The sequence below is a fragment of the Suncus etruscus genome, chromosome 6, assembly GCF_024139225.1.
Source record: "Suncus etruscus isolate mSunEtr1 chromosome 6, mSunEtr1.pri.cur, whole genome shotgun sequence".
Classification (NCBI taxonomy): domain Eukaryota; kingdom Metazoa; phylum Chordata; class Mammalia; order Eulipotyphla; family Soricidae; genus Suncus; species Suncus etruscus.
This window is the reverse complement of record NC_064853.1, coordinates 39,586,017-39,701,769: the sequence shown is the minus strand read 5'-3', so window position 1 is coordinate 39,701,769 and position 115,753 is coordinate 39,586,017. Positions and strand designations below refer to the sequence as shown.

Here is a 115,753-nt window from a genome sequence, read left to right as displayed (position 1 = left end):
CAAGACCATACAGAGTTTCACCTGAAATTCCAGTTCCCGCCTCGGACCCTTGGGGTGGGAGGCGGGCCGGGCTGCTGCTTGACAGTTTCCACATTTTTCTCTCTCTTCTCGGGACCCCAACTTCCCCGCCCGAGCCAGCCCAAGTTTCCTCAGAGACACGGAAGGCAGGCTTCCCCCAAAGGGCAGGCAGTCAGGCGGGGAGGCTGCAGTATCTGGAGGGAGGGCGCCACGCCGTCCCCTCTTACCCTCTCCGACGCTCGCTCGCCAAAGACGCCCAGAGGTCTAGATCCCTTCCTTCCTCCTCCTCACACTCCCGCCCACACACTGTGCTCCCCAAGTTTGGGGCCCCCCGCCGAGGACCGTCGACAGGCTTCCACCACCGAACTCGCGCTCGGGCCGATCAACGCCACCTACTGGCCATTCTCGGTCCTTAACCGATAAGGAGCTAGCTACTGGCGCACACAGCGCGCCTAGGGGGGCTGCACTCTGCATTCTTTCTCACTCTCTTCTCTCTTTCTTCTTTCTCTCCTCTCCCCCCTCTCTTATCTCTCTACCTAAGGTTTTAAGAGGCCAAAATCTATTTTTCTTTTTGGAAAGGTGCCTGGGACTGAACCTTACAATATAGATACAAGGAATATGATCTTATCACTGACACACCCCTGCCCTCAGAGATTTTTACCTTTTCAGTTGAGTGATTTGTTTAACTTTTAAAAGAATTATTATGGATTTAATTTTTGTTTTCTCTATATATCAGGAGGTGTAGCTGCTTGACTCCCGTTGACATTGCCTGCTTTTATCAATAACTTCTCAAATATCCAGAGAAAGACAATACACACAAACCTACATGATCTGCGATGAAAGCACCAGGCCATGGCTACTCATTTCTTGCTTGAAAATGTGAAAAGGGGGCCCAGAGAGATAGCACAGTAGCATTTGCCTTGCAAGCAGCCGATCCAGGACCAAAGGTGGTTGGTTCGAATCCTGGTGTCCCATATGGTCCCCCGTGCCAGCCAGGAGCTATTTCTGAGCAGACAGCCAGGAGTAACCCCTGAGCACCGCCGGGTGTGACCCAAAAACCAAAAAAAAAAAAAAGAAAAGAAAAAGAAAATATGAAAAGGGTGATAGTAAAGCGAACAGAGTGTTTGTGTTTTTCTTTACACACCTAGGTTCAATCCCTGGCACTCCATTTTATCCCCAAGCACCACCAGGAACGCAGAGCCAGGAGTAAGCCCTGAGCACAACTGGGTGTAGCCCCAAACAAAAATAAACCAAAAAAAAAAAAAAGTGTCATGTCACGTTATCCTCCAAGGAATTACACCCTGCTGTGCTCAGGAACTATTCCCCATAGGGTGCATGAAGGTTACTCTGAGTGAGAACAACCTGAGTGAGGTGTCAGGTATCGAACCTGAACCTCCAGAATGCAAAGTATGTACACCAGCCCTTTGCACTATCTCTCCCGCCCCAGGCAAATATTCCTTTGGCCCATGACCCCTATGCTTGCTTGTTCCACAAAAGTCCAGCTGCTGAGAATTGCCTTCTCGGGAAAAACACAGCAACCACCATTGTTAAAAATACATTTATCATTAAAATATATCATACATAAGAAAGAGGGATACATAATATACAGCTTGGAGGATTTGTTGGCCCTGGAAATCCCACTCGTTTCAACAGAACATGATTTTTCTTCAATGCTTTCATTTTCAAGCCACTATATTGCTTTCAAGGGACAAGTTGAGTGGCTAGTCCAGAGCTGTTGAGTCCCAGGGAATAGGAAATGAGTCTGCCTACATACATGTCCTCAAACCTCAGGGAGTTTCAGGGTGGGGAGTGGTACTGTGACATTTATCCAATACCTTACATTTGCATTCTTACTGTCCAATTCATTATCCCTTCAGGACTCCTAAGTTCATTCAATTATCTGGTGGGAAGCTCAGTCGAGACTAGATAGGTTCTTACTAACCAGAGACAGATTGGGGAGAATAAAAAAGTAGTTATTTCAATATTATTTTAAATTAAAAAGAGAGAGCAACTTATCCATGTTAAATAAGTAAAGTTGAACACTGAATGTCAGTTTTATTCTGGTGGGCTTCCTGTGTCTTCACAGCTCACAGTAGCAATGAATGACAGCTATAAAGAGGGAGTCAAGAATCTCCAGTTGCTAGTCTTGCTTCTAAGAGGCCTCATATCCTCTGAAGGAAGCCCTTGAACTGGAACAGGAGAGACTGGTAACTGACAGCTGCAAGTCCACTAGAGGGGTGAGAGGGGTTCAGGAAGAGTTGCAGAGGTACTGGTGAATAAATTCTTGTGCCTTCTTCTTCTCTGCAATATCAAGCCTTTGGTGACCAGCGGGGTTTCGAAGCAGTAAGCTGCCAAATAAGCTAGCTGCATAAAAAAAAAAAAAAAACAAAACAGAATGACTCAGCAAAAGTAGCACCCTTCTTTAGCTGTCAGGGATGGGGGAAGGGTGATCCACAACAATATTTTCTACTTAAAAACTATCGAAGGGTAAATGTTGCCCAGAGCTTCAGATGTTTGTTCTATTGCAGTGGATTTAAGACTGTCCTCCAGCATATTACTCTGTGCTAAGCTTGGGATTTGAAGAGACGCTTGCCAAGCACTCGACTACTTACCAAGAATATTTTCATCCAAATGGTTTTTTGTTGAATTTCTCAACAGTTCTTGCAAAAATGACATCAAATAGTTGAAAACATTTCTGTGGACTTCGGGAAGAGTAGAAATTACCTGAAAGAAAGAGGAAGAATTAGAAATTTGTCTTTTTGTTCACACACATGTGTCAAAGGCCTGCTACCATCCAGGAAGTGAGGACATAATCCAAATAGTTGACTAAGACCGCAGAGAAAGGGGCCAGAGAGATAGCATGGAGGTAAGGCATTTGCCTTGCATGCAGAAGGATGGTGGTTCAAATCCCAGCACCTATATGGTCTCCCGAGCCTGCCAGGAGCGATTTCTGAGTGTAGAGCCAGAAGTGACCCCTGAGCGGTGCCAGTTGTGACCCAAAAACAAAACAAACAAACAGGAAAAGACTGCAGAGAAATCCTGATCATGTAGACCTGGCAAGAGTGCCAAAAGAGAAGCTCTGGTTAAGCACTACAGCAATTCAGAAATCAAACCTCTGGGGCCAAAGAAATAATACAGGGGCTTAGGTACGTACCTTGTATATGACAAACCCTGGTTTAATCCCCTGCATACATATGGCCCCCAAACACTACTGGATATGTCCAAATCCCCCCACTCTCTCAAAACACGTCTCCCTTTCCAAAAAAAGCCAAATTTCGGGGCCCGGAGAGATAGCACAGTGGCATTTGCCTTGCAAGCAGCCGATCCAGGACCAAAGGTGGTTGGTTCGAATCCCGGTGTCCCATATGGTCCCCCGTGCCTGCCAGGAGCTATTTCTGAGCAGACAGCCAAGAGTGACCCCTGAGCACCGCCCAAAAACAAAAATCCAAATTTCTATGTTTTCTCAGCAGACTTAAGAGAAAATAAGACATTTTAGTTAGGTCTTAGGAGGGATACCCTCATTTAGAGTGGTTTAGGGCTTACTCCTGGCTCTGTGTTCAGGCATTTCCCTGGGTGAGGCTTGGGAGGACTACAGCTATACTGGGAATAAAACCAGGGACAGTCATATGTAAGGCAAACACCTTAACCACAGCATTAATCCTCTGGCTTTATTGTTGTTGTTTGCTTATGGGCCACACCCAGAAAAATTCAGGCGTTATTCCTGGCAGTGCTTGCGAGACCATATGAGATGCCTGGAATCAAACCTGGGTGGATCTCGAACAAGGCAAACTCCCTACGTGCTGTGCTATCATTCCAGCTCCCAACACTGGCTCTTTAATATAAAACATGATTTAATTTGCAACAGAGGAGGAGGGTATTCAGTACAAAATAAAGCATTTTTTTAAGGCAAGAGAAGGAAAACAGAAAGAATAGTGAGATAAAGAGTTTTGAGGAGGGCAGAGTGATTGCACAGAGGTAAGGTATTTGCCTTGCACGTGGCCAACACAGGATGGACCCCAGTTAGAATCCTGGCATCCCATATAGTTCCCCAAGCCTGCCAGGAGCAACTCTGAGTGCAGAGCCAGGAGTAACTCCTGAGCACCGCCAGGTGTGGCCCCTCCCAAAACAATAGAGTTTTGAAGGGAAAACAAAGGTCTTGTCAGGAGTACAGCCATTCTAACAGGCACTAAGGTGGAAGGATTGATCAGACTAGAATTCAATTGGCATTCCAGCTATCTGCATATCTGAATCAGTAGACAAATTTGCATAAAATATATTATTTTTTTTAAGTTTTTGGGTCACACCCGGCAGCGCTCAGGGGTTACTCCTGGCTCTATGCTCAGAAACTGCTCCTGGCATCCCATATGGGATGTTTCCTAGATGATTATGCCATGAACAACAACTATATGTGTGAGCCACTGGAGAATAAAAAGTCTTTTTTTTTTTAAGTCATCAAGGGCCAGAGAGATAGCACGGTGGTAAGGCATTTGCCTTGCACACAGCCAATCCAGGACAGATGGTGGTTCAAATCTCAGCATCCCATATGGTCCCATGAGCCTGCCAGGAGTGATTTCTTTTTTGTTGTTCTTTTGTTTTTGTTTTCAGGCCACACCTGTTTGATGCTCAGGAGTTACTCCTGGCTAAGTGCTCAGAAATCGCCCCTGGCTTGGGGGGACCATATGGGATGCCGGGGGATCAAACTGCGGTCCTTCCTTGGCTAGCGCTTGCAAGGCAGACACCTTACCCTAGCGCCACCTGAGAGAGAGAGAGAGAGAGAGAGAGAGAGAGAGAGAGAGAGAGAGAGAGAGGAGAGAGAGAGAGAGAGAGAGAGAGGAGAGAGAGGAGAGAGAGAGAGAGAGAGAGAGAGAGAGAGAGAGAGAGAGAGAGAGAGAGAGAGCTGAACATAAAACCTGGAAGCAAAGTAAGTGGCATAAGAATGGAAGAAAGTAGATGGATGCCAGATCAAGGGTTTGGGCATGTGGGAGAGGACAGGAGGAGGAGTCAGCTATGACTCAGGATTTTGAGTCACTGGAATTAAGGGTGATGCATTAAAAGAAAAAAGAACAGGGGAAGAAGAACAGGTTTGAGAAGAAGTAAAGTTGGGTTTCCAAGATACTGTACTTGAGGCTCTGGGTCCACTTTACTTCCACAGGCCACCTCAGACCCAAGACATGTAGACTTAGCTGTTATACATTTCCTCTCACCTGTTTGCTTGCTGTGTAGTTGCCCGAACATTCCAAGCAGTTATAGTAGGCACTGTAACAGATGACGGGCTCTGGCAGACTCTCCAGGAAAAGCAGCAAGGCTTCGGCTACGGAATGATTGGTAATTGCTTTTGGCCCGGTGTTAAGGAACAGGTAATAATGTTGCCCAGAATTAGGAAAAATCCCAAAATGCTGCCTGCTCAGTCAGGATATCTGCTCAGAGCTGGGATGCCAACATGACATTTGCACAAGGCCAGGCTCAATTGCACAGGGTCCTCCTAAGTCCCTGCTACCCTGGTTGCTTAAAGTTGTAAAATCTTTTGTTGTTGTAGTTGTTATGAGGTTACATCCAATGGTACTCAGATCTCATTCCTGGTCCTGTACTAAGGAGAAGAACACATGTGGTGCTGGAGACTGAATTGGGATCAGCTCAAATTATACAGTCTTTTTTTTTTTTTTTTTTTTTTTTTTTTTTTTTTGGTTTTTGGGCCACACCCGTTTGACGCTCAGGGGTTACTCCTGGCTATGTGCTCAGAAATCGCCCCTGGCTTGGGTGGACCATATGGGACGCCGGGGGATCGAACCGAGGTCACAATATTAGATTTTGAGCCTTAACATATTATTCTTTGGATTGGAGATAGTACGACAGACAGGTAAGGAACTTGGTTTGCATGTACCAAAACCAAGTTTGATACCTGGCACCCCATATGGTCCCTCAAGCATCGCTAGGAGTGAACCCTGAGTCAGGAGTTAGACTTGAGCACTGCTGGGAGTGGCTCAAAGCAAACAAACAAAAGAGTCTGAGCTATATAGTACAGCAGTTACTGCCTTGCATTGCATGCAGCCAACCTAGGTTTAATGCCTGAAACCCAACAGGGTCTTCCAATGCCACAGTAGTGATCTTTGAGCACAGAGGCAGGAGTAAGCACTAATATCACTGGTTGTGGCCCAAAAACCAAAACCAAAACCGAGCAAATTATGTCTTTGGATTGGAGTGCATGTATTGCATGCAAGAGGCCTGGGTTCAATACTGGGTATTGTATGGTCCCTTGAACATCACAGGATGAACCCTGGAGCATTGAGCTAGGAATAGACCCTAAGAATTGCCAGGTGTGGCCTGAAATCCTCTCAAATATATATTGTTTCCCTTTTCTCATCTCTTAGAATATACTCCATCCCTTTCCTTCTCTCTCTTCCTCTATATGGCACATTCCCACCACCAACACCAACATATATATATATATATATACATACATATTTGTGTGTGTGTATATATATGTATACATACAAATGAAGGATACTATTGAGTTTGTCATCCTTTCCAGAATCCAGATAGTCCCTGATAGTCTCAAAATGTGGCCTTATGCCAGGCTGCTGAAACAGATCTTCCTGCAAAAGAGAAGAAAGTCAGAATAAGATAGTATCTCAAAAAAATCAGTCGTTTCCTGACCTAGAAATATAATCAACTAAGTGCCAAAAGAAACAGGGTAATGAGGCCTATGAATCACACAGATAGACAATCTGATTTAGACCTGTGAGGTAATTCATCTTGTAGACTTCCCAGACAGACATGCAATAGGTCTTTATGGTGATAAGACCTCTATCACAAAATAGGGCACATTACACTTCAACATAAGGGAAACTTTAAAGGGAGTTATGTTTCTTATAGTGGATAATAGGACTAACCAAGGGCTAGAGATATAGTATAGTAGGTAAGGCACTTGCCTGGTATGTGCCTGACTTGGGTTCAATCCCTAATACTCCATATTGTCCCCTGAGCCCTGCCAGAAATGATTCCTGATTTCAGAGCCAGAAGCAAGCCCTGAACATCAATAGGTGTGGCCATTTCCCCACCCCACCCCACTCCCAAAAGATACCAGGGTAAGAGCAATAGTTTATTGGGTAGGGCATTTGCCTTTCTCAAGACTGACTCTAGTTTGATCTTCAGTACCCATATGGTCTTCAGAATCTCACCAGGAGTGACAACTAAGCCCAGAGCCAGGAGTAAACTCTCAATAATCCCCAAAAAAAGGATTATGGACCAGAGAGGTAATACAGCATGTAGGGTGCCTGCCTTGAATGTGACCAACTGGAGTTCAATACCCAGAACCCCAAATGTTCCCTGCCCCTCCCAAGCCTGCCAGGAGTGATCCCTGAACACCACCGGGTATGCCCCCCACAAAAACAAACAAAAGGATTAACCAAAGAAAATCTGAGGGGCACAGAGATAGCTTGAATGGCTAACAGTGACTCCCAGCACCAACCACACTAGAGCAGTGCAGAGAGTATGGCTCGAAATAAATGTTTTTTAAAAGAAAGAAAAAAGAGAACTTCAAGAAAATATATTATGGTGTTTTCCCTGTGGCTCCCTCTTCTGGCCAGGACTGATGACACCTGAGGGCAAAGCTAGGAGTATCCAATTTTTCCCAAAAAAAAACTATGATAGAAAAACTTAAAAAAGGCATCCCAGTCTTTGTGAAATCAATACTATGTCAGTAAAAATATTTCTTTTTTCTCTTCTTTTTTTCTTTCTTTGGTCTTTGAGCCAAACTCAGTGGCACTCGGGTTACTTCTGTCTCTGCACTCAGAAATCACTCCTGGCAGACTTGGGGGACCATATGGAATGCTGGTTATCCAACCCAAGTTCGTCCTGTGTCGGCTGTGTGCAAGGCAAAAATCCTACCACTATGCTATCTCTCTGGTCCCACTAAAGATATTTCTTTTTTTTTTGGGGGGGGGGCCCACACCCGGTGACAATCAGGGGGTTACTCTTGGCTTTGGGCTCAGAAATCGCTCTTGGCTTGAGGGTCCATATGGGTCACCAGGGATCAAACCCAGGTCTATCCTAGGCCAGCTGTGTGCAAGGCTGTGCTATCACTCCTGCTTCCCCAGTAAAGGTATTTCTATTAGTCCTGGGATACTTTAAGTCGTTTTATATAATGACATAGTACTGCATGACTACATTCATACCAATGTAATACATATTTCTTCTATTTTATATTTAGAAGGAGCAAATGCCACAGGGACAATAACAACAACAATAATAACAACAAAAGAAAACAAAATAACAGTATTTAAGAAGGTAACTTCCACAGTCCAGTTACCTGGATTCAAATCCCAACTCTGCTTCATCCTCAGCTCTGGAACTCCAACTATGTAATTTCTTTAACTTTTTTTTTTTTTTTTGGTTTTTGGGCCACACCCGGTGACGCTCAGGGGTTACTCCTGGCTCTGCGCTCAGAAGTCGCTCCTGGCTAGGGGGACCATATGGGACACTGGGGGATCGAACCACAGTCCGTCCAAGGCTAGCGCAGGCAAGGCAGGCACCTTACCTCTAGCGCCACCGCCCGGCCCCAATTTCTTTAACTTTTAAGAGTGTTTGGTACACACCCAATGAATATGAATGTAACAGGGTAAAAAGGTTTTATCGTAAGACTACATGTTATTTCAAAGTGGTAAAATGGTGGTAGATGTAGGTGTAATGATCTCCCTGGGGCCTGTATAAGTGAGTCTGTGAAACATCTGTCTGGTTCAATCAAACTGGCCCAAGTCATCCTAGAAGCCAAACCTTCTGACTCAGTTATGGTTAATACTCTATCTGTATTCCTGCTGTAACTGGCTGGTCTCTTCTCTTCCAGAAGTTTGGTAGAGTTCCTGAGGAGAGTGGGCTGACATGATAAGAAGGCTCAAACTCGTGGCCCATGGGCCCTCCTTACAACATTTTGTGGCCCTGCCCTAGAGGAATCTTTTTTTGTTTTGTTTTATTTTACTTGTTTGGGTAACACCCCCAATGTTCAAGGCTTACTACTGACTGACTTTGCACTCAAGGATCACCCCGACTTTGCCTCCTGCGGCCCCCAGGTAGATTGAGTTTGAGACCCCTGGGAGTCTAATCAATAGGTTTTCTTGCTAGGGGACCCAGAGGCCAGGGGATTGTACAAGACAATTATTCACTTCACTTCACATGGGGTCAGCAATATCTTATGTAAGAGCAAGCCTCCCCCTGCCCTCAGCCACGCCCTGCAGGAACAACAGCTTTGGGCAGGTTCCCTCAGGTCTGGTTCCTTAATCATTCACTTACCTGCTCCATGGCATTCTGGTATAGGTAATCAATCATTAGCCAGAGCTCCTTAGGGATTTCCAGGGGTTTGTTTGAAAGGTTCCCAACATCTTCAGTCTGAAGTGGCATCAGAGTCTGAATAGAAATTAAAAAACATGGTGAAAGGCCTGCCAATGAAACTTCTGCCAGGCTTGCAAACCATGGAATAAGAAAAGTATTTCAATTCCCCTGTGGCCAAGATGATAGGGACACAATCAAGGTACAATGGCAATGTCTGAAAATTGGGATGAGGTTATTATGAGGTTACTATTATTATGAGGTTATTATGAGCAGTTTCAAGCAAGAGAAATAGATATGGTCTTAGAAAAATAATCCTGTCTATAGCACTTTACTGTCAAAACCAGGGCCAGTTTGGTTCTGAACCCGAGTGCTAGTTTCAGGTTCAGTTTTCACTTACTTATAAAAACTCACTCTCCTTATTGGGCCTCTATTTTCATTCAGTAATATATGAAAAGGATAAAGTTGAAGAGTCACTAATTGTGTGTGTGTATGTATTGCCAGTTATAAACCCAGGTATGCTCTTTAAAGACCCAACATCTTGGAGCTGGAGTGATAGCACAGCGGTAAACACAGCCTTGTATGTGGATGACTAGGTACAGACCTGGGTTTAATCCCCAGCATCCTCTAAGCCTGCCAGGAGCAATTTCTGAGCATAGAGCCCAGGGCAGGAATAACCCTTGAGCACTTCCAGGTGTGGCTCCCCCCAAAAAAAGACACAAGATCTATGAAAAAAAAATTTTTTTGGCTTTTTGGGCCACACCCCTTGATGCTTAGGGGTTACTCCTGGCTATGCACTCAGAAATCGCTCCTAGCTTGAGAGACCATATGGGACGCTGGGGGATTGAACTGCAGTCCGTCCTAGGTTAGCCATATGCAAGGCAAACGCCCTACCGCTTGCACCACTGCTCCGGCCCCAAGATCCCTAAATTTAAAAAATAGCTTAAGGGCTGGAGAGATAGTACAGTGGGTAAGGCATTTGTCTCACAAGTGACTGTCCCAGGTTTGATTTCCCTGCATCCCATATGGTCCCCTGCACATCACCAGGAATAATTCCTGACTGCAGAGTCAGTAGTAACCCCTAAGCACTGTACTTTCGAGTGTGGGCCAAACCCCCTCCTCAAATTATGAGACCAGTGCTGAAGAGATAGTATAGCAGGTAGGGCATTTGCCTTGCACATGTCTGACCTGGTTCAATTTACAGCAACCATATAGTCCCCTGAGCCATCCAGGAGTGCACCACTAGGTGTGACCCCAAAACATTAAAAAAAAAAAAAGAAACAGTGAAACTTCCAGGTGGTTGAAAACACAGAAAGTCCTGATTGTTATAATATGCAAATTCTGGAGTGGCTAAAGAATTCACAGGTCCCAGGGAAGACGGAACAGAAGTGAGTATCTTATTTGACTGGCTTGGCTGTGGAGAAGTTTAAGATGCTTCCTGCAGTAAGTAACTTACCAGTTCTCGAATAGTTTCGAGGGGCAAGTGCAAGATTGGCTTCTTCATGTAACATAATGAATGAATGGGTGATCCAAAACAACTGGGCAGGTAGTTCCCAGTCACAGACAAAAAGTAATCCTTCCCCCGATCCAAGTGCAAAACCAGAATGTCCTCAATCTTATCTTCACCTGAGTTGAGCTGTGTAGCTGTAGTCTTATTTACAAAAAGTTCCAAGACAATCTCAACGTCAGAATCTGGAGAAAAATTTAAAAAGGAATGTTGTAGTGGAAGGTCAAGGGGCAAGGGGAGGGACTGGATTGATAATATGGTGGGGGAGAGCTTTTTGCCTTGCATGCAGTATACTTAGGTTCAATTCCCGGCATCCCATATAGTCCCCTCTAGGCACTGCCAGGAGTAACTCCTGAATGCAGAGCCAGAAGTAAGTGTGGACCATCACTAGGTGTGACCCAAAAACAAAAAACTGAAAAAAGAAAGGGGGAAGGACGTGCCAGAGCTAGAGTAGTAATTTGCCTTGCACATGGCTCACTTGAGATTTGTTAACTGGCATCCACCAAGCCCACCAGGAGTGATTTCTGAGTGCAGAGCCAGGAGTAACATCTGAAAACCACAGATGTGGTCCCCCAAAACAAGTGAAACAAAAAAAAAGAAAGGGGAAAGATAATAGTAGGAACGAGCATTAGATATAAAGGGAGAAGAGATAGGAGATCAATAATTATGTGCCTGCCAGTACACAAGAAACACAAGGAATTTCTGAACTAATTGGGCATAGCAAAAAGCAAAAATATGTTTAAGCAAATATAAATAGGCAGGTACTATAGAATTCAAGTATTAAGTAGCACAGTTCAAGCTAGAAGTTATAATAGAAGGGGAAGGCATAGATCAAAGAAATTGCCTTAAGTAGGATAAAGATATCTGATCTAATAGAAAATATTGTGCAATTACCAGCTTGTGAATGATCCACAAAACGGGTTTAATCCCTCTGTCACATAACTCAAGGCAGAGTAAAAAGAAGTTAGGAGAAAATGGGTGGGACATTCCAGAACTAGATATAGCACGAAGGTGAGGCGTTTGCCTCGCATGCAAAAGAACAGTGATTCTAATCCAGGCATCCCATATGGTGCCCCAAGCCTGCCAGGAGCAATTTCTGAGTGTGGATCCAAGAGTAACCCCTGAGTGCGGCCGGGTGTGACCCAAAAACCAAAAACCAAAAAAAAAAAAAAAAAAAGATTGGATTAGTGGTTGATGATATAGTACAACAGGTAGGGCCCTTGCCTTGCAGTGGCCAACCCAGGTTTGATCCCCAGCAACCCAGGGAACTGTGGTTCCCTGACCACAATCAGGAGTGATTCCTGGGTGCAGAGCCAGGAGTAACCCCTAAGCACTACCCAGTATGATCCAAAAATAAAACCAAACAAGCAAAAAGTCTGGATTACTTTCCCGAATCTTCCCCACAAGAGCTAATAATTGGGAGTTGACTGTAGTGAGGCAGCTAGTGTAAATAGTTCCATTAACAGCAGCATCTGGGCCAGGGAGGTGGCGCTAGAGGTAAGGTGTGTCTGCCTTGCAAGTGCTAGCCAAGGAAAGATTGCGACCCGGTTGATCCCCTCCAAGCCAGGGGCAATTTCTGAGCGCTTAGCCAGGAGTAACCCCTGAGCATCAAATGGGTGTGGCCTGAAAAACCAAAAAAAAAAAAAAAGAAAAAGAAAAAAAACCAAACAGCAGCATCTGCTTCACAGCAAGCTTGTGTTTTTTCCATGAAATGATGGAACACATAACAGAATACTTCTAATCTTATGCTCCTCACAATCTTATATATATTATGGGTGGTTAAACCAGAGGGCTTCCAGAAAGCTTCAAGCAAACAGAAAAAAAAACACCAGCTTGTTTAGTAAAAGGGCAAACAGGGTGAGATATTCTCCAAACTGGCCACCAGGGACCTAGAGGCAGAGGATGTACCTGGCAGGAGGAAGCCTCTGCTGGGATTGGCATTCAACCACTCCTTACAGTATGAGTCTTCATCAGGCTTGTTGATGAATTCAAATTGACAGGGGACTTGTCCATTATGAATTACAAAAGTTTCTATATGCAATTCCATGAACTTCACATTCTGGAAACAAAACTGAGAACAAGCCAGGGGCCAGTTAGACCAAATGACCTCTTTTCAGAGACCCACCAGCCAAGCCAATAAGGCAATTCTACCCAGGAAAGAAAAAGAACCAACTCTTTCTAGTCATGTATATGTTTTAAGCATTTACCCAGGAGGCCTCAGCTACTATTCAAGACTAGTTGCCTGTGTTTAACCCAGAACCTCCAAAACCTCGTGTTTTATAAATTTCCTAAAGAAATTAAAATTAAAATTTTCTTTTCTTTTTTTGTGGGGGGGGAGGTTGGGTCACACCCGGTAGTGCTCAGGGGTTACTCCTGGCTCCACGCTCAGAAATTGCCCTTGACAGGCACAGGGGACCATATGGGATGCCAGGATTTAAACCACCATCCTTCTGCATGGAAGGCAAACGCCTTACCTCCATGCTATCTCACTGGCCCCAAAATTTCAATTTTCTATACCCAAAGATCATTTTTAACATTCCCTTAAAAAATTTCATTTTGGGGCCAGAGTGATAGCACAGTGGCAGGGCAATTGCCTTACACACAGCCGATCCAGGATGGACCTCAGTTTGATCCCAAGTGTCCTGAAACAGGATCGACTTCTGAGCGCATAGTCAGGAATAACCCCTGAGCATCATAGGGTGTGGCCCAAAAAGAAAAAAAAATATTCCATCCTTTCCATCCATTGTCCATCCATTCTCATATTTTTTTTTTTTTTTTTGGTTTTTGGGCCACACCCTGTGAGGCTCAGGAGTTACTCCTGGCTATACGCTCAGAAGTTGCTCCTGGCTTCTTGGGGGACCATATGGGACGCCGGGGAATCGAACCGCAGTCCGTCCTAGGTTAGCGCAGGCAAGGCAGGCACCTTACCTCCAGCGCCACCGCCCGGCCCCATTCTCATATTTTTTGTCATAAAAAGGAAGCTCATCTTTCCCAATAATCTAGCATTCTAATGGTTCCTAACAACAACAAAAACCTTTGGAATGAAGTCTTGTTATTGCCAATACTGAAAGGTTTATTCTATGGTTCTTCCCTAAAAAAATCATTGGGCTAAACTTGACTTTTCCACTGTCCACGATATTTTTGTTTATTTGTTTTTGTTTATTTGTTTTTTGTGTCACACCCAGCTGCACTCAGGGGTTACTCCTGACTCTAAGCTCAGAAATCACTCCTGGTAGGCTCCGGGAACCATATGGGATGCTGGGATTTGAATCACGATCTTCTGTACACAAGGCAAACGCCTTACCTCCATGCTATCTCTCCGGCCCCATGTCCACGATATTTTTATAATACTTTTCTTTCCATCAACTCATGTGTACCCAAGAAATTCAGACTCAGCTAGTTAATCTTGGTTAAAGTTAAGTAACATAGATGTGGAGATAGGTCAAAGAGAAGGTGCATACATGAGTCCTAGGTTTGGTCCTTGACTCTATATGATTCCCTCACTACCAAATCTAGAGTAGTCATTGAGCACTGGAGATGTAACCTCGAAGCAAACCAAAAAAATTAAAACAGAACATCTGGAGGAAGGCAAATACTCTGCAAGAATCTATATAAATTATACTAAAATTTTAAAAAAATATTTAGAATCATTATTTAATTTATGGAAAGTGCAAGTGTGGTTGCAAAAGATGAGCCAGAAAGGGTTTTAAAGACTTCTGATTTAGAAGATAAGAAGACTAAAATAACCTAACCCAATAAGTTTCCCTTCTTTGGTGTCATCAGTTCCACATCTTCTGGAAGTAACCATTGATAAAACCAAGTCAAGAATCGCACAGGTGCTTCCTGGAATTCTGAACCCTAGTAGATAAGACTAAAGCTCTGTGAATAGAAAAAAGCCTGATGCCAATATGGTTGCCCTGCCCCCTTGCTACCTCTCGCTTGGAGAGAGACACAGAAGGAATGCTGGCATTTTCCATCTTATCCAGGGACCGAACAATCTCCTCTAGTGTTTTCCGGTAGAGCTCTTCATTGATGACCCTGACCTGCAAGGTAAACATAGGACAATGAGTGCTCGGGTCCCCACCTCCTCTTTCCAGCATGGGGTGCATTTGCAACCCTGGGAACAGCCACTGCTGTTCATGCAGAAGCAAAGGAAGACTAAACCAGACAATTAACAAAGAATACAACTAACATCAGACTTAGAAGGGTTCCAGAGCAAAGACTGTGAGAAAGGCACCTGTTCTCCCAGGAGTAGAAAGAAGATATCAGAATGAAAGCTAACATGGCAGTTCTTACAGCTTTCTGGGACCCAGGTCAAGCTGCTTAGAACCTTGCTCTGTATCATCTACCATCACTGCCATTGGGCCTTTCAGTGAGAAACTTATGTAGCAAGTGGACTGATGGTAGCACTGAGCAATTTTTTTTTTCAGTCTGTACTCGATCATTAGTCAAAGATTTTGTCAGGCTTTTCTTTCTTTTTTCCTTTTTGTTTTTGGGTCACACCCAGCTGCGCTCAGGGGTTACTCCTAGTTCTGTACTCAGAAATCGCTCCTGGTAGGCATGGGGACCATATGGGATGCCAGGATTCAAACCACCGTCTATTTTGAATCAGCTGCATGCAAGGCAAACGCCCTACCTCTGTGCTATCTCTCTGGTCCAGTCTTTTCTTTCTCGATGTTGAATTATAAACATTTTTGTCATTTCTCATTAATAAAAATTTTATTACAACATTCACTAGTCTTTCTTAAACTCACCTCATCTCAACATATCTTTCATTGTTTATTTCGGGGGGGGGGGGGTTGGGGTCACACTCGACAGTGCTCAGAGTTACTCCTGGCTCTGCACTCAGAAATGACTCCTAGACGGCTTGGGGGACCATATGAGGTGCTAGAGATTGACCTCATGGGTTGGCCATGTGCAAAGCAAATGTGCTGTGCTATTTCTCTGACCCCATCCCCACAAATCTTGATTTGTCCCATCTGCAGTCTTGAGAACCTATACCATAAAGAAACTAAGAAGTCAAAGATGAAGAGTTACAAACAGAAAAGTAAATAAGTAGATAACTCAACACCAGCAGTCAGGGAAATGAAAGTTAGAAATTACCAAATCCCGGGCCCGGAGAGATAGCACAGTGGCATTTGTCTTGCAAGCAGCCTATCTAGGACCAAAGGTGGTTGGTTTGAATCCCGGTGTCCCATATGGTCCCCCATGCCTGCCAGGAGCTATTTCTGAGCAGACAGCCAGGAGTAACCCCTGAGCACCGCTGGGTGTGACCCAAAAACCAAAAAAAAAAAAAAAAAAAAAAAGATAAAGAAAAAGAAAAGAAATTATATTTTCAGAGCAATATTACTTATGTCACCTCTTTCACAAAAGAAAAAACATTCCTTCTATCATATGTAAGATATGCATAATATATTACTTGTAAATATATAGAAAAATATTTTGAAAGATACAGAAAAAAATCAGGGGATCAGTGGGGTGGCAGAGTGGTAGTAGAGAGTGGTAAGGCATTGCCTTGCATGCAGCTGATCTGGGTTCAATTCCTAGCATCAATATGGTCCACCAAGCACAAAGCCTGGATCAAGACTTCAGAACTGCCAGGTGTGACACTGAAACAAAAAGCAAAGGGGCTATTTTCAAGTTCCATGCATGTAGAAATATATAGAAGTATATCAATGCAATTAAGTTTAAATTAAAATGGTTTTTGAAAGGAGTTTCCTGGGCCACAGAGCTCTCAAAGAGCTGAATACAAGCTTAGTATGTGGGAGCGCAGGTCCAGTAGCTATAAACCATCACAGTCAAGAGGAAAAGAAACCAGAATTATAGAAGGAGTCTTGGTTGTAAGAACTAAGCCTCTACAGAGGAGTTACAAACAATAGGCACCAGTTGTCCACCTACCCCAATATCAAACACTGAGCTGACAGGCTTGTGGTCACTGGTCTTCAGGGCCATATGGCTCTGGTAACTCAGCTGCTTGATGTTCTTGCCTTTCCAGAGGATCCGATCACACCAGGCAGGAGCCCGACACTTCTCACTGAAAAGCAAAGTTCATTCTAGGAGCCACCCGCTGCACAGCAGCACTCTTGCCTGGAGAGTGCCTGGTTCACCAGTGGGAGTGATGGGATGGCATCCATTGGTTTCCACTTGGCCCGGTGATACATTCAGGCCTATCCATGGGGTCACATGTATCCTCTAAATACTACTTCATAACCAAGACAAAGCTAAGCATCTTCTGAATAACTTCTCTTTATCCTCCTTTGGAGATCAGGTGTGAGTCAAGATTGTACAGCAGGTACTGTGTTTGCCTTGCATGTGTCTGCCATCCAGCATTCCATATGGTCTCCCAAACTCTGCCAGGAGTAATTTCTGAGTGCAGAGCCAGGAATAAGACCTGAACATTGCCAGGTGTGGGCCAAAAGAGAAAAAAAAAAAACCCGAAAACAAACAAAACAAAAAACACCCCAAAACCAAATAAGCAAACAAAAAGAAAAGAAGAAGAAAATAACAAGAAATTCACTCTCTGGGCTGGGAAGGTGGCGCTAGAGGTAAGGTGTCTGCCTTACAAGCGCTAGCCAAGGAACGGACCGTGGTTCGATCCCCCGGCGTCCCATATGGTCCCCCCAAGCCAGGGGTGATTTCTGAGCACATAGCCAAGAGTAACCCCTGAGCATCAAACGGTTGTGGCCCAAAAACCAAAAAAAAAAAAAAGAAACTCACTCTCTGATTCTTAAAAGATGGTATTGACTTGGGCTCGAGAGATAGTATATCAGGAAAGAAGCTTGCCTTGCACATGGCCAACCCAATCAGCCAACCTCATTTTGATCCCCAGCATTCCATATGGTCTGAATACTGTAAAGTGTGATTCTTGAGCTCATAGCCATAAGTAATCCCTGAACACAACCCCAAAACAAAACAAAATTAAAAAACGGTAGTTAAAGCCCAGGGAGGGCTCATTGGTATAGCATCTATATCACAGACATGAAGCTGAGAGCTCAACCCCAGCACTGCCCCATCCATGTGATTCCCAAGGCAAAGCTGTGAGCTCTGGCACAGCTACCACAGGTGAAATCCACAGTACAACCAAGAGAGTGCAAACACCTCAATCCAATGTGCATGTGCACCCACATCAGCACAGTCACCAACGGAAGGGGGAGGAAGACAAGGTTCAAACAGGCTCTGAATTCCTATGGCCTGTATTCAAGTTCCAACCCTTCTACTTCTTTGTTCAAATACGTTTATAGGGCCAATGTGATAGCACAGTGGGAGGGGTTTGCCTTGCACATGGCCAATCCGGGTCGGACCTTGGTTAGATCCCTGGCATTCCATATGGTCTCCAAGCCAGGAGCAATTTCTGAGTGCATAGCCAGGAGTAACCCCTGAGTGTCACTGGGTCTGGGCCAAAAAACAAAAAAGTGTGTTTATTTTAGGAGGTGGGAAATGGCTCAAACAGGTAAAGCACAGACTATGCATGTAGTAGTCCAGAGTTCAATCTCAAAACCACTTGGTACCCCAGATGCCATGCTGGAAGTAGTCCTTCAGGGGTCTCAAACTCTCGGCTCAGGAGTCGCAAACAGCCCTCCGTACAACATTTTGTGGCCCTGCCCTAGAGGCACCTTTTTTTTTTTTTGATGGTTTTTGGGTCACACCCGGCAGTGCTTAGGGGTCACTCCTGGCTCCATGCTCAGAAATTGCTCCTGGCAGGCACGGGGGACCATATGGGACGCCGGGATTCGAACCGATGACCTTCTGCATGAAAGGCAAACGCCTTACCTCCATGCTATCTCTCCGGCCCCATAGAGGCACCTTTTTTGCTTAGTTTTGTTTTAGTTGTTTGGGTCACACCCCTCAATGTTCAAGCCTTACTACTGACTTTGCACTCAAGGATCACCCCGACTTTGTCTCCTGCAGCCCACAGGTAAATTGAGTTTGAGACCCTGCAAGCATTGCCAGTGTGACATCTTCCCTAAAATAATTCAATCCAAAAAGAAAGGGCCCAGGACTGGAGAGATAGTGCAATTGATATGTGCTTGCCTTGCACATAGGTAACCCAGGTTCAATCCCTAAAATCCCATTAATTAATTCCTCAGTACAAAGCCAGGAAAAATCCTTAAACATTACCAAGGTGTGGTTTAGAAAACAAACTAAAACAAATGGGCCACAGTCATAGCACAATAGGTAGGCTGTTTGCCTTGCTCATTGGTCGAGCAGGGTTTGATCCCTGACATACTACATGGTCCCCAAAGAACTGCCAGGAATGACCCCTGAACAAAGAGTCAGGAAGAACCCCTGAGAACCATCGGTTTTGGCCCCAAAACAAAAACAAACAAACAAACAAACAAACAAAAAACAAAAATAAAAAGGGCCTTTAATTTTCCTGTGCCTCAATTTCTAGACTTACAAAATGAGAGTGACAAATGATACCTACCTCAATGGGTTGTTGGGAAGATTACATGAGATCATACAAATACTGTGTATTCAACAGAGGCTAGAATACTGTCAGCATTACTAAAGATTATCAACTACTATTTAGGGACAAGCTAAATTAATTAGAATCATCTTATATTCCTACAGTCAATGTCAGGGATAATTATAGAAGAAAGGCAAAGACAGTCAAAGAACACATAGGAAGGCAGAACTTAAGGAGCACATATAGAGATGTTTCATGGGAGAATAAAGCCTGGGGATGAGGCCACAGGAAACCTGCCTTGGGGGTATCTCTGATACTTTGACTCTACCTTCTGAAGCAGCCTCTGACTTACCTGGTGTCCCAGTCATCAGAGCCAGTGTCATACTTATAGGTTGGCTGAAATGTGAGCTCCCCCTCTGTGAAGCCTTCAAAGACAGCCTTTGCAGCCATCTGCGCTCTTAGCTGTACAAAAGGATGGAAGAGAAAAGGCTCTTAGAATAAAAAGGTCAAACTTTGACATAGTGGAGGAAACACCAATCTATGAACACAACTCCATAGGAAAAGGCACCAGAGAATGTTCTTCTACAAGGTCCCAAGTTCACTGACTTGTAAGAAGAGAAACAGGTGGACCATTTCTCCACCTGTTGGACAGCATTTAAGGCTTTGATAAAGAATGAATCAGGGCCTGGAGAGATAGCACAGCGGCGTTTGCCTTGCAAGCAGCCGATCCAGGACCTAAGGTGGTTGGTTCGAATCCCGGTGTCCCATATGGTCCCCCGTGCCTGCCAGGAGCTATTTCTGAGCAGACAGCCAGGAGTAACCCCTGAGCACCGCCGGGTGTGGCCCAAACGCCCCCCCCTAAAAAAAAAAAAAAAAAAGAATTTAGAATTCCAATTTATTGGGGCCGGAGAAATAGCACAGCAGCATTTGCCTTGCAAGCAGCCAATCCAGGACCTAAGGTGGTTGGTTCGAATCCTGGTGTCCCATATGGTCCCCTGTGCCTGCCAGGGGCTATTTCTGAGCAGATAGCCAGGAGTAACCTCTGAGCCCTGCCGGGTGTGGCCCAAAAAACAAAACAACAACAAAAAAAAAAAAAAAAAAAAGAATGAATCAAACCACAGGGCTTCCTACTGCAATGTTCCTTCTAGTATTAAGTGCTGAGAGGTATCACTTCCCCATAGTTTTCAATGACACAGGATCGTGTTTGCCATATTCATTACATAAAATGAGAAAGCTCTAGGCCTTGTTCTCCCAATCTGGAAATTTTAGAGCTGTAATAGAATTTACTTCCCAGAGTTATTCAAAGAAATAAACTTTCAACTTAGAACAGTGTCTGACAAGTAGTCTAGCTCTATGGGAGAAAAACCCAGAGGTGCCCCTCTCCAGGTGACCCAGTCTGAGTTCGACTGGATTGGGAAAGAGCTACAGTGCTAATGTTGGAGAAAGGTTCAGCTACCCAGGGGACAACAGGCACCAAATAACCCAAAACAAAAGTTCTTAAAATGAAGCTATTAAGGAAAACGCAACAGGAAATAATAAAAATGCAGGCATTATTATAAGTTGATGCTTCTCAAATGGGTATAGCTGAATTTAAAACCTTCCAGAAAGCAGAAAATACACAAACTAGGTGTTATTACTTGAGGAAAGATTAGATAGGAAGGCAGAGGAAATGGGTATTAGACTCCAGGGAAATTAGACGGTCTCAGTTCAGAATGCAGAGGCAATTATAGAACAGTTAGATAACCAACCAAATCAATGCTGAGAGAGGAATTAAAGGGAATAAAACTTACCAAAGTAAAGAGTTGAAGAGGAAAATGAGTCAATAAAGAGATTATTCCATAAAGAAAGACATAAAAAATTCAGATTTTTTTTCTTCAACTGATCTGCATTGGGGAGTGAGGGGGGAGTGACAGAAAGACTTAGATTAGAAATAAACAGTTTGATGGGCCGAGAGCATGCTCTGTGCAAGAGGCCTGGATTCAACTCCCAGCACCACCTGGTTCCCTGAGCTAAAAGCAACCCATGATCATTGACAGATATGGTCAAAAATCAAAAATAAGTAAGCTTTATATTAATTCTATACATAGGCTATTAAAAGGAACAGAGACTAAAAAGGAAAGGCAAGTAAACTTTGAAACTATTCTGACTACTTGAACAATTTTTAAATCTGTTGAGGGGAAGAAGCTGAGTAAAGTCTGGGAGTAAAAGACTCCTCTTGTCCCATGCAATGGCTAATTTGTGGAGAAAAACTTAGGCTTCGACAACAATGAGGAATAGATTTCAGAATTAATTCCTCTCAGGAGTGAGAAAAGTTGCTTGGGAAAAGATCTGTCATTCACTATGGAAAGTTTGGTGAAGAGAGAGGGAGAATAGAGGCTCATTCAAAAAAAATTGGGGCCAGAAATAATATAGTGGGGAGGACATTTGCCTTACATATAGCTGATCTGGTACCTCATATAGTCCCTCATATTTCCTGAATACATATTCAGGAAACCAAAGTATCATCAGGTGTTATTCAAAAACAAAAACAAAAATTAAGTCAATCACCTTAAATGTATCGGTTCTTCTTTGTGAGAAGCTTGGTACACTATTAGCATGAATTTGAATTAATTAATGAATCAACGACTGTACATGTGCAAGAGTGACTCCCCAGGGAGACAAGCACCTCAAAGTGCAATAGAGAGATAAGTAGGAAAGAAGGAGCAAAGATGAGAGGAAGAAATGGTAGAACACCAGCTCCTCAGGAAAACTTCCACCAAGGTTAAAGAAGAGACTGTGAGGTGGGAAGCCAGGCCTCTCCATCCTCTCGGTCAGGGGACAGCTGCCTGAAGAAGGTGCAGGTGACCATCTGTACCTGATCATACCCATACAGGGTCTGAAAGGCCTTCTCTTCGATGAGCTTTTTCACTTTTTCCACATCCAGCTCTTCTATCCTGTAGTTGAGGTCCCCCAGCCACAAGATCACACTGTCAGGACAGAGCACAAAGGTCACAGATTTGGGAGGGACTTGGTCCATCCTAGTCAGCTTCTGACAGAAGACCCTAACCTCAATCTATTGGGATCTGGGTGAAGAAAGGACTCAGGAGCCTTTTTCTCTTGCTATTCCAAGTAATGCCATGCCTAGTACATTGTTTACTCAATTAGCTTTGGTCCTACTTCATGATAAATAGCCTTGAAGTCTCCTTAATGACCTTACTCTTTTTATACAACTAGAAAGGCTGTGTGATAAAATTTCAAAGGCAGACACTTCACCTCAGTCCTGGGGGAAAATCAATCAAGTTCAAATACCGAGAACAATGTCAAACGCCCAGGGACCCCAAACCAGGATGACACTTTTGTCTTGAGAAACCATCTGGGCTATAGAACATACAGCCCAGTATATTTTGGAAACATGCAGTTTCCAAAACTGAGTCCCTCAAGATTCCTGAAACAAAGCTCAAGCTTCCCAATGGGGCTGGGCAGAACCACCCCCACTGTGTCTTCCCTCTATTCTATGTGCATTGTGACATATGTTCTATCACATTTGCTGTTTGGGAGAAAAAGAATCCACTGCTTCCAGATCATGTTGGACACCCTATAAGGCCAATATTTCTATCCCTGAGGACAGTGATTTTTATCATTAGAGATTTCACAACAGTATATGCTGCAGGACCAGCAGGACGGAGGTCTCCCTGGCAGGTTCCCAGGAGCAGGAACATCATCCTGTCAGCTTCTAGAATAACTGGAGCTCAAGACTATTATACTGCCCCAGTGGGCAGGATAAGAGGCTAGATTCTGGGTCACTGGCAGACAATGTGGCCCAGTGACTTCTTTATCAAAGAAGTGGCATAGGCATCAAGCATTACCTTTCAGTCTAACATCCTAATATGCCTTGACTTTAGATATACAGGAAATTTAGAGACATAAAGAGAATAAACAGAAGTCAACTGAAGATACTCTAAGTAGCTACAGTCTTGGTTCTGTAAAGTTGAAGCAAGAGGTATATCTAAGACTTATGAAGGCAAACCAGGCATTCCATTCTGCCACTACATATGCTTTGCGAAAGAACAGAGATGTAAAATCCCGAAACACATCTCTAAATCCTGATAGTCTTTCTTTGGTTGCTTTCCTTCTGAAGTATCAAGGCAGGGCCAGATTAGAATCAATCTTAGATGTCTTCTAAGGACAAATGATGTTGAAGATGGCACATTAGGAAACAAAATATTTCCAAGAGACACAATTCACATGTTAACTAAAGGTGGCTAGAGTCCCTGCTCCAGCAGTGGGCGGCCTCCAGCCTTCCCCATCTGAAGAAAACAGTCAGGTGAGGAAACGGTTCAAAGCTCTGGAGAGCCTGCTTTGCTCGTGGGAGCCCAATTCAGTCCTTGGTACTGCACAGTCCCTTGAGCACTGCCAGGATCTATCCTGACGGACCAGTGGGTGTATCCACCCCTCTCCCAAAAAGGAAAAACAAAAGAAAAAGCTCATTGTTCTGCACCTGCAGTGCAAGGAGTAGTCCAGACTCACTCGTGCTTGCTGATGGTGAGTGGGGGGAGGCTGGAGTCAGCCTGACAAAACTGCATCCGCGAACAAATATCCTTATAGTCCTGGTTCCTCCTCTCATACTCTTCTGTGTGGGCTGCCAGGTGAGAGTTCACAATGCAGATGCTGGTGTTGTGGAGCTGAAATCTGATGGCCACTCCTCCTTTGTTACCCTAAGGAAAGGACCCCCCCAAAAACCTAATTCACAACTTGACCACAGCAGTCATTTCAACCTGCAAGCTTCCAAAATGTTTCTTAGGCATTAGAAGAGAAACAAAACAATCGGGAGAGGAGCAAAGAAGCAGTATTACCCCCATTGTCCAGATCTCAAACCCAAATTCCAGCAAATTAAAGGATGAGTAGCCAGAGGCAGAGCTGAGTATGTTTTCCAGGAAACTACAAACCAACCAACCAACCACATGTCTCTCTTTTCCACATGCAGCTAAGTTTGTAATGCAGAAGCTAAACAGGACTTGAAGAGCTTCAGGAAGAGGCTGAGCACTGTTGGGTGTGACCAAAAAAGGACAAATACCAAAGAACAGGAATTTGCAAACTTTTGACCTGCTTCCTTTTCTGTGGTGGCTCAGCATATTTTCTGCAACCTTTCTTTTTCCTTCACAGATCAGATAGGAAATCTAACTAGAGGCCCCAGTGAGGAGTGAACGTGAGGATTTATGCCAGCACATCAGGTAAGCAACTCACTAGGATACAACCTATAGCCAGTGGTCCTCAAACTATGGCCCGTGGGCCACATATTGTATTTGTTTCCGTTTTGTTTCTTCACTTCAAAATAAGATATATGCAGTGCCTAGGAATTTGTTCATAATTTTTGTTCTTACTATAGTCCAGCCCTTCAGTGGTCTGAGGGACAGTGCACTGGCCCTCTGTTTAAAAAGTGTGAGGACCACTAAACAGTTTGCTCAATCTAGATTCTCTGTAAGGCACCACATTCAAACTGGCACACCTGCACTCATTGTGCATTAAGAGGCAGGGTCAAACCTTTGGGGAGCAAAGTTTCTAAGAGACAGGTAAACCAACTAAGAACTCACCATCCTGCCCATAATTCCTGTCCCCACTGTCTCAGCTTCCACTTCTGAGATATGTGCTGCATGTTCCTGTTTGACATATAGCAGAAGCATAATCCCAACCAGTCGGATGAGTTTCACCTGGAAAATAAAGCCAAACATGCAGGTCGTGGTATTAAACTGCAGTCAATGGTCTGGAGAGATAGTTAAGGGGCTGAGTACATACTTTGCATGCAGAAAATGTGGCTCAGTTCCCAGAAATGCATGGTTCCCTGAGCACCAAAAGGTGTGGCCCTCCCACCAAAAGAAAAAATATAGACCGGGACTAAAGTGACGGCACCATGGTAGGGTGTTTGCCTTGCACTTGGCCGACCCGGGACGGACCCGGGTTCAATCCCTAGCATCCCATATGGTCCCTCGAGCCTGCCAGGAGCGATTTCTGAGCACAGAGCCAGGAGTAAGCCCTGAGTGCTGCCAGGTATGGCCCCCAAAACAACAAACAAACATATATATATATATATATATGTATATATATATATATATATGTATACACCAAAAAATTAACAGACAGGAGCCAAAACCAAAAATAAATTTCCCAAAGTAGTCCTAAGTTGATTGAGTCTTCATGGGTGCTCTTTGCATGAGGACATGGGGCAGATTGTTGCCCATCTGATGCACAGCAGCATGCTCTGTGATAACATGAATAGCCTACAGTGTGAAGAGCTACATTCTTATATGGAGAGGCCCCCCCCTTTTTTTTTGGTTTTCGGGTCACACCTGGCCATGCTTAGAGGTTATTCCCAGCTCTATGCTCAGAAATCGCTCCTGGATGAGGCCGGAGAGATAGCATGGAGGTAAGGTGTTTGCCTTTCATGCAGAAGGATGGTGGTTCGAATCCTGGCATCCCATAAGGTCCTGTGCCTGCCAGGGGCGATTTCTAAGCATAGAGCCAGGAGTAACCCCTGAGTGCTGCCGGGTATGACCAAAAAACAAAAAACAAAAAACAAAAACAAAAACAAAAAAAGAAACAAAAGAAATTGCTCCTAGTAGGCTCAGAGGACGATATGGGATGCCGGGATTCAAATCACCGACCTTCTGCATGCGAGGCATATGCCTTACCTCCATGCTATCTCTCCAGCCGGAGAGACCCCTTCTAAAAGATCTGGCACTGCTAATAGCAGGTGGTCAGGATGGGTTATGATAAAAGGTCACAGATGGGGGCCAGAGAGATAGCATGAAGGTAGGGCATTTGCCTTGCATGCAGAAGGATGGTGGTTAGAAACCTAGCATCCCATATGGTCCCCTGAGCCTTCCAGGAGTGATTTCTGAGCATAGAGCCAGGAATAACCCCTGAGCGATGCCAGGTGTGACCCAAAAACCAAAAATCAAACCCCCCCAAATTAACGTTAGTATCAGAAAAGTTGGTATATAAAGCCCCCCCCCCCCCACTGCTCAATTTGACTGGCTTAAAAAAAAAAAGCAAAAAAACAAAAAGGTCATGGGAAAGAGAAAACTATCTTTAGAATTACTCAACAGGGCCATGTAAAATTAACACATGATTCTTCCTTTACCTTTGCATATTTGGCATCTGGATGAAGAGCATCTGATACAGCTTTAAACCATTCCTCCTCCTTTGGGGCATCATGGAAGAAAAAGGCCTCCTTACTCAGATCAAGCTCCTGGAATCTATTGGGAGAAGCACCAGGCAGACAGTAGAGAAAGGCAATGAACAAGATGACACATTTTCAGACTGATGCTGAGGCTGAAATTTTTGTTTTCTAGCTATACTGAAGAAAACCCAAGAAAGAAAAAGAAACACTTTTTTTTGGCTGCAGTGATAGCACAGCAGGGAGGGCATTTGCCTTACATGTGGTCAGCCCTGGTTTGATTCCTCAGCATCCCATATAGTCACTTGAGTCTGTTAGGAGTAATTCCTGACTACAGATCCAGGAGTAACCCCTGAATACCAAAAACCAAAAAACTAAAAAATGCCCAAAATCCAAAAATAAACCAAATTTGGGGGCTGGAGCAGTGGCGCAAGCAGTAAGGCATTTGCCTTGCACTCACTAACCTAGGATGGACCACAGTTTGATCCTCCAGTGTCGCATATGGTCCCCCAAGCCATGAGTGATTTTTGAGCACCTAGCCAGGAGTAACCCCTGAGCATCACCAGATGTGGCCCAAAAAAAAAAGTAGATAGAACTCAGGGCCTCATAGAAGGTAAATGTTCTACCACTGAGCCAAATTCCCAGCCTGAAAAGGAAACATTTTGAACCAAGTTGCTAAAAAGCCAAGGAACTCTCACAAAAACCCATTTTCCTTCATAACTAGTCTGTGAAATAGTTGGAACAATCTCCCTCTCACCTCTAAGGTCGTCAGTTACATTGGTGGCAAACACTGTGGCAAACAAGCTAAGACCCAGAACTACATAAATTCCTTTAAATTTAGGTCCTTTCCATTTACCATGCAGAATTATTTGAGGTTCCATCTCCACTAACAATGCTAGTAGTGATGAAAAGAAAGGAGGTGGGGGCAGGGACCCTAAATGATAGAATCCTTTTTATAAATTTTTATTTTTTATTTTGGGCCATACCCAACAATGCTCAGGGGTTATTCCTGGCTCCACACTCAGGAATTATTTCCAGCATTACTTGGGGGACCCATGTGAGGTGCCTGGAATGGAACTCATGGTGGTCAAGTTCAAGACAAGCACCCTAATCAATGTACTATTTCTCAGCTTCAAACATTTTTATTTATTTATTTTTGGGTTTTTTTGGTCACACCCGGTGGCACTCAGGTTATTCCTGGCTTCGTGCTCAGAAATTGCCCCTGGCAAGCACGGGGGACCATATGGGATGCCGGGATTTGAACCATTGTCTGTTCTTGGTTGGCAGCATGCAAGGCAAATGCTTTTACCGCTGTGCTATCTCTCCAGCCCCAAACATTTTTATTTTTAAGCTAACCTTCCTTTACAGGTAAACAATACTTTCGCTTTATGATCACCAAAGTGATTAGTGTCTAAGCAATAAAATTCAGCTCAAGGTTCAATGACTTTAACAAAAGGGTGCAGTAAAAATTAAATATTAGCATTTAGATGCCACATACATCACTTTCTACTGCTAGAAATCTGCTTATGAGGAAGAACAACACCAGGCAGAGAAGCAGCAATTAATATGCACATGCATGTTTCACTTCTGTCGCCTGCTGGGAAGTCTCAGTTAGACTCAAGGCCCCATTCTGTGCCTGTCTGATTCTGTGGAGACAGAGACTAGGAAAGAAACACTTACCCAACACAGTATATATCAGGGGCCTGGATATCATCGCAGAGCCAGGGCCGGAGGCATTCTTTGGGAGACTGGCCATTCACATTGTATGTTCCCACAAAAAACCTGTCACCAAAAAGAATCATCAGTCACTGGAAAGGATTTTGGAAATGATAGAAAAAAGCATTTTATAATTATTTGGACTGGTTCAGTAGTGTTAGAATAGAATTTTAGAACATAAGATGCCATCTAAACTAGATCATGGCAGGAGCTGGATAGGTCATATAGAAGGTATTTATTTGCCTTGAAGGCCACTGAGCTAGGTTCAATCCCCAATACAATATTTAAAGCTCCCTAGAAGTGATCTGAATGCACAGTCAGGAAGAAACCTGAGTATAGCCAGGTATGGCCCCAAACACCACCCTCCAAAAAACAAAAACACTAGCACCAAGAGGTGATCTACCATGTTTTTTTTGTTTGTTTTGTTTTGTTTTGTGGGTCACACATGGCCATGATCAGGGTTACACTTGGCTCTGTGCTTAGGGATTACTCCTGGCAGGCTCAGAGAACCATATGGGATGCTGGGGGTTGAACCTGGGTCAATTGCATGCAAGGCAAATGCCCTACCCACTGTACTTCTGCTCTTATTTTTATTTTCAAATCAGTTGGGTTTTTTTGAGATGTAATAGTTTGCAATACAGATTTTGTTTGTTGTTTTTGTTTAGTGGCCATATCTAGTAGAGCTCAGGGGTTGCTTCTGGCTCTGCATTATTGGGCCCCAATAATACTGTCATTGTTGCTTTATACTTACAGTGTACTACACCACACCTACCACCAAGATGTCAAGATCCTTCCACCATTATCCCAAAGTTCCTTTCCCTTTGGTCTTTGCATCCTCAATTCAAAAGATCTCAGGGGCTATTTTCATTAAGGATTATCTAATTCCTTGCTTTGTTTCCTTATATTCTGCATATGAGTGAGATCACGTAGTGTTTGATTTTTTTTTTTCTTTCTTTCTTCACTTAGCATGACAACCTCCAGTTCCACCTGTTCTCCCCTCTTCACATGTTCAGGCTATTCCCATGCATGCTTTCAGCACAGATACACCCATCTGAAGAACCTTGGTTTCTAAACCAGGGTCTAGTCTCAGCTCACCACTGAATTGTACCAGCCAACAGAGAAGGGACAGTGGCAATGGCTGAGCATCTTTTCTCAGCTGAGCACTAATCCACTGTGTTTATATATCACTAATTTTTATCGACTCACTGTTGAATACAGATTTGTTTCCAAATCTTGTCTATTATTATTATTTTTTTTTTTTTTTGGTTTTTGGGCCACACCCGGCATTGCTCAGGGGTTACTCCTGGCTGTCTGCTCAGAAATAGCTCCTGGCAGGCACGGGGGACCATATGGGACACCGGGATTCGAACCAACCACCTTAGGTTCTGGATCGGCTGCTTGCAAGGCAAACACCGCTGTGCTATCTCTCTGGGCCCCAAATCTTGTCTATTATAAGGATGCTACAATGAAGGGCCAGAGCGATAGTATAGCAGGTAGTGTTTCCTAAGCACAGAGCCAGGAGGAACCCCTGAGCATCGCTGGGTATGTTAAAAAAAAAAAAAAAGACAGTGAGGGTTTATAACAGAGTGGTTTCCACATGCACTCCACACATAGGGAAGTGGGTGCTTAAATCTTGCATGGAATGATCATTTCACCTTGTCAAGTCTGAGGCTCAGTGAATTACCTGAAGTTCTGGATGTAGGTGTAGTCCTCTTCCTTCTGCACTAGGTGTGATTTCACCATCGTGTCTCGCAACCCAAACTTCTGCATTGATAACATATGAGCCTTGTCTGATAATGTGATAGTGGAGGAGCGAACCATCTCGGAAATTTCACACTTGGATTTGGTCTGTCTAGAAAAACAACAAAACATTGTCTCATTGTGGTGAGTCCTCCAGGAATAAATACAAATCTTTAAGTCTCCACACATAATCATGTGAGTTACAGGAGAATAAAAGATGATAAAGGGCTGAAGTGTTAGTATGATGGGTAGAGTGTTTGCCTCGCATGCAGCTGACCCTTGTCAATCATCAGCACCCTACATGGTACCTCCAAGGTTGTCAGGAGTGATCCCTGAGCACAGATAGAGGAAAAATAAGCCCTGAAAGCTGTTGGGTAAAGGGAAAAAAAGGACTATAAAGTAAAACTCATTTGTGAAGACATTATTTCTACATGAAATTAAGCAAACCATGGGCCCGGAGAGATAGCACAGCAGCGTTTGCCTTGCAAGCAGCCGATCTAGGACCAAAGGTGGTTGGTTTGAATTCCGGTGTCCCATATGGTCCCCCGTGCCTGCCAGGAGCTATTTCTGAGCAGACAGCCAGGAGTAACCCCTGAGCACCGCCGGGTGTGACCCAAAAACCAAAAAAAAAAGAAATTAAGCAAACCAACATGCAGTTGATAATAGAATACATGGGTGCCAGGGATTGTTCGATAACATAATCATAGTCTCTCGAACCAAAATGGACCTCAGGATCAAAAAAAAAAAAAATCCCTTCATTTTTCAAAAAAAGGAAAAAGAGCCCCAGCATCATCAGTGATACCCTAGCTAGAGCACGACACAGTAGGAATTAGCACATAGATCTGATGGAGCTTTACAACCTCATGCTTCCCGCAGAACTAGTAAACTTACCCAGGTCTTTATATTTTGATAATTCTACTACGTATATTTGTTCCATGGGAATTAAACAGAAGAAAGAGGCAATACAAAGGTGTACTTTTTCTTCTTTTTTTCCCTCCCTCCCTCCCTTCCTAACTTCCTTCCTACCTTCCTTCCTCCCTCCCTCCCAAAGGTATGCTTTTTATTATGTGTGTAGTTTTAATAATCAAACTCAAAACTAAATGCAAAAATCACTTTTTTAGGGGCCAGTGCGGTGACACGGAGCAATAAGGCATCTGCCTTGTCGGCGCTAGCCTAGGACGGACCACAGATCAATCCCCCGGTGCCCCCATATGGTCCCCCAAGCCAGGAGCAATTTCTGAGTGCATAGCCAGGAGTAACCCCTGAGCGTCACCGGGTGTGGCCCAAAATCCAAAAAAAATTCAGTTATAGGGTGCCAGAGCGATAGTGGGTAGGGTGCTTGCCTTTTTTTGTAGTCAACTCAGGTTCAATCCCCTGCAACTCATATGGACCCATATGATTCCTTAAGCCTGCCAGGAATGATTTCTGAACACAGAACCTGGAACAATCCCTGAGAACTGCTGAGTATGGCCCAAAAATGAAAGAAAAGAAAAGGAAAAAATTCACTTATAGAAGTGAAGAAAAATAGTAAAAGAAACATGCTGAGAGAAAAAATAAAATCTTCTCTAGAGTCAGGGCCGGAGAGGTGACACTAGAGGTAAGGTGTCTGCCTTGCAAGCGCTAGCGTAGGACGGACTGCGGTTCGATCCCCCGGCATCCCATATGGTCCCCCCAAGCCAGGAGCGATTTCTGAGCACATAGCCAGGAGTAACCCCTGAACATCAAACGGGTGTGGCCCAAAAACCAAAAAAAAAAAAAAAATCTTCTCTAGAGTAGAAAAAGGGCTTTGGGGAGATTATATGTAATTTATCCAAATGTTCTTGGCTTGGCTTTCTCTGCATATATAAGAATGTCAGGGTGACTTAGCAAAGAGGGGAGTAAGGAAGGCAGCCTCATGAAAACAGTGCTTACACCTCTCTGCTGGACCCACCTCAGTCCCCCAAAGAAATGCTTGTTGTAGGTCAGGACTGGCAAAGTATACTCTGAGCACCCATGCGCCCCACCATCCCCATCAAGCTGGCCAGAAGCCCACTTGTTCTGCCTGGTGTGGGAGTTGATCCATACTAACTGAGTTCTCTGGGAGCAGTGGACTCAGGCTGGAGCTAGGAAAGGCTCTTGGAGAAACAGGAAAGTCATTCCTAACCTTTGCAAGCATTCAAAATCTCACAGAAAAGAGCTTCAGAAGAAAGCAAAATAGTGACACAAAACTGTTTATTTTAAAAACTAGTTTAGGGGGCCTGAGTGATAGTACAGTGGTTACAGTGTTTGTTTCAAGTAGCTAACTCATCTTCAATTCCTGACATCCCATAAGGTTTCCCAAGCCAGTCAGGAATAATTCCTGACTGTAGAGTCAGGAATAAGTCTCTGAAAATCAACAGGTGAGGCCCAAACCAAAATCAAACAAACAAAATAAAACCATAAAAAGTTTTATTGAAAAATATGTGAGGGGAGGGACTAGTATAGAGGGTAGGATGTATGCCTTGTACATGGCCAAACTGGGTTCAATCCCTGACATTCCATATAGCCCCCCAAGCCTACCAGGAGTAATTTCTTTTTTTGGGGGGGGGGTTTTGGGGGAGGGGGTCACACCTAGTATCACTCAGGGTTTACCTCTGGCTGTGTGCTCAGAAAAAAAGCTCCTGGCATGCTCAGGGGACCATATGGGATGCTGGGAATCAAACCGGGGTCTGTCCTGTGTTGACTGCATGCAAGACAAATGTCCTACCGCTGTGCTATCTCTCCGGTCCCCTGACTGGAGTAATTTCTGAGCAAAGAGCCAAGAATAACCCCTGAGCACCTCTGGGTGTGGCCCAAAACAAAACAAAACAAAAAGAAAGAAAGAAAAATCTGTAGGGTAGATAGAGTAAGAGAGGTATTCAAGGGAAAACACAGGTTTCTCCAAGGGAGAAAAAGCCATATGCAAGTTTGTTTGCTTTTTTTTGTTTGTTTTTTTTTTTGTTTTTTGGGCCACACCCGGTAACACTCAGGGGTTACTCCTGGCTATGCGCTCAGAAGTTGCTCCTGGCTTGGGGGACCATATGGGACGCCGGGGGATTGAACTGTGGTCCGCCCAAGGCTAGCGCAGGCAAGGCAGGCACCTTACCTCTTGTGCCACCGCCCGGCCCCTTGTTTGCTTTTTTGTTTTTGTTTTTGGGTCACACCCAGCAGCACTCAGGGGTTACTCCTAGCTCTACACTCAGAAATCACTCCTGGCAGGCTCGGGGGACCATATGGGATATCTGGATTTGAACCACCGTCCTTCTGCATGCAAGGCAAATGCCCTACCATCATTCTATCTCTCCGGCCCCTTTATGCAAGTTTTTAAACTTAAGCAAAATAGAACCAGAATGGCAATTTTCCCCCCATGCTACCCACCCATAAAAGGTATTATAGCTACCATCTTGACCACATGGTTCTGGCTACTATCAGTAGAGGGCACTGGAGTACAGGCAAAATATATCAGCACTGCAGTGGCATACTTTGAAGTAAATAAATGAAAAAGGAAGTATCTTCAGTCAGAAAACTAAAAGATTGGGAGGAATGATGGTGCGGAAGAAATAGTCAGCAGGTAGGGCACTTGCCTTGCACATGGCTGAATCAGGTTTCATCCCTGATAGCTCATATGGTCCCCTGAGTCCCATTTGAAGTGATCCCTAAGCACAGAGCCAGGAGTAAGTTCTAAGCATTGCTAGATGTGGCTCCAAAATAAAAAGAATGGGAGAGATGAGTATGGCAGGGTAGACCCCCGCAGAGCAGGGTCTACGCACTATCCATTACCAGGTCTATTCTGCCCAGGGATCCTGAGCCCTACTAAGGAAGAAATACACCCCTCTCCACCTCATCCCTAATTACAACAAAAAAGAACAAGAGGGAGAAAGAAAAATGTTTCTTCTCTCTTTTGTTAAGTCACACTCACAGTACTCAGGGCTTACCTCTGGCTCTGCACTCAGGGATAATTCCTTGTGGGCTTGGGGTGCCATATGGGGTGCCAAGGATTGAAAACTGGGTTGGCCATGTACAAGGCAAATGTCCTACTTACTGTACTATTATTGCTTGAGCCCCTCTCTCTTTCTCAGGTAGAGCCCAACTGCCAATTTTAGATCCTAGATCTGGTACTTGCTGATTTTGGGTCCCAGAGGAGTTATAAATAGTATCTCTTCACCTAAGTTTTCTAGGCTAGATACAATAGAGAAAACAATGGTAACTCTTGTGTTAAAATAAGGTAGTCCAGTGTAATCACATGTATATGTGACATATACATATATAATCATATGTATATGTATATGACATATACAACAAATGCCAATAAAGCAAGAAAACTTTAAGAAAGCCCAGGAATGTGGGCATCAGCATGCTCAGTAACAATATCAGTTCTGTCATGAGAAAACATGGCAGAGTACAGGGCAGGAGAACTGCATTACCTTGGGAGTAAGTTCTCTGGTTTCTCCTGACCAGACTGGCTCTGTTCTACAAGCAGACCTTTCCCATTTGGCCTCAAATCTTCCAAGTGAGAACCACCTACAAGAAGAAGGAAGCATTAAAACATGTTGATCAACACTGAAACATGCAGGTCACAGCTTCTCAACTGCAGTCCAACTTTTTTTACCCTCTGCTTTCTAGCAACATATGTGTTACACACAGCTGACTCTCATTTAGTCCTCAAGTACTACCACTAAGAAATATTGAAAGACAGAGAGATAGCACAACGGCGTTTGCCTTGCAAGCAGCCGATCCAGAACCAAAGGTGGTTGGTTCGAATCCCGATGTCCCATATGGTCCCCCGTGCCTGCCAGGAGCTATTTCTGAGCAGACAGCCAGGAGTAACCCCTGAGCACCACTGGGTGTGATCCAAAAACCAAAAAAAAAAAAAAAAAAAAAAAAAAAATATATATATATATATATATATATATATATATATATATATATATTGAAAGAGAGAAACCAAATTAACCTGCCAGCATTTCTGTTCCTTAGAATCCAAATCTCATGCCAATAGGGAAAAGCTCAAAGAGGCCACGAAACAACGGAAGTTACAGGAAGCACAAGAACAGTGAAGTCATCACTCAAGAATTCTGCTTGCAGGCCGGAGAGAAGCACAGCAGTAGGGAGTTTGCCTTGCATGCAGTCGACCCAGGACAAACCAGGGTTCGATCCTGGCATCCCATATGGTCCCCTGAGCCTGCCTGGAGTGATTTCTGAACTCAGAGCCAGGAGTAACCCCTGAGCACCACCAGGTGTGCCCCCCCCCAAAAAAAAAAGAATTCTGCTTGGAGGCTCTTACTAACATGGGTTTCTCAACTACATATGTGAATGAGAGGGGAAAAATTAATTTTTGAGGGGCCGGAGAGCTAGCATAGAGGTAGGTCATTTGCCTTGCATGCGGAAGGATGGTGGTTCAAATCCCAGCATCCCATATGGTCCCCCGAGCCTGCCAGGAGCAATTTCTGAGCGCAGAGCCAGGAGTAACCCCTGAATGCTGCTGGGTGTGACCCAAAAACAAAACAAAACAAAAAAAAACAAAAAATTTTGAGTTGAAGAAGCATAATCAGTTTAAATAAAAATACTTACATTTCCATGCTTCCAACCTTTGGTGACAAAGTCTTTATTTTGTGTCCTAAATACTTCTCAAATCAATATTCCTATCCTAGTGTAGTACTACATTAAATTACTGACATCTTCCTTGAATGATAACAAGGATCTCAGCTAGGCTCAGAGACAGCTCAATGGACTTGAGCACATCCTTCGCATAAGGAGGGCCCACGTTCAACCCCCAGTACTACACAAACCCATAAAAAACAAACAAACAAACAAAAAAACCCTGGGGCCGGCGAGGTGGCGCTAGAGGTAAGGTTTCTGCCTTGCAAGCGCTAGCCAAGGAAAGATCGCGACCATAGTTCGATCCCCCGACGTCCCATATGGTCCCCACAAGCCAGGGGCAATTTCTGAGCGCTTAGCCAGGAGTAACCCCTGAGCATCAAATGGGTGTGGCCTGAAAAAAAAAAAAAACCCTTGTAGTAACCCCACAGCACTGAGACAAGAGTACTCAAAGCACCATTGGATTTGGTAACAAAAAAAAAAACAACAACAAAAACAACTTCAACTAGTCTTCCTAATTCTTTTCTCATTCACCCTTTCTATACCAATCTCAATCTCTCCACTCTGGCAAGATAATTTTTTGAAAAAGTAACCATGGTCACATTAATTAAAACCTTTTAAAGAAACCCAAATCCTTTCCATTACATGGCTGCCAAATATACTTCCCAATCTGATCCTGCCTACTTCTGGCTTGCTACCTCCCTGAATACTATACTCTACGTATATATATTTGGGGGCCACACCCAGTGGTGCTCAGGGGTTACTCCTGACTCTGTGATTAGGAATCACTCCTGGAGGTGCTCAGGGGACCATATGGGATGCTGGATATTGAATCTGGTTGGCTACGTGCAAGGATAACGCCCTACTTGCTGTACTATTGTTCCAGCCCCACTTTAAATATATTAAAGTTGACTGCAGTTAATACAAGGACTCCATCAGAAACCAATCCTTTTTCCTTGTGCTACTTTATATGATTAAACTCAATACATCCTGTGGGGGCCGGCGAGGTGGCGCTTGAGGTAAGGTATCTGCCTTGCAAGCGCTAGCCCAGGAAAGATCGCGACTGTGGTTCGATCCCCCGGCATCCCATATGGTCCCCCCAAGCCAGGGGCAATTTCTGAACCCTTAGCCAGGAGTAACCCCTGAGCATCAGATGGGTGTGGCCCGAAAAAACAAAATACATCCTGTGGCCAGAATCAGCACGATTTTTGTGCAAAGGGCCAGAATGTAAATGTCCCAGACATATCTCTATTACAACTTCATGATTCTGCTGTTACAACATAAAAACGTGGACATTTATGGGAAACATAATCTTATTATAAAATTTCCCCATGTCCTAAACCTTTATTCTCAATTCTTTTCAAACATTAAAAAAGATGTAAAAACTTGTGGGGCTGGAGCGATAGCACAGCAGTATGGCATTTATTTACCTTGCATGTGGCTGACCCGGGATAAACCCAGGTTCGATCTGTTTTCTCCCATATGGTCCCCTGAGCCTGGCAGGAGTGATTTCTGAGTGCAGAGTCAGGATTAATCCCTGAGCTCCAGTGGGTATGACCCCAAAACAGAAAAAAACAAACAAAAAAAAAAAGAAAAGAAAAGAAAAGAAAATAAGTAGAAAAGGTAAAAACTTGGGCTTGAGAGAACAGGGAGTAAGGTGTTTGCTTTGTATGCAACAGATCCCAGTCCATTCCTGGCACCCTATTCCTGGTCCATCACCCCATCCCCAATGCCATCAGAAGTCACTCATGAGCACAGAGCTGGGAATAGCTCCTGAGCATGGCTGGATATGGCCCAAAACTGCTCCTGAACCCCCCAAAATTGAAAACTCATGTACCATCCTAAACCAGGAGGCTGGCTCATGGACTGCAGAAAGTCTATTCCTTCTGTAGGCCACAATTTAGAGCTTACTTCTAAGAAGTTAACTCTGTTCCCTTCTATCTGACCAGATTCCCTGCTATTGGCATCCCCATAGCACCCTGCTCTTCTCTAATCATAGACTGATTGCTGTGTATTGTCTATAACAGTTTCCTCAGATTGTTGGCTTGTTGAGGTCAAGATTACATCTGATTTATTTAGGATAGCATCCCTAGCATCCAGATATAACATTATAAATAGTTCAATCACTGAACAGTTCAATGGAAAAATACTAGATGAAAATACTAAATGGGTTCATTATGTATCTTATATAACATCTATTGTAATTGAATCCTTCAGAATGTTTCAGGCCAACTTCTCATTGTCTTCAGCAAACAATAAAATTAAAAAGGAAGAACTAGAATAGGCTCTTCCTAGAATCCTGCAATGCCACGGTTGGTTAATTATTTATGAAAACCAAATCCCCACATAAATTCTATGTTTCTTGCCTTATTCTCACTAAGCTACAGAACTTAGAAAACTAAAGGTTTTGAATGAATGACATACTGGGGCACCTATTAGAATGGCCGAAACCAAAAATACTGTCAATATCATGGTCTGCCAAGAAGTTAACAGTAATTATTATTCATTGATTATATCAATTGCAGAAGTAAAAAACAGTGAAGTCACTTGGAATCAATTCGATAGTTTCTGAGAAAGTTAAAAAAAAATCTTACCATATGATCCAAAACCCATATTTCAGGGTAAATGCCAGAAATACGATTTGTTTGCTTTTAGGGTGCCAGGGACTGAATCCAGGGCCTCATATATGTGAAACATGCACTTTATAACTGTTCCATACCCTGCCACCCACCCCCCATACTCTTTACTTGAAAACATATGTCCACATAACATCATGCAAATGTGTATCGCAGTTTTATTCATAATCATCGAAAGCTTGAAGCAACCAAGCTGTCCTTTAAAAGGTGAATGGATAAACAGACTGTTGTGTGTCCATAAAATTAAATCCTTTTTAGAAACAAAAAATACTGTAAGAGACAAGAATGAATTTTAAATGCATATTGCTAAGTCAGTCTGATAAAGCTACATACTATATCAGGGGTCTTCAAACTACGGCCCGCGGGCCACATATTGTATTTATTCCCATTTTGTTTCTTCACTTCTAAATAAGATATATGCAGTGTGCATAGAAATTTGTTCGTAATTTTTGTTTTTACTATAATCTGGCCCTCCAACAGTCTGAAGGACAGTGAACTGGCTCTCTGTTTAAAAAGTTTGAGGACCCCTGTACTCTATGATCAAAATTATAAGAGTGGAAAACAGATCAGTGATTGCCAGGAATTGGTTACTGGAACAGGTGATAAGAATTAACTAAGTAGAGGGCCAGAGCAGTAGTACAATGGGTAGGGCATTTGTCTTACATGGGACCGTCCTGGGTTCAACCCCTTGTAGCCCATATGGTTCCCTGAGCAGAGCCTAGAGTGATTCCTGGATTCAGATCTATGAGTAAGCCCTGAGCACCATCAGGTGTATCCCCAAAACCAAAAATATAATAATTAACTCAATAAAGCACAAGGTACTCTTATTTTGTAAGAAATTTGACTGAGCAGGTCAGCAGTAGAGCATTTGCCTTAAATGGGTGAGAAGAGATAGAGACAGAGAGAAAGATAGAGGGACAAAGAAGGGTGGAAGGGAAAGGAAGGGAGAGAGGGAGGAGACTGAAAGAGAAAGAGGATGAAGAAAGGGGGAGAGGGGCTGGAGAGATAGCATGGAGGTATGGCATTTGCCTTGCATGCAGAAGGACGGTGGTTCGAATCCTGGCGTCCCACCCATATGGTCCTCCGGGCGTGCCAGGAGTGATTTCTGAGCGTCGAGCCAGGAGTAACCCCTGAGCACTGCTGGGTTTGACCCAAAACCCAAAAACCAAAAAAAAAAAAAAAAAAAAAAAAAAGGAAGAAAAAAAGAGGGGGAGAGAAGAGAGGGAAAGAAACTGGATGAAATGATGAATTTCTAAAGCTACTAGTTATTTTATTTTATTTTATTATTTTATTTTATTTTATTTTTGTTTATTTTTTGAGTCACACCCGGCAGCGCTCAGGGGTTACTTCTGGCTCTACGCTCAGAAATCGCTCCTGACAGGCTTGGGGGACCATATGGTATGCTGGGAAACTAATCCAGGTCTGTCCTGGGTCAGCCATATACAAGGCAAATGCCTTACTGCTGCACTATCTCTCAGCCCCCTCCTGGAGTAATTTTTGAGTGAAGAGTCAAAAATAATCCCTGGGCCCGGAGAGATAGCACAGCGGCGTTTGCCTTGCAAACAGCAGATCCAGGACCTAAGGTGGTTGGTTCGAATCCTGGTGTCCCATATGGTCCCCCGTGCCTGCCAGGAGCTATTTCTGAGCAGACAGCCAGGAGTAACCCCTGAGCACCGCTGGGTGTGGCCCAAAAACCAAAAAAAAAAAAAAAAAATCTCTGATGGCCAGAGAAATAACACTATGGTAAGGTTTTTGCCTTGTACGCAACCGACTCGGGATGGATCCAGATTCAATTCCCGGTACCCCATATAGTCCCCCCAGCCTGCCAGGAGCAATTTCTGAATGAAGAGCTAGGAGTAACCCCTGAGTGTCACCGGGTGTGACCCCTCCTAAAAAAAAAAAAAAAAAAAAGAAGAAGTGATTCCCTGAATATCACTGAGTGTGGCTCAAAAATAAAGCAAAACAAAAAAACTCATTTAGATCAAGAAGTTCTGAAGTGAAATATAGAAAATGACAGTGGGGCAGGGGAAAAGAGATAAAAGAGAGGGGCAGTGAGGTGGCGCTAGAGGTAAGGTGTCTGCCTTGCAAGTGCTAGCCAAGGAAGGACCACGGTTCTATCCCCCGGAGTCCCATATGGTCCCCCCAAGCCAGGGGCAATTTCTGAACGCTTAGCCAGGAGTAACCCCTGAGCATCAAGCAGGTATGGCCCAAAAAAACAAAACAAAACAAAGAAAAAAAAGAAAGAAAGAAAAGAAAAGAAAATGACCAAGTATCTATGTTACAAATGTGTGAACCAGGCTGCAGAGTCCAGTGGATACCTGGTTTGCAAGTGGCCAACCTAGATTCAATCCTTGGCTCTATGTCACTATGTATGGTTCCTTGTGCCCTTCCAGGAATGATCCCTGAGCACAAAGCCAGGAATAAGCCCTAATCATTGCTGGGCGAGGGAAGGAGGAAAAGTGGGAAAAAGGGAGGGAGGGACAAAAGGAGGGAAAGAGAAAAAAATGTATAAAAAAAACCTTACTAAAAACCAGAGGAGAGAATTGTTAACCTCAGTAACTTTGGAAACAGAGGGTCTGTCTGTAACACAAAACACTAAAGGAAAAAAGAATTGCACATAAGCACTGTGCTCTGAATGATAACATCATTTCCCAAAGGGGATGAGCTAATAATCCTGAAATGTATGTTGGAACTGAAAAGTAGACAGTGGACGAAGAGAGACTGAAATGGGAGATTCCAGATAAGCCAGGGGTGGATGACAGTAGGATCCACGTGGTGATGGATTAGATAAAGAAGGTTATATAGATAAATATTTTACAGATATGTATATATACACAGACAAGAATAATACTCATGTATTTCCTTGCTCTGTCAGCTAAGAGGGTCAAGGGACCTACCGGCAAGGACCACATCAAATTTCCTGATTGCATGTTTTTTATTTTGGGGGGGGAGGTTTGGGTTTTGGGTCACACCCAGTGGCACCCAGGGGTTACTCCTGACTGCGCTCAGAAATTGCTCCTAGCAGGCCTGGGGGACCATATGGGATGCAGGGATTAGAACCACCCTCCGTCCTTAATCAACTGCATGTAAGGCAAATGCCCTACCACTGTGCTATCTCTAGCCCTGCTAATTGTGTTTTTTTATTGTTATTGTTGTTTGGTTTTTGAGTCAGACCTGGCAGTGTTCAGAGGTTACTCATGGTTCTGCACTAAGAAATTACTTTTGGCAGGCATGAAGGACCATCTGAAATGCTGGGGATCAAACCCAGGTCTACCTGCTGTGCTATTGCTCCAGCTCTCCTGATTGTGTTTTGAATGTTACTCTTCACTAAAAAGACCTAGGGCTTCTTTTTCTGTTTTTGTTTTTTATTTTGTTTTGGGGGGCACACCTGGTGACGCTCAGGGGTTACTCCCGACTATGCACTCAGAATAGCTCCTGTCTTATCCTTGCACATGGATAACTCAGGATGGACCTGGGTTTGATCCCGGGCTTGCAAGTTAAAATGTTTCTTGATATATAATTATACTTGAAGTGGGACAGGAATTAGACAAGATGAGCTTGGGACATTCTGTAGTACAAGAAAACAATAAAATGTTAAAAAAAAATACCAAAAGTGAGCCAGAGAGGTAGCACAGCTGTAGGGCATTTGCTTTGCATGAAACCGATCCAGGACAAACGGTGATTCGAATCTCGGCATCCTGTACAGTCCCTCGTGCCTACCAGGAGTGCATAGCCAGGAGTAACCCTTGAGCATCACTAGGTGTGACCCCAAAACCAAAACAAACAAACAAACAAAAAACAAACAAAAAATACGGAAAGTGCCCACAGTGATAGGAAATACGCCATAAAACACGGGGCCGGAGAGGTGGCGCTAGAGGTAAGGTGCCTGCCTTGCAAGCACTGGCCAAGGAAGGACTTCGGTTCGATCCCCCAGTGTCCCAACTTGTCCCCCCAAGTCAGGGGCAATTTCTGAGCACTTAGCCAGGAGTAACCCCTGAGCATCAAATGGGTGTGGCCTCCCCAAATAAAACAAAAACAAAAAACATGGGACCTAATGAAGCACTGGTAACTGCCCTTGGAATAATCTGAGTAACAGAATAAAATAGTATTGAATCATAATTTTTAGCATAAAATAAATGCTCATTAATCTATACTGTATGAATAAGTAACTGAATAAAGAAAGAAATAAAGGGGACTGGGGATATAGCACAACAGGTTTGCCTGGCACATAGCTGATCCATGTTCAATCCTTGTCATCCAATATGGTTTCCCAAGCTCACCAGAAATGATTGCAGAACCAGGAGAAAGCCTTGAGTATGGCTGGGTATGGCCCACAACAAACAAACAAACAAAAAGAAATGAAGGAGAGACAAATTTCCTATTAAAAAGTACAAATAGGGGGGGCCCAAAGAGATAGCATGGAAGTAGGGCGTTTGCCTTGCATGCAGAAGGACGGTGGTTCAAATCCTGGCATCCCATATGGTCCCCTGAGCCTGCCAAGAATGATTTCTCAGTGTGAAGTCAGGAGTAACCCCTGAGTGCTGCCAAGTGTGACCCAAAAAAATAAAATAAAATAAAAAGTACAAATAGATGCATTCAAATCAGGCCAGCTCCATAGACTCACTCTTTTCTCAAACAAGATGTAAACCAAACTGTGAAAGATTATGGCTACACGGGCCCATGCAGCACAAAGCTGGCCATCTCAGGAGGAGAGGGTAGGTCAAGCCCTCACCCTGCCAAAGCCACACTTGCTGCCTTCATCAACCAGAATCACTGTTTCCCTGCATCATCGCTGACCCTGTGCAATTCCCTGCAAGGATGTCAATATGACCACATTTCAGATAGGCCCGGTGCTGGGATGATATCACCAGGGCCTTTTTTTGACAAGTGTGGGAATCTTCCTTTCATATCTTCCTTCTTCCAGGAAAGCCTGCGGCTGTAACCATGCCCACAAATGCAGTTGCCATATTTGAACCAGGCCTTCTTCCAGAATGCCCTGCTGCTGAGTATATGCCCCTAAAATCCATAGCATCTTAGCTTTGAGTTTCCAGACAACTTCATTTGTTTGATGCTGTCATCCCTAAAGAACACCCCAATTTAACAGAGTAGACATATAACAATAAGAGCTTACTAAACCTCTGTTGTATTACTGACTTTAATAATTTTCTTTTTCTTTTTTTTCTTTCTTTCTTTTTTTTTTTTATTGTTGGATCACACCCAGCAGCGTTCAGGGGTTACTCCTGGCTCTACACTCAGAAATCCCTCCTGGCAGGCTTGGGGGACCATATGGAATGCTGCGATTCGAACCACCGAACTTCTGCATGCCTTACCTCCATGCTTTTTCTTTTTTCTTTCTTTTTTCTCTTCCATTTTCTTTCCTTCCTTTTTCTTCTATCTTTCTTCTTCCTTCTTCTTCCTTCCTTCCTTCCTCCTTCCTCCCCCCCTCCCCCCCTCCCTCCCTTCCTTCCTTCCTTCCTTCCTTCCCTCCCTCCCTCCCTCCCTCCCTCCCTCCTTCCTTCCTTCCTTCCTTCCTTCCTTCCTTCCTTCCTTCCTTCCTTCCTTCCTTCCTTCCTTCCTTCCTTCCTGTTTTTGGGTCATATCCCAAAGCACTCAGTGATTACTCCTGGCTCTGTATGCTCAGAAATCACTCATGTCAGGCTCAGGGGACGCATATGGGGTGCCTGGAACTGAACCGAGGTCAGCTGCATGAAAGGCACGCTATCTGTTGGCTACTATTGCAGCCCCTCATTTTATTATTTTTTCTTTTCTTTTTTTTTTTTGGTTTTTGGTTTTTGAGCCACACCCGGATGTGCTCAGGGGTAACTCCTGGCTGTCTGCTCAGAAATAGCTCCTGGCAGGCACGGGGGACCATATGGGACACCGGGATTTGAACCAACCACCTTTGGTCCTGGATCAGCTGCTTGCAAGGCAAACACCACTGTGCTATCTCTCCAGGCCCTTTTCTTTTCATTTTTTTTCAATAAGTTTGCTTTTACTTATTTGAAAACAAATGTATTACAATCAACTATGTCAAGTATGCAATGCTTTTTGTTTTGTTTTGTTTTTTGGGGGACCACACCCTTTTGACGCTTGGTGCTTACTCCTGGCTATGTGCTCAGAAATTGCTCCTGGGGCCACAGAGATAGCACAGCTGTAAGGCGTTTGCCTTAGATGCAGAAGGATGTTGGTTCAAATTCCGGCATCCCATATGGTCCCAGAGCCTGCCAGCAGTGATTTCTGAGCATAGAGCCAGGAGTAACAACACCTGAGTGCTGCCGGTTGTGACCCAAAAACCAAAAAAAAAAAAAAAAATTGCTCCTGGTTGGGTGGGGACTATATGGGACGCTGGGGATAGAAGCACGGTGTGTCCTAGGCTAGTGCTTGCAAGGCAGACGCCTAATGTCTAGCGCCACCTCTCTGGGCCCATGATGCATTTTTTTTTCTTTTTTGTTTTTTTTGGGGGGGATCACACCCGGCAGTGCTCAGGGGTTACTCCTGGCTCTATGCTCAGAAATCACTCCTGGCAGGCTTGGGGACCATAAGGGATGCCGGGATTTGAACCACCATCCTTCTGATTGCAAGGCAGATGCCCTACCTCCATGCTATCTCTCCAGCCCCATGATGCATTTTCTTTAAATAAATAAAATGTTATTTAAAAGTCCAAATAGAGGCCAGAGTGACAGTACAGCACATAAGTTAATTGTCTTGCCTGGGACTGACATGGCACTTCATATAGTCCTCTCAGTCCTTCCAAAAATGAGAGCCAAGAGTAGAGCCAAGAGTAACCTCTTAATGCCACCAGGTCTCTCTCTCTCTCTCTCTCTGTCTCTCTCTCACTCTCTGTCTGTTTCTCTCTCTCACACACACACATACAAGAAAATTATGAATCATGTATGGACTTGAAATAATAACATACTAGCACTGGAGTAAGCTCTCAACACTAACCAGGTGTCACACACACACATAGAGAAAATTATAAATCAGGTATGGACTGGAGATAATAACATATCAGCAATGGCTGATTGTGAAAAATGTTCCATAACTAACATAAGATTAGGGAACTGGGGCCCGGATAGCACAGCGGCATTTGCCTTGCAAGCAGCCGATCCAGGACCAAAGGTGGTTGGTTCGAATCCCAGTGTCCCATATGGTGCCCCCTCCTCTCCCCCCCCCCCCCCCCCCGTGCCTGCAAGGAGCTATTTCTGAGCAGACAGCCAGGAGTAACCCCTGAGCACCGCTGGGTGTGGCCCAAAAACCAAAAAAAAAAAAAAAAAAAAAAAAGATTAGGGAACTGAGTTGCAGTATAGGTAGTATCTCTGCTATCCTGACAATTTTTATGGAAATTTAGAAGTTTTGGGGCTGGAGAGATAGCACAGAGGTAGGGCATTTGCCTTGAATGCAGGATGGTGGTTCAAATCTCGGTATCCTGTATGGTCCCCCAAGCCTGCCAGGAGCGATTTCTGAGCACAGAACCAGGAGTAACCCCTGAGCTGGGTGTGACCCAAAAAAAAACAAAAGAAAAAAAAAAACACGTAAAGTTTTAAATTACGTTTGTTTTTATTTCAAAAGGCAGCAAGGGAACAGGGAGTGAACTCCAAGGGCTGGAATACTTGGCTTGCCTATGGATACCCTAAGCCTATGTGCCCCAGTGAGCTGTTTCAAAACCATACAAAAGACATGGGAGGGGAGATAGTACAGCAGGTAGGGTATTTATCTTCCACATGGCTGACCTGGATTCAATCCCCAGCATCTCAGATGGTCCCCCGAGCATGCCAAGAAAAATTTCTGAGTGCAGAGCCAGGAATCCCTGAATATCAAAAACCATTGAGAAAAAAAAAGTCATCAGGGGACTGAAATAAAAACTCCTTATTTCAGTTGGACCATCTGGTCTCTGCCTCATTCCCAGGCTCTCAACTCTCTGCTCTGGCCTCTCCCAAGACTCTGTACTACTGCTTTCAGTGTGTCCAGGCAAGCTCCGTGGGTCAGATCCAATGGTCAGTTTTGAGTTTACAGCAAAGTCCATGCTAACCTCTTGGGCAGTACCTGGCCCCTCTTTCAGTAAACATGCCTTTAGTTCTAGCTGTTGGCACCCCCTACACCTACACACACACACACACACACACACACACACACACACACACACACACACACACACACACACACACGACCACAGATGCAGGCCTAGGAGCCTCTTCTCTAACTACACTCTTCCCTGCATTCAGCCCCATTCACCATCAGAGAAAGGGAATTAAATTTAAAGACTATGATCAAAGTGACAGGAAGAGAGAAAAAAACTCCTGTGCATGGTGAGTGACTATAAATGAGGGATGTCATGATAAAAAATGACATGGTGGTTCCTTCAAAACTCAGAAATTAGATGGTGATTCCATTCAGCAATTCCATTTCTGAATAGTTATCTGAAGAAAAGAGAAATATTGACTCAAAAAATCAGGGTCATGACACAGTGGGAAAGAGCACATTTTAGATGTCTGAGCTTCTGGGGTTCAAAAGCAAGCTAAGAAACAAGATTAAGGCTGCTGTTGCAGTCAATACTTCTGAAAGATTCCTCCAGGACTTTTTTTTTTTTTTTGGTTTTTGGGCCACACCTGGCAGTGCTCAGGGGTCACTCCTGGCTGTCTGCTCAGAAATAGCTCCTGGCAGGCACGGGGGACCATATGGGACACCGGGATTCGAACCAACCACCTTTGGTCCTGGATCGGCTGCTTGCAAGGCAGACGCCGCAGTGCTATCTCTCCGGGCCCCAGGACTTTTTTCCTTCATGTGATTCTTGCTACACAGAAAGGCTATCTCCTGGGGGGAAAGGCTGTCCTGCGGGCCTCTGTTCAGTACTACAGAAAATGGGCCTGCCAGTCCTATCAGTGCTTGGACACCAAATCACTCCCCGATGCAGTCCAGAGAAAAATGGAACATGTTCATGTATGACTCTGAGGATGGAAACTTGAAGGCACAATCTGAAGAGTTTCCAGCTACGAGCTAGTCTTCTTGGAATCTCTGCTCTGCTGAAAATTGGCAAAACAATTAGCTGTCAACAGCTCTTGCCTGAACAAACCATCACACAGCCCTCTGTCCTCTCTCGGCTACAGCTTCCTGTCCTTCCTTCCCCAGCATGCTTCCAAGTCCAGTTGCCCAATTTAAAACCTCCAGTCCTTGTCATTCAATCTAGCGGTTAGTTTTGGGTTCCAACAGGAAGAGACCTCTCTAGCACTGTTCAGGGATCTGTGGATCAGTCTTGGCAACATCAAGCCTGACTGTGCAGTCTGAAGTCTGGTGTTCAGGTCTAGAGGTACACATAGATCATCAGAGACACAGTATCAGAGCTCAGGCATCCTGCAATGCTGGATATGGAATTCAGGGCTGGCTATTATATGGTAACATATGCTGTGGTCCATTAAGCTATCTCTCTACCATCATCTGGAATACTCCTCCCTTTCTTCCCACATTTGATGACCAAGTCTTATAAATGTGATGACCAAGGAAGCTAAGTGATAGTACAGCAGGTAGGGCCCTTTTTTTATACAAGGCCAACCCAGATTTGATTCCCTGTACCCCATATAGTCCCTCAAGTCCCTATAAGTGTCAATCTCTGAACACAAAGCCAGGAGTAATCCCTGTGCACTGCCAAGTGTGGCACAGAAAAGAACAAAAACATTTTTAATAATCTGATAATTAGTAAGTCCTCGCTCCCAAATTTTGTTTATGGGCCACACCCAGCAATGTTCAGGGGTTACTCCTGGCTCTGCCCTCAGAAATTATTCCTGGCAGGCTCGGCACCATATGGGACGCTGCAAATCGAACCAGGTTAGCTGCCTGCAAGACATGCACCCTTCCCACTGTAATATTACTTTAGCCCCACAACTGTTCATCTTTTTTGACTGTCTCCCTCTTCACTTCACCCCTGATCCTGGCTATATCCAAACCACTCCTCCACCCCACCTTCATGTGGTGAAATTTAAAGAAGGTAAAGTGCTGCCTGTGCCCATGTGCTACCTGAACACCTATCACTCGCATCCTTCCTCTTTGTGTTTTTTTTTTGTTTGTTTTTTGGTCACACCTGGCAGCTTTTAGGGGTTACTCCTGGCTCTGTGCTCAGAAATTGCTCCTGGAAGGCTCTGGGAACCATATGGGATTCCAGGAATCAAACCACCATCAGTCCTGTGTTGGCCGCGTGCAAGGCAAAGCCTTGCCACTTACCGCTGTGCTATCTCTCTGGCCCCCATCCTCCCTCTTAAGATGTGTCCTTTCTGGGGCCAGAGCTTCTGGGGCCAGAACTCGAGAGATAGCACATCAGTAAGGCATTTGCCTTGCAGGCAGCCGATCCAGTACAGACTGGTTAGAATCCTGGCATCCCATTTGGTCCCCTACCCCCATCCTACCCCCATGCCTGCCAGGAGCAATTTCTTTCTTTTTTTGTTTTTGGTGGCTCTGTGCTCAGAAATTGCTCCTGGCTGGGGAGACGCAGGGAATAGAACCATGGTCTGTCCTGGGTGAGCCACGTGCAAGGCAACAACGCCCTACCACTGCACCATCGCTCCAGCCCCATCAGGAGTGATTTCTTAGCACAAAGACAGGAGTAACCCCCGAGCGCCACCAAGTGTGACCCCAAAACAGAAAAACAAAACAAAACATAAAGATGTATCCTTTCATACTGGGATGTGCACTGGGGTTCTCTTGGCCTTTGGAGAAGTCTGTGTTTTCTCTTAACATTTTTTTGGGGGGGGGGGGGTTGGGCCAAACGCTAAAGAGTTAGTCCTGGCTATAAGCTCAGAAATTGCTCCTGGCTTAGGAGACCATGGGAAGCTAGGGGATTGAACTGCAGTCCGTCCTAGGTTAGCACACATGCAAGGCAAATGCCCTACCATTTGTGCCATAGTTCTGGCCCCTCCTAACATGTTTCTGTCTCTGTTTGTCTTTCTCTGTCCCCTTCCCCTTTCTCAGAATTTTTAAATAAAAACTTTTGCTTAAAAAATATTCATATCTTTATCTCTAAAGAGGTAACACTGACCTTTGAGTCTCCTTCCTTAGCCCTAAAACCTGTTCAGTCTGATACAGATCCATAGGACCATACTGAAAATCTTTGGGGGCCAACTGCATTTTATAATTTGGAATATGGAGGAATGTTGCCATTTCATATATGACCTTTGCCAGATTATACAACCATCCCAGCAGAGTCTGCGACAACACCCACTTTCATATTTCCACTACATGGGCAAAGGTAGTGTGCATGTCTTGGCACACTGATCCAGGTTCAGTCCCCAGCACTGCATGGTCTCCTGAGCACTGCTGGAAAGCCAGAAAAACTCCTTAGCACTGCTAGGTATAACAAAACATACACACACACACAACAGGAATGATAGTACAGTAGGTAGAGCACTTGCCTTACATATAGCCAACCCAGTTTTAATCTCTGGCACTCCATAGGGTCTCCTAAACCCCACCAGGAGTGATCCCTGAGTGAAGAGCCAGAAGTATGTCCTGACCACCACTAGGTATGGCTCAAAATACAAACAACAATAACAAAAATAACATTCCACAGCATAATTTATGAGTAGCAGAAAGTGGGCTGCAGAAAGCCTGCACATGGTCTCAAGCCAGGTCAAGCAAATATCATTGCCAAAACAAGCTAGAGCCAAATTTGCCAAAATTCCCACGTGCTCAGAGCTTTTAGGACTTCACAGTGCTATTGATAAGTGGTGCTGGAGGGTAGCTCAAAACATGAATCCATTTACCAGTTTGGCTCTGTGTTCTAAGCCATGTCTGCTCTCGGCCCCAATTTTCTTTGTCGTTTCCTTTTTGTTTTATTTGGTGGGGGAGGGGCATAACCAATGGTGCTCAGGATTTACTCCTGGCTCTGTGTGTAGTGACTGCTTCTTGTGGGTCTGAAGGGGCCATATGGGGGGTCAGAGAAGTGGATCTGTAGATCCTGGACTGCACGACTGATGTGCAGCCTCTGAATTTTATAGTTAGTGTTAGTCCAGTAGGATCACAGAAAACCTTATGCAAAGAAAAGTGGGCCCTATGGGGCTGGACCAGTGGCACAGTGGTAGGGTGTTTGCCTTGCATGTGGCTGACCTAGGACGAACTGTGGTTCAATCCCCTGGCATCCCATATCACCCAAGCCAGGAGCGATTTCTGAACGCATAGACAGACATAACCAATGAGTGTCACCGGGTGTGGCCCAAAAAGCAAAATAAAGATTGGGGGGGAGACATATGAGATGCCAGGAATAGAATCCAGGTTGCCCCAGTGCAAACCAAGCACCCTACCCACTGTGTTATCATTCCATCAGACCCGATTTTATTTGTAATATGAGAACAACAATTGAAAATAAACAAAGGAAGGATTTGGCACCGTGCCTCGCTATTGCAGGGGACAAAGTAAAGAGAAGTCCACCTTGTCAGAACAGGGGTAGTGAGGAAAGAACTAACAGTAGCTGACTTCAGTGGGGCAGCCATGGTGCTAGAGTTCAGATCCATTCTTTGTGGATCTTTGTAGATCCTGGAGGCTTCTCGCTAAGTGTGGTGGTGGCATTCTCCTTGTACAAATGAGGAAACAAATTATGTCATTTGCTTGAGGAGATATGCTTTGTATACTGGAGCCGTGGGTTCAATCCTTGAGACTACATTGTCCTTTGAGCACCACCAGGAATACTGAGCTGTGACTAGCCCCTGAGAACCTGTTTGTGTGGTCCCCAAAACAAAAAAGTAACAGCTTGAAGTTTACTGTGAGGTAATAGATGGAGCCAATGGATGGAGCCAGTAAAATAGGCAGGTCTATTTTGTCCTGAAGTCCAAAGCTTTCTCCAAAACTTTGGAATCTCTCTTCAATTAACAAATAAATCCTGAAGACAGGAAACTCTTTAGCATCTAGAAAAATGAATATCAAAGACAGTATGATTGATAAGGTTTTGAGAAGAAGAAACTAGGAATTGAGATGGAGCAAGGAAGAGGAAGTAGCCTGAGAGACTGAAGTAGTAGAAGTGATGAGGGTGGAGGCAGAAGTGAGGATAGTGTATGTGTGGGAAACCTGTCTGTTTAGCTTGGCCTGTCTCTGGGTATTGCACTGATGAGAAAGAAGAAACCCTATTGGGGCTGGCGTGGTGGTGCTAGAGGTAAGGTGCCTGCCTTGCCTGCACTAGCCTAGGACAGACCTAGGTTCGATCCCCCGGCGTCCCATATGGTCCCCCAAGTCAGGTGCGATTTCTGAGCTCATAGCCAGGAGTAACTCCTGAACGTCACCAGGTGTGGCCCAAAATAAAAAAAAAAAAAAAAAAACCCTATTTGCAAAGGACCTTATGCCAGTTCAGCCAGTTATGATCTTCACTTGCAGTGCAGGCACAGGTGCCATAAATTAACCAATCCAGAGACTACACTGGTTAAAGAAGTCTCTTACTTTGGAAGACACTGTTTGCTTGTTTGTTCTTGGGCCAGACCCAGTGGTGTTCAGAAAACATTCTTGGGTAAGTGCTCAAGGATCACTCCTGATGGTGCTTAGGAGACCATGTGTGGTGCTGAGAATAACAGGTAGGAGAGGATGACGCAGAGGAAGGGCACTATGAGAACGAACAGCCTGCTGACATGGTGAGCTCCAGGAGTGTGGAGTGAACAGCAGGTTGCAGAGACAGCTGATGAGAACGATGAGATCAGTGACAGAGCTCAGGGGTCAGAGCTGCATGCCAGGAGTAACCCCTGGGCACCACTGGGTGTAACCCCAAAATAAATAAATAATAAAACAGCAAAACTCTGCACTGCTGGTCCACTCCACCTCCCATCCTACAAATATTAGTATCTTCACTGACACTATGAACTGTTGAGGGCGGGGGAAATTGTTTGGATAACAAAGCAAGCACCGAGGCAGCCATCCTCTGCATAGCATGTCTAAATATATCCTCCTTCTTAACATCCATAACTCTAGGAGGAGATGTCCTTCCTTCCTTCAGTCACACCCTTTACATGGCTCTAGAATACAAGAAGAACTCGAAAAACCATGTTTGCCAATCATCCAACAGCCCACACCTACAGGAACAAGAAAGAGGGTTACATCAAAGCTGAGCAGTGGAAGCTGGAGAGCTCATCCAGCAGCACTTACTATGGGTCTGTGGGGTTTGGTGCTGCAAGTTTTATGAGCTGGGCCAGAGCAGTGGCACAAGTGGGAGGGTGTTTGCCTTGCCCGTCCTAACCTAGGACAGACCTTGGTTCGACCCCCTGGTGTCCCATATGGTCCCCCAAGTCAGGAGCATTTTCTGAGCTCACTGCCAGGAGTAACCCCTGAGTGTCACTGGGTGTGGCCCAAAAAGCAAAAAAAAAAAAGTTTTATGAACTGAGGGTTCACAAGGTAGAAACAATTATTGTACCTATTTAAGGACCAACTATAAAAAAGATTTTGTTTTTTTTTTTTTTGTTTTTTGTTTGCTTGTTTTAAACACTGTAGTTTACAAAGTTGTTCAAATATAGACCAGAGAGATAGTACAAAAGGTAGGGTGCTTGCCTTGCACACAGTCAACGTGGTTTCAATCTATAGCATCTATATGGTCCCTTAAACTGGCCAGGAGTAACCCCTGAGCACCACTGGATATGGTCCCAAAACAAAACAAAAACAAAGTTGCTCATAATACAATGTTCTAACATCAATCCTATCACCAGTATAACATGCCGCCATCATTGTCCCCCATTTCCCATCCATGTTGAAGCCTGCCCCCCTTGGCATGCACAAAATATTTTATACTGCTTCTTTTTTTGCTTGTTTGTTTGGTTTTTTGTTTTTGTTTTTGTTTTTGTTTTTGGGCCACACCCGGTTATGCCCAGGGGTTACTCCTGGCTATGCGCTCAGAAGTCGCTCCTGGCTTGGGGGACCATATGGGACACTGGGGAATCGAACCACAGTCCGTCCTAGGCTAGCGCTGGCAAGGCAGACACCTTATCTCTAGCGCCACCATGCCGGCCCCTTATACTGCTTCTTATCACTAAATGGTAATGGAATTACCAAAACTTTTTGTTTGTTTGTTTGTTTTTGTTTTGTTTTTGGATCAAATCCGGCAGCACTCAGGGGTTACTCCTGGTTCTACTTCAGAAATCACTCCTGGAAGGCTCGGGATGCCAGGATTCAAACCACCATCCTTTTGCAAGCAAGGCAAATCCCCTATCTTCATGCTATCTCTCCAGTCCTGGAATTACCAAGATTTAAAATAAAACTTAAGCAAAAGAAAATTAGTTAAAATTGTTTTATACCAGGGCTGGAGAGATAGCATGGAGGTAAGGCATTTGCCTTGCATCCAAAAGGATGGTGGTTCGAATCTCGGCATCCCATATGGTCCCTCGAGCCTGCCAGAAGCGATTTCTGAGCATAGAGCCAGGAATAACCCCTGAGCACTGCTGGGTGTGACCCAAAAACCAAAAAAAAAACAACAACAAGAAAAAACCAAAAAAATTGTTTTTATCTCAAAATGGGATTATTAAAGTCATTGTCTGAGGGTTTACTAAGGTATTTGCAACAAGTTGAGCCTTCTCTGTTATTTCTGTTTATTGAGCTTAAGAGACTTTTTTTTCTTTGAGGGAGTAGTTTTTTTGTTTTGGGGCCATACCTGGCAGCACTCATGGGTTACTCCTGGCTCTGCGCTCCTGACAGAGCACATAGGAGACCATATGGATATTGGGAATCAAACCTGGGTCTATCCATATTGGCCACAAGCAAGGCAAACAGCCTACCGCTGTGCTATCATTCTAGCCCAGAGCTTAGGAGACATTTAAGATACTTTCCAATCTAATTTGGTGTGCTCCTACTGGGCTGTCAATATTGAGGAATTTGGAGTTGATGAGTGCTGTATGTGGTCCTGTGCTCCAAGAACTCCAGGATCTATGAAGCTGAGTCCATCCAAACTGTAAGACTTTGTTTTTATTGTGTATTATTTTATTTTTAACATTTAGTTTGGCAGCCACACCTGGCAATGCTCAGGACTCACTCCTGGCTCTACACTCAAGCACAGTTATTGGCAGGCTCCAGGGATCATGTTAGAAATCAAAGACAAGTTGGACCTGTGCAAGACAAGTGTCCTACCCACTGTACTATCTTCTTTCTAATCCCAAGACTTGGTTTTTAGTTTGGTTTGGGGGCCGGCACGGTGGCACTAGAGTTAAGCCTTGCCAGCACTAGCCTAGGACAGACCATGGTTCGATCCCTCGGCATCCCATATGGTCCCCCAAGCCAGAAGCGACTTCTTTTTTTTTTTTTTTTTTGGTTTTTGGGCCACACCCTGTGACGCTCAGGGGTTACTCCTGGCTATGCGCTCAGAAGTTGCTCCTGGCTTCTTGGGGGACCATATGGGACGCCGGGGGATCGAACCGCGGTCCGTCCTAGGTTAGCGCAGGCAAGGCAGGCACCTTACCTCCAGCGCCACCGCCCGGCCCCCAGAAGCGACTTCTGAGCGCATAGCCAGGAGTAAGCCCTGAGTGTTACCAGGTGTGGCCCAAAAACCAACCAAACAAACCTTGCCTCCTTTAGTTTAATTTGGTTTTGGGGATACACCTGGCAGCACTGGAGGCTATTCTTCTGATGATGCTCACGAGATCAGGTGGAGCCAGAATTAAACCTGGGCTTTCTACATGCAAAGCACACTTTGCATAGGCTCAGCCCACCTACCAATCTCTGGCCTCAAACTCTAAGACTTTGAATGTCATGTGAAGTTTGAATTTTACTCTTATGACAAATAGGAGGCTAAATTATTCCACAGGAGATTCTGCACATCAGATTTATACAGAAGGGGAGGACTCAAATTCTATTTCTATTTCAATCTGGCCATCACCCCAGATATAATACTATCTTTAAAAGTCAAATAACCATGCTTATTTGTTTTCTTTCTTTCTTCCTCTTTTATTGGTTTTTGTTTTGGGATCACATCCCACTATGCTCAGAGATTACTCTTCGTTCTATGCTCATGGTCACTCCTGGAGGGCTTGGGAGACCATACGAGGTGCCAATTGGTGTCAGGTTGATTGCTTGTAAGTTAAGTGCCCTGTCCACTGTACCATCCCTCCAGCTCCCAGTTTTCTTTTTAAACATTCCCCTATCTCATGAATTTGTGGGGTGTTTTGGGGTTTTTGGGCACCATGCAACTGTCCTCAGAACCTACTCCTGGCTCTGTGCTCAGGAGAGACTCTGGCAGTACTCTGAGGTCTAGATCATCTGCAGTGCAGAGGATTGAACCATGTCAGCCATCTGCAAGGCTGATTGGTACCTTACCTCCTGTACTATCTGGTCCATGTTTAGCTGTGCTTAGAACTTACTCCTAGCTCTATGTTCAAGAATCATACTTAGTGGTTCCAGGGACTGAACCCAGGCCCACTGTGTGCAAGGCAAGCACTTCATCCCACCATACATCTCTCCAGCCAGCCTGCAAACCTTAAGGCCTACTCCCAAAAACCAATTTGTGAAGCTAGGGAGAGCTCAAAAGTCAGGAGCATATGCTTTATAAGATAGATACACAGGTTAATCCCTAGCACTGCATGGCCCTCAAATACTGCGCCAGGAGTCCCTCCCCTTAAAAACAAAAACAACATCAAAGCAAAACAAACAAAAAATCCAACTTTCAGGCCAGAGTGATAGTACAACAGGAAGGGCACTTGCTTTGCACACAGCCTACCCTGGTTCAATCCTGGCACCATCAAAGTCTCCCAAGTCTGGCCAAAAATGATCCCTAAGTCTCTAGTGGTAACAAACACCTGAGCACCACAAGGTACGGTCCAAAGACAACAATAAAAGTTTAACTTTCACCCAACATAGTGCAAATCCAGATTAGGAGCACATATGGCTGGTTTCACTTTTAAAGAGGAAGCCCCTCGTACAAAGACTACAGTAATAGGTTGTAGAGTCATAGCTAGCCAAGAGATAAGCAGACTCTTTCCTCCAGGCTCTCCCTTCACTGGGCTCTCAGTGAACTGCCTGCGGGTGTGGTATGTGGTGATAAGCTGAAGGAGAAGTGGGCAAGAGCACAGCAGGAAAGGGTGCGGAGAGAAGCCAGTCTGAGCAGAGAGGAAGGGCTGGGTGTCCGGAGACAGCACTCAGGCGATGAATGGTCTCTCAGTTCAAACAAAGATGACAAACATGTTTTGAGTACCTACGATACATATAAAGCATCAGGCTGGAATTTGAAATTTGGGAGGAGAGAGGTTGCAGAATTCCAAGAGCCAGCAGAATAGGGCTTATAAATTACAGCTAAGTGAGCAATCCACAACATGGTTAAAAACACAGGGCTTACTAAGCCATCAGCTATGAAGGAAGAAAAAAATGAAGAGTTGTGGCATGTAAGACTGTGAATGTGGGGCTGAAGCCAGACTGGCCAGGACCCAAAAATCCTATGAGAAAAAGAATCTTAACTTTATTTTGTAAGCATCTAGGCTCAAATACACACAAAACAGCAGGACTGGGTGAAATTTCTCTTTTAAGGCTTTCCCTAAGTAGGAGATTCAAGATAAGGAAGATTTGTAAAGAGATCACTACAAAAGAAGAGAAACTCACTTTAAGATTTAAAATAGGGCCCGGAGAGATAGCACAGCGGCATTTGCCTTGCAAGCAGCCGATCCAGGACCAAAGGTGGTTGGTTCGAATCCCGGTGTCCCATATGGTCCCCCGTGCCTGCCAGGAGCTATTTCTGAGCAGACAGCCAAAAGTAACCCCTGAGCACCACCGGGTGTGACTCAAAAACCAAAAAAAAAAAATAAAAATAAAAAATTTAAAATATAGGCAGGGGCCTGAGAGTATGGGGTAAGGTTCTTGCCTTGCACAGAGATGATCAGTTCAATCTTTGGTACTGTATATGGCTCTCTGAGTAGTGACCCCTGAGTACCACTTAGTATGGTCCAGCCTACCAAAACAAATGAAAAAAAGAAACATGCAGGCAAGGGCCAGAGAAATAGATTGTTCAAAGGGATAGAGAGCATGATTTTCATGCTAGAACCTAGTTTGTTCCCTGGAATGCATGGTTCTTCAAGCACTGCCAGAACTGAACACTCAGCACAACGAGTATGCAATTAAATAAAGTACAGGCAGGTGGGCCAGAAATCTGGCTCAGTGGTAATCATCTGCCTTGCTGGCATGAGGCCACAAGTTCAATATCCAACATTATTCTACATGTCAAGCTTGATCCTAGCAACATTGCTGTCTGTGAATACCAGCACAATAAAAGTATACGCCTCAGCACCACAACCAGGTGTGTGACCTCCTGATCATCACAATATCAACAATACAAAAAGGGAAAATAAAGAAATCAAAAGCCAAGATGGTGAAACAGGGGACTGGATTGATAGAACAGTGAGAAGTGTGTTTGCCTTGCATGTGGTCTCCCAAATAATCCTCTGAGCCTGTCAGGAATGATCTCTAAGTATAGAACCAGGAATAAGTCCTGAATGTCACTAGGTGTGATCTTAAGAAAAAAGTAAACACACACACACACACACACACACACACACACACACACACACACACACACACCTGGACAACCCCAGTTTAATCTCATGATTTTTGGGCCACCCCCAACAGTGCCCAGGGGTTACTCCTGGTTTGCACTCAGAAATCGCTCCTGGCTATATGGGATGCCAGGAATTGAACCCAGGTCCATCAAGGATAGGCCGAGTGCAAGGCAAACGGCCTACCACTTTGCTAACCCTCTGTTCCCATCAGTAGTGATTCTTGAGAGCAGAGCCAGGAGAAAACACTGAGCACCACTGAGTGTGGCCCCAAAACAAACAAAACAACAACAACAACAACAAAACCCTTAAAAATGTAAGGGATGGGGCCAGAGAGATAGCATGGAGGTAAGGCATTTGCCTTTCATGCAGAAGAACGGTGATTCGAATCCCGGCATCCCATATGGTCACCTGAGCCTGCCAGAAGCAATTTCTGAGCATAGAGCCAGGGTAACCCCTCAGTGTGACCAGGTGTGACCCAAAAAGCCAAAAAAAAAAAAAAAGTAAGGAATGAAGAGATAGCTTAGGGTTTAGGGTGCATGCAAGACACATATCATGCAGTTGCTGACCTTGGATCAACCCTAGCATTACAAGGCCTTCTAAGAATCCCTGAGTGTAATCCTGGAGGCCCTGAGCAAGGCTGCATGGCACTGGTGATCCCTTGCACTGTATGCTTGGGTCCTCACATTCAACATCAGCCCAGTTAGCTAAGTATTACTGGGAGTGGCACCTGAGCCCTCTGAGCACTGCTTGGGAGCCCCCAAATACCCTAAATGCAGGCAGAGAAGAGAGGCACCCTAGAAAAAAATTAAAAGAGATCTGGAAAGAAACATAAGAGAAGGAAGACCAAGGCTGTGAGAAATTAACAGAAGAGCAGCAGGAGGGAGAGGAGAAGGACAGATGCTCAGTTATGAAAAATGTAGTTATTTGGCAGAACAGACTTGGGCAGTCCTGAGAGGACAGACGACTTCTAAAGTTTTTTTGGAGGCATGATTCTCAATTCCTAAGTGTTTTCCTAAAATAATTTAGTATTCTTTAAGTCAGCTGTGACCTTCCAGAAGGTAAATAAAGTTGAGACATATCTACCATGGTATCTCAGTGCAAGAATGAAAACAAAACATCCAGGTCACTCAGCCGCATGCTTTATTCAATGCCTCACCATTCTTATAATGCCTGTGGCAGCTTCAATTCACTGCCATCCTCAGTAAAATCTACAAGTTTGTACAGTGTATGTTAAGCCCAAAAGAAAATATGCAAATCAGCTGGCTTCTATATCCAACACTATATTTCTTCCAATAAACCTGGATGCCTCCATGTTCCCAAACCTTCTACTCCCAGAGTATTTTTCTGTGCAAATCTCCACTTCTGCAAGTTTGGGTTGCCTGGTCTGTTCTTTTCTCCCACTATAGAAATCTAAAACAAATTGCTTGGGAGAAAAGAAAAGTCTTCTGGGGGTTCTGTTGTAAAAAATAAATAAATAAAACAAACAAAAAAATAAAAAACCAGCAGGTTCAAGCTTATAAAGGAGGAAAATGGAGAAAGGATTAACAAAAAGAAGAGGTAGTTCTCTTATTTAAAGAAACCAAAATTTGCTTGGGAGCCTGAAGAACTTTCAATAAAGGTGGAGATTATGAGTGATAAACATCAAGAAACATTCATTTTCTCCATGCTAAAGGCTGTGTTAGTAAAACAGATTGTACTTATTAATAACTGATAGCAAGGTTCTGGAACTTCAGAGAAAAAGAGAAAAGGAGGAAAGAGAAATGGTGGAGAGTGCATTGTGGGCAGAGAAAGGACCATTATGACAAGAATAGTTAGAAATGATCACTCTGGACAAGCTTTGGGTACTAAAGGAAGAGAAAGTGAAAAGCATGATAACCTCTTCAGTAACAATAATGCAACTATAGGGGGCCTGAGGGATAGCATAGCCATAGGGGATTTGCCTTCCATGCCACCAGACATACAGTGGTTCTACTTTTGGCATCCTATATGGTCCCCTGTGCCTGCCCGGAGCAATTTTTTTTTTTTTGGTTTTTGGGTCACACCTGGCGGTGCTCAGGGTATTACTCCTGGGTATCTCCTCAGAAATAGCTCCTGGGGGGCCGGCGAAGTGGCTTGCAAGCGCTAGCCAAGGAAGGACTGTGGGACCACAGTTCGATCCCCCAGCATCCCATATGGTCCCCCCAAGCCAGGGGCGATTTCTGAGTGCTTAGCCAGGAGTAACCCCTGAGCATCAAACAGGTGTGGCCCCCCCAAAAAAACAAAAAAATAAAATAAAATAAGAAAGAAAGAAATAGCTCCTGGCAGGCACGGGGGACCATATGGGACGCCAGGAGCAATTTCTGAGTGTAGAGCCAGGAGTAACCCCTGAGCCCTGTCGGGTGTGGCCCAAAAACAAAAACAAAAACAAAACAAAAAAAAAGTTGCAAACTATAGTCTCTGGAAAGGAAGGAAGGAAGGAAGGAAGGAAGGGAGGGAGGGAGGGAGGGAGGAAGGAAGGAGGAGGAAGGAGAGAAAGAAAAGAAAAGAAAAGAAAAGAAAAGAAAAGAAAGAGAGAGAAAGAGAGAAAGAAGAGAAAAAAGAGAAAGAAAAAGAGAAATCTGCCCCAAGCAGGCAGGAAGGAGGATGGGAGTGAAACAGAGAACATTGGTGGTGGGGAAATGTGCACTGGTGATATATATTGTATAATTAAAACTCAATCATGAACAACTTTGTATCTGTGGAAAAAAAACCCAAATGTATTATCAACAATCATGTTACCATACTGTTTAGATAAAGTAATATTTTAAAAAGAAAGAGAGACAAAGGTGAGAGGGAGGAAGAGAGAAAGAAAGGGAATAATGATGGGGTGAGGATGAGACAGGAAGAAGAAAGAGAGCAAAACAACTAGCCAGGGGCTATTTTTTCCAACATGCTCCCTGGCTCTAGTAATCTAGGTTGCCCTTTATATTACCCTGAGATAAAAATAACATTCATTTCCTTTCTCAGGCCAGACAGACTTTAATGCTTTGTTTCCTGGGCCCAGGGAAGGGAGGAAAAAAAAAACAAAAAACCTCATGGTACATCTCATTCTAAATTTAAGTTATTACAAAGCTGGCTGACATTGAATCAACCATTTGAAAACCACAGCCGAAAGTTACCATTACCACATTGTTCATTAGCCTAGAATAGTCCCAGTGGGACCTCTGATCATAGCTCAGGTCATCTAGAACACAGCTTTAAGTCTTCACATGTGCCAGCATGAAATACAACTGAATTCTTTTGGGGGGTTTGTTTGTTTGTTTTTTGGTCACACCCAGCAGCGCTCAGGGGTGATACTCCTGGTTCTATGCTCAGAAATCATTCCTGGCAGGCTCAGGGGACCATACGGGATGCTGGAATTCGAACCACCGTCCTTCTGCATGCAAGGCAAATACCCTACCTCCATGCTATCTCTCCGGCCCTACAACTGAATTCTTTACACAGCAATGCGAATGAGTACTGAGTCCTATGTAAAATCATCCAGAGGAGGTTGCAAGAAAAGAAAGTACTTTTAGAGGGCCAGAAAGATAGTACAGCATGCACATGGCTAACCTGGTCAATCTCCAGCACCCAATATGGAATTTTGAGTCTAGCTAGATATGAGCATAGAGCCAGGAGTAAGCCCCAAGTACAGTCAGGTATTACCCAAAACACCACTGCCTCCACCCTCGAAAAAAAAAAAAGAACAAAGAAATAGGGCCAGAAGGATAGCACAGAGCTAGGCCTTTGCCTTGCACATGGCTGACCAGGATGAACCTGGGTTCAGTTCCCAGAATCCCATATGGTCCCCCGAGCTTGCCAGGAGCGATTTCTGAGCACAGAGCCAGGAATAACTCCTGAGTGCATCCGAGTGTGGCCCAAAAAACAAAAAACTAAATAAAACAAACTAAACCAAAAAAGAAAAAGAAAAAAGAAAAGAAATAGGTGCTTGCCTTCAATGCAACTGACTCCATTTAGATCTCCAGTACCTCTTAGGTCTCTAAGCACCACAATGAGTCACTGAACTCAGAACTATAAATAGCCCTAAGCATCCCCAAACACAGGAATTTTTTTTTTTAAAGTGAGTAAATGAAAAGGGTCCCCTCCCCATCTATTTGTTTGAGATCACTGCAAGATCTTAGCAGCTCAAGAAACTAGGAAAATCAGGGGCTGGAGCAATAGTACAGTGGGTAGGTCACTTGTTTTGCATATGGCTGACAGGAATCAATTCCCAACATCCAATGTGGTCCCTAGAGCACTGCTAGGAGTGATCCCTGAGTGTAGATCCAGGAGTAACCCCTGAGTATCACCAGAAATAATCCAAATGACCCAAAAATAATAAAGTAAAAATATTATTTTGTTGTTGCTGTTGTTTTTGTTTTGGGTGGCCACACCCAGCAATACTCAGGGGTTACTTCTGGCTCTGCACTCAGAAATGACTCTGGGCTGGTTCAGGGAATCATATAGGATAGCGATTAAACCTGGGTTGGCTGCATGCAAGGCAAACACCCAACTCACTGTGCTATCACTCCAGCCCCAAAATATTATTTTTTTAAAAGGGGCTGAAAGAGAGTACAACAGAAGGCACTTGCCTTTGCATCCAACCAAACTCTATTAGATCCCATATGGACTCCCAAGCACCACCAGCAGTGATTTTGAGTGCAGACCTGGAAGTAAAACCTGAGCATCACCAGGTATGGCTCCCCGCAAAAAAGACCAAAAGAATCAGACAAATGGCTCTCAATCAACCAGAAGCATCACATCACCCATCAATAGCACAAATTCGCTCAGAGGAACTGGTCCAAGTCTGCAGGCAAGGACTGTAATGTAAGACGAGCTAGGGAGGGGCTCTGGAGATAGCTCAAAGTGTGGGAGAAAAGCCTGGTAAACAAAGGAATCAGGTTCAAATTTTCTACTGTAAAGTCTCCCAAGTATTTCTGAGTGAAGCCCTGGAAGTGCAGGAAGGGTTCAAAAATGGGGGCTTGGGAGGAAGATGGGAAGAAGAAAGAATAAGACAAGTTTCAGGGTTCAGGAGAAAACTTCAAGGGTTTTGACCAGAGACTCAAGTCCAATTCTTTGAACCACATAATCAATAAAACAACCAGATGTGGCCCAAAACTCCAAAATAATTAATTAAAAAAGGTAAATTAAATGAGCTGGATTAAAGCAATAGTACAGTGGGTACGATGCTTGCCTTGTACACAGCTAACCCAGGTTCAATCCCCAGCATCCCAGAGTCCCCTAGGTCCATCAGGAGTGATTCCTGAGTGCAGGACCAGAGTAACCCCTGAGCATCACAATAGTACAGTGGGTTGGGCGCTTGCCTTGCATGGTACCAACTGAGGTTCAATCTTCGGCATTCCATATGGTCCTTTGAGCAAAGCCAGGAGTAACCCCTGAAAATCGCTGGTTGATTAAAAAAAAAGGAAAGAAAAAAAAAAGAAGCTGTATTTTTCTGTTATAACTACTATTATTTGACTTAGTACACTGGAATTCAATAGAGACCATGAAAGGACATTTTTGAATAAAATAAGCTAAAAAGGAAGATCTTTTCTTTCTCTATCCAGGCAAAAGTGAAGAATGAAGGCCAAATTGGCTGGCCCCCAAATATGGTGGTCTTTAAGCTCTTATTTATGGCTTATCCCACAAGGACCACCGTCCTGTAAGACAAAACTTATCCTCTGACATCTGTCTATGGACTATCAGATCCCTCTCTGTCAAACCATCAGTGACTCAGGCAACCCTGCTTCTCCTGACATGCTCTGCAGAGCCTCCAAGTGGCTCCCAGGCAGCTGGGTAGTGGGCACCTTGATCAAGTCTATAAAAGAAGGCCCAAATGTCCCACCATTTTTCCCTTTCTACCTTGAATGTCCAGAACTTTTTGAGGAGGTCTCAAGACAAGACATCCTCCTTCCGGTTACAGACAGGGTGAGAAACAGAGATGACACAAACAAAGCTTAGGGAAACAGAGACATTTATTACTAAGTTTAACATAAACAACTACATAATTAACAGTAAAACCCTACTTAGTATAGGTATTACAATGGGGAATTTTTTTTTCTTTTTTGGGGGGGAAAATATTTTTTTGCAATGTCAGGAATCAAACCAAAGACCTCAGACAGCCAAAGAAAGTGCTCTGCTGATGAACTATAACCCATATCTGAAAAATTGTGTATTTTATTAGGGGGGAGGCCATATGCAGAACAGCTCAGCACACCCAGCACTGCTATGATATGGGTCACTCCTGGCAGTATTCAAGTGACCAAGCAGTATTAGAGATATAAACTGGGGTGGGCTATATTCGAGGCAAGCATGTAAACTCCTGTACTATCACTCTAGTCCCTAACAAATCTTTCGTTGTTGTTGTTTTGTTTCTGGGCCACATCCTGTAGTGCTCAGGGGTAACTCCTGGCTCTGCTCAGGAATTACTCCTGGTGGGGCTTTAAAGATCGCATGGAATGCCAGATCAAACTCAGGTTGGCCACATGCAAGACACAGACCTACCCACTGTAATGTCTTCAGGTCCCAACAAATCTTTTTGTTTGTTTTGTTTTGTTTTTGGGCCACACCAAGAAGCACACAGGGGTTACTCCTGGCTCTACACTCAGAAGTCACTCCTGACAGGCTCGGTGGACCATATGGAATGGCGAGGATAGGACCAAGCCTGTCCCGGGTCATCTGCGTGCAAAGCAAATGCCCTACCGCTGTGCTATCACTCTGGCCCAACCCAACAAATCTTTTTTTGGGGGGGTCACACCCGGCGATGCTCAGGGGTTACTCCTGGCTGTGTGCTCAGAAATCACTCCTGGCAGGCTCGGGGGACCATATGAGATGGGAATCAAATCCAAGTCCATCCTGGATCGGTTGCATACAAGGCAAATGCCCTACTGCTGTGCTATCTCTCCAGCCCCCAACAAATCTTTTTTTTTTTTTTTTTTTTTTTTTGGTTTTTGGGCCACACCCGGTGGTGCTCAGGGGTTACTCCTGGCTGTCTGCTCAGAAATAGCTCCTGGCAGGCACGGGGGACCAGATGGGACACCGGGATTCGAACCAACCACCTTTGGTCCTGGATCGGCTGCTTGCAAGGCAAAAGCCGCTGTGCTATCTCTCTGGGCCCCCAATAAATCATTTTAAACTAAAAACAAAACCAAAACACTGACAACAATTCCTCACCAGACTATGGCCAATTTTAGGTTTTTGAAAGGAGAACAAAGATTCTGAGATCCTAGCATACTCATCTCCTGGAGCACTAAGTGGCTCAGAGCTTCCTGAATTCTCTTAACTGACGTCCCTCATCCTGGGACAGTGAATACTCTTGTAGCCTGGTGCTGCCATGATGGTAGAGAAGACAGGACCGGCCCCCTTTCTGACATCACTGTGCCAGCCCTTCAGTGACTGGATCTGGCAACAGTTTTCTGAGAGGGAAAGACAGGCAGGCAGGGTATGTTCTTCACCTTCAACTCACCCCCTGCCAGCATCAAAGCCCAGAATGTCATAGAAACGGAAGCAATAGCTGCTCCATCACAGGCACTTCAGTATGCAGAGCCAAGCCCTGACTGGCTGTGTGTGAGAGCAATGAGAAAAGCATGAGCAGCGAGGAAGTCCTTCACTCTTCTTGTTTCCTCTCCCCTTATAAAGTTGTGTAACATGCTATTCCCCACCCCTCATAGTTTCCAAGCCTTGTAAGAGCCTGTGGAGTACTGGCCCCCACTTCCCACAGTCACTCAGCAGGCTCTTCCTCTCTAGCAAAGAGGTGATAAGAAAAAAGTGGGTGGGCACAAGTGGGTGCTACAGGAACTGGAGGTACTACCAAAGAAAACAAAAACAAAACATACCCAGGAGGGTCAAGGATGCCACTCAATAGTAAAGCACATGCCTTGCATGCGTGAGACCTGGGTTTGAACCTTGGCAATCACAAACTGCTAACACACACACACACACACACACACACACACACACACACACACACACACACACACACGAAAACTCTGACAGAAAACCTAGTCGCTGGATGGAAAACACAGTTCTACAGGTGCTCCCAAATGCATCACACTGGCCTAAATTTCAGCCCTGGGCGCCTCAACCTACAAAGGACGACCTCCTGCTTAACAATCGGCCTTTTGTGCCTCACAATGTTCTCCACCAAGAGCTAGATGGAAAAGAACTGAGTCGCTTTCCACCTGTAATCCCATCCCTGCCTCCTCTCACAAGCCCCTCTGTGTGCCTATGCCAAGTGGAGGGACGACAGGGCCGGGCAGAGCCGCTCATACCATCTCTCACCCACACGGAGAAGGTGGGCATCTCCTCCCCAGCCAGACAGGCTCTGAGCAGAACCGACTCTGAAGCTCAGCACGCGAGGCAGGGACGGAGTTTTCCTGCCATCCCACTTGCCCGATTTCTGGGCACCTCGCAGCCACCGTCTGCCCACTAGGAACATCTTCATATTCCCTTGCAACTTCACCCCAGCGTCCCCGCCTCCGGAGGGCCAGGACCTAGATCTTTGCTCTGTGCATTCAGAGACAAACCCACACACCTGGCTCATCTACGGGCAGGACTTGCAGCCTTCCCTTCCCCCCCAGAGATCCAGGCCAGCACCCCCGCACCCCGCAAACCTGCAGAATCGCGCTCCCGAGACCCAGCGGCGGCAGACATTTCCCGGCCCGCTTCCTCAAGCTTCTCATCACACTCTCAGCGCGCCCTGTCCGCCCGCCTGCAGGGTCCGCCCCCAGGTGCCACCTGCACCAATCGGTGGCTGGTGTGTTCAGAAGCCCGCCTCTAATCTGAATGATGTCCGCCCCCTTACTAGGGGCCTCCTCCAATCCCCACTGCCCGTTTCAAGATGGACATCTGCGTCGACCAATTGCTGAGCGGCCCTGCTAAGTTTACCTGGGGCACGGTTCCAACCTTGCGGCATTGGCAGCTCGGGGTCAGATTTCGCGCACCTGTACCGAGACAGCCACAGGAATTTGGGGTCCGGGGTCTTAGAGTCGAAGCCTGTGGCAGGAATAAAGAAGAAAATACTTGAATTTTACTGAAATACGTCAAGAGTCAGATCCACCTATCTGCATCAATGTCTGATCGTGAGCAAAATCACTCCGTTTTAAATCTGTGTTTTTCCCCCAAAAGGGTGGGCCTAAGTTTCAGTTCAACAATAACTTGAGAGGGTATGGAGAAATAGTATAAGAGGTAAGGCACCTGATTGCATATAGTTTGGTCTCAGCACTGTATATGGTCCTCTGAGAACAATGAGGAGTGTTCCTGGAGCTCAGAGCCAGGAGTAAGCCCTGAGTACTGTGTAGCCCCAAAACAAACAAAAACGGGAGAACATTGCGATTTTGCAGTGTCTATGTGTCTAGAAAAAAGTCTACCACACACACAGGTGTTTAGCTAACATTAGCTTATTTTAGAACCACACTTAGCCAAGCTAGAGGCAGGGGAAAATTGTTCCCAGTGAGACGGGAAGGAGGGATATAGTAACAGGAACATAATCCAGGGCTCCCTTATGCAAGGTATGTGCTCATGGTCCCTCCCTTCCTGAGCCATCATTCCAGCCACAAGTCATTCGTTTCTCTAACTGTGGTCTCCTAATCAAGGCCCCTCTATTCCTGAGCTTTGTGTGCTATACAACATTGTCCATCAAGATCAAGAGTGGGGAAAAAAACTAGTTCCTTACACCTGTCATCACATCCTGGGTCTAGTACCTTTATCAGTGATATGCAAGGGCTGGGAGATAGCTATCTAAAAACAGTGATCATCACAGCCAGAGCCAGAGTACAACAGGTTGGGTGTTTGCCTTGAATGTGGCTTACCTGATTTTGTCCTCAACCTCCCATATGGTCCCCCAAACCCTGCCACGAGTGATTGCTGAGCACAGAACCAGAAATAAGAATTGCCAGTTGTGACCAAAAAAATAAAAAAAAATAAATAAATTAATTAAATAAATAAAATGTAATGGCAATCTGCACTGAGTTCAGCTCACCCAGGCTCCTCCCAGAGGAAATCCACACCAGCATTACTGATTAGCGACTGAAAAGTTAATGACATGACCAAGTAAGTGGAAGTAAAAATATACAAATGGTACTACATTGAACTAAGAGGCTTCTGCATCTCAAAGGAAACTATGACCAGGTTACAAAGACCACCCATGGAATGGAGAAATTATTTACCGAATACTAATCTGATAAATTAATTTCAACACTTAGAGTTTTACAAAAAGAAACAGCCAACCCCATAATAAAATGGGGAAGAAAGACCGAACAGAAACTTTTTCAAAGAAGAAATACAAATGGTTAAAAGGTAGATAAAAATGCTCTACTTCATTAATCATAAGGGAGATGAAAATCAAAAGGACAATGAGATATCATCTCATACTATAGAGACTGACACACAGCAAAGGAACAAGAACAATATTAGTGTGTGGATTCAGGGAGAAAGGAACTCTCATTCACTGCAGATGATAATGCCAACTGTGAGAATTCAGTCTTTTAGGAAAACAAGATGTATATTCATCAAAAAAAATTTGAGATTTTATATTATCCAGCAATCCCACTCCTGGGAATATATCCTAAAAGCCCTCTCCCCGCAAAAAATACTAAAAGGCATCTGCATTCTTATTATATATAATTCACTATAGTTAGAATCTGGAAACAACCCAAGTGCCTGGAAACAGATTTGTGGACAAAGAAATGATGGTACATTTATAAAATGGAATACTATACTGTCATAAAGAAAAAAATGAAGTTATGACATGTGTTTATACATGGATGGACATGGAAAGCATCATGGTACATGAAATGAGTCAGGAGGAGAGGGACAGACGCAATGTTTGCAGTCATCTGTGGGCTATTTAAAAAAAATAAAGTATTATAATAATACCCAAAGGCAATAGAAAACCAGGGCCAATAGAAATGGTCCACCGTTAAAAGCTTATCACCAAGAGGTAAGGGAGGATGAGAGAAGTGCAGTTGGGATAGAGAAGGGACCACTATAACAATGGCAGTTTAAAATGATCACTCTGGACAATAACTGGGAACTAAAAGGAGGTAAAGTGATATACATGATAGCCTTCAGTAACAATATTTCAAACCACAGTGCTTTAAAAGAAAAAAAAAAGAAAGAAAGATAAAAAGTCTGCCAAAGAGGCTGGAAGGGGGTAGGAGGAAAATTGGGGACATTGGTGTCAAGAAATAAACACTGATGAAGAGATGGGTGTGAAACCTAATCATGAACAACTTTGTAACTGTGTATCTCACAGTGATTCTATTTTTTCCCCCCTTCCAGCCTCCTTGGCAGACTTTTTATCTTTCTTTTTTTTTCTTTTAAAGCACTGTGGTTTTTCCTTTTTGGTTTTGGGCCACACCCGGTGACACACCGGTGACGGTCAGAGGTTACTCCTGGCTATGCACTCAGAAACCACTCCTGGCAGGCTCGGGGGACCATATGGGATGCTGGGATTTGAACCACCGTCCTTCTGTGCCTAAGGCAAACTCCTTACCGCTATGCTATCTCTCCGGCCCCTCTATTTATTTTATTTTTGGTTTTTGGGCCACACCCGGCAGTGCTCAGGGGTTACTCCTGGCTATCTGCTCAGAAATAGCTCTTGGCAGGCACGGGGGACCATATGGGACTCCGGGATTCAAACCAACCACCTTAGGTCTTGGATCGGCTGCTTGAAAGGCAAACACTGCTGTGCCATCTCTCTGGTCCCATCTATATTTTTAATTAAAAAAAGAAAGTTAGTGACATTTTCTGCAAATTACTGATCAAAGGACTCCCTAACACAAAGAGTAGATATGGAGGTGTAAGACAGATCCCTAAATCTAAAAGAGGAAAGTGATCCTTGTCTGTCACCATTCTCTCAGACAAGTACTGTTCATTAGAGAAAAAAATTTTCTTTTATTTTTGGGCCACAACTGTGGTATTCAGGAATTACTTTCAGCTCTATAATCATAAATCACTCTGGTGGGTTCAGTGAACCAGATGGGATATCGGGAATCAAACCTGAGTTTCTACCCACTGTGCTATCACTCCAGCCCCTCATTTAAAAAATATTTATTAAGGACCGGGGCTGGAGTGATAGCACAGTGGTAGGGCATTTGCCTTGCACACAGCCAAACCGGGACGGACAGTGGTTCGAATCCCGGCATCCCATATGGTCCCCCAAGCCATGAGCAATTTCTGAGCAAATAGCCAGGAGTAACCCCTGAGCGTCACCGGGTGAGGCCCAAAAACAAAAACAAAACTATATACATATATATATGTATATTTATTTATTTATTTATTTATTTATTTATTTATTTATTTATTTATTAAGTACCTACTGCCTGTTAGATCCTGATGTAACCACTGAAACTTTCTCTCCAATGGTAAATGCACCCTGCCCCAAACTCACTGGTATTTTGGCACCTCTTTCCCCATCATTTTTCTCTCCTCAGTTCATCTTATCTTCCTATCTCCAACCCCTCTTCCAGACCTGTCCAAGTCTCCAATTTTAGCTGAGAATAACTCAGGTGGCAGTTCTGGATCAGCAATACTTGGGGCCACTAAGTCGTAGTGACAGCCTAGTTATCCCAAACTTTATTCTTTTTCAGGGTTGTTTCCTTGTTTTGAGGATCAGATTTTGGGTCACACCCAGTAATGCTCAGGGATCACTCCTAGCTCTGTGATCAGGGATCACTTAAGGCCTGGGTTCAGGGAACTGTAAGTGGTGCAAGGGTTTGAACCTGGAATTGGTTGGGTGCAAAGCAAGTGCCTTCCCTACTATATTGTCTTTCCCACCTCTTTATGTTTGTTTTGGTGCTCAGGGACCTCTCTTAGTTGTGCTGAGAGGGTTTTGCTTCCCAAGTATTCAGAGGACCATACAGAGTCATGAATTGGACCAGGTCTCCAACATTCAAAGCAGTCACTTTACTTTGCATGTGCTCCAAGCACTCTGCCCTTTGAATTTCTCTTTCCATTTCAAATCTCTCCTTTTTTTTTCATATCTGAACCACTATAATACATTCCTTATGATCTCTGGTTCTAGGTGCTCTCCTCTTTTCAGATGAATTTCTTAAACATGTATAACCTGCCTTATCATTTTTTGGTTCCAAAGTCCTTCAATTCCCCAAGAGCTAGAGGATAAAGTCCAAGCTCTTATTTGTCTGTAAATCTATTCCATGGGCCTCTGCCATCTCTGCTAGCTCAGCACTTTCCATGCAGTCCTCCTATCCCAAGGTCAATCCAACCACCTGCTCTTTCCTCCAGGTGCCCTTATTGCCTGCATGGGAAACACTCATTCATTCTCCAGGTCTCTCCAGGTCTGATCTTAAACATTACCTCCTGCATAAAGCCCACCCTGAGTTAATTATATGGGACAAGTGCTAAGACAAAACTTTAGAACTCAGGCTCTGGAGTAATCTAAATTTTTGGTTTTTGGTTCACACCCAACAGCACTTGGGTTACTCCTGACTCTGCACTCAGAAATTGTTCCTGACAGGCATGGGAGACCATATGGATGCCAGGATTCGAACCAACATCTGTCCTGGATTGACTGGCTGCATGCACGAAAAATGCCCTACTGCTGTGCTATCTCTCCAGCCCCGGGAGTAATCTAATTTTATCTCACCCTGGCCCCTGCAGAAGGCATCCAATTTCTCCTAGGCTCAGCTTCCTCATCTGTAAAATGGCGGCACTGCAAACCAAGAGAGAGGGTTGAATGGTAGCACCTGCTTTGTCTGCCAGAGGCTGTTTGATCCCCAATATTGCCTGGTTCCCTGAACAATAGGAATGACCTTCAATCATAGAACCAAAAGTTGCATGACTCCAAAGTTAAAAAAATATGGAGACATTGCTAGCGTCAGAGTGATAGCTCAGCAGGTAAAGCATTGACCTTGTACATAGTTGATGTGGGTTTCAACTCTGGCATCCTATATGGTCCCCTGAACACTGTCAGCATAGAGGCAGGAGTAACCCTGAAGCAATATAAGTGTGACCCCAAAAGAAAACCAAAAATTGGTGACATTGCTAATAACTGGCTTGTAAGGATGTGTAAGGATTGAACAGATAAGTAGAACATTTTTAGAAAGGTGTTCAATGCTGGGGCCCAAGCACAGCTGGGAGGGCATTTGCCTTGTACATGGCTGACCATGTACATCCTCGGCATCCCATATGGTCCCTGAGCCGGCCAGGAGTGATATCTGAGTACAGGTATCTGAGCACTGCCAGGTGTAGCCCCAAAACAAACAAACAAACAAAAAAGGTGTCCAATGTAAGTCAACGATGACATTAGCTAAGTTGTATACCCTCTTTTAAAGAAGGAGAAAACTTTTAGGTGATTGGCAGGCAAGGCTCACAGCTTATCCACTATACATCCTTTTCCCATTCCCAGAGAACAGAGGAGGCAGGAAAAGAAACAAATATGTGGGTCCCGGCACCTGGAGGCTGGAATTTGCATGTTCTCTGAATCATCCCTTTGCTCTATACAAACCCTCCTTTATGTCCCTGAAAGCTCTATTGATATAAACAAATTCTGCCCTTGATACCACAAGGTTCTCATGATGGACCAAATCAAGAGCACTCCACAGTTTCCATGAGGAACAGAGCAGGAATCCAGGACAACCCAGACCACAGGACACAGTGCCCTATCTAGGGTTCTAGCTGTTAGAGAGAGGACACTGCCAGACACTGCTCACCCAGCAAACTCTTAAAGAGATTCTGAGGCAGAATCTCTTTTTATTTTCAGGGCAAAACTTTATTGCTAGTCACAAGGTGCCAAGGGCTGGGCCAGGAACATCATTCATGGCAGGCACTGGCCAGTGGGGACCTTGCCTGTGCTCCTGCTACCACCCTGTGTGGCCCTATGTAAGATCTGGAGGGCAATAAAATTAAAACTCAGGTCCATATAGTATATATGGATATATATGGATATATAGTATATATGGATATATAGTATATATGGGGCAATAGTATAGAAGGTAAGGCATTTGCCTTGCACAATCTGGCATCTCATATCATCCCCCCAACCTTGCTAGGAGTGATCCCTGAGCACAGATCCAGGAGTAAGTCCTGAGCACTACCATGTGCACCTCCCCAACAAAAAAAGTGTCAGGTCCAAGAATGGGAACACCAAAAAAGCAAATACCTGATTGACTGGCAGCCTTGTGCCAGCTTCCGGAGGGTAAGAAAAGAGTACAGTGAGTCCAAGTTTGGAAGTCAACAGAGTGAAGTGATTAATAACCAAGCCCACCCTGGCCCCCAGGGAGTCTGGGATCTTACCTGGACAGGCTCTGGAAACTTCCTGGAGGAACAGCCTGCTGTGTGAGCCAAAGGGTAGCTGGAATAGGAGGCTGAGTTTTGCAGTGTCCAATTGGACTGTCACATCTGAGCCTGCACAGATGAGGATGAAATAAATCTTTGGCCTCCAGGAACTAAGAACACAGATGCAACTTAAGACTGAAATCTCCAGAATAGAGATTCAGTATCCCAAGCAGCTAAAGCCCTTAGGCCTTGCAGAATTTTTTTTTTTTTTTTTTTGCAGACAATTTAATGGCAATAACCCTCTGACCCTATGCTAAGTCATACCATCCTCACTCTGCAAGGGAGGCAGCAGACTCTAGAAAATCTTGCCAGGTCATCAGTAGATGGAGCTTAAAGAGAACCTATAGTCCATCCCTCCAAGTGGAATGAAAAGCAGAGAGAAGCAGACAAGAGGGGCTGTCTATCAGTACACCTGGCTGTGTTGTGTGTGGGGGCCAGGCACTGGGAATCTCGTGGTGAAGGGAACACACATGGCCTGTCCTCAGGGAGCTAGACTGTAGAAGTGTATTGTTCTGCGTATCACCCCATCAGCCTCAGGCATACAGCAAGAACCCACAAGCATATGCTGAACCCATGGAAGAGTAGAAGTCATATAGCAGAGTGACTAAGAGTCTGAATGCAGAGTCTGAAACCTAGTTCTACTCCTTATAAAAAAAATCACTTCAAGGGACCAGAGAGATAGTACAGCAGATAGGGCACTTGCCTTGCAAGTGGCCAAACAAAGTTCAATCCTTGGTACCACATATGGCCCCTGTACACCACAAAGAGTGATCTCTGAGTGTAGAGTCAGGAATAAGTCGTATGCCCAACAGGGTCTGGCCCCCAAACAAACAAAACAAAAAAAAATCACTATTTCTCTGGGCTCTATATACATTGTCTATAAAATGGGAATGAATGGGGGCCAAAAAGATGGTACAGGAATTAATGTCTTGTCTTATATGCCACTGATCCTGATTTAATTCCTAGTACCACATATGGCCCCACACAGTGACAGAAGAAGGGACCCAAAATTTCTCCACAATTTCACCCCCAAAACAAACAAACAAACAAACAAAAAACCTGGCAGCTGTCTTGTCTGTGATCTCTTGTACCACAAGCAACTTCCAGTAACACCACAGCCAGGTGTGGAAAAGCACTGTGAAAGTGCCTTGTGAAAGTGCTGTGACTCATGGCAAGGATCACAACTAAATAAATGACCAAGAACCATGATCAGGATGCACAACCCTTGACAAGCACCACATCTTGGGTCAACCTGGGTAAGCACAGTATCAGTGGTGCCAGCACTATAACCTGATGTCAAGCCAGGGAGCAGCAGAGCTTAATTTGTAAGCAACCATAATGATCGAAAGAACATCAAAAACTGTGAAGGGAATGGGGAGCAGGGAATTGAAAAAGAAAGAAAAGAAAAAAAAAAAGAGGGCCAGAAAGATAAGTGGATAGGGCATGGCCTTGCATGCACTTGATCCAGTTCAATCATGAATACCATGTATGGCCTTCTGAGCTCTGCCAAAAGTGATCCCTGAGCATAAATAGGAAATGAGCCATGAGCACTATCACATGTGGCTCCACCCACAAAAAAAAACTTTTTCCACTACTTCTTCTACTACTACCACTACCATGTACCACTAGCATCAGCACTTCCACCTATCACCATTACCACAACCACAACCTAATCATAATTGCTACCACCAATACTCCCACCACTGTCATCTACCACCATGATTGCTACCACCATTACCACCACCACTACCACCACCGGTCACTACCACTACCACTGTTATAGAAGTGAATAGTGAGAGAGTAGAGAGAGGAGGGTGGGGCCAGACCTCTGAGGAATCATATTACATACCCTAATTTACATAGTGATCCAATTGGTCATCTTCCAGTTCATCCTAAAATGACCATAAGCATCCTTATTTGTATATAGGTGGACAGTATCACTTCAGATGCCCTTAAAATGTGCAATCTGGGGCCCGGAGAGATAGCACAGCGGCGTTTGCCTTACAAGCAGCCAATCGAGGACCAAAGGTAGTTGGTTCGAATCCCGGTGTCCCATATGGTCCTCCGTGCCTGCCAGGAGCTATTTCTGAGCAGACAGCCAGGAGTAACCCCTGAGCACTGCCGGGTGTGACCAAAAAACAAAACAAAACAAAAAAAAGTGTGCAATCTGATGGGTCATCCCATATCCACCCAACACCCTATTTGCAAACACAACCAGATTTATTTTTTCCAATCATGTGATCTCAGAGGGTGTAATCAGTCAGATACCAAATTTCACAACTAATGTATAAACTAATGTTTAGAAGGACCTTCCTTTCAACACACTGCTAAACTGTTTCAAATAGATTGATCTCCTGTCTAAAAAATCTGGCCTTTTCAGAATGGGGTGAATATATTCTCCTCCCTTTGATTAGGCCCAGCAGCCAAAAGATTCAATCTCCTCTGCCCAGCTCCACAATTCTGAAAGCGTTCATCTGCATGAATCAGATGTGCATACTTCATGCAAAAATTTCCTTCAAATTTCACAGTATTTACAGCCCAGTAGAAATTTCCTTCAAATTTTATGGTATTTACAGCCCAGTAGAACTAGAGTAAATTTGATGGGAAAGTTGTATAGAAGTCCACAGAGCTCAATGAGAAATAAAAGTAATACAGAAGGCTCAACTAGCACCAACCAACTCAGTAAATCTTCAGACAATGATTTTAGGAACACCACCAAGAAATTTAACTATGATTTGCCACAAACTAACTTTATCAACTTTTTTTCCTTTAATTTAATTTTGCTTTGTTTTTGGGTTGCACCTGGTGGTGCTCAGGGTTTACTACTGGCTTTGAGCTCAAGGATCATTCCTGGCAGGCTCAGGGGACCAGATGGGGTGCCTATTGAACCTAGGTTGGCTATATACAAGGCAAATGCCCTACCCACTGTACAACACACTGTATGATTCTAGGCCTATTTGGATAGGCTAGGGTTGGGGATAGGAAGCAAACTGAGGACATTTGTGAGGGGAAGGTCATACTAGTGATGAGATTGGTCTTGGAAAATTATATGCCTGAAGTAACTGTATTATGAACAACAATGTAAATCATGGTGTTATAATTAAAAATATATAAGTAAATAAAAAATTAAGAGTTTATTTGTGGGGCCAGAGAGATAGTACAATGGTAGGGCATTTGCCTTGAATGCAGCAAGGGAACGTGGGGAGGGACCCAGTTCGATTCCCGGCATCCCATATGGTCCTGCCATATGGGTCGATTTCTGAGTGTAGGGCCAGAATTGACCCTTGAACATCATTGGGTGTGGCCCAAAAACCAATTAATAAATAAAAGTTTAAAAAAAAGAGTTTTGGGGCCTGGAGAGATAGCACAGTGGCGTTTGCCTCGCAAGCAGCCGATCCAGGACCAAAGGTGGTTGGTTCAAATCCCGGTGTCCCATATGGTCCCCCGTGCCTGCCAGGAGCTATTTCTGAGCAGACAGCCAGGAGTAACCCCTGAGCACCGCCGGGTGTGACCCAAAAACCAAAAAAAAAAAAAAAAAAAAAAGAGTTTTGTTTTGTTTTTTTTGGTTTTTTTTTTTTTTTTTGGTTTTTGGCTTTTGGGTCACATCCGGCGGTGCTCAGGGGTTACTCCTGGCTGTCTGCTCAGAAATAGCTCCTGGCAGGCACGGGGGACCATATGGGACACCGGGATTTGAACCAACCACCTTTGGTCCTGGATCGGCTGCTTGCAAGGCAAACGCTGCTGTGCTATCTCTCCGGGCCCAAGAGTTTATTTTTTTTACCTTCCCCTCCCCCCTCTGCATCTGACTTTACTGCCCACCTTTCTGCCTGTCTTTTCTCTACCAACTTGAGCTGCTAAATAGAATGGAAAAAAAGAAGACCTATGGTGGTTGGTGTGTTAATCTTGCACACTAGCCACAAGAATCCATGTCAGGGACTGGAGCGATAGCACAGTGGTAGAGCGTTTGCATTGCATACGGCCAACCAAATTCAAACCCTGACATCCCAGATGGTCCCCTGAGCCTGTCAGGTGTGATTTTTGAGTGCAGATCCCTGAGCACTGCCAGGAACCTTCCCCCTCCAAAAAAAAGAAAGAAACCATGGCAGTTTTCTATATGCTGTAATATCACCAGCACCACTACTATTACACCACCACTACATCTACAGTGAAGGCAGACATAAAATAAGTCACTAGAACAAAATCATTGTGAGGGGCAGACCCCTGGGAAAGGATAAGAAGAAAGAATGAGTATCAGTGAGATGCCAACATTCTCAAGCATTCCACAAAGTCTACCTGGGAAAAGTAACACATGGCTTGTGACCCTGAGGAGTAGGTTCAGTGAAAATGGGTATAAGGACTCTGGGGAGGAAGAGCTTGCACAAGCATGAGCAGGATCAGGACACAAAAATGTTAGGCTCCAGATGACAGCAAGAGCATCAAAAGATTCCAGGAAGAGAACGTGGGAAGCTAGGACTAGAGAGATTATCCCCCGCCCCCATATCCCACTCCTACCCCCATCAATCATGTTCTCAATCCACACTTCTCTCCCTGCCTGGCAGGCCTCAAAATGAAAGGATCACTCACCTAGAATGTAGAGTTCACCCTCTGGGAACACTGTGAGAAGAAAAGTAAAAAGGTCCTTAGCATTAAGACATGGGCCCTGTATCCAGGGCCCTATACCCAGTCAGGGTAGAAAGGCCCTGGGGATCCAGAGGAAACAGCCACCAACCACCTTCCCCTGTGGCACCTTCTTCCAATGTAAAATCCCGTGAGATTGGCACTATCTGGTCCAGAGAGACATCATCTCCAGTAATGGCCATCCTCCGGTGGGTATACAAGAAGAGACTGAAGGCAAAAAGCAGAGGTGAAGACAGTGTAGTGTTTACAGGCAAACCCCCCCCCCCCCCATGGCCCTTGTGGAGGCATCAGGGTACTCTTTACTCCTTGGTCCTCAGGCAATGCTATTTTAACCCAATAAAGTACTCCTTTTCGGCCACCCACTCATCACCTCTCCTGTCCACATGCACATTAGAGAATGTAATGATAGGGAGAGGACATCAAAGCTGTTCCTATATTTCTGGGGGATCCTCTGTTTGTTAAATAAATAAATGAAGTATCAGGCTAGAGAGATAGTACAATGAAGGAGATGCTTGTCTTGCAATTGACCAACTCTGGTACTTCAAATGGTCTTCTGAGCACTGTTAAAAGTGATTCCTGAGCATAGAGCCAGAGAGAAACCCTGAGCACTTCTGGGTGTGGCCTCCAAACAAACAAACAAAATGTAGGCTACAGGTTTGAATGCAAGCTAGCACTGCCTGTGACAAAGTAGGGGTAGGTAACCTCAACCATTTCCTTCTCTGAACCACAATTTCTCCACCTGAGTAGTGAAGGGGCCCCTCCATCCCAGCTCTAAGACTCTGGGGATAACCTTCTGACTCAGAGAACTTTGACAAGTTTTATTCTCTCAGTTTCTCTGGCATTTGTGTGTGAACTGAGTACTTTCATGTCGGAAGCACTTTTTTTTTTTTTTTTTTTTTTTTTATCTTTTGGGGGTGGAGATGGTTGAACCACATCTAGCACTGCTTAGAGCTTACTCCTGGCTCTGCATTTTTGGCAGTGATTGGGGATCCTATGGGATTTGGAGATCAAATCCACAATGCAAGGCAAGTGCCTTACCTGCTATATTGTCTCTCTGGCCCCTATTTTATATTATGGAAGAGTGGCAGAGGAGGGGGTTGATAATGGGGAGTCTACACAGAGCTCAGCATTTTGGGGTTGTTCCTGGCAGAATTTGAAGGAACAAACAGGGATTCTATGCAAAGCGTGTGTTCTGCTTACTGAGCTCTCTTCCCCTGCCCAAATAACTCCTCACTCTAATCTCAAATCTGGATCTAGAAAAGCAATAAAATCACTTGACCATGTAGCTCAGAAGTAGTAACAAAGCCTGGATTTAATTTCAGGTAGACTACAGGGCTCAAGATCTACACCGGTATGTTCAAATGCATACACATGGACATTTGTGGGTTCACACAGAAGATTATTATAGTTCTAGAAGATTCAGAGTCTGCTAGAGAGACAAGGTAGAAACCCATCTGGAAGATCCAGTGAATAGTACCCATGGCCAGAAAGGTAAGGCAGGACCCTGAACTCACGCATGTTCATGGCCACCATGTTGGCCACGGGAGCGCACCAGTCCCAGGAGACGGCTCTGCCGGCTGACTCCCTCACACAGCACTGCCTGCACAGCCTGCTGCTCAGGGTCAAGGGAAACCAGAAGGAAACCCAAATGGAAGGCCAGACCTCTCCCAACCAGGCCATCCCACTCTCCTTTCCCTTCTCTTACCCATACAGATCCTCGTGAGCCCTTGGCAGGTAGCCTCACCTCTCCGAGCCTTCCCATCAGTGAAACAAGAGTCCTGACTTCATAGAAGCTGGGAGGACAGACGTGGGAGAGGCCCGACCAAGTAAGCACTTAGTAAATTCTGGTTTCCCCTTCCCTGTGACAGTAGAGAAAGGAGGAGAGGGACAGACAAAAAACACCTTCCATTCCACCTCCCAAGGCCAGAGAAGAGTGAGGGCTAGGTCAGCTGTGGGAAGGATATGATGACGCAATATTCCGCTGTGTCCAAGGTCTCCTGGATTGCTATAGATTGGTCCATGCTGTCCCTTAAGGAGTAGACACACCCTAGGGGAGGGAGAGGGGAGTCATCCAGTTACCCAAGAAGGTATGGAACTGCCCAAGACTGGGAGGCAGGATTAGAAGCATCTGTGCAGACAGAGGTTGAGGATGCTGGACCTCTGCATAACCGGCTTCTTGCCTTGCTTGGGAGGACACAGTGCTTGCAGGGGTCTCAAACTCAATTTACCTGCAAGCCGCAGGAGGCAAAGTCAGGGTGATCCTTGAGTGCAAAGTCAGTAGTAAGCCTTGCAAAACAAAACAAAACAAAAAAAGATTCCTCTAGGGCAGGGCCACAAAATGTATGGAGGGCCATTTGTGGCCCACGGGCCGCGAGTTTGAGACCCCTGCATGTACTGTCTGTGTCTTGGAGGGCATCCAAAGGTGATCTTACTGACTAGTTGGAAATAGGATGTTTGTCCATTACTCTAGATGAGCCACAAAATGAAGCTATGCTTTCTTTTTGGGGAGCAGTTAGTTTTGTCAATGCTTCCCTGGGGAGGAGTCAGGGTGCAGCTGCAAGCTGAGGAAGTTGGAGAAACATCCTGGTACACTCAGGAAAAAAGGGCCTCATCTCCCTACTCTGGGCCTGTTCTTTACTCAGAGACAGTGTCCCTTTGCTCCTTATGGTCCCCAGACCCCACTTCCAAGCAGGCCCCATTGCATCAGCCACAGGCCCAGGGGGGATTCTGCTTCTGACAGACACAGGCCAGGGGTCTCATTCTTCAATTTGTCCATTCCTTCCTGTCCTCTGGACCTGGCTTTCGTGCTCCATAACCTGCTTCCAGACCCTGCCATTGCCGCCTACCTCTTGAGCTGTCACCTCTGAGGCCCGCGGAAAACTGCTGCCCCGGGACAGTCAGTGACTACATTTCCCAGCAGGCCCCGCAATACAGGCCTGCAAGTCCCGGCATGCCCGCCCCATTAACTCTTAAGGTCTTGGATCCTCTGAACTCCCTAGTCTAGTTCAAATTTGTGTCCAGCATCCCCCGATCTCCTGGAGCCAGAAAGAAACTTCGTCACGTAGGTCTTAAGGGAAAACAATGCATTTACAAGTCCTCAGATCTGTGCTCAGCTCCTCCTACCCTCGAGGGACCCACTCTGCCCTCACTCGAAGGCTCCCTCCCCAAAAAACAACATCCATGTCCCAGCTTAAAAAGGAAAACACTATGAAAAATGATGACCCCATTTCCCAGGAGGATAGTAAGGGCTCCAGATAAAGCAAGTTAGTCATGGCAAAGCTGGGCTTCCACTGAAAGTCTGAGTTGACTTCCTTGCCCTGACAGTGCCAGGACAGCGCCCCTCCAGCCTTTGAGGATGTTAGGGAAGAAGCTGCCAAAGGGCAAAGGCTGGGCCTTAGAGCTGAGGGAGGTGGGGCCTCTCCAAGCTACAGAACCACACGGCTAAACTTTGTAGTCTCAAGCTTCCATACATGCTGAGGTCAGTTTTTTTTTTTTTTCCTTGCCAGAAGGACAGATTTCCACCCAAAGTGAGGATGTTGTTTCGCATGGAAACAAGGGCTAGCAGAGTTCAGATTCCTCTGAGCTGCTCCATCAGGCTAAGTTTGAAGGCAGTTGGCCATTAGACTTACATCCCTCCGGTTCCATTACCTCTAGTTCTGCAGAACCAGCTATGCCTGGCACATAGAAGGCAACAAAAAAATAAATGCTTCAGATGTGAATGTAAAGTGTATAGACAGACCTTGCTGCCACAGGGAAACCCCAGCCATGTTCCTCTAGGACTAGCACTGTTCACAGGATGGTGGTGGTGGTCAGAACTCGTTAGTTCTTGTCCCACCTCCCTAACCCTGTAAAGTTCTGGTTCCTACTCCTAGAGTAGGACTCAAGAATGGGGTAAGAATCCAGAGTGATAGTACAGCAGGTACCCTGCATGCAAACAAACCTGATTCCACACATAAATATGGTCTTCCAAGCCCTGCCAGCAATAATCCCTGAGCACTGCCAGGTGACCAAACCCCCATTAAAAAGGGCAGCAAGAGGCTACAGGTATGTTCTTTGTGCTGGGAAGCTGGATGTCTCTTTCCTACATTTTTTGCTTTCAAGGCTTTGTTGAACTATATTCCCAATGGTAATATCTAATTGCACTCTGGGCCTGATTATCATTATCGCTGTTTCTAGTTGGTTCAGTTAGGTCCAATAATCCATTCTGCTTTAGTTCAGGCCCTGGAAAGGTTGACTTATTTAAAGGAGCAAAAGTGGGCCAGAGAGACAGCACAGCAGTAGGGCGTTTTACTTGCACACAGCCAACCCAACCCAGGAAGGACTTGGGTTCAATTCCCGGCATCTCATATGGTTCTGAGCCTGCCAGGAGTGATTTCTGAGCACAGAGCCAGGAATAACCCTTGAGCAATGTGGCCCCCAAACAAAAACAAAAATGAAGAGCAAAAGTACAAAGGAACATATGGACCTGACCAGGGATGGGTTGAACTAAGGAGGAGAATATCTAGGCTAAGGAAAGGTTAGTTCATCACAAAACAGATGCCTATGACTCACCTCTCCCTCTGAACTCCCCCAATCTTTGTCACAACTTTGTCCTTAGAGGCCCTGGCTTGTTCTTCCAGTACATGTGAAAGGCTGATTCAACTCGGGCTCATGATATCCCAGGGTGATACTCATTTGAGGAGGAGGGATGAGGCTGTTAAATTTATGTAACAGAATACAGGTTACAGAAGCGTTGACACTGAAATTGGTGAAAAAGACCTAGAGGATTGCTAGGTTGGTCCATAATCCATCAGGGCATCAAAACAAGACACACTGAGATGGGGCCGGAGAGATAGCATGGAGGTAAGGCGTTTGCCTTTCATGCAAGAGGTCATCGGTTCGAATCCCGGCGGCCCATATGGTCCCCCGTGCCTGCCAGGAGCGATTTCTGAGCCTGGAGCCAGGAATAACCCCTGACCACAGCCGGGTGTGACCCAAAAACCACAAAAAAAAAAAAAAAAAAAAGACACACTGAGAACCAGGGCTGATTTTATTTTCTGACAGAATCTTTTTTAATATAAAATGAAGATAAAACACATCTCAACCCTGTGATCTGCCAGCATGGCTTGTTTTTACAAGATGCATGCTAGGCTATAAGACTACACAGCGAAGAGACTTTAGGAGCATTTGGTAGGAGAGATAGAAAAAGTAGATCCCAGGGGAAGCCCCAAAGCTGAGGTACATCCTGGAACACTAGAGTAGTCCTTGTCTCTTCAGATCTTCATATGTCTTCTTATTCACAACATTCCCACTGGAATCTTCATACTCTTCCTAAAAGGGAAGGAAACACTATTAGTGACACCTCTTGGGAAAACATTTAGAACCAATCTCTGGGAACCTAAGCTCACCCTGGCCTAAATTTGGGTCATAATCTCATACTGTGAGAATGGTGTTTATCTAAGATTAAGACAGGCTTTCTCAACTGAAGGTCTGCAAAAAGAATTAAAGTCAGACTGCTGTGTGAACTAACCTCTCTCTAGCCATCTGATGGTTATGGTTACTTACTAGTATCATCTGGTACTAGTAAGAACAGACAAATCCAATATGACCTGCAGCACCTAAGCAGTGTCAGGTGTGATGGCTAAGCACAGTGCCAGTAACAGCTGCTGAGCACTGCCAGGTGTAGCTCAAAAATCAGCAGCATGGGCTGGAGCAATAGTACAAAAAGTAAGGCGCTTGCTTTGAATTTAGCCAACCCAGGTTTAGTCCCCAGTATCCATAAATTCCCTGGACTCAGAAGGGGTGATTCTTGAATGCAAAGCCGGAATTAACCCCTGAGCATCACTAGTTGTGGTCCAAAAGCAAACATACAAACAAAAACCAAACCAGCAGCAACAAAAAAAAAACCTTGGTTGAGAAAAGTTGACTTAAGACAAATCTATTTCAAATGGTTCCCAAGAGACTCAAGTTTCTACTTTTCCAAAGCAGCCGTGCTTTCTTTTAATTTAGTTATGAGTATTAACCAGGGGCCGGAGTGGTGGCACAGTTGTAGGGTGTTTGCCTTGTACATGCCTGACCCAGGATGGACCACAGTTCGATCCCCTGGCATCCCATATGGTCCCCCAAGCCAGGAGTGATTTCTGAGCGCAGAGCCAGGAGTAACCCCTGAGCATCATTGGGTGTACCCCACCCCCCAAAGAATATCATGGTTCTCCAAGCATTGCAGGAAGCAACCTTCAAATAGCAGTAAGCCAAGAGTAGCTCTCAAGCACCACTGATAGAAAACCCCCACCACTATCTCCAAATAAAAGCTGTGCTGCTAAAAAGGAATACTTCAATCTTTTTGGGATGACTACCTCACGACCAGCAAGGACACCTTGTAATCTTATTTAACATGAGTCTGATTCTCAAGTTGTCAGCACACTAAAAAGAGAACAGACATTGAGGCCTCCAGCTTGCCATTTCACATTTTATTATTTTTTTGGGCCACATCCAGTGATGCTCAGGTGTTAATCCTGGCTATGCACTCAGAAATGCTCCTGGCTTGGGGGACCATATGGGACACCAGGGGGATCGAACCGGTCTGCCGTAGGTTAGCACATGCAAGGCAAATGCCTTCCGCTTGCATCACCGCGCTGGCCCCCCATTTCACATTTTATTTATTTTTGTTTTGGGCCACATCCAGTGGTGCTGAAAGGTTACTCCTGGATCTGCAATCAGGAATTATTCCTGGAAGGATCATATAGAATGCCAGGGATTGAACCTATGTTGGCTGCATGTAAGGTAAGCACCTTACTTACTTGTGCTGTGCTATCTTTCTGTCCCCATTTCACATTTTCTTTTGGAAGGGTGGGGTTTTCGCACCACAACTTATGGTGCTCAGGAGTTATTCCTAGCTCTGTACTCAGGAATCACTCCTGGTGGGCACAGTGGACTATATGGGGATTAAACCTAGGTGGGCCCAGTGCAAGGCAAGTGCCCTAACTGCTCCATTTCCCATATTCAATAGGAAAATACAATCTGTCTCACACAGATTTAAAGTTTGACATACTAATATCATAAATAAATTAGAACTGTAGTCAGGTTCTATAAACTGTTGCACTATACTTGCTGGGCAGCACACCCTTTATGTGTGGAGAAAGAACAATTGCTGGAGGTTCTCCCCAATGCCAGCACCCACCTCTGTGTCAGGCTGCCATCGTTCCGATGCTTTCTGAAGTTTCAGCTTGGCCCACACTGCAGGAAAAGAAATGAGCAGGAGCCAGGATTAACTAGTTTTCTTTGAGCATATGGTATTACATTACCATGGGTACTGTATTTCACCTCCATTACATACCTGGATGATCTAGATTTTGACATTTCTGCCTGTCCCAACCCAAAATTTTGGTTCTGGATCATCAGTAGGCAATCTACCAAAATCTTTGATTGAAAGTTTGGATAAAAGTCCCTTAGAGAATGGATTTGTAAAGGATGAACTTAATGTGGTACAATCTATAGAAATTACAAGGGAATGTTGATAATATTTCCTTAAAATTCATTATAAAGGATAAGGGACCACTTATCAAATATGCTTAAGGTCTGAAATATATTTTTCATTAACTTCAGAGCAAAAACATGAAATATGGCTAAGTATCTGAAAGATAAGATGGCTTAATAAATATGAGAGACACTAAAACAAGAATTTTGACTATTTAAAGATAATCATCGAAGAGGAAGGTGAAGACATCTACAGAAACTACTGTCATTTCTGAGTATTCAGATGCATATACAAGGCAAATAAAAGAACAACATGAGGGGCCAGAGCAGTGACGCAAGCGGTAGGGCCTTTGCCTTGCACGCACTAACCTAGGACGGACCGCAGTTTAATCCCCTCCATATCCCACCTGATCCCCCAAGCCAGGAGAGATTTCTGAGTGCATAGCCAGGAATAAACCTTGAGCGTCACCAGATGTGGCCCAAAAACCAAAATCAAAAAACAAAAACAAAAAAAAAACAAAACACCCCGAATCTCCAAATGGTTTCAAGCAGGCACCTGCAGAACACAGAGCTCCATGAATAGACAGGACAGGCCCATTGCACCAAAGAGGAGACAAATAATATAGCAAACTTGCTTTCACACAATCTGGGTTCAATCCCCAGCATCCTATATGGTTCCCTGGGACCTACTAGGAGTGATCTTTTAATAAAGAGCTGGGAGTAAACCTTGGACACCACTAGGTATAGCCCCAAAACAAAGACAAAAAAAGAAAAGGGCTGAAGTGATAGCACAGCAGATAGGGTTGTTTTAACTTGCCTTGAATGCAGACTATTGGGGTTCAAACCCTGGCATCCTATATGGTCCCCTGAGCCTAGGAGTGATTTCTGTGTGTCCCCCACAAAAGATAAGACAAATGATACTGCTCCATGGGCTAAGTGATTGCTTTGCACATGTGGGAAATCCAGGTTCAATTCCTGGTACTATATGGTCCCCTGAGCACTGTTGAGAGCAATCTTTTTTTTTCTTTTCCTTTTTTTGGTTTTTTGGGCCACACCCGGTGGTGCTCAGGGGTTACTCCTGGCTGTCTGCTCAGAAATAGCTCCTGGCAGGCACAGGGGATCATATGGGACACCGGGATTCGAACCAATCACCTTAGGTCCTGGATCGGCTGCTTGCAAGGCAAACACCGCTGTGCTATCTCTCCTGGCCCAGTTGGGAGCAATCTTAAGCACAGACCCTAGAGTAGGCCCTGAGCACTATTAGGTGTAGTGTATACCCTTATCCCTCATCCAAAGAAGTTGTTCATTAGCTCTGTGTGTCTGAGATAAATGTCCAAAGAAGTTGTTCATTAGCTCTGTGTGTCTGAGATAAATGGAAGTGTTCAATCACTCATTTTTCTTGCGAAGTGCTTTAAGTTAGCTGGTCCTCAAGCCAGACTTGTAGTATTCTAATAACAGATAATCCCAAAGAGATGAAAAAATTTCAATCCAGAATATATTAAAATATTGGAGACTGGACGTGCTCTTAGGGAGGTGGTTTCAAAGCCAAGACTGAGACTCATTTTCAGAATGAGGGTAGGCTGAGATAAACCCCCCAGCCCCCATACACACCTCTCTCACAGCTCACACACATCATCTTCCCAAAGGAAACAAAGTCCAGCTCCACAAATAAGATCCAAAAGAACATGATAGTCACAGAATCTTCCAAGGTAGTCTGGTCTGAGCTGAAAAGTCTAGGGCCTTCTCAGAAAGGGTAGGGCGGATTCCCCCTTCTGCCTGAAGGCACAGCAGCCCACAGCCATACCTGCCACCCTCTGATAAAAATGACCTAGCTCGGGGCCGGGCGGTGGCGCTAAAGGTAAGGTGCTTGCCTTGCCTGCGCTAGCCTTGGACGGACCGTGGTTCGATCCCCCGGTGTCCCATATGGTCCCCCAAGCCAGGAGCAACTTCTGAGCACATAGCCAGGAGTAACCCCTGAGTGTTACCGGGTGTCGCCCAAAAACCAAAAAAAAAAAAAAAAGACCTAGCTCCACAACTTAACTATATCTAACTGCCAAGACACCAAATTATTCCAGAAAAGATCAAGGACTGTGTGGAAGTGTGACATCCTAAAATTTCATAATAATGTAAACTCAGTAAGATTACAGTAAATCCGATAAAAAGAAGACCACCAGCTCAGTGACACTAAACATTAACATGGAAGGCTCAACTAGCACCAACCACTTGTCCAGTAAATCCTTACAAAATGACTTTAGTGACAACATTTGAGAAATATAACAATTACTTAAAATTGACCCTATTGGATCTAAGTTTTGATATTTCCATTTGCCTTTGTAGTGTAACAAACAAAATGAAGTAAATTTGTTTATGCTGCAAAAGGGCTGGCTAAAGTGGTTAGTGAAGAGTAAGTGATACTAGTGGAGGGAAGGTCACAGTGGTGGTGGGATGGTGTTTGAACACTTAATGTCTAAAACTGGATTATGAACAACTTGGTAAGTCAAGGTGTTATTTTTGTTTGTTTTGGGGCTACTCAGTGGCATCAGGAGTTACTCCTGGCAGACTTGGGACCAGTTGGGATGCCGGGAATCTAACCCAGGTCAGTCATGTGCCTACTTGTTATTGCTCTGGCCCCCAATACTCATGATTTTTTTATTTTGTAATGAAGGTTGAACCCGGCACCTCCAACATGCCAGGCATGTACTCTTAACAATGAAGTGTCCCAACTATTATTACCATTCTCAAAGAATAAAATGGGTATAGAAAGCTGGAAAAGAAAGGAGATTTTACTTTTCAGAGAAATCTGAAAACAATTAGAAAAGAATGAATCACCTCTGGGCACCAGTTTTGGTTAGTTCTTTAAGAAGAAGTGAAGCAAAGCCATTATATTTCCTGTTTTTGATGGGACATCTAGCCCAATAAAAAAGACAGGCACAAAGTAAGATTTTAGAAAGACAATTATTCTCATAAGCTATGTCCCAAGAGGTCCTTAAAGTATTTAGGTGTCAGGACGAGTGAACTAGCTCAAAGGACTGTAGTATATGTTTTGCATGGTGAGTATTGGGTTCAATTGCTAACACTTCTGGGAGGAACCCTTGATCCTGAGGTGGAAGTAGTACCTAAATACCACCATGTACAACACCAAAACTAAAAATAATAACCAAAAACCCCTATTAAATCCTGTCTTTTTTTTTTTTTTGTAATGCTGAGGATCAAACCCAGACCTCATACATAGAAGGCATGCACTGGTCTCTGAGCCATATCATCAGCCCTTTCATGTTGATCATTTAAACAAGATAGTAACGTCTAAACTTGATGCTGTGAGTTTGTTATCTTGATCTGTTCCTAATGATGTTGGTGAATTTGGACCAAACACCTTCATAAGGATCTCTGAAAACTTCATTCAATTTCACAGGACTCTTACCTGTATCTGTACAATGTAAAATATATCTAGGGAGATATACAAATATATAATATACATATTTTATATATGTATATAAGATATATAAAATATATCTAGTGGAGGTGGGGGACAGATTGTACAGGGTTAAATGTGGGTCCCTGGAGCTGGTATGGTGGTGCATGTGGTACGGTGTTTGCCTTGCAAATGGCTAACCTAGGATGGACCACGGTTCAATCCCCTGGCGTCCCATATGGTCCCCAAACCAGGAGTGATTTCTTTTTTTTCTTTTTTTTTTTTTTTTGGTTTTTGGTTTTTGGGCCACTCCTGGAGATGCTCAGGAGTTACTCCTAGCTGTCTGCTCAGAAATAGCTCCTGGCAGGCACGGGGGACCATATGGGACACCGGGATTCGAACCAACCACCTTAGGTCCTGGATCGGCTGCTTGCAAGGCAAACACCACTGTGCTATCTTTCCGGGCCCAGGAGTGATTTCTGAGCACATAGCCAGAAATCCTGAGCTCACCCTGAGCGTCACTGGCTGTGGCCCAAAAAGAAAAAAAAAAAAGTGGGTACCAGAGGAAGAGAGCAATGACTTGGTGAGTCTGCCTTGCAACTGTATGGTCACAAATTATAATTTCTGGCATCCCACATGTGCTAAGGCCTATCCTGAGAGCTGTATTGTCTGTAACCCCCAGTGCCTCAAGAGTCAGTAGGCTGTTAGCTATGTGCAAGAACCACAAGAGGGTAGAACCACCAATGAGCACCATAACCAAAAAAATGTGTGAGTACCATGGCCAGGATGTGTGAACTGATGAGCGAACCATAATTTGTGTACCTCCATTAAGAGTAATCCCTATGTAAATATGCCAACACCACAGCCGGATGTGTAACCTGTGGTGAGCACCACAGCTAAAAATGTGCAAGAACCACAAACAGGCATGAGTGCACCCCATTATTACAAGGGAGGGTGCACTATTTTTTTTTTTAAATACATGTATAGCACTGTAGAAAGAAAAGACAGTTATAGGCCAGTTGTGGGTTTGAATCCCTGGCTTTTGTTGATTTATAAGCTAAGTCCGACCAAGAGCTGCCTAACATCTGAAAATGTAGTTGCAAACTACCAAATAACCTCACTGGATGTTAGGGAGATTTATATCCACTGAGCTCATGCTATACTGTGGTTGAACATGGTCTTAGAAGTTTAACTGCATCTCATGTAAAAATTTGAGACAGTCGTATATAGGTATATTATGAACATACTAACCTGCCAATAAGAAAACCATAGCACTAAGACAAGTGACCTGTTTAGGGTCCCAGAGCTAGTAAGCAATTGCCTCTCAAAGTCAGCTTTCCAAGATCAGAGAGATATAGTACAACCAAAACTTGTCTTGTACACAGCTGGCTTGGATCCAGCACTCCTTATGGCACCCAGAACACAGCCAGAAGTGATCTCTGAATACAAAGCATAGAGTAGGCCTAAGCACCAAAATGTGTGGCCCAAAAGTCAAATCAAAACAAAAAAACTTCCCAGAAAGAGCTAAATACCAATAGATTAATACACTAATTATAAAAGAATACATATCTGACACTACAATTTTGGTAAATAGGGAACTGATCTTAATCTCTTGCAATGGAATAAGCTATCAGATAAGAAAAATGAGTGATAAATGAAATTACAGAACAATGTTGTACTTATGTACATTTAATACTGGTAAAATACAAGATTATGGAACTATCAACATTCCTTGTTAGAACCCAAAACAAATTAGATAGCTTGTAAGTAGAGAGAGGCATTTCAAGTAGCACACAAATCATTAATGACATACTTTGACACAAACAAAATATACTCTAACATGTGAAACAGATTGGATATATGTAATTGTGTGTGTGATGCTGGAAATTGAAGTCAGCGTCTCACAAACATAAGACATGTATCCTACTGAGCACCATATCTTGGCCCTATTCTGCAAAAATAAAGTTTTTAAGTCAAGAAAAAAACCCAGGAAAATAGATTGGGCCAGGAAAGCACTCAAAGGGCTAGTGCACATGTTTTGCATGAAGGAGTCCAGTTCAAATCCCAGCACTGTGTAATGTAATCCCTCTCTGCTGACAATGGCCCCTGAACAATATGCCAGAAATAGTCCCTAAGTACCACTAAGTGTGGCTCAAAAACCCTAAGTAAATAGTTAAAAGCTGCTTCAATCAATTAGAACTAAAAGATGATTGTTTTTAAAAACAAAAAATAGCATCTTAATGAAGTTCTAAATATAATATATCAGTAATAGATATTCCTTCGGGGCTCCTAACAGCATGACAGCTAGTCCTCAAATGCCCATATTAGAATGCATAAAGAAACAAGGAATTCTTGACTAAAAGAATAAACAAGATCACAGAAAGTATTAATAGTAAAAAAGGAAATACCATAGAACTCAGAAGAAATGGTTTCTTATTTTGCTTTAATAAATGAAGAAATTATAGGCAGTATTTAAGAATCTTTTTAAGAAGTTTTCTATTTTGGGGCCACACCTGGTGGTCCTCAGAGGTTTCTTCTGTCTCTATGCTCAGAGAAACAGAGGACCATATAGGGTGCTAGAGATCAAACCTGGATTGGCCATAAGCAAACATCTCCCCACTTTCTGGTCCCCTAAAAAATATCTGAGCAGAGGGCCCGGAGAGATAGCACAGCGGCATTTGCCTTGCAAGCAGCCGATCCAGGACCAAAGGTGGTTGAATCCCGGTGTCCCATATGGTCCCCCTGTGCTGCCAGGAGCTATTTCTGAGCAGACAGCCAGGAGTAACCCCTGAGCAACGCCAGGTGTGGCCCAAAAACCAAAAAAAAAAAAAAATCTGAGATTTATATGAAGTCACCTCTATCTAGTTTCAGATGAAGAGTGCGTTGCACCCTACCCATTTTATCTTTTTTTTATTTTGTTTTTTCGAGCCACACCTGTTTGATGCTCAGGGGTTATTTCTGGCTATGCGCTCAGAAATTGCCCCTAGCTTGGGGGGACCATATGGGACGCTGGGGGATTGAACCGTGGTCCTTTCCTTGGCTAGTGCTTGCAAGACAGACACCTTATCTCTAGCGCCACCTCGCTGGCCCCAACCCTACCCATTTTAATGTCATATTAAATTAATCCCAAACATCTCTGACCCCTAAACTTGACAAGTATCTCAAAGCCAAACAAGAAACACATCTTTTAAATTCCTTTTCTTTTGGGGGAAGAGTTACAACTGATGGTGGTCAGAGGTCATTCCTTGCTCTGTGCTCAGGGGACACCCTTGGTGGTGCTTGGGGGATAAAAGAAGTACATCTTTCATTTAACACACATACACACACACACACACACACACTCTTGGTGGTGCTTGGGGGATAAAAGAAGTACATCTTTCATTTAACACACACACACACACACACTTTTTTTAAGTATCCACCAACACACACACACACACACACACACACACACACACACTTATTTTTAAGTATCCACCAGCCCCTACCCACCCTAGATGCATGAAAAATTCTAAGCAGAATCCTCTAACAGGATACATAAGGGCACCAAAAGAATTATTTTCAGCAAATACGAAACAATCCAGAAATACTATTTTACCAGTATAGATGAAATAAAAATGCTGCAAAGTTGCTTTTCTGAACTACAATAATAAAATCATGAGCTAATCTTAAAAAAAAAAATCACAGTAGAGGCATTGAAGTCATTTTCCCCTTAATCTTTTACTTTTTTTTTTTTTTTTTTAGTGTTAATTCATGATCCCTAAAAGACTCATGATTCAGAGTATGTATTTTATATCTAAAGGTTCAGAGAGTCTGAGTTAAAGCCCTATGGCAGAGGGGAGTGTTCAACCAGGAGCTGGTGCCGAAAGATGGTAAAGTACTTTGTGTGAAACCCTACCAGAAACGGTAATGTAAACCACAGAGCCTCTTATAAAAGCAGACTGGAAGCAAATAGTGGGTGGGGACATTGTTGGAGAAAAGTGAACACTGGTGAAGGGGTTGGTGTTGAAATAGTGTATGCCTGAAACACGATCATGAATACCTTTATAATTTCATGGTGACTATCTTAAAGAAAATTCAAAATGGTTAAATAAGTTAATAAAAGCTGTTTTATATGTTTATATATGTTTTTTAGAAGAAAAATAATTGGTACTTCTAACTTATGCCCCAAAATGGAGTAACTGGATATGACTGTTGTAGCTTTCACAACAGTCTGCTCTTGGGCCTGGATTTACCTAGGTTTATGGACAATGAGTCACAGAGTTGCCACTTGGTCTGGCAATAAAGCTTACTTACAGGAGACGGCATCTTCAATCTGTGTCACATTAGCAAAGTGGGCAGTGTTTGGGATGCCCAGACACCTCATGCCATGAGCATGGCGCCATTCCTGCAAAGAGAGAAAAGGACAATGTGAAACAGGCACTCAGTTCTACCTTCAATATGCTCGCTCAACTGTGCAACTGACTCCACCTAAATGCAGCATTTTTTTTATGGACAAAGCAGCACTGCACCAGCTTCCTCAATAGGCTGGTTTATAAACCCTGTATTCCACATCCAGTATTCCTTGAAACAAAAATCACTTAAAAGTTTAAGAAAAAAATTATCGGGGCCAGGAAGGTGGCACTAGAGGTAAGGTGTCTGCCTTGCAAGCGCTAGCATAGGACAGACTGCGGTTCGATTCCCCGGCGTCCCATATGGTCCCCCCAAGCCAGGAGCGATTTCTGAGTGCATAGCCAGGAGTAACCTCTGAGCATCAAACGGGTGTGGCCCCCCCCCAAAAAAAAAACAAAAAAGAAAAAAAATTATCATGGGGCCATCAAGCCTGATAGCTTGATGTTCAGCTCAGTAATTCTTGGAGACAGTAGAGCCACAGAGCTGGTGCTCAAGGTTCCATGGGACACTGAGTGGAATTAATCCATATGCCTAACACCCTAGTACGTGGTCTACCATTTAAGCTCTCTAGCCTTTAGAAAAAAAAATGTAAGAAAAGTTACACAAATCCCACTACTAGCATATATAAGGACTACCAATGCAGGGAGCAGCAGCTTCCTCAGTAAAGGACACTGCTTCTTAAGTAAAATCTAGGACCCATCGAGAATAAAAAGATACTAACATAAAGACAGTTTTATTTTACAGAAGGCAAAATGGCATAGGGTTTATCCTGAAAGATATTTCCTGGAGATCACACTGAGAAAGTTTTAGAGATTATTGAGGACTGAGTAGAAAAGACCCTGGAACAATAAGAATATGTGTGTCTGAGGGAAGAAGAGAGGAGTTCATACACCTCTGCCATCCCTAGTATACCAAAAGTCTATTCTGTACAATGTCTTTTCAGGTACTAAGAACTCAAACAAGGGTGAATCCACTTAATAGAATACTACCCAGGATCTGGAGTGATAGCACAGCAGTAGGGCATTTGCCTTGCATGCTGCTGACCTGTAACAGACCCAGGTTCAATCCCCAGCATTTTATATGGTCACCTGAACCTGCCAGGAGCGATTTCTGAACACAGAGCCAGGAATAACCTCTGAGCACCTCTGGGTGTGCCGCCCCCCACCCCAAAAAAAAACATACTACCCAGAGAAAACTTATAAATGATGTCAGGAATAGGTCAATAAATGCCAACCCTTCTACTTTATTTATTTTCAGAAAAGTAAATACCCATTTAAGACCCAAAGAACTAAAAGACTGGTATAAAAGATAGAACACTGGGGGCCGAAGAGGTGGCACTAGAGGTAAGGTGTCTGCCTTGCAAGCGCTAGCCAAGGAAGGACCGTGGTTCGATCCCCCGGCATCCCATATGGTCCCCCCAAGCCAGGGGCAATTTCTGAGCACTTAGCCAGGGTAACCCCTGAGCATCAAACGGGTGTGGCCCCCCCAAAAAAAACACTCAGCACCCATGGGGAAATCCACCTTCCCTAAGCAAACAAATAGAAATTATTTCCTAATTCCATCCAAGGCTACTCTTGCCTTCCTGGATTGTTCCATGCCCCTGGGGGTTGGGTCTAGTATCCCCACTTTGGGAAACAGTATTCCAGACACAAGTGAACCATTCTCCTCTCAGACTGTCCCAACCCTCTTCTCTAAAAGACTCCAGTTCCATACTTCATTTTCAAGAATTCCTTACAGCAAAGTGCCGCTGAAAGGCCTTGGGTCCTCGGTAGGTATAGTTTCCACATATCTCACAGTTGTAGTTGATATTTAAGCCATGAAGCTTATACAGCCAGTAGGGAATGGGCTAAAAGAAATCAGAAAAGAACAGTATTAGAACCTGCTTCCCAACTGGATGGGAGAAAGATGGCAGCACCAGGACTTACCTTGCCATCCCAGCCAAGGGGTAGGTTTTTTGGGTTGTAAATGATCTCATTCTCTTCATCTTCACTCTCACTCTCACTGATCTGCTCTTCCTCCTCCTCCTCTCGTTCTTCCCCTGTCCTTGCCTGCTTGCGCTGTACATTTTCATGAGTGAGATGTCTCTGCTCCTGAATTGTACATAAATGCAAAGGGAAGTCAGAGAATAGTAGTACAAAACAAGAAAAAGTTTCTGGGGCCAGAGCGATACCACAGTGGTAGGGCATTTGCCTTGCACACAGCTTACCCAGGACAGACCTGGGTTCAATCCCCGGCATCCCATACAGTCTCTCGAGCCAGGAGCGATTTCTGAGCGCATAGCCTGGAGAAACTCGAGTGTCACCGGGTGTGCCCCCCCACCAAAAATAAAAAAGAAAGAAAAAGAAAAAAGGAAAAAAAGTTCCTATTTTCCTGCAAGCCTTGCTCAAGGATAAGATTTTCTTTCTCATAGCTTAAAGAGGAAGTCATTCACATATATATAAATTTTTGGTTTTCGGTAACACCCATCAATGCTTGGGGGTTATTCCTTACTCTGCACTTAGAATCACCCCTATCAGTGCTTGGGGGACTATATGAGATGCCAGGGATCAAATTAGGGTCAGATGCACGCAAGGCAAGAGCCCTATCCGCTGTACTATTTTTCCAGCCACATAAAGGATAAGTCTTTTTTTTTTTTTTAGTTTTTGGGCCACACCCGGCGGTGCTCAGGGGTTACTCCTGGCTGTCTGCTCAGAAATAGCTCCTGGCAGGCACGGGGGACCATATGGGACACCGGGATTCGAACCAACCACCTTTGGTCCTGGATCGGCTGCTTGCAAGGCAAACGCCGCATCTCGCCGCTGTGCTATCTCTCCGGGCCCATAAAGGATAAGTCTTAATTTGTATCAGAACTCCCCATCTCCCTAGGAAAAAGTCAAAGGTTTCATCATTTGCCTAAATCGCTTATCTGAGGTCACAAATTATCTAAAGGAGGAAGAAGAATTTTTTCCATCTCTAAAATATCTCCTGAAACAGTACTTCCTTATTCTCCTTATTGTTTTCTCCACTGAGTTAGCAATCTAACTTGCATTGAGTCACGCCTCACTCTTGGCTAGTTTCCATTATTTCCCCAGATTTCCCATCTACAAAAAAAAAAAAAAAAAAATCTTGGGTAGAGAGCTAGCACAGGTTAAGTCTGCCTGTATGGGACTGACATTGCTACTGCATATGATGCCCTAAGCATCACGAGGTATGATTCCTAAGCGCACATAATCAGGAGGGTTCCCTGAGCACAGCCAGGTATGGCCTAAAGACTAAAAAGGAAGAAAAACAAAAACTAGGGCCAAGAGGTTCAGAGCAATAACACAATGGGTAGGCACTTACTTGCCTTGCTGTAGCCAAACCAAGTTCAGTTTGGGTTGCTCCAAGCCCTCTAGGAGTGATTGCTGAGCAAAGAGCCAAAATGGCTAGGTATGCCCCAAAATCAACAATAATAACAATTAAAAAATAAATGAAAGTCTAAGGTTAGAGAGATAGTTAAAAAGACTTAGCACAAGAAATGCATGAGGGAGAGCTGGGTTTGATTTTCAGTATGTTTATAGTCCCCAAAACATCAAAGTGGGGGGCCGGAGAGATAGCATGGAGGTAAGGCGTTTGCCTCTCATGCAGGAGGTCATCGGTTCGAATCCCGGCGTCCCATATATGGTCCTCCCGTGCCTGCCAGGAGCAATTTCTGAGCCTGGAGCCAGGAATAACCCCTGAGCACTGCCGGGTGTGACCCAAAAACCACAAAAAAAAAAAAAAAAAAAAAAAAAAACATCAAAGTGGGAATAGTACTGCTTTCGTGGTCCAAAAACCAAAATGAACAATCTAATTATAGTATGCTTAAAGAATTATTAACTTCCTCCCGTTCAAAGGACAAAACTCAAATTTCTGATTTTTCCCCTCTGAGCACTTTTTCTTTTTTGAATCACAGCTGAACAGGGTGTATTCCTAGCTCTGTGCTGAGAAATCATTCCTGGAGGTGCTTAAGAAACAAGCTGTGCCAGGGATCAAACCAGGCAGATTGCATACTAAGTCTGGACTTCACCTGCTGTGCTCTCCATCCCCCCACATTCCTCTTTTACACTTCTACATACTTTAATTTCTCAATAACTAAACATGTAATTCCCTCTGATAGCATTTTACTCTTGTGATTGCTATTTCTTCTTATCTGGAACTTTTTCTTTTTTGGTTTTTGGGCCACACCCGGCAGTGCTAAGGGGTTGTTACTCCTGGCTATCTGCTCAGAAATAGCTCCTGGCAGGCATGGGGGACCATATGGGACACCGGGATTCGAACCAACCACCTTGGGTCCTGGATCGGCTGATTGCAAGGCAAACTCCGCTGTGCTATCTCTCCGGGCCCTATCTGGAACTTTTTTTTTCCTTAGAAAAATCAATCTTGGGGCCGGAGAGACAGTACAGTGGTAGGGTGTTTGCCTTGCACTTGGCCAACCTGGGATGGACTGGGGTTCAATTCCCAGCATTCCAAATGGTCCCCCGAGCCTGCCAGGAGTGATTTCTGAGCCAAAAGAAACCCCTGAGCACCACGGGGTGTGACCCCAAAACAAAACAAAACAAACGTAAAAAACAATCTTGAGGGGCCAGAGGTAGTACAACAGATACAGTACAACAAAGATAGGACTTGCCTTGCACATGGCCGACTCAGGTCTGATCCCCAGCATCCCATCTAGTCTCCTGAGCCTATGAGGAGTGATCCCTGAGCTAAGTTAGGAGTAAGCCCTGAGTATAGCCAAGTGTGGCCCCTCACAAACATCATTGTGGATGTATTACAGCATGATCCACATTTTCTGCAGTTACTGGTCTTCTCCAAGAAACAATGACTTTGCAGGCTATCCCAGCAGTACCAATGGCCAGAATCAGTTCCAATGACATCTGGCCAGGCAGCACAGGCCTGATGTCCGAGCTCAGACCAGTAATGTGACCCCACTTGGTCCAGTGATGCTTGGGACCAGTGGGGCTACATCTGGCTGTAGTAGGGGTAGGACAGTGTTTCAGATGGTGGTGATTTTTAAACTAAGAGCTTTTCAAGAAGCTTTTCAAGGCCAGCAGTTTGTGTCATTTCCACTGTTGTATTTAAAGATTTATCATAATGCCTGGAAGTGATTGGATGTATATAGACACACATACACACATACATGTTAGTGTTGGAATAATACGCAAAATTCTCATCAGTATATAATGAGTGGGACTTCTGGAAACCATTAAGGCTATAATTCCAAAGAAAATGTTGCCATCTTCTGGCAGGAAAAAGAAAATGCTCTCAGAGGGGAGAGCAATGGGGACACCTCATGCCAAAAGCAGATAAATGAGCCTTGCAGTAATCTTAGAACTGACACTTCACTGTTGCTCACATTAGCCAACCCAAGTTTACTAAAGAGAATCAAGTGTAGCCACTTTTACTGAAAGCAGCTGAAGCAGAAGGAACTAAGGGAACAGGTGACTCTAGCAGACAAGTTAAAACAAGGGCAGAATGAAAACAGTCATGGCAACTGGAAAAGCTAAGGTACATAAGCTGTCTGAGCCAGAGCTCCCTGCTCATCGGGGAGGAAGAATCTCTGAAAACAGACTGCACCAGAAATATTGCTCTTCTTTTCTTTTTTTGATCACATCCAGTGATGATCAGAGTTTACTCCTGGCTTTTGCACTCAGGAATTACTCCTGATGGTGCTTGGGAAACCATATCAGATGCTAAAAATAAAACCCAGGTAGACTGTGTGCATGGCAAGTGCCCTACCTACTGTACCATCTCTCTGGCTCTAAAATGCTACTCTTCTCCTGACTCCAAGAGACAGCTGCCTTTTTCTCTGTGTGAGCACTTCCCCCTTTTTTTTAATCACCCTCTTTCCCTGACTAGAAAATAGAACAATCTCCGGGTACTTGGTCATTTGGTAAAGTCCTGTTCTTAAGTAATTGTTGTTAGATGGTATTCCCTACTAGGTCATTTAATTCCCATGCAACAGGAGAATAAATAGACTTTCCTGTCAGTTCAATATTGTATCCAAAATGATGCACGTTCTTTAGGGGAGGGGAGGGTATTGGGACACATCCGAATGGTGCTCAGAGGTTGCTCCTGGAAGGCTCGGGGGACCATATCGGATGCCGGGAACCAAACCTGGGTCTGTTCCGGGTCCACTGCTTGCAAGGCAAATGTCCTGCCACTCTCTTACATGTCTTTTGAAGGTGTTTTTTAGATCAAGCCAGTACATACTCAGGTGCTCAGGTGAAAGAACCTGCATTGGGGCCAGAGCAATAGCACACCTGGCAGGGCATTTGCCTTGCATGCAGCCGACCTGGGACTGACCTGGGTTCAATCCCCAGCATCCCATATGGTCCCCTAAGCCTGCCAGGAGTGATTTCTGAGTGATGAACCAGGAATAACCCCTGAACGCTATTTGGATGTGGCCCAACACCCTGCCCCCTCAAAGAACCTGCATCATTCTAGATACAATATTAAACTGACAGAAAAGTCTATTTATTCTCGTCACATGGGAACCAAGCGACCTAGGGAATACCATCTATCAACAATTTTACTTAAGAACAGAATTTTACTGAATGACCAAGTAACCGAAGATCATTCTATTTTCTGCATTTTATGTATGTAGATATATTTGTATATATGTATGTATGTTTTTGGGGTCATATCCAATAATATTCAGGCTTATACCTGGCTCTGCAGTCAGGAATTACTCCTGGACTAGGGGAACCATATACAATACTGGGTATTGAACCTGGGATAGCCACATGCAAGGCAAGCACCCTACCTATCATAATATTATCACTCTAGTTCCAACTACCTAATTAAAAATTTATTTATCCACACCTGGAAAGCTAAAAAAATATGATTCTCAATCATATTCTTAATCCTGGGCCTCCTGCACACAAATTACATGCTCAGTCCATTGAGCTATTGACTAGTTTAAAATCTACCTTTCATCATTTGATATTTAAAAAAATCCTAAAACTCAGAGCAATAGGGGGCCAGAGAGACAGCATGGAGGTAGGGAATTTGCCTTGCATGCAGAAAGACAGTGGTTTGAATCCCTGTATCCCATATGGTCCCCCGAGCCTGCCAGGAGCGATTTCTGAGCATAGAGCCAGGAGTAACCCCTGAGCACTGCCAGGTGTGACCAAAAACCAAACCAAACCAAACCAAACCAAAAAAACAAACAAACAAACAAAAAGGCAGAGTAATAGTACAGCATTAAGATGCTTGACTTGCACACAGTTGATCTAGGTTAGATACCTGGCATTTAATATGTTCCCCCAAGCACTTCCAGGAGTAATTCCCGAGTGCAGAGTCAGGAGCAACTACTGGGGATTGCTAGGTATCCCCTAAAACAAACAATTATCTTGAGTTAGGAATGCAGCTCGACTGTAAAGCACGTATCTTTCATGCGTAAGATCTGAGTTCAACCTCTGGTACCATGCACACATCAATATACTCAAGTTCCTATTTCTCCACACCCCTTGCCGCCCCACCAAGAAATCAGACAAGTCCAAATAAATTCCTATCTCTAGGAACCCCACGTCTTCAAGCCTTTTGAGCTTTCAGCAGGGTCAGTTACTTACTCCAAGAATCTCTACATATTCGTAGATCTGTGCTTCTAGGAAAGCAATATCTTTGTTCCTCTCAGTGTCTCTGAGAACAAAAACAAAGCTGTTATCACTCATGTGTTCTTTTGCTCAGGGTCTGTGAATGTTCACTCCACAACTGATTACACACTATGAGCAGATGAGAAGTGTCATGCTGTGAAACAAATGTTCCATTCAGCTCAGGACTCACACACAGATGCTGAGGTTATTTCCTGGATGCATGGAAAACCCCCTACCCCTTTTACCTCAGTTGAGAAGGTAAAGGACATACCAAAATATTTACATTTTCATTTATCATTATATTCTGCAAGAAAGATGGCCTAGAGAATAAGCTCTAAAGTAAGTTCTAGAAAAAGCAAGCATTGGCCCAAATTCTGACTCCAATACTTAGTAACTGAGAGAATCTTTAACATTTCTGAGTCCTTATCTTAAAAAAAAAAAAAAAAAAGAAAAGAAAAAGAAATAACTACTTTTAGACTTTTAGAGTTGTGAGAATTATGTCCTTCAAACAATGAGGCTCAAGACTAGATTCTGGGGGCTTTGGACATGGCTCAGAGGGATGAAGTGCATTCGTTCTGGAAAGAAGGCCGGGTGAAATCCCCAGCAAAGTACAGGTGAAATTAAACACAACATCCAACCCCCCAAAAAGGAAGAAAAAATAGTTGGGGGCATACAGAAAAATAGCTCAAAGTGCTGAAGCACATGTCTTATGACCTGGAGTTGATCCCTGGTACTGCATGGTCTCCTGAGCACTACCAACAAAACGAAAGAACAGAACAGATTCAGAGCCTAAAGATGTGGCTCACTGGCAAAGCTCGCATCTTGTGAGTCCTTCCAATTCTAGCACCACCTCAGGTTGCCAAAGACAAACTTGATGGAATAATTGCTGGGATTCTTAACTTCACACTAATTTGTTCAAATACCACAAACAAGAGTGGGCTGTGGGTCATTGCAACAGCAAGGAAGAAAGGTGCCACAGAAAAGAGATTCAATAGTCATTACCAAAATGAGCGTAGAAAAATCTTTTGTTAGCTTATTCAGCTACCATGAACTATTGAGGTAACAAAAGACAAAAGGTCACCTTAGTAAGGACTTTCCTTGGTTTATAGTAACTGAGTACACTGTCATCACCAGTGGAAAAACACACACTAGATCTCCGAACATCAACAATGGGGATAAACAGGCTTCAAAGACCCTAATGTGGCAAAAACTCTGCTTAAGCAGAGAGTACATTAAAGAAAGCATCAAGGATGGAGCTCAGTCATAGAGCATTTGCCTTATATGTGTGAGGTCCTGGGTTTCATTCCATGCCACATGGCCCCCCCCCCCAAACCTGTAAGCAATTCAACTCCCAATGAGCAGCACCACAACAAAATGTGAGCATGTCATGGTCAAGCATGTTTGCAAGCCTTGTTGACATTATCATCAACAGTAGCAACGACGACGACGAGAGGAAAAGAAATAACAAAATCTATAAGCAAAAGGTTTAACCAGTCTTTTACCTTTTGGTACCCTTTGACTTGGGATTTTTGGCGAACAGGGAGGTATCAAGTGACTCCAGGGACTTTCCTTTGGTGCTGAACAGTCTCTGTGCTCGCTCTTCTAGAGTCCTGGGAAGAGAGATGTGGAAAGGATTCTGGGTTAGTTATCGGAGATGTTTATTTTGCAGTGTTACTTAAAAGAACGGAATCAGAATTCCTTTTAAAGTTCCACTAGAGTGGGGCCGGAGCAGTGGCACAAGCAGTAGGGTGTCTGATTTCACGTGCTAACCTAGGACAGACGAAGGTTCGATCCCCTGGTGTCCCATATTGTCCCCTAAGCCAGGAGCGTTTCTGAGCACATAGCCAAGAGTAACCCCTTAGCGTCACTGGGTGTGGGCCCCCCCCCCAAAAAAAAGTTCCACTAGAGTGGCCAGAAACATTGTACAGTGCTGGGGCCGTTTGCCTTGCTGTGGCAGATCTGGGTTTGACCCAAGACATCCCATATGGCTCTCAGAGCATCACCAGGAGTACTTCCTAAGTGCAGAGCCAGGAGTAACCCCTAAGTACAACTAGGTGTTGGAGGGAGAAAGGGAGGGAGGGAGGAAGTATGGAAGGAAGGAAAGAAGAAAGGAAGGAAAGAGGAAAGGAGGAAGTTAGTTCTTACCCGCCGCATTTTAGACCTAAAGCTAAGAGAGCAGATTTCAATCTGTCCAAACCCAGGGAGGCCAACTCCTATATAAAAAAGAGAGGCAAGTTAAATTACTGTATATAAATAGATCTTGAGAAACAAATAATGATCAAACTTAGGTTTCCACAGAGCATACATATTTTCTCTTCACCCCATCTCTATCCTCTACTCCCTCTCCCCCATTCTTTTTATCACCTTTCCATTTATTCTATAAAACATACTATGTACATGTCTAGTTTTAAAATGTTCATGGCATTAAATACATGAGACAGTGATTCTTCCTGGAATGAAGTGGTGAGATTAGATGATAGTAAAAGCAAATGTACCTCCCAGGAAGAGAATGCAGAAAGGTCAAGATGAGCTCCGGCATGGGTCAGGGCACTGCTTGTCTCTTTCTGCCAAAAATAATATAATATTTATAAAGATCTGGCCAATCATTCACTTATATACATGTATGACTAAGACTCAAATCCCTACAAAAGCAGAGCATGCTCTATTATCTCACTGAGAGTCCAGAAGAAAAAGTCAAGTATGTTCTAAGAGTGAAAATAATACATTTAGAGCAAAAATCATAAATTTTGTCAGGAGAAATCATAATGACATGGTTGATAAAAATCCTGAACCCGGGGCCGGGCGGTGGCACCAGAGGTAAGGTGCCTGCCTTGCCTGCGCTAGCCTAGGACGGACCGCGGTTCGATCCCCCGGCGTCCCATATGGTCCCCCAAAACAGGAGCGACTTCTGAGCGCATAGCCAGGAGTAACCCCTGAGCATCACCGGGTGTGGCCCAAAAACCAAAAAAAAAAAAAAAAATCCTGAACCCAATCCCAACAAATCTCGTTTCATATTATACACACACTATAAAGACCTCATGCCTACAACAGATCCCAGGAATCAGCAACTAATGCCCTATAAGCTCAAGATCAAGGTAAAACAATTAGTCCGGGTTCAGGGCTCATGCTCCACCCACACCCCACTGAAGCTCACTGGCCATCCAGGAAAGGTGCCATTGTCCCACTTCTTCTCAAACTCTGTCTGAATCTTTCCAAAAAGTTCATTCTGGTCTTGTAAGGGCTTCACTCTATCTGTGTAATCCTGAAGGTACTCAAGCAACATCTCCAGGTATCTACAGAGGAATAAACAATAAAGAGACAGCAATACAGATTTCTAATTTTTGATACATAATCATGCCTTGTAAAATAGGTATAATTCCATCAATACTAGTCTGTGGAAATAAACAGCAATGAATGACCTTAACTGTTGACTTTTCCCCTTTTATTCTCATGATATAATTCCAATACTAAAATCACAAGCTGAGGAGGTTAAGTCTTTTTCCGATTAAACTTCAAAGACAACAAGTGAAGACTTTCTTTTAGTGCAAGATCACATAGATCCATACTCATATTTTTTTAGGGCAATCAAAACTGTTAAAACTGTAAGTCAGGGGCCCGGAGAGATGGCACAGCGGCGTTTGCCTTGCAAGCAGCCGATCCAGGACCAAAGGTGGTTGGTTCGAATCCCGGTGTCCCATATGGTCCCCTGTGCCTGCCAGGAGCTATTTCTGAGCAGACAGCCAGGAGTAATCCCTGAGCATCACCGGGTGTGGCCCAAAAATCCAAAAAAATAAATAAATAAATAAATAAAAACTGTAAGTCAGGGCTTTAGGAATAGTTTAGTGGTAGAGTTTCTCCCTCACAGGGGTGAGACTGAGTTTGAGTCCTGGCACTACCCCACTTGCTGAGCATGATTCTGGCAGCACTTCCTTTTGGGATCTCTGTAATTCCAACAGTGTGTGTGTGCCCCAAAGCTAAATTATGTGACAACTGTGTGAGCACCACAACCAAGTGTGTGTGTTGACTCCCAGTCATCAAAATAAAGGGAAGGGAAAAAAATAAATAAAAATAAAATTATAAAATAAAAACCTTTCAGGCAATAAAATTCAGAATTTTGTCTGAATACCTTCATCTTAATTTTATAAAAAAAATCCAGAAGAGCTCTGAAAATTAGTAATACCTACCTCTTGTACTCTGCATTCTTCCTTTCTTTAGGAATGTCAAATAATTGGTCAAAAATGGATAAGTATGTGATATAATCCAGCTTCTGGAGAGAGAAAATAAGTAACAAGGTTCAATTAAGTATCGAGAGCAAGTTACCACATAATCTCCAGTAAATGAGCTAAAAACTGGGTGCTGTGAGAGAATGGCAAACAAATGTAGTATGATCGGTTATGTCAACTATGTGATGCATTTTCTTTAAATAAAAGAAAAATAACTGGGCCGGGCGGTGGCGCTAAAGGTAAGGCGCCTGCCTTGCCTGTGCTAGCCTTGGACGGACCGCGGTTCCATCCCCCGGTGTCCCATATGGTCCCCCAAGCCAGGAGCAACTTCTGAGCACATAGCCAGGAGTAACCCCTGAGCATTACCGGGTGTGGCCCAAAAACAAAACAAAAAAAAAAAAAAAGAAAAATAACTCCTGGCAGGCTCGGAGGACCACCATATGGAATGCTGGGGATCAAACCCAGGTTGGTCATATGCAAGGCAAATGCTCTACAAGCTGTATATCACTCTGGCCACCCAAAATTTTTTTTTTTTTGAAAATTAACTGGTTGGGGGCTGAAGCCTCAAACTTGATCTCTGGCATAACACAGTCCCTTGAGCACTATTAGGAACAGCACCAATCATTGTCAGGTGTAAAACCCCCGCTCCAGCAAATCTAAAAGCTCACTCTAAACTTCTGGGACACTTCATCATTTACTCTGAGATTGCAACATTAAATCTCATCAGTTAGGTCAGAGAAAGGACAAGGTTAAACTTTGCATGTAGCATATCTTGGATTGATACCCAGCACCCTGAGCACTGTCAGAAGAGACCCTTGTGGGGCCAGAGAGGTGGCGCTAGAAGCACTAGCCTAGGACAAACCTCGGTTCAATTCCACCAGCGTCCCATATGGTCCCCCACAAGCCAGGGGCGATTTCTGAGGGCAGAGCCAGGAGTAACCCCTGAGTGTCAAATGGGTGTAGCCCAACCCCCCCCAAAAAAGAAGTGACCCTTGTAAAAAAAAAAGGGGGGGGGGGGAGCCGGAGAGTTAGCACAACGGTAGGGCATTTGCCTTGCTTGCAGAAGGACAGTGATTCGAATCCCGGCATCCCATATGGTCTCCAGAGCCTGCCGGGGGTGATTTCTAAGCGTAGAGCCAGGAGTAGCCCAAGTGCTGCCAGGTGTGACCCAAAAAAAACCCAAAAATCCAGAAAAACAACAACAACAAAACGGAAGAAAAGAAGGAAGGAAGGGGGGCTGGAGAGATAGCATGGAGGTAAAGCGTTTGCCTTTCATGCAAGAGGTCATCGGTTCGAATCCCAGCGTCCCATATGGTCCCCTGTGCCTGCCAGGAGCAATTTCTGAGCATGGAGCCAGGAGTAACCCCTGAGCACTGCCGGGTGTGGCCCAAAAACCAAAAAAAAAAAAAAAAAAAAAAGAAGGAAGGAAGGAAGGAAGGAGGGAGGGAGGGAGGGAGGGAGGGAGGGAGGGAGGGAGGGAGGGAGGGAGGGAGGGAGGGAGGGAAGGAAGGAAGGAAGGAAGGAAGGAAGGAAGGAAGGAAGGAAGGAAGGAAGGAAGGAAGGAAGGAAGGAAGGAAGGAAGGAAGGAAAAAAAAGAAGGGCCCGGAGAGATAGCACAGCGGCGTTTGCCTTGCAAGCAGCCGATCCAGGACCAAAGGTGGTTGGTTCGAATCCCGGTGTCCCATATGGTCCCCCGTGCCTGCCAAGAGCTATTTCTGAGCAGACAGCCAGGAGTAACCCCTGAGCACCGCCGGGTGTGACCCAAAAACCAAAAAAAAAAAAAAAAAAAAAAAAAAAAGAAGAGAAAAAAAGAAGTGACCCTTGAACACTGCTTAATGGTTCTAGTCCCAAAAAACTCATCGCAGGGCCCGGAGAGATAACACAGCGGCATTTGCCTTGCAAGCAGCCGATCCAGGACCAAAGGTAGTTGGTTTGAACCCCGGTGTCCCATATGGTCCCCCGTGCCTGCCAGGAGCTATTTCTGAGCAGACAGCCAAGAGTAACCCCTGATCACCACCGGGTGTGGCCCAAAAACCAAAAAACCAAACAAACAAACAAAAAAAACCAAACAAACAAAAAAAAAAACACCTCATCTCAAACACTTATATTTTTTTAACATCTTTTTAAAAAGGACTTTTTTTTTTTGTTTTTTGGGCCACAGCCGGCAGTGCTCAGGGGTTACTCCTGGCTGTCTGCTCAGAAATACCTCCTGGCAGGCACGGAGGACCATATGGGACACCGGAGGACCATATGGGACACCGGGATTCGAACCAACCACCTTTGGTCCTGGCTTGGCTGCTTGCAAGGCAAACGCCGCTGTGCTATCTCTCCAGGCCCCTTAAAAAGGACTTTAAATAAGGGTTAGGGATGTAGCTAATTCCTTGCCAGGTGCAAAGTAATAGATTCGATTCCTGTTATTGCAGGCCCAACCACATCCATGAATGTTTCCATGACTATCACACACCCCCTAAAAAAACAAGATAGCATTGAAGCCAGAGCAAGCGTTCAGGCATTTGCCTTGCATATGCTAACATAGGAGGAACTGTGGTTCGATCCCCGGAGTTCCATATGGTCCCCCAAGCCAGGAGTAACCCAAGTGTCACTGGGTGTGGCCCAAAAACCAAAAAAAGATAGCATTAAATAGCCCTTTGCTCTGAAGAAAGCTATATTCATATTGTCCATGTACCTAGTACTCTATGTGTCTAAAACAAGAACTTAATTTTTTTTTTTTTTGGTTTTTGGGCCACACCCGGTTGAAGCTTAGGTGTTACTCCTGGCTATGCACGCAAAAATCGCTCCTGGGGGCCGGAGAGATAGCATGGAGGTAAGGTGTTTAGCCTTTCATGCAGAAGGTCATCGGTTCGAATCCAGCGTCCCATATGGTCTCCTGTGCTTGCCAGGAGCAATTTCTGAGCATGGAGCCAGGAATAACCCCTGAGCATTGCTGGGTGTGAACCAAAAAACAAAAACAAAAACAAAATCGCTCCTGACTTGTGGGACCATATGGGACACCGGGGGAATCGGTCAGTGCGTGCAAGGCAAATTCCCTATCACTTGCACCACCACTCTGGCCCAAGGAACTTAATATTTTGTTAATTAAAAAACAAAATTTAGGAGCCGGGAAGGTGGCGCTAGAGGTAAGGTGTCTGCCTTGCAAGTGCTAGTGTAGGACGGACCATGGTTCAATCCCCCGGCGTCCCATATGGTCCCCCCAAGCCAGGGGCGATTTCTGAGTGCATAGCCAGGAGTAACCCCTGAGCATCAAACGGGTATGGCCCAAAAACCAAAAAAAAAAAAAAAAAAAAAAAAAAAAAATCATGTATGTAATAAATTTGTTTAAATAAAAAAATTAAAAATAATTTAGAGAGGCCAGGGAGCGAGTACTATGGCAGTATGATTGCCTTGTATGCAGCCAATATGGTTTAATCCCCGGCAATCCATATGGTGCCAAGACAGTAAAGAATAGTTCCTCAGTGCAGAAACAAGAATAACCACTGAGCATCACCAGGTATGATGATCCCCAAACAACAAGAAAAATGCCAAATAAAATGTAAAAAAATTTAATAAAAATCACATGCTTGGGGCCAGAGTGGTGGCACAAGCCTTGCGCACACAAGCCTAGGATGAAGAGTGATTCCATCCCCTGGTTCCCATATGGTCCCCCCCCCCCGAAGCCAGGAGCGATTTCTGAGCGCATAGCCAGGAGTAACCCCTGAGCATCACCGGGTAAGGACAAAAAACAAAAAAAAAATAAAAAAAATCACATGCTTATATTCAGTCCAGAAACCTTTCACCTTGAGAACTATTTCAATCTAAGAAAACACATCACGGGGCCGGGCGGTGGCGCTGGAGGTAAGGTGCCTGCCTTGCCTGCGCTAGCCTAGGACGGACCGCGGTTCGATCCCCCGGCGTCCCATATGGTCCCCCAAGCCAGGAGCGACTTCTGAGCGCATAGCCAGGAGTAACCCCTGAGCGTCACCGGGTGTGGCCCAAAAAAAAAAAAAAAAAAAAAAAAAAAAAAGAAAACACATCACTACACTTCTATATTTACAGACAATACAACATATTAGGGAAACATTCCAATGTGCTTCACTAGGCCAGTAGCCCAAGTCCAATGTTCTTATTCCTTTTAGAATCAATCACTATCCCCTCTCCCAGGTCTTACCTCAGAGGCCTTCAAGTTAATATATTTGAGGTAACAGTCGTGGAGATCAAGGTAACGGCCATACCCCTCTTCATCTGTGAACTCCACCAAGTCTAAGAGAATCAGAAATAATGATGATTCAATTAGTAAAGCCCATTTTCTTGACCTTGGCATTCAAAGACTGTTTATTTCTTGTTTCATGAAACAGTTATTTTTTTTGTGTGGGGGTCACACCCAGAAAAAGGAGAGACTGACTAGAAAAATCCATGATCTTGCATTCCAGGCTCTATGAGCAGATCTGAGTTGCCAATCAATAGCTTTAAACCCAGCAGGTAGTTTCAAGGGTACAACTGTATGCCTTGTATGCAAAGAGCTCCAAATTTAATCTCTGGTGACAAGCACTGAGTGTAGCCCTGGTAGTCCCAAGCACCATTGAGGAGGTTCATTTCCCACCAAAATATAAGAGAAAAAAAGAAGAAAAATCTCTATTTTACTCGTGTTGGACAGAAATACTGAATTTAACTTACTTTGTGCCTCTTCACTTGGATTCTCTCGTGCCTTCAGGAGTTCTTCAAATTCCACTGACATTGGCACACAAATCTGAGGAAAGAGAAAAACTAAGGTGGATCTTATAGCATAAAAACTTCAGTACCACAGAAGTAGTCATCTGTACCAAAAGCTGAATGTTTTGTTTTGTTTTGTTTTGTTTTTGGCCCATGCCTGGCAGTACTCAGGGCTTATTCCTGGCTCTGTGCTAAGGGATCATCCTGGTAGGGTTTGAGGGACCATAAAAGGTGACCTGAATTGGGTCTGGTTTGCCACCCATACTCCCAAAAAGTCTAAATAGATAGTATAAAATTAGAATGTATGCATACTCTGACCCAGGTTTCAAACCCACAAGGCCTCCTAATCACCAGGTTTACCCTGGAGGCATCCTAAATACCCCCACAGTGGTTCTGGTGTCTCCAGCACTGTAATACTCAAGCAGTAGCACTAGCATTGAACTGCTAACCTGCCTAGCCGAGTATCGTTGGGAATGGTTCTTAGGTCCCCTAAACATTGCTTGGGAGCACTTTTTACCCCACCCTACCTAAGTAAGACAACCAAAAAAAAAGTCAAGAGACATTTTATTTATTTATGTATTGGTTTTTGGGCCACACCAGGCAGTGCTCAGGAGTTACTCCTGGCTCTGCATTCAGAAATCACTCCTGACAGGAGTAAGACAACCAAAAAAAAAGTCAAGAGACATTTTATTTATTTATGTATTGGTTTTTGGGCCATACCTGGCAGTGCTCAGGAGTTACTCCTGGCTCTGCATTCAGAAATCACTCCTGACAGGCTTGAGGGACCATATGAGATGCCACGGATTGAACCTGGGCAAATGCCCTACTGCTGTGCTAGCACTCCAGACCCAAAAGACCTTTATAATGTTAACAACTTCCAAAATTTGCCTTCCTTAGAAGTGATTGGGAAAGCATTTATAAGATCCCAATGTAGGTCAGAGAGATAATCCAACAGCCTAAATAAATATAAGCCTGGGTTTAATCTCTGGCACTTCAGGGTCCTCCAAGTTCTGCTGGGATTGACTCCCAAGTACCACAGGCTTTGCTCCCCATTCCCTTACATTCTGTAGTCACCTATACTGAATACTGAAACATAAACTCTGCTCCATAAATCTTACACCAGAGGGTAGAAAATATTTATTTTAATAAAATGATCAGAGTCCTAGCAAAAGGAAACATTAGGGTGGGAGGAATTAGATATTTTATGAAAGAGTTGATCTCTGAGCTGAGCCTTGAAAGTCCAATGATCACTGAAAGTGAGTGAAACCTGTGTCAATGAAGCCTATAGGGTACAACTTCAAGACATATGTCAGATACACAGCAATTTAAAACGAGGTTGCATCTGCCAAAATTAAAAAGGAGAGAGCAGGACTGATCAGGGAGCAGTTAAGATGCATTTAAGACCCATATGGTCCCCTGAGCCAGCCAAGAGCAATTTTAAGCACAGAGCCAGGTGTGAACCGAGTGCCAGTGACACTGGTTGTGACTCAAAAACAAATAAACGAAAAAAGATGCCATTAAGAGAAAATCTTGAGTCAGTAAGCTAGCACAGCAAGTAGCATAGCAGGAAGGGTATTTGACTTGTATAAAACCAACCTGGTTCAACCCACAATATTCCAAATGTGGTCCCTGAGCCTTCCAGGGGTAATTCCTGAGTACAGAGCTAAGAAGTAACCCTAGTGAAGTGCTAGATGTGGCCCAAAACCAAAAAAACAAAAATTGAAAAAGAGAGACAAAATCTGGACTTGGTAACACAGTCAAGATTATAACAATAGTGAGATAGGATTATAGCAATATAGGAGGGTCGGAGTGATACCACAGCGGTAGGGTATTTGCCTTGCACACGGCCAACTTAGGATGGAGCCTGGTTTAATTCCCAACATTCCCTGAACCTGCCAGGAGCAATTTCTGAGCAGGGAGCCAAGAGTTACCTGAACGCTGGGTGTGACCCAAAAACCAAAAACCAAAACCAAAAACAAACAAACAAACAAACAAAATATATATATGGCTTCAACTTAAAGAGGAGAGGCGGGGCCGGAGAGATAGCATGGAGGGTAAGGCTTTTTCCTTTCATGCAGAAGGTCATCGGTTTGAATCCCGGCATCCCATATGGTTCCCCGAGCCTGCCAGGAGCAATTTCTGAGCATAGAGCCAGGAGTAACCCCTGAGCGATGCTGGGTGTGACCCAAAAACCAAAAATAAATAAATAAATGAATAAAAATAAAGAGGAGAAGTATCTTCAAAGCACTAGTTATGTAGTATGTTGGCAAGCCATTCTTCTCACAATGAAATAGTGATTCCCTCCCTCCTTTCCTTCTGTGCCAGGAATAAAACCTAGAATTTGTCAACATGAGCGATATCCATTGGCCCCAAATGGCAAATTCTATTTAAAGGACATCTGTTTTATGCTTGTTTGTTTTTGGATCACACTCTGTTGCTGGTCAGATGCTGTGATGGATGTGGCCATATGCAAGACAAGTTCCTTAACTCCTATTATTTTCTTTTTCTCTCTCTCTCTTTCTCCTCTCTCTCTCTCTCCCTCCCTCCCTCCCTCCCTCTCCCCCCACCCCCAGACCAGGACATCTAAGAGTTACTTCCATTTTCCTTGAGACCTCTAATATGCTCCTTAAAGTATGGAGACCATAGAGCTATAAAGAAAAATCTTTTGGGGTCATACCTCATTTGGATGCTTCCTATGGAATTCTTTGATTTGCTTGAGTCTGTTGTAGAATTCAGCAAACTCATTAGGTCCTGAAATGGCATTGAGTTCCTCTTTTCGTAATCTGCAATTTCAGGAAAGATCCACAAATACATAAAGTCAGATCTATAACCATGGCTCCCCAGAAACACTCATGCCTGAACTGAGTGTGATTGCCACTTACCCATCCTTATCGTCATACAAATCCCTCAGGTTCCCACTGACTTCCATGTACCTCTGGAAGACAAACAAAAATCCATCTGAATGAAGGAATCTGTACAACTAATCACAGAACCGAGCAACTAACAAGGGCTATTAGTCAAAGCTTAGGGAAATCTTAAGATGAGGTATTTAAATAAATCTTCTGGTAACTTCAATAAAAAGCTTTCCAGTTTTTTTGTTGGTTTGATTTTTTTTTGTTGTTGTTGCTGCTTTGTTTTTGGGCCACACCTGCTGGTGCTCAGGCGTTACTCCTGGCTCTGTGCTCAGGAAGTACTCCTGGTGATGCTCAGGGGACCATATGGGATACTGAGGATCAAACTCTGGTTGGCCGCGTGCAAGGCAAACTCCAGCCCCCTTGGTTAGTTTATCTGAAAAGCATCTCAGTAATGAGATTTGGGCAGTGACACAGTCCCCTAAATTTATATCTTACTAATGCTTATATTTCCCTAAGTGAGCCAAATAAAAGAAGACACAATAAAATGAATCTCTGATAAATGACAAGACCACCAATCTTCACTGAGAAGTGCACAGGCTAAACTTTAGTTTCATCTGGATGAAAAACTCAGATCGTACAGGTATATAGTCCTTTTTCCAAAGAGTTTGAAACTAGATTTGTTTCAGAACTTCGGCATTTTAAGTTCAGAAAGGTCCTAATTTCTCTGGGATACTCCCTATTGTAAAATGGAGCAAACAATTGCTCTACAGTGAAATAAATGCATTACTTACTAGGTGTAATAAGGACCAAGTTCCTTATTTCTGAACTGATGAGATTAGACCAGATTTTATCAAACTATTACAAAATAAAGAAAAATTCAAGGATCACACACACCTGGTCATAAGGCTTGGTAGGGGTCGCACACTTAGTGACAGTGCTTGCACACTATGCAGTTGGAAATTATGTCCTTGGCAGAGCTGCCAAGGACAGTAACATGAGGGATGAAACTCTTAAGCTTCAAGCTTGCCCAGGTATGTGCTTCAGGCATTGACCATCTCCAGTCTCTTATAATATTTTGAAATTGGGGGCCCGGAGAGATAGCACAGCGGCGTTTGCCTTGCAAGCAGCCGATCCAGGACCAAAGGTGGTTGGTTCGAATCCCGGTGTCCCATATGGTCCCCTGTGCCTGCCAGGAGCTATTTCTGAGCAGACAGCCAGGAGGAACCCCTGAGCAATGCCGGGTGTGGCCCAAAAACCAAAAAAAAAATATTTTGAAATTGGGGCAACTGATAAGGGATTATAGTACTGGTTTGCAATACCAATTAACTCCTGAAAACCAAAGCTTTAATTAAGCCCTCCCCTCCCCCCTTTTTTAAAGTAAAAAACTTCAAATACATGGAAGAGCACATATACACAATCTAAAGAACCTCATTTATCTATCATTCAGCTTTAATATGTATTATTTTCATTTTGAAATGAACGTTAATAAAATGTCAGGTTTTTTTTTTCCAATGCAACTACTACCATGCAAAATACTTCAAAAGCAGTGTTCCAGGAGGAGAAATACTGTAATAAAGAGCTTATCTCACTAGTGGACGACCCCCTATTTATTCCCTGGCACTGCAAATAGTCTCCCTTCCTCACTTTCCCAGCTCCCCCTAAGTGATCTCTGAACACAGGGCCAGAAGAAGCAAGCCCTGGGCACAGCCGAATGTGGCACCCCAAAACAAACAAAAGCGGGGCCAGAGAGATAGCATGGAAGTAAGGCGTTTGTCTCACATGCAGAAGGACGGTGATTCGAATCCCAGCATCCCATATGATCCCCCGAGTCTGCCAAGAGCGACTTCTGAGTGTAGAGCCAGGAGTAACCCCTGAGTGCTGCCATGTGACCCCCTCCCCCCAAAAAACAACCCAAATAAACAAAAGCAAGTGTTCAGAGCCAGGCCTGGACAGCACCATCTGTGCACTCTCTATACTACCAGCTCCTCCCTGCACAGCCGTGGTGTAGGGGATGCTATGAACCTCAGAAACATTCTTCTAACAAATGAATGAGTTCCCCCACTCAAGAGGCACCCTGGCACTCCGACTGTCCAATCTAAGCTACCTCTGTCCGAGTTCCAGCTGCATCCCTGGCCTCCCCTTTCCCCAGCTCATCTGCACCCCAGGAGGAGACCAGGAAGGGGATACTCACATCTTGCATGGCCCGGGTGCGGTGGTCAGAATTGATCTGGTCCCGAAGCTGCAAGGCAGACAGGCGCCGTTAGTCGGGGTTCAGGAGTGGGGAAGGGCCGAAGCCTGGAGGCCTCCGGGGCATGGGGAGGAGGGTCCCTAAACGAGAAGAACCCCACGAGAGAGTCCCAGGAAGGTGCGGGGTGCAGGTCGGAGCGCGGGAAGGCCTATGGGACTAAGAAAGGGGCCTCCAGGGTTGAACACAGGGAGAGGGGCCGGGTCTCAGCTGCAGCTCCGGCCCGGGCCCCCCCACTCACCGTAGATTTCTTCGTGAGCATCTCCTTGGCCATGACATCCATGAGCCGCTCCTTCTCCTCATGATAGCGCCGCTGCTGCTCCAGGATCGTCTCCATCGTCCCTCCGGGCCCAGACCTCCAGGCCGACCACCGACACGACCGGAAGCACCTCCTGCCGCCTTGCGCGCCTCGTCCCCCCACGCTCTACGTCCGGCGGCACCAAGGTTCCGCGGCGACCGGAAGTACTTCTGGGACTCGAGGGAAAGTGAACACCTGTCCGGCGCGCTCGAAACGGAAACAGCGCCCCCTGCCGGTCGGAGGTGTGTGGTGGCGGTCGAGCGAGCGGTTTTGCTGGTGCCCTCTAGGGGGCCTAGGGAAATTCCCGGAATTGGGAGGTGAAACCAGATGCTACCTGGGATTTTTCTGGGACTGTAGGAAGGCTGGGAGGTTGCATGAACTGATGGACACTCCCTCCCCTTGCATGGGTACTGGGAGATCGAACATTAGTGTCTAGTTAGTAGTGAGATCGCTAAGAATGTTTCTTTTTTATTTTTGGATCTCTGGTTTTTTTGGCAGTAAAACGGGATGAATGGCAGTGATTTTGTTGTTGTTTGTGCCTGAAATCTATTACAGAGTATTGCACAGGCAAGGGAACTGTTCTTTGGCTGAGCTCTATCTCCAATTCCTTGTTGGTTTCTTTCTTCATTTTCAAGTAAATTTTTTATTTTTGGGTTTTTATTATTTTTATTGGGGGGGGATCCTTGTTGGTTTCTTTCTTCATTTTCAAGTAAATTTTTTATTTTTGGGTTTTTATGATTTTTATTGGGGGGAGGAATCACACCAGAGGTGCTCAGGGCTTACTCCTGGCTCTGTGCTTAGGGATCACTCCTGGTGGTGATGGGGACACCATATGTTGTGCCCGGGATTGAACTTGGGTTGACCATGTGCAAGGCAAGAGCCCTATGCACTGTATTATCACTCTGGTTTAAGTAGAATAATCTTGTTTAAGAAATATAGAGAGGGGGCTGGAGAGATAGCACAGTGGTAAGGTGTTTGCCTTGCATGCAGCCAAACCAGGACGGACCTGGGTTCGATCCTCGGCATCCCATATGGTCCCCTGAGTCTTCCAGGAATGATTTCTGAAAA

General features: G+C 44.4%; 2 protein-coding genes across 2 annotated transcripts; both read right to left on the bottom strand.

The window, feature by feature from the left end:
• Positions 1-1,567: 1,567 nt before the first annotated feature.
• INPP5B (inositol polyphosphate-5-phosphatase B) lies at positions 1,568-80,375 on the bottom strand. The gene is made up of 24 exons (XM_049774676.1): positions 80,350-80,375; positions 79,468-79,550; positions 79,018-79,112; positions 77,613-77,710; positions 77,450-77,479; positions 72,824-72,934; positions 66,473-66,562; positions 34,284-34,380; positions 29,807-29,974; positions 28,087-28,188; positions 26,371-26,485; positions 24,824-24,940; positions 23,760-23,947; positions 22,108-22,219; positions 19,606-19,715; positions 16,745-16,880; positions 14,779-14,889; positions 12,755-12,917; positions 10,796-11,031; positions 9,304-9,417; positions 6,524-6,611; positions 5,223-5,350; positions 2,631-2,742; positions 1,568-2,382 (listed from the first exon to the last, which is right to left on the bottom strand). Exons 2-24 carry the CDS (start codon positions 79,522-79,524, stop codon positions 2,267-2,269), a joined length of 2,694 nt encoding a protein of 897 aa, XP_049630633.1. The 5' UTR covers positions 79,525-79,550; positions 80,350-80,375; the 3' UTR covers positions 1,568-2,266.
• A 2,136-nt stretch (positions 80,376-82,511) lies between these two features.
• SF3A3 (splicing factor 3a subunit 3) lies at positions 82,512-114,802 on the bottom strand. The gene is made up of 17 exons (XM_049774795.1): positions 114,629-114,802; positions 114,334-114,381; positions 112,170-112,222; positions 111,965-112,070; positions 109,252-109,324; positions 108,746-108,837; positions 104,542-104,624; positions 103,512-103,650; positions 102,853-102,921; positions 102,503-102,570; positions 101,860-101,967; positions 100,334-100,403; positions 94,688-94,852; positions 94,498-94,608; positions 92,667-92,757; positions 84,663-84,718; positions 82,512-82,813 (listed from the first exon to the last, which is right to left on the bottom strand). Exons 1-17 carry the CDS (start codon positions 114,722-114,724, stop codon positions 82,736-82,738), a joined length of 1,506 nt encoding a protein of 501 aa, XP_049630752.1. The 5' UTR covers positions 114,725-114,802; the 3' UTR covers positions 82,512-82,735.
• Positions 114,803-115,753: the final 951 nt, after the last annotated feature.

Bases quoted from the DNA above. Each gene is read 5' to 3' on its own strand.
- SF3A3 (XM_049774795.1), bottom strand. From the start codon at position 114,724: ATGGAGACGATCCTGGAGCAGCAGCGGCGCTATCATGAGGAGAAGGAG. The intron at 102,571-102,852 runs GTACATTTGCTT...TTTTTTATATAG, and splicing joins CTGCATTCTCTTCCTGGGAG to GAGTTGGCCTCCCTGGGTTT. The intron at 82,814-84,662 runs GTGGGTGCTGGC...CTTCCCTTTTAG, and splicing joins GATGGCAGCCTGACACAGAG to GAAGAGTATGAAGATTCCAG.
- INPP5B (XM_049774676.1), bottom strand. From the start codon at position 79,524: ATGGACCAATCTATAGCAATCCAGGAGACCTTGGACACAGCGGAATAT. The intron at 79,113-79,467 runs ATATCCTTCCCA...CCTGAGCAGCAG, and splicing joins CAGCGGAATATTGCGTCATC to GCTGTGCAGGCAGTGCTGTG. The intron at 72,935-77,449 runs GTGAGTGATCCT...TCATCTGTGCAG, and splicing joins GGGTGAACTCTACATTCTAG to GCTCAGATGTGACAGTCCAA.